The sequence below is a fragment of the Rutidosis leptorrhynchoides genome, chromosome 8 (assembly GCF_046630445.1).
Source record: "Rutidosis leptorrhynchoides isolate AG116_Rl617_1_P2 chromosome 8, CSIRO_AGI_Rlap_v1, whole genome shotgun sequence".
NCBI classification, from domain to species: domain Eukaryota; kingdom Viridiplantae; phylum Streptophyta; class Magnoliopsida; order Asterales; family Asteraceae; genus Rutidosis; species Rutidosis leptorrhynchoides.
Window position 1 is genome coordinate 155,932,090 of NC_092340.1, and position 144,179 is coordinate 156,076,268.

Below are 144,179 nucleotides of genomic sequence, written 5' to 3' on the forward strand. Positions count from 1 at the left end.
CATAACCATGAGTCCACAACATTTAGCAAGCCCAAGTTCAAGTAATTCACAAATTATTCCAACTAAAGCCCAAGTAGTTAACTAATAACAATAGTTAATCAAAATGATTACTAAAACTAATCATGAATGTAAATAATATGTGAAAATATTATTCGTGTAAGTTCCGGGTGTCACAAAGACGTTTCGGGCATTAAAGAATCAAGTACGGGCAATCATGGCAACAAGTAAATGTAATAACATACATTCGTTTAAATCACACGTATTAATAATAATAATTACTAATAAATAAACGTTGGAAAATCCAGGGTCGTTACACAATGCATTCAAATTGTTCTAAAGATTGTTGTAAACATTAATAAAGATAGAACGCACGTTTCTTGCGTCGAGCCAACCGAAATCAATATATCAATTAACGGTATATTTAACGGGTATATACTCCTTACCAAAAAAAACAACTCTGAAGTCACAAAATTTGGCAATACATATCAGATAGCACATAACCTGTAAATTTTTAACCTGTGCACATTATAATTATAATTTTACATGATTACATGAAGAAAACATATTTAGGTTAGAAAATAGTAAATATACATTCAAGTACCTTAAAATTAATCCACTGACGCTGATTTAGAAATGAAGATTTGTAATGAGCTAATTGATTTTGAATTGTCCAATCCATTACATTCAAAAGTGCTACCTATACAACACACCAAAAGATAGTCACACAAATACAGCAGGTTACAACAGTGCGGCAATTATTATGTGATACAAACCACACACCAATAAAAATAAACCAGCAGTGTTTGTTTTTTGAAAACTGTAGTGGGTTTATTTTTTTTTTCTCTCTCTCAAATACGCACCTTCCATCTTCAAGATCTAGGGTTTTCCCTATCTTTTCAGCCGCCTACATCTTCTATTTTTCATCTTTCTTCTATTGTCTTCCCTGTTCACCTGGTTTGTAGACCTCAGTATCGTTCCCTTTTCCGGCCATCGGCATCTCGCCGGTGGTCCGGCCCTTTGTGTGTTCCTTTGCTTCGTGAATATGTGTACTGCCTCTTCTTCGCTTCCCGACTGTGTACGATCCTTCATCATCTCCTTCGTCCTATTTGCCGGAAAGCAGGTGGCGATCCGATGAATATTCATTGGATCTGTGATTCGGGTAGGTTTACAGGGTGATTTTTCGTTGGGTGTTCCGTTTTGGGAAGGTTTTGACCTGGGTTAAATGTTCTGTTGATTCTCATACTAGTACCTTTCCTAGGTGGTTATAGGCGGCGATTTCCTGTCGGAAATCTATGACCACCGTTGATGGGTGCCGGATTGTCTTCAATTTTTGGAGGTTGACGTTTTGTGGGTCTGAGGTGTGTATACATATGTGCTGATGCCTATGCTTTTTTATGGCTGCTGACGGCTACTGGTGGCTGCTGGCGGTTGCTAGCGGAGGCTGGCGGCCAATTGTGGCTGATGGTGGCTGTTGGAAGTTATGGTTAGGTTAGACAGTTTGTTCATGGTTGTTGGCTATTTGTGTGGCCATACGGCTGTTGCTGGCAGCTACTAACAGGTCATGGTTGCTGTTGGTGGCGGCCGGTAGCGGCTAGAGGCTGCTATTGTGGCTAATGACCGTTGACGATTGTTTGGGTCTGATTGGCATCGGGGCTTTTGTTGTTTTAGAAAATACAGAAAATTTGGCGAATATAGACTTGATCTCTCGGTGGCCCGGCTTTGCTGATGATTTGGTTCGTTGTTGCACGGTTGTTCTCGTTCATTCCATTTTTCCTGTCGTCGTGTCTGTTTAGGTGGGTGCGATGTTGTTGCCGACGTAGCCGACTTGTTTGGCTTCGGAAAGTTAGGCCTCGGGATTAGTGTTCTTGGGTTGCCCGGTGGGCGTGGCTGAAGTGCGATTCTCGATGCGTGTTGGATGCGGAGTTTGGGTTAGGGGTCGGGTGTGTGTATATGTATGTTTAGTTCTGGTGGTGTTTGTGTAGTTGTGTGTGTTTGTTTAGCTCTCTAGTAGTTGATTTGAAGGCTATTGTACGTGTATGTCGCAGTTCATTAGAACTGATATAATGTTGTAATTCCGGATCATTTGATCTTTATATATATATATATATATATATATATATATATATATATATATATATATATATATATATATACTACTATTTTTGCCAAAAAAAAATAAAAAATAAAAATAAACCAATACAATACAATGTATAATTAATTAACACATTATATTACCTCAAAAAACGCAGCTGATATTCGTGCCAAAATGGAAAATCACCAGAAAAAAATTCACCCAATTATACCGTAAAGTTGAGAAAAATATACTATTTTGTCACTACTGCGTACATATTCAGTTCAAATGTCATAACAATGTTAAGTTGGGCAGATTGTACGAAATATTAGAAAGCACGAGGTACATGAGTTAAAAGTTATACTAATGAACAATAGTATAACCAACCGATATACGAAGAAACTAATCAATTCAGCAACACATTTTGAAGGCATATCAATTTGCCTATGATATCTGACCCGCCCACTTTTACCATATTCATTTTACATATTAGATGTAAAAATTAAACACAAACCAAGTATATTTCTTAAAGAGACCCATCAGAAGCTATTAACTTCTTTAAGCCTTCAAAATGAAAATATTGTGAAAATAATATGAAAATTAGTAACCAATAGCTTCTCAACTAACCACAAAGTATTACCCACACACACCAAGTATATATTTCATCTCCAGTAGCATATATTCCAGCATAACAAAAAAATATATATAAAAACAAAATAAATTACGAAAACAATTCCAAGAAACATTGGCTTAGTATGCAACTAAAAGATTGAACTAATGCACATCAACTGAAGCATACCTTCAGAATCAAATACCCCAGCATTGCTATCAAGAAGAGAACGACATATATGAGCATTGTTAACATATAACTACATCAAAGAGCCAGTACCTATCAATGACATTTTACAAAATGTTACATAGAAGAGATCACTATCTAGAAGATGTCAAAAAAACAAAAGCATCAAAAAAGTATCAAAAATAGCATATAATATGAATTACCATCGGTATAGTACTTGCATTACCATCTACGGAAGAACTATTATTTGATTAGAGGCTCAGAACTCATCGCTGCCAACTCTATTATTTAATTAGATACAAAGTTCACAGACCTTCTGAACTACTACTAATAGCAACTCCATTAGCAATATCGAATAAAACATCAGCAGAAGGTGATGCACAATGCGGATTAATTTTAGATTCTCCAGAAAACCTAACCACAGAATATACTGATATGAACTCGAAGTTGCCATACAATTACAATATCTTAGCACATTACTCAGAGCCATTTGTCTAGAAGACGCAAAAGGAATGTTCGCAACAAAGATGTTGTCACTAATACCCTCAAACGAAGCATTGACACTCTCATTTAGTTTTTTTGACATTTTTTAGGAGCCATTACACTACTGTAACTTATGAAGACCAGCCAAGACCAAATAAGTTAAGTCAGTCTATTATAATTGCTTCATAACAATGACACACACCAAACAGCAAATAAACAAAGTAGCTTTCAAACATTCACATACAGTAGAATAAATATTGGAAAAAACAGAGCTAAATCGATAATAAAACATAAAAAATATAGAAATAAAACATAAACTTACTGAACAATGATTCAACGAAAACGAAAACCTGTAGGCGTTACCTGCAATAACAAAAGACAACATGTAAATAACATTTAATACAATCATAAATGAATCATTACTTTATAGAGATGAGTGATTAAAAAACTAAACTTATATAAGAAATGAAAAAAATCTACTTACAATAGACTGAGAGGTGATATAATCAAAGTCAGCAAGCTCTTTCACGATAACATTGAGTAGTTGACCACATTTTTGCATTAACATACTGTAGTTAGAAAAAATGGCCATGGTTAAACTCCTAAAGAGCAAACTGAAAAGAAGAAATAAAATGCAGATTACAACATAAAACATGTATTAAAAAATATCAATCATGGAGAAATTAACAACAATTACCGTGACCGATAAAGCACACCACCACGCAAACTAAAATCGACCCCAAATTAGATATCGGATAAAAGCAAACACAACCTGAAAACAAAGAACAAAAACATTACAATACAACAATACACACAATTACACGCAAATGTATAGTAAAAATGGAAAACTAATTCCGTGTGACCAAAAACAAACAATTAATCTGAAAAAGACAGACATGGCGTCGAATGGTAGAAAAAAATGATGCAAGAAAAAACACCAAAATATAGGATGAAAGTTCACCTGGAGTTAAAAAGAAAAAACACTAATCGCGTACCAATAAAGCAAAACTCGTAATTGATCAAACATGTAGAAGATGATGTTACGCCCAATTTCCCAATGGCTTCCAACATGTAAAAAAAAAACTACCTAATTCACATGCTACTGGACCGTAATCGATCAACGATTAAATATTGTGGCTGAGGAACTTTTTTTAATGGTAAAAGAAACCTAATTAGTTGTTTGGGAAGATTGGTTACTGACCCTGTGATTAAGAAATCGATTACTAACACCAACAATTATAAAACCCTTCCCATGTACAATTTTTATTTTATTTCTTCGTCTTCATGGTAATCATCATCTTCAATAATATCATCATCTGTTTTCCAAATCAGCTTCCATCGTTAAAACGTGATCTAAAACTGAGATAGATAAAAATTTAAAAATATCATCTAATTACCTTTAATTGATTAAAACTTACTGTAAATAGATTGATAATCATATATGCGCTTACAATCGCTTCAATTTAGAACTCCCAAATATGAAACGCGAATACGATCAGTTGATTAGATCCTTAATTGAGGATGATATCGCAGTATAATGATTGAAAGGGTGGCGATGAATGGGTAATGCCTCAAATTAGGGATTCAATCTTCAATTCTGAATTTAGTTTTAGGGTTTGCATCAATTCTGTATGCGATGGGTTGGATTAATTTCATATTGAATGAATTGAGTTTTAGGGTTTGCATCAATTGAGTCGCCGTAGGAGAAGAGAGGCGACATAAATTTTGGCGACGGTTTTTTTTTTTTTTTCTCGGACACGTGTCATTTGGTTGGTGTGGGACAGGTGTTACTACAAAGACCAATAAGAAGTTGACAAATGGCTTGTTGGAGAGTGAGTGATTGGATGTGCGACAAGTGGCTAGGTAGAGATTTTTGCTTAAAATTCATATTACCTCTTCATCTTCATCTTCATATTATATAAAAGTAAAAAAAGTTAGCGAGGCTTGAATTAATATACTTTTATTGTCAAATCAATCCTAACGACCTTATCATTTAAGCTAGATTATCTTTACTTCAATTTTCTCTTTAAGTAATTTCAATCTATAGTATTTATTAAAATGCTATAATATATTGTTATTATTAGACTAATTCCTTTATTAAGAAAAAAATAATAAAAAAAAATCTAAGCTCTTAAAGTGTTTTCATTAATCTAATTAATAACTGATTAAATTAAATCTACTTATTTATTTATTTCATGTTTTCGGGAAAAAAATTCACTCTCATTAATTATTAATTATTATTATAATATTACATTATTCAAAATTCAAATACGAATTTTCTTACGAGATTAATTACGTTATATATGTATACGAAATACACGTTTCAATAAAAGGTTCTGATGTAGACTTTTATGACAAGGAAAATAGTAATTGTGATAAAAATTGGAAGATGATATTGAGAGAATAAGTGTAGTTCATTTATTCCGACCAAGTTAAGTACATCAATGTGTTTGTAAAAACAACGAAAAGTTTCTTAATCGGAATCCATCGGGTCATTAAACTAAATGACTTTAGCTTTTAAATTCACTTAAAACTTAAAATATATCATTAAACTGTTTCACTTAAACAAACTCGTGATTTCACGGGTCATTTCACTAGTATATACATAAATAGCTATATAATTATATCATTATTTATTATTATCATATATTTATTTGTAAAATAAATTTTAATTAAATTTATTTCGATTATAAAGGCAAAATTTAAAAATTTACTAGTTAAAGACCCGCGGGATCGCGGGAATTTTTGAGTTATGTTTTTAGAAGACTAAACGTTTTATATTATGAAAGCAATTAATTTTGAATGAACATGAAATACATAATTATTTATGCTGAAAGAACACTTGCCATTTATAGTTTTCGATTGATATTAAAGACTAGTAATTTATCTTATATACTAGTTGGATTTGTTCGATTCAGAAAAAGTGAAGATAAAACGATTCTCACTAAGCGACTTTAAGAAGTATGGGTTGGTGTAATGGAAGTTCATGTCAGCAAAGCTAGATATGCGATCGGAGCTAATCATGCGCATACCCGCATGACTGCGTACTAAGCGCATGAAATACTAAATCTGTGCATACATATATTCGTGGGCCCATTTTTTCTTCATGACCATTAAGGGTATGGCCACATATTTTTTGCGCCCTTACCACTGAATGCGGCCTTTGATTTAGTCTTACGCTTAACTTGTTGACCAAGGTAAGGATAAGATCAATCTATGATTTGATTTCCTTAACTAATGCGAGTTAGTTATGGAATGAATTGCATGTATCTAGGGAATGTATTCTAACACAACCATAATTGCTAGATAATAAATACAAGGCTCAAAAAAACCCTAAACAAGACTACGTTCTTAACGTAAAAAGTGTACTCATAGTACGAATACACATTCTTACGATAACCACATCGTTCAAAACTTCCACGTATGTTTCATGAACTGTAAACCCTTCATGTCTTTGCCCACTCGACCTTGTATGCTAGGTCGTTGGTGGACTAACATTCAACCACCCTGCCGGAATCTTTACGATTCCGATGAGGATTATCCACAACTCAAGCTGGATATTCGAATCATGTTTGTCCTTAAACTCTAACCATATCACTCAAGTATAGGTTCACCCTGATTTGTATTCCTCATATCATCACAATTACGAAAAGATATCAAAAGGTAGTCAGCCATCCAGTCAAAATCAAAGTATGTGAAGATGTGTGTACCACATCGAGCTCACACTTAGGTTTAGCATGTGGTTCACCCATACTCTTAACTTCTAAACCCTTATGCCCTCTATAAATATATAGAGGGTTTAACCCTACTAACGGGACATTTTAAAATCCTCTACGGATAATGAGATACTGCCTTCGCCTCTCATCACTATCACTTAGGATTTTACCTACAATACGTTTATGGTTTTTTCCTTGCCGACTATTCGACTCCGACCATCATCCGTAACCACCCTCTCGAGATCATCATCTCGACTAGGCTTCACCACGGTAACCGGACGAGAGTGTTAACGCCGCTGATCTCTAAAACCCCTCTTTGGCACTCAAGTGTATCTTTGATCTAGCGACAGGAATATGTTTGATTATTATGCCTCCTTGATTTCGGATAAAAAGAGATCTATAATCAATGGCGCATCCCTTGGATTAAAATTTGGGAAACAACTAAAAAGTGGAAACACGTATGTAATGAATTCACAACTCTATAAGTTTGTGAATTTATATCCGGTGTTTATAGTATTGCGATGAAGATGATATCTATAAATGAAAATGGTGTCAATAGGCAGTCTAGGTGTGATTGGATTAGAAGTTTAAGTAACTAAAAAATAATAGATTTTATCAGTTGAGAAGTTTGGCAAATTGAAACTGTGAAACGATTGATTATCATTTCCATTGAATGAATTCTCTTTACAATTAAGCTATAGCACTACTTATGTACTCAATTCGGTTGCTAACCATCCTAACAACTTCCTAGCCTTAACAGAATCACTAACTAACACATTTACAGAAAGTTACATAACAGGTCCTTCTAGGCTAATAAATTACAAAATAAACCTTGAACTAGAACAACTATAAAATATGTCTAAAAGATCCCTCAGACATCATTCATTGACTTATGTTGACTGCACAATATCTGAATTACTCCCCCACAAGTTATGAGTTAATAGGATTATGAACTCCTAACTTGTCCAAAAGTTTATTATGCTTATCAACAGTCACAATTTTCGTAAACACATCTGCAATTTGAGCCTTAGTATTCACATAAGTAGGTTTGACTAATCCAGTTTTGATTTGATCTCGAACATAATGGCAATCCACCTCTATATGCTTTGTCCTGGCATGAAACACTGGATTTGATGCTATGTAAAGAGCTGCCTGGTTATCACAATTTAACTCAACATGGCCTAAATCTGACAAACCCTAATCTTTCAACAAACTTACAAGCCACGTAATTTCACAGCATGTAAGAGCCACAACTCTATACTCAGGTTCTGCTGAAGATCTTGAGATAACACCATGCTTCTTAGACTTCCAAGAAACTGGTGAATCACCAAGAAGAATACAATAACCTGTTGTAGACCTTCTTGTCATAGGACAAGTTACCCAGTCGGAATCACAGTATGCCTTCAACTGAACTGCAGATTTACTAGCAAGAAGAACACCTTGTGCTGGAGCATTTAACAAGTATCTTAACAAATGCTTAGCAGCCTGATAATGCACAGAGGTTGGAGACTACCTAAATTGATTTAATACTTGAACACTGTAACAGATGTCAGGTCTGGTAATAGTCAAGTAAATGTAACAGACTGAAACCTGGGCTAGATGTAAGATGACTATTTTGCCTTTAAGTTTACGTGTGACTTACTATATACTTTTATTTTAATAATATGTTTATTATTATTTAAGTATGCGGTTATGACCAGTTTGTGACAAGGGTCACAGAACATGTTCGTTTGTTTAATTTGAACTTTGTTAGGACTGCCTAATGAAGTACAAAAGATATCATATAACTGGTAAATACCCGTGTGATATGGGGTATGGGTTTTAAACCCACATATAGTCATGCTCTGGACAATTTTTGTCCATTTTCCCCCAAAATTGATAAGAAGCCCGTACCTAACTTGGTGCTCCTTCAAACCCTAACTGGTTCAAGTTGAAATTGGATTAACAAGCTTTAGAGACTGATTTCTTGCATCATTCTAAGCATATATCCAGGTTTGTTTGCTTGAATTCGTGTTCTAATTCTTAGAAATTAGAGTTCTTGAGCTTTTAGTGAAAAAGTGAGTTTTGATGCTTGAATCTTGATGGAATGTATTTGTTGATGCTAATTGATGTTAGATATATGTTATATACTTGTTATATGATGTTTGTAAGTGAGTTTTGTGACCAAAAACAAGCAAAAATCAAGATTTGGGGTAAAAAAAAAATGCGAAAACAGCGAGCTGGAGCTGTTCTACAGCTCCCACACTTTTGACAGCTCAACCACGCAGTTGAGCACGCGTTTGAGGGCTCAACCACGCGGTTGAGGGCTCAACCATACGGTTGAGGGATCAACCATGCGGTTCAGCACTTGTCAGCTTTTTGGTAAAATTAAAAAGTGCATAACTTTCAAACCGTAACTCCGTTTTTGATGAATAAACTATCGTTGGAATCGTCATATGATATACTTTTTGATGATAAGGCTTTAAGAAGCTGGATCAAAATTTATTTTGATCATAAAAAGGGGTTTTAGGGTACATGTCTTGTTTTGCACACATGTGAATGTTGTTATTGATTGAGGTTATGATATAGACTTATATTGTGATGACCCGTCCAAATCCATTTGGACGAATACATCATTCATTGATTTTATAGTAAGGTTTTGACCTCTATATGATACGTTTTGTAAACATTGCATTCTTTTGAAAAGGTACACCATAAATGAATATATAAATCCAAGGTTTTCGACGTCTGATGATTTCTACGTATAGACAATCATCGTATATAATAGTTTCAGACAATACATCCGTTGACAATACAGTCAAATAAGATACATGGTGATGATTTTGTGAATGCAAAGTTTTCTCGAATAAATCATGTATGACTCCATGCACATAGCTTGTATAACGTATAAGCAAACAGCGGAAGACTTCTAGGAACCTGAGAATAAACATGTTTAAAAGTGTCAACACAAAGGTTGGTGAGTTCATAGTTTTAATGTTGCGCATAATCTGTATATAAAGGTGGATCACAAGATTTCAGTTGTTTCATCCAGAAACGTTTATCAAAATATTCTACAAGATTGAGCACCCTGGTAACTAACCTTTAATGTATATATAATAAGTACCCCTATTTTAACATACATGCAACCAACATGTACAATACACGCCAACCAATGTGTACTAAACTCAAATAGCATACGTCTGTTTTATAGTTCAGGCTAGGGAATCTATACCTGGAACAGATGGGGATGTCAAGCCCTATGGATCCATATACAACTACTCGCGTGTGACAACCAGGAAATTTCGGACCAAATTTAAACTTAATCTTTATATAATTCTGACTTGATAAGCAATGAATTTTAATAAATCTTGAACCTCCGAAAAGAGTTTTACACAAGCTTTTGGTCATCCTTTTATTCCGACGATTCACAAACGTCATAACTTGATTTAATTGTTTAATTATTGTGTATATATATGGATTTATATATATTTAACTTGAAAATATGATAATTAAATATCTCATTAAGTATATTAACAAAATATTATATATATATTTTCATACTACTAATTTAAAGAGTTTTCAAACAATATATATATTACTATTTAAACGACGTAATTAACTTATGTTAAAATGTGTTTACATATAATGTATTACGAGTGCACATACATCCTTGCAAGTATTAAATACACTTTATAATATACCAATACATATAAAGGATAGCTATACTCGTATTTCCGTTCAATTTCTTCAAAGAATTCTACTCGCATTCATACGGTTTTTTTCCAGTATTATACACAGCTTCTAGAAGTATTTACTATTAGTATATACCAATAGAAATCTGCAATTATTTATGTAATATGTCATCCATGACCTAATCAATTTAATATGTCATGCATGACTTAATACAATTTAACTTATCTTAGATATTTTCACTAAAAGCCAAAATTATAAGCTTATAAATAAGGACCATTTTAACTCATTTTTACTCCACATTTTCTTAAACTAAAAAACACACACACTTGAATGCTCTCATATCATAATTTAATCTCAGAAAATTTCCTCTTCATAATCAAGGTAAAATACTTCTCAAAATTCTTGTTCAATTCCTTGTATAGTTGCTATCTTATTATATTTATAAAACTTGTAAAAACTAGAACTTGTTTTGGTGAACACCAAGCTTGTTTGAAAAACTAATCTAATCTTTCTAACTTAACTCTAATAACACTTATTTATATGTATTATGATGTTATATTAAGTTAATATAAGAACTTATAACATGTACATATGAAGAACACCTTGAAACTTAACATATATCCTTTAATCTCCATTCGGTAAAAAGCGGGCTGTTTTGGGTTGAGAATTAAAAACCTATATTAGACTTTGAGTTCTAGGCTAAGACTTTGGAAATATGTTAATATATGTAAATAAGACTTCCAGTATTTTTTTCATGATTTTAGACAAAGTGGAAGTATTTTATCAAAAATCATATATTGGGTGGATGCCGGGATTTTTCCAAATCTGTCCACCGACACAAAAAGAGGGTAAAGCTCTAAAAATTACTACTTGGGATGAACTTTTCGAACTAGTTTTGTAAAATTTACTTCTTAATGAATCCATATCAATTTGATTCACTTTAAACGGAGTTGTAATGAATATTTGGCGAGCAAAACAAAATCTACTAAAATTAACTTTTCCTATATCCTATATATATTTGGACATGTTATCAGTAGTATAACAAAATATTATAATCTTGGTGAATTCTGTGATTGTATATATGTATAATAATATTCTTGGTACGTCCTAACACAATAAGTATACAATACGTTTTGATAAATCCTAAGACAATACGTACACAATACGTCTTAGTTAATTTTAAGACAATACGTATACAATACGTCTCTGGGTTGATGCAAATACAATACGTATACAATACATCGTGGGGGTAATTCTAAGATTAGATATATATATATATATATATATATATATATATATATATATATATATATATATATATATATATATACCGATTATTGGACTGTTGGACTTTTCGAACTATTTTGGACTACTAACAATGGACTACTAACATAAAATGTTATAAATTATTATATAAGTATTCTATGAACTTGCTTTATTTTATTCATATGTCGTATTATTATCTGAATCGTTATTATTGTTATAGGTTCGTGAATCCAAGGACGACGGTCATATTTTTAATAAGTTGAAAACTTATTATTAATATACTTTTACTACTGTGAGTATATAGTCCCATTTTTAAACTCTACAAATATTTTGGGATGAGAATACATGCATTTTATGTTTTACTCCATAGCCACAAGTACTTAAAATATATTCTACGTTGAGTTGTACCACTTTGCATATCTTCCATAATAGCTTGGTAACTAATATTTACATGTTGTAAGAACATTTATACGTGAATTCTATTAATAGATCTATCGGGTTTGACAACCCCAACCGGGCTAGTCGCTCTAGTATCATAAACGTTTGCATAGTACTTCATTTTTACTACACTTGGTACAGTGTAGGGAGATTTCATAATAAAGGGAATATGCCACATTAATGGTTAAGTATGGTTACCGAAGCGCTCAACAACTTATAGAATACTTTTATACACTTGCGAGTGTACATATATTTATAACTATGAAATCTTGTGGTTTATATTTATAATGATGATAAACCTATATATCTCACCAACCTTTGTGTTGACTGTTTACGCATGTTTATTCTCAGGTCCTTAAGAAAGTCTTCCGCTATTGCATTATCTGAGCAAGCTGTGCATGGAGTCTCATACTTTTATTTAAATAAAGTGTTGCATTCAATAAAACCTTTGTCATGTATTATATTCTACTGTTACGTCACGTGTGTAGTATTTGGAAATCGATGTATTTTGGGGATTATTTCTTAAATAATAGCCCATTTGTTTAAAACATGCATTATGTATAATAATGATGTTTTCTAAAACGTATCATATAGAGGTCAAATACCTCGCTATGGGACCAATGAGAACATACTGCGTTTATAGTAATATGGATGGGTCGTTTCAGTTGGTATCAGAGTGGTGGTCTTAACGAACCATGTCTTGCATTAGTGTGTCTAACAGATAGTTATTAAGATGCATTAGTGAGTCTGGACTTTGACCTTAACTGCATGTCAAAAGTTTTGCTTATCATTTCTAGTCGGAAATCATCTGCTTATCACCCTTAGAAAATTACATGCTTATCATTCTTAGTCTAGACACATCTTACTGCATTGATTACATGAGGAGTGTATAGACGAAATTCATATCTTAGCGTATCTGCTAATTCATATCTTAGCGTATCTGTTACTGTAAACTTTGCCTAACATATTCCGTAAATTCCTCCGTAATCTATGAAATCTTTTGCTCTATATATATATAGATATTCTATGTAATTAGAATACAATTCGATAGTCGGAAATCATTTCATATCGAAAAATTCTTTATTCAATCGTACGAAATGGAACTCTCCACTAGTTCAAGTCCCTCGAATTCCGATATGGAATTTCACTCGAGCTCCGAAAGCAGTGTGACCGGAATGGATCAACCAATTAGCCATCATATATTTTGGATGAATTGGGGATGGGTTCGTAGTCTACTTAATCATTGGAGACAAGAAGAAGGTGATCCCTTCCATCCACCACATTGCCCTATTGGTGAAGAACATGAGGCACTTACTGGTGAACCCGTTCGTAACACCATTTTCTCTCTCCTTTCTAGGATATGCCACAACGAGTATAATATTACTAATATTATTGAGGCTATCCGACCTTTACTCCGTATCTTGCATGGTGAATTATTTAGCAAAAAAAAAAAAAAAATTTAATGTCATGAAATGCAAAACTTCATTAGCAAGTGCATCCTACATCATTTCATTCCCTTTATAAAGCTCTTGACCTCTCTTTTTATTCAAGAAACTTTAAACATCTTCTTTCACAATACAAAACAAAACAAATTCTTATCATCTATACTCACATCAAACTACTACCGGCACCAGCAGCAGCAGTACCAACAACATCACAAGCCTCAACATCGCAAGCCGCATTATGAGCATCAACATCATACGCACCGCAGGCACTGAAAGATACCAACAATAATGAGTGATGAAGTATTAATTCATTATTTCATTTACGTTGAAGAAATATTTCATGGCGATTATGTAATCTCTAAAGTTTTAGGGATTATTCATTTCTAATTCCAACCGTAAACCAAATGAGATTAATATAATATTAACTCATTAAATCCATATTACATCTGAAGAAAATATACATACATATATTTTCATAAAGACTGTAATAAAAATTCTTTTGTACAAAATATTACTTGTGAAATTTTATTTTAACGGGTAGGTAATACCCGAGAAATACTTAAGTTCACATTAATATGTTACATTGTACATTTTCAATGATGTTTCGACAATCGTTAATTATACTCTCTCCTTTCATAGCAATATACATAATTTTGCAAAATTCAAGACAACCATTTTCCATACTAATTCAATTACATATTCTGATTTTGACAGATCAAAATCCAAGTCAAGATTTAAGAAGTGCCATCAATCTTAAATTTCTACATCCTTCAAAATCATACTTTAAATTCAAACTATACTAGAACATCACTTTCATTCACAGAACTCATAAAGATATTCGTATCATTTAAGATTCACGGCGAATTCATTATACGGATATTGATGATGACAACCTGCGTCTAAACCCTTCAAAATTCTTGAAAACATCTCAACTAAGGAACAATCGAGAGAATGAACCAATCACACGATACATAAGAAGAATATATGCATATAGATATGCATTCGGAGGACACTTGAACCTAAGCAAAGGTTCAACACGTATCCGTGTCAGATCCTTTAGCATTATTATTACCCAAAATAACTTTACAATCCCTTTTCAAAATAGCTAATTTTATCACAGCTCCAAAAAGACAACTTCGACTTTTCATCCGGAGTAGACTTATTATAACCTTGATATATACGTTGTAATTTCGCCATCGTTACTGGAGAACCTTTTATATTCCATCACATTAGTAGTAAGCTTGCCAGCAACTTTATTGCTCTTTGACTTAAATCTCTCTGAAAGATCACTATAAAACCTTGTCATGTACCCATCTACATCTTGTAACAATAATTGTCATATCAAACCCCAGGAAGCATCAATAATTATTCTTGAATCTCACATCATTTCTGCATATACATTTAACGTTATTTCCTGGAATTATAATTCTGAAATCCGGAATAGCACTTCAGTCTACGAATCAATACTATAAAGTTTTGAAAAAGCTGAATGAAGTAGCAGAAACTGTAGACAACCGTAACAGTCAAAAGTTGATGATAAAGAATATTGTGTTAGCAAAGCACAGAAAAAGAGAAGGATTGGAACGGGAAAACGGATTGAGCAAACCCTGAAGGAGGCTGTGGACAAATCACAAGGACGAAATCTACCTTCAAAGAATTCAAATGATTCGGTGTCTGCTAAAATCCTTAGCAAATACCTTGCTCCTTACTCTAAAATCCTTGCGGACAATATTCTTCATCATCCTCTTATCTTAAATATTCTAAGATATCATCGTATCTTCCATCATAAATATCCTTCATATTTCTGAAGATATTTTCATAACCATTCTTATCAGAAATCATTTATTCCTTCGCGTTATCTGTATCACATCATAAAGAAAACTGTTTTAGTTTCTAAATATCTGAAACCTCTGAGTGTAAATTATGAATGTTTTTGAAGTAATGTTGGGAACTGAAGCATGAGTTAGTATAATATAATGACACTTGATCAACGTGATTATATTACAGTAAGTCATGTTGAGTTTCTAAATGGAACTTAATGATTCACAGACCATAACGTCATCATGTGCCATGTTACATGACTCTTACATTTAATCTAATCTCTAAACATATCAAGAACATATTCTATTGATAGTTCTATCTTTTCCTTTGGATTCTGGTAATTTCACAAGTCAAATTGTGCTATTACAATTTCTCTCTTAGAGCATTAGCTATGTTCATTCCGAATTTCATATCTATGACTTCTAGACCATTATTCGCTTGACTTGAAGTCGGGAAAAGAAGACGAAAGCATGAAACTCCAAAATATAAGGAAAAATATAATCACGAAGACAACGCAGAAGTTACAAACCGTGTATATCGATGCGTATAGCAATATAAAGACATGAGAAAACTAAGAACACTATAAACCCAAGAGCATAGTAGAAATTAACGGATTCCTCCGGTGGAAGATGAAAAAGAAGAATGACAGATGTGATAGTCAAGAATATATCAAGAATTAAAACTGGATGGAGCATATTGATGAATGTTTTGGAAGTACAAAGAAAGGAAGAAAGTATAAAAGATGGGAGATGTGGAAATAAGGAAACGTAGGAGGTTGATTTATAGTAAAATATCCGACAGAGAAATCTGTGACAACCCGGAAATTCCCAACCAAATTTAAACTTTAATCTTTATATTTTTCCGACACGATAAGCAATATTTGTTAAGTTAAATTGCAAGAATTTTAAACTATGTTCATACATTCATTTAACCTCGACCAAGTTCCAACGATTCACGAACCATTAAACGAATATGATTATATATGTATATGTGTATATATATTATAACTTAAAACGTAAACAAAATATTAGATTAAATACTTTATATGATTGTATTTGTTTCAAAATGTTTATCAATGAAATTAGAAGATAAGATCAAATGATTAAATTATCAGATATATTGAATTATGATTACAAGTCTCTGTTGAAAGGCCCACGTTGATTTGAGAAATCTTTACATTTTAACAATATTCGAAAAATGGTAAAGTGATTTATAAATAAGAACAAACTGTCAATCATTGAGAACTAGACAAAAGATAGTGGAAGATTGAATCTCATAAAGACTCGATTGATCTATTTAGTTTCAAACGTACAAAAACGTTTTCAGTTTAAAAAGAACTTTATTATTAAAACGTATATCACTTTTATAAATATCTAGAACCACTTTTGACAACTCATTACTTAACTAGTATAATAAAGATAACGATATTTATATTTTATTTTATTAAATATATATAATGATTTAAATTAATATTATATATATTTATACGCGTATTGTACGTACATAGTTTTATACTTTTACTATACTTAAACTTTACCTTTACTTTATTTTTACTTTACTTTAACTTTAATAATTCACTTTAATAATTCATACTTTAATAATTCACTTTAATAATTCATACTTTAATAATATACTTTAATAATTCATACTTTAATAATTCACTTTAATAATTCATACTTTAATAATTCACTTTAATAATTCATACTTTAATAATTCACTTTAATAATTCAAAAATCTATTATAAATAGAATTCAATAGGTTTCATTATTTCATAGAAACTTGAAAATATTTTTCTCTAAACTCTCTCAATCGATTTACATATATATATTTACTCCGTATTATTTCAAGATATTATTAGTATACATAAAATATTACGACGGAGTGCTGTCCGAGTGATTTCGAAATTGTTTTTCGAGTATGATAGGATTAAGGAAATTATGAGTTATAGCTATGGAGGTGATTGAGTATGGTTTATGGGTATGCTCGTGAGGTCAATATAGTGTTTATCATTTCCGTTGCGTCTACGTATCTTTTCCTGCAATATTGAATCTCAATATTGATACGTGAGTACTCATAATTTAACTTTTACATACTAATAGTGTATCCCTGACTAGTGCTCGAGTATTTAGGATTATGCATGCTTGTACTTTTGATATTGCCCTTAGACAGGTTAGGTTGAATATTGAATTAGTTACACTTGCGGTTGAGATAAGGTATATGATATGCTTGTCCTTGGAAAGCTAGCGAAAAATTAAGAACTTTTCATTTAGATATCGAATGGTTTCGATGAACGGATTAGAAGTTATAATCAATTAAATTTTCGATATTTTTATTAAAAATGATTATTATTATCGTCGTTTTTATCGTCGTTCTAGTTTTATCATATTATTATCATTATTATTATCTTTATCAATAAAAGGGATTTATCATTAAAAATTGTTATTTTTTTTATTATTACTATCGCTATTATCATTAAAGTTATAATTAGTATTATTATTATTATCCAATTATTATTATTATTATTATTATTATTATTATTATTATTATTATTATTATTATTATTAGTATTATTATTATTATTATTATTATTATCATTATTAATATATATATCATTATTTAAAAATGGTTATTGTTATTGTTATTGTTATTATTATTATTACTATATTATCATTAAGATAATTATTAGTATTATCGTTAATAATGATATAGTAACTATCATTATTAATATTAGTGTAATTAAAACAAATATTTGTAACACCTAATTATTTTGATTACTATTATTATCATTATTATGAACACGATATAAAAGACGATTAAAAGCTATTAAACGAAATGATTAGGAAATAATGAGTAAGAGTATCATGATGAAATTAAAATATTATAAGATATTGATTTAGATAAAATTATCGTTCTTATTATTTTTATCATTACTATTATTATTAAAAGTATCGTTAGTATTAAAACTATCATTTTAACAAAAATTATCATTTTAATAGAAATGTCATTGTTACTATAAAATATCATTATTATTATTATTATTTTAAATAGAATTATTATTGTAAAGATAATATTAAAAATTATCGTAAATATTAAAGTTATCATAATTAGAATTATCGTTTTATCATAATGTCATCTTAGTAATTATAAATATTGATATGTTTATAATTATAATTATTATTACAAAATAATACAACTTTACTTACTATCATTATAGATATTATTTTATCAAATAAATATGTGATACAAACATATTTTACTATGTGTAATAACTTACTTTAATAATACCTATCATATTATCTTTATGATATTAAATGAACCCTATAAATTTTATTACTTAATATATATAAAAGTATATTTTATTATATAAATTTAATATAAAATTTTATTTATTAATAAATAAATTATATTATTTACTCTAATAAATCTTTTAAAAATATTTAAAAATATAAAACGACGATATTTAAACTATATATTAATCATGTATAGATTTTTGGAAATTATTTTGAGTCAAATTTACTTTTATTGACTTTTGCATATTAGTCTCGAGCATTAGGATTGTGGTACACTATGACTTGACCTAATTTGTTAGACAAATATTGACCAACACATAATTATATATAATTAATTTAGGTTCGTGAATCCGAGGCCAACCTTGCACTTGTTCAATGACGTTATATGTATTTTTACTACGAAATACAGTATGGTGAGTTTCATTTGCCTTTTTACCCTTTATATTTTTGGGACTGAGAATACATGCGCTTTTATAAATGTTTGACGAAATAGACACAAGTAATTGAAACTACATTCTATGGTTGAATTATCGAAATCGAATATGCCCCTTTTTATTAAAGTCTGGTAATCTAAGAATTAGGGAACAGACACCCTAATTGACGCGAATCCTAAAGATAGATCTATTGGGCCTAACAAACCCCATCCAAAGTACCGGATACTTTAGTACTTCGAAATTTATATCATGTCCGAAGGAGGATCCCGGAATGATAGGGGATATTCTTATATGTATCTAGTTAATGTCGGTTACCAGGTGTTCACCATATGAATGATTATTTTTGTCTCTATGCATGGGACGTATATTTATGAGAACTGGAAATGAAATTCTTGTGGTCTATTAAAATGATGGAAATAAATGATTATGATAAACTAATGAACTCACCAACCTTTTGGTTGACTCTTTAAAGCATGTTTATTCTCAGGTGTTAAAGAAATCTTCCGCTGTGCATTTGCTCATTTTAAAGATATTACTTGGAGTCTTTCATAGCATATTTCGAAGAACGTTGCATTCGAGTCATTGAGTTCATCAAAGATTATTATTAAATCAATTTATAGTTGGATAGTGAATATTATGAAATGGTATGCATGCCTGTCAATTTTCGATGTAAAGAAAGGTTGTCTTTTAAAAACGAATGCAATGTTTGTAAAATGTATCATATAGAGGTCAAATACCTCGCAATGTAATCAACTATTGTGAATCGTTTATAATGTATATGAACGGGTCCTTTCAGTTGGTATCAGAGCGGTGGTCTTAGCGAACCAGGTCTGCATTAGTGTGTCTAACTGATAAGTCGATAGGATGCATTAGTGAGTCTGGACTTCGACCGTGTCTGCATGTCAAAAGTTTTGCTTATCATTTTGTGTCGAAAATTAACTACTTATCGTATCTGTTACTTTAAACTTTGCCTGACATATCCCGCAAAGTCCTCCGTAATCTATGAAATCTTTTGATCTATATATATATATATATATATATATATATATATATATATATATATATATATATATATATATATATATATATATATATATATATATATATATATATATATATATATATATATATATATATATTCTATGTAATTAGAATACCATCCGTTAGCCAAAATCATTTCATATCGAAAAGAAAAAAAAATCCTTTATCCAATCGTACGAAATGGAATTCGTCATCAGTTCAAGTCACTCAAATTCCGAAATGGAATCCCATTCAAGCTTTGAAAGTAGTGTGACCGGAATAGATCAACCAATCAGTCATCACCTATTCTGGATGAATTGGGGATGGGTTCGTAGCCTTCTCAATCATTGGAGACAAGAAGAAGGTAATCCCTTCCATCCACCACATTGCCCTCTTGACGAAGAACATGAAGCACTTACCGGTGAACCTGTCCGAAACACCATTTTCTCGCTCATTTCTAGAGTATCTAGTCACGATTATATATTACATCAAATTTTAGATTTTATTTATCCGCTCGTCTGAACCGACAATCACCCCGATGTAATAGAAGAAGTCAACGAGCTTCGCGCTCGGGTAGTGGCTTTGGAGAATATGGTGCAGAGATTACAAACACCAGCAGCAGCATCAGCAGCATAACCAGTACCACCATCATCAACGCCAACAGTACCATTACCACCTCCAACCACAACCGCGTCGTAAACCTCAACTTCACAATCTGTCCCACGAGCATCAACGTCATACGCACCATAGATACCAAGGAGTACCAACAACAATAACTGAAGAAGTATTAATTCATAACTTCATTGGAGAAACATTCCGCGGTGATTAAGTAATCTCTAAAGTCTTAAAGATTATCTAATCTAGCCCTAACCATAAATCAGTTAAGCGAACCAAAATGATAGAAGGAAGAGTAGAAACCCTGACAAAAATGGTGTGTGATTAACAAGCTAAACTTGCTTTACCAACAGCATCAACAGTACCATCAGCGTTACCAGCATCGTCAGTACAGTCAACATCCGAATCAACAACACCGATAACATCACAAACTCCGTCAGTTCAAGAATCACTGTAGACATCATTACGAATCAATAACGTGTATATTGTATCAACGAGTTATGAAGAATTAACTCATTCCCTCTGAAGAAATTATATGTATATTATATATATATATATATATATATATATATATATATATATATATATATATATATATATATATATATATATATATATATATATATATTTTGAAATAAATCTTTCCGTGCTAAGCTATTGTGTGTGAATCTTAACTACTCGGTTAATTTATATTACAAATATGCAATAATGTACGTCCTTCGGCCTCAACTTAACCAGCGTTAACTACAATCTCTGTAGCAATTCAACAAATTTCAATTCATAATAAATCAAGTATATATTTGATTTTACACTTTCATCATCGATGTACCTGAAACTTTTCAGATAACATCATTCGTACTTTGCGAAATTCACAAGAATTCCACGAACCGAACATCATACATCAACAAATAACGAAGTATTGATTCATAATTTCAATGTCATTAAATACATACTGCGTAAAAGTTATGTACTTTTTAAAGCCTTTAGGGATTATTCAATTCTAGTTTCAACCGTAAATCAAATGAGTTTAATTTAACATTAACTCATTAAATCTATGTTACATCTGAAGAAAATATACATATATATATTTTCATAAAGACTGTAATAAAATTCTTTTGTACAAAATATTAATTGTGAAATTTTTTTTAACGGGTAGGTAATACCCGAGAGATATATAAATTCACAATTAATATGTTACATTCTTCGAATCTGATTCAGCAAATCATCCATTATACTCTCTACTTTCAAAACAATATACATTCTTTTATAGAAATCAAAACAACCATACGCATTCAAAAATTAATTACATATTCTGATTTTGAAATCTCAAAATTCAACTTGAGATATGACCAAAATCATCACTCTTAGATCCTTACATCTTTCACAAGCTATATTTTGACTTCAAAACTGTGTTAGAACATCAAATGATGTTAACGATTACAATCTGTGTTCAAACCCTTCGAAAATTTCTGAAGACACTTCGAATGATGAGCAATCGAGATGATGATCCAACCACATGTTACCCACAGTTATGTACCCGAAAAACTCTTGAAACCAAAGTAAAAGTTTAAACAATGTATTCACGTCAGATTCTTTGGCATTTATTAGCAAAAATAACTTTGCGACTCCTATTCAAAGTAGCCAGTTTTGTCACAGCTCCAGCAAGTCAACTTCAACTTTTCAGTCAGACTAACCTTATTATAACCTTGAGATATACACCATCGTTACCAGGGAACCTTTTACATTCCACCACATTATTAGCAGATGTACCAACAACTTCATTACCCTTTGACTTTAGCCTCTCCAAAAAGTCATTATAATTATTCATTGAAACCCCATCATTTACTCATTCGCATCTTGTAATGAGAATTGTCATACGAATCATTGGAAATTAGCAATTAGTATTTTGAAATCTCGCAGGATGTCTACGCCAACAGTTATATGTATATATATAACGTCTATCTTCTGGACTTAATTTGAATGTGAAGTTTCTGAAAAACACTCCGAACTACGAATTGGTTCTCCGAAAATGGAAAAAAATGCTGATGAAGCAGCAAAAACTATAAACGACTTTAAACGGTAAAAGCTGGATGATAATGATGAAGTGTGCTGGCAAAGCGCAGAAAAAGAGAAGTTTTGGAACTGAAAAACGGATTGAGCAAAGTAGGAAGGAGGCTGTGGACAAATTACAAAGACTGAACCTGACTTCAAAGGATCCAAATGATTCAGTACCTGTTGAAGTCATTAACGAATACCTTGCTCCTAACTCTAAACCCCTGCGGACAATATTCTTCATCATCCTCCGATATTAGAAATTCTAAAATATCATCATATCTTTCATTATAAATATCCTCCATATTTCTGAAGATATTTTCTTATTTTTTCTTATTTGAAATCATTTACCTCTTCGCGCTATCTGTATTACATCTTAAAAGAAACTACTTTAGTTTCTAAATTCTGAAACATTCAAGTATAAAATAGGAATATTTTGAAGTAATGTTGGGAACTGAAGCATGAATTAGTATAATATAATGACACTTGATCAATGTGATTATATTACAGTAAGTCATGCTGAGTTCTAAATGGAACGTGATGATTCACAGATCATAACATCATCACGTGCCATGTTATACGACTCTTGTATTCTATTTAACCTCTAAAATATCAAGAAAATATTTCTTGATGATTCTGCCTTTTCCAAGGTATTCTAGTAATTTGACAAGTCAAGATCGTGCCATCATAATTTCTTTCCTAGAACATTAACAATGTTCATTCCGAAATTCATATCTGTGAATTCTGGACCATTACAAGCGGTGCTTAATCGCAAGAAGAAGAAACGAAAGGACAAAACTCCGAAATAGAAATTGGGGTATAAATTGCAGCAAATAAAAGAGAGCATTAACTATGAATGATAATGATTATAGAAGACAGAAGCAGAGACTTTGAAATATAAGGGAACATATAAATCCCAACGACAAACCATAAATTATAAACCATATATATCGATGCATATAGCAATATAAAGACACGGGAGAACTAGAAACACTATAAACCCAAGAGTATAGTAGAAGTAAATAGATTCTTCCGGCGGTAGATAAAAAAGAAGAATGACCGATATGAAAGTTAGAAGTATATCAAGAATCAGAACTGGATGGAGCATATTGATGAATACTTTAAAATATGAGTTGAGGGGGAAAGAATAGAAGGTGATGAAACATGACTAGGAACTTAGAAATCAACAGATTTAACTCACACAATGGCGGAATAAGTGAATCAAACCCTCTAGTGAATAGGTTAAGTTTTTTTTTGATTAATTTAGTCAAACCACAACTAAATCAAGTGTGATTATATCAACACCTAGAGCTATTATTCACCACCTGGGTGATTTGAACTGAGAGAGAATCGGAGGAGCTCACTAGATCTGAGTGTGTGTAACAAATGAGAGGCTTAACCTAAAATGAAGAACATAAGACTTTATATACCCCTGCTGTTGACTCACCCATACGATTCATTCATCACACGTACGAGTTGGCTTCATCAGCCGTACAGGTGATCACTCACTCGTGTCTTCTCATTTAGGTTGTAATTGTGACTTAGCTCAGCATCAACCGTGCGTATGAGCCTGTCAGTCGTACTAGTGAGGCTTCACTCATACGTCTGACTAAGTCTAACATAGTCAAACATCTAAATCTCGTTCCTGCAGTTCCTGTAACCACATACAAACACGGATAGGATAATAACGAGCAATCATGGTGGCCTGTAAACTGTTGTACCTACAATGAACGTGGGTAGATGTCTAGGGACTTGCATAAAATGAATCAATAGAAGGTGTGAGTTGTAAGGAAACGAAGGAGGTGAATTTATAAGAAAATCTCGGACAGAACAATTAAAATGGACGATCGCATTTAAAGCGGATCCTAATTCCCTTGATTATCGGAGAGTCAAATCATATTAAGAAGATTTTCTTCAAATCCCTTGAAATCTGGGAATCAATCATATCTACGTCAAATGATAATATGAATCTACACTTACTCATTTCACTCTTCTATGTTAACTTCATTCGTACTCTTCATATAAATGGATTGTTTATCCAAATTATTTGCTGATGATAAAACTCTAATTTTCAGCCCGTATGCATCATGAAAACATACTTATTATCATTCACAACCTTTCCACTCAAATTTCGGGACGAAATTTCTTTAACGGGTAGGTACTGTGACAACCCGGAAATTCCCAACCAAATTTAAACTTTAATCTTTATATTTTTCCGACACGATAAGCAATATTTGTTAAGTTAAATTGCAAGAATTTTAAACTATGTTCATACATTCATTTAACCTCGACCAAGTTCCAACGATTCACGAACCATTAAACGAATATGATTATATATGTATATGTGTATATATATTATAACTTAAAACGTAAACAAAATATTAGATTAAATACTTTATATGATTGTATTTGTTTCAAAATGTTTATCAATGAAATTAGAAGATAAGATCAAATGATTAAATTATCAGATATATTGAATTATGATTACAAGTCTCTGTTGAAAGGCCCACGTTGATTTGAGAAATCTTTACATTTTAACAATATTCGAAAAATGGTAAAGTGATTTATAAATAAGAACAAACTGTCAATCATTGAGAACTAGACAAAAGATAGTGGAAGATTGAATCTCATAAAGACTCGATTGATCTATTTAGTTTCAAACGTACAAAAACGTTTTCAGTTTAAAAAGAACTTTATTATTAAAACGTATATCACTTTTATAAATATCTAGAACCACTTTTGACAACTCATTACTTAACTAGTATAATAAAGATAACGATATTTATATTTTATTTTATTAAATATATATAATGATTTAAATTAATATTATATATATTTATACGCGTATTGTACGTACATAGTTTTATACTTTTACTATACTTAAACTTTACCTTTACTTTATTTTTACTTTACTTTAACTTTAATAATTCACTTTAATAATTCATACTTTAATAATTCACTTTAATAATTCATACTTTAATAATATACTTTAATAATTCATACTTTAATAATTCACTTTAATAATTCATACTTTAATAATTCACTTTAATAATTCATACTTTAATAATTCACTTTAATAATTCAAAAATCTATTATAAATAGAATTCAATAGGTTTCATTATTTCATAGAAACTTGAAAATATTTTTCTCTAAACTCTCTCAATCGATTTACATATATATATTTACTCCGTATTATTTCAAGATATTATTAGTATACATAAAATATTACGACGGAGTGCTGTCCGAGTGATTTCGAAATTGTTTTTCGAGTATGATAGGATTAAGGAAATTATGAGTTATAGCTATGGAGGTGATTGAGTATGGTTCATGGGTATGCTCGTGAGGTCAATATAGTGTTTATCATTTCCGTTGCGTCTACGTATCTTTTCCTGCAATATTGAATCTCAATATTGATACGTGAGTACTCATAATTTAACTTTTACATACTAATAGTGTATCCCTGACTAGTGCTCGAGTATTTAGGATTATGCATGCTTGTACTTTTGATATTGCCCTTAGACAGGTTAGGTTGAATATTGAATTAGTTACACTTGCGGTTGAGATAAGGTATATGATATGCTTGTCCTTGGAAAGCTAGCGAAAAATTAAGAACTTTTCATTTAGATATCGAATGGTTTCGATGAACGGATTAGAAGTTATAATCAATTAAATTTTCGATATTTTTATTAAAAATGATTATTATTATCGTCGTTTTTATCGTCGTTCTAGTTTTATCATATTATTATCATTATTATTATCTTTATCAATAAAAGGGATTTATCATTAAAAATTGTTATTTTTTTTATTATTACTATCGCTATTATCATTAAAGTTATAATTAGTATTATTATTATTATCCAATTATTATTATTATTATTATTATTATTATTATTATTATTATTATTATTATTATTATTATTATTAGTATTATTATTATTATTATTATTATTATCATTATTAATATATATATCATTATTTAAAAATGGTTATTGTTATTGTTATTGTTATTATTATTATTACTATATTATCATTAAGATAATTATTAGTATTATCGTTAATAATGATATAGTAACTATCATTATTAATATTAGTGTAATTAAAACAAATATTTGTAACACCTAATTATTTTGATTACTATTATTATCATTATTATGAACACGATATAAAAGACGATTAAAAGCTATTAAACGAAATGATTAGGAAATAATGAGTAAGAGTATCATGATGAAATTAAAATATTATAAGATATTGATTTAGATAAAATTATCGTTCTTATTATTTTTATCATTACTATTATTATTAAAAGTATCGTTAGTATTAAAACTATCATTTTAACAAAAATTATCATTTTAATAGAAATGTCATTGTTACTATAAAATATCATTATTATTATTATTATTTTAAATAGAATTATTATTGTAAAGATAATATTAAAAATTATCGTAAATATTAAAGTTATCATAATTAGAATTATCGTTTTATCATAATGTCATCTTAGTAATTATAAATATTGATATGTTTATAATTATAATTATTATTACAAAATAATACAACTTTACTTACTATCATTATAGATATTATTTTATCAAATAAATATGTGATACAAACATATTTTACTATGTGTAATAACTTACTTTAATAATACCTATCATATTATCTTTATGATATTAAATGAACCCTATAAATTTTATTACTTAATATATATAAAAGTATATTTTATTATATAAATTTAATATAAAATTTTATTTATTAATAAATAAATTATATTATTTACTCTAATAAATCTTTTAAAAATATTTAAAAATATAAAACGACGATATTTAAACTATATATTAATCATGTATAGATTTTTGGAAATTATTTTGAGTCAAATTTACTTTTATTGACTTTTGCATATTAGTCTCGAGCATTAGGATTGTGGTACACTATGACTTGACCTAATTTGTTAGACAAATATTGACCAACACATAATTATATATAATTAATTTAGGTTCGTGAATCCGAGGCCAACCTTGCACTTGTTCAATGACGTTATATGTATTTTTACTACGAAATACAGTATGGTGAGTTTCATTTGCCTTTTTACCCTTTATATTTTTGGGACTGAGAATACATGCGCTTTTATAAATGTTTGACGAAATAGACACAAGTAATTGAAACTACATTCTATGGTTGAATTATCGAAATCGAATATGCCCCTTTTTATTAAAGTCTGGTAATCTAAGAATTAGGGAACAGACACCCTAATTGACGCGAATCCTAAAGATAGATCTATTGGGCCTAACAAACCCCATCCAAAGTACCGGATACTTTAGTACTTCGAAATTTATATCATGTCCGAAGGAGGATCCCGGAATGATAGGGGATATTCTTATATGTATCTAGTTAATGTCGGTTACCAGGTGTTCACCATATGAATGATTATTTTTGTCTCTATGCATGGGACGTATATTTATGAGAACTGGAAATGAAATTCTTGTGGTCTATTAAAATGATGGAAATAAATGATTATGATAAACTAATGAACTCACCAACCTTTTGGTTGACTCTTTAAAGCATGTTTATTCTCAGGTGTTAAAGAAATCTTCCGCTGTGCATTTGCTCATTTTAAAGATATTACTTGGAGTCTTTCATAGCATATTTCGAAGAACGTTGCATTCGAGTCATTGAGTTCATCAAAGATTATTATTAAATCAATTTATAGTTGGATAGTGAATATTATGAAATGGTATGCATGCCTGTCAATTTTCGATGTAAAGAAAGGTTGTCTTTTAAAAACGAATGCAATGTTTGTAAAATGTATCATATAGAGGTCAAATACCTCGCAATGTAATCAACTATTGTGAATCGTTTATAATGTATATGAACGGGTCCTTTCAAAATCGAGACAGATTATTGCATTAAATCAAAGAGGATCATAATTTCCTTAATCATCGAAGAATCAAATCTTATATAGATTACAAAGATTTTCTTTAATCCGGAGATCAACTGTGATGACCTCAAAAGATAAGACGAATCCCTATTTTCTCATTTCACTCTTTTACGATAGCTTCACTCATACGTTTCGAGTAATCGAATTATTTTATCCATATTTATCAATCATGATAAAACCCTATGAATCAACTTATATTCGTCATAATAACATTCTTATTGTTAGCCATGACGACCTCGATCAAATTTCGGGACGAAATTTCTTTAACGGGTAGGTACTGTGACGACCTGAAAATTTCCGACCAAATTTAAACTTAATCTGTATATAATTCCAACTTGATAAGCAATGAATTTTAATAAATCTTGAACCTCCGAAAAGAGTTTTACACAAGCTTTTGGTCACCCTTTTATTCCGACGATTCACGAACGTCATAACTTGATTTAATTATTTAATTGTTTAATTATTGTGTATATATATGGATTTATATATATTTAACTTGAAAATATGATAATAAAATATTTCATTAAGTATATTAACAAATTATTATATATATATTTTCATACTACTAATTTAAAGAGTTTTCAAACAATATATATATATATATATATATATATATATATATATATATATATATATATATATATATATATATATATATATATATATTACTATTTAAATGACGTAATTAACTTATGTTAAAATGTATTTAGATATAATGTTTTACGAGTGTAAATGCATCCTTACAAGTATTTAATACACTTTATAATATACCAATACATATAAAGGATAGCTATACTCGTATTTCTGTTCAATTTCCTCAAAGAATTCTACTCGCATTCATACGGTATTTTTACCAGTATTATATACAGCTTCTAGAAGTATTTACTATTTCTATATACCAATAGAAATCTGCAATTATTTGTGTAATATTTCATCCATGACCTAATCAATTTAATATGTCATGCATGACTTAATACAATTTAACTTATCTTAGATATTTTCACTAAAAGCCAAAATTATAAGCTTATAAATAAGGATCATTTTTACTCATTTTTACTCCACATTTTTTTAAATTAAAAACACACACTTGAATGCTCTCATATCATAATTTAATCTCAGCAACTTTCCTCTTCATAATCAAGATAAAATACTTCTCAAAATCCTTGTTCAATTCCTTGTATAGTTGCTATCTTGGTATACTTATAAAACTTGTAAAAACTAGAACTTGTTTTGGTGAACACCAAGCTTGTTTGAAAAACTAATCTAATCTTTCTAACTTAACTCTAATAACACTTATTTATATGTATTATGATGTTATATTAAGTTAATATAAGAACTTATAACTTGACCATATGAAGAACACCTTGAAACTTAACATATATCCTTTAATCTCCATTCGGTAAAAAGCGGGCTGTTTTGGGTTGGGAATTAAAAACCTATCTTAGACTTTGAGTTCGAGGCTAAGATTTTGGAAATATGTTAATATATGTAAATAAGACTTCCAGTATTTTTTTGTGATTTTAGACAAAGTGGAAGTATTTTATCAAAAATCATATATTGGGTGGATGTCGGGATTTTTCCAAATCTGTCCACCGACATAAAAAGAGGGTAAAGCTCTAAAAATTACAACTTAGGATGAACTTTTCGAATTAGTTTTGTAAAATTTACTTCTTAATGAATCCATAGCAATTTGATTCACTTTAAACGGAGTTGTAATGAATATTTGGCGAGCAAAACAAAATCTGCTAAAATTCACGTTGTATGGACGAAATTTATATTATAAAAACTATATTAACCATATCCTTGTTAACTTTTCCTATATCCTATATATATTTGGATATGTTATCAGTAGTATAACAAAATATTATAATCTTGGTTAATTCAGTGATTGTATATATCTATAATAATATTCTTGGTACGTCCTAACACAATAAGTATACAATACGTTTTGATAAATTATAAGACAATACATACACAATACGTCTTAGTTAAATCTAAGACAATACGTATATAATATGTCTCTGGGTTGATGCAAAGACAATACGTATACAATACGTCGTGGGGTAATTCTAAGATTATATATATATATATATATATATATATATATATATATATATATATATATATATATATATATATATATATATATATATATATATATACCGATTATTGGACTGTTGGACTTTTCGGACTATTTTGGACTACTAAAAATGGACTACTAACATAAAATGTTAAAAATTATTATATAAGGATTCTATGAACTTGTTTTATTTTATTCAAATGTCGTATTATTATCTGAATCATTATTATTGTTATAGGTTCGTGAATCCAAGGACGACGGTCATATTTTTAATAAGTTGAAAACTTATTATTAATATACTTTTACTACTGTGAGTATATAGTCCCATTTTTAAACTCTACAAATATTTTGGGATGAGAATAGATGCATTTTATGTTTTACGCCATAGACACAAGTACTTAAAATATATTCTATGTTGAGTTGTACCACTTTGCATATCTTCCCTAATAGCTTGGTAACTAATATTTACATGTTGTAAGAACATGTATACGTGAATCCTATTGATAGATCTATCGGGTTTGACAACCCCAACCGGGCTAGTCGCTCTAGTATCGTAAACGGTTGCATAGTACTTCGTTTTTACTACACTTGGTACAGTGTAGAGAGATTTCATAATAAAGGGAATATGCCACATTAATGGTTAAGTATTGTAACATCCCGCCTTTTTCCATTTACTTTTCCGTTATACTAATATAAAGTCCGTTATATGTTTATAACATCTCCCGTTGATAAGCGTTTTAAATTATCTCATTTAGGTAATTCACGCACCCGAACGAAAGTTGAGGGACTAAACTTGACAAGGGATCAAACCCTTGACTAGGTCAAAGGGTCAAACCCCTTTCACCCATTCATTATCATCTCCATCTCTCTCTTTCTCTCTAGCAAGAACACACACCCATTTACAAAATTCATTCAATCATCATCTAAATCCGATTTAGGAGGCTTACAACAAAATAAATTACATATTCGTGATCCTCTCTTCATCCTCTTCATTTTGGTACCAACTTCATCTCGTTTGGGTAACATTTCTAAAACTCAAGATTTCTCTAAATTCGTGTTTTTGACTTGAAATGGTGTTAGTTAGTGTCTATGGCTCATTGTGATGTCGTGTATGTAATTTGTATGCTCGATCTCGTTGTTTTAGTGTAACTAGCATGAACTTGAATTTTGGTGTGTTGTTCTTGAATTTTGGATGATCATATGTGGTTAGATGTTAAAAGTTCATGTTCTAATTGTGTTCCTAGTATCATTAGCTTCGTTTTGATGTATAGGTTGATTAAGGAAACTCCAAGAACATGATTAGTGATTTTATGAAGTTGGATTAGGGTTTGATAAGCTTTAGATGAACTTTTGATGCACCAAATGCTATGAAATATTGTAGATAAGAATTTTGTTGCAATGTGTGTATGATTACCTTCGAAACGGCATATCATACATGTAAATTGGTTGCCCGAATCATGAAATGCATATTTGGAACTTGAACCTTGATTATGGACGTTTAAATGCGGTTTTGGGGTGTGTAAGTGTTGAATTGCTTGATGAAATGTGTCTAGGTGTTTTCCTCGTCAAATTACCTTTCCGGTGATATAAAATACATGTTCTAATTGTTTGCGGTTTGTAATTTGGGTTGGTTTGATTGTTGGTTCGTGCACTTAGAGTTGCAGCAAACAGGGCCTGCAAACCAACCAGGACGCCGTCCAGAAACTCAGGACGCCGTCCCAACCTTCATTTTGGGACGCCGTCTAGAAACTTGGGACGCCGTCCCAACCTTCATTTTGGGACGCCGTCTAGCAACTTGGGACGCCGTCCCGTTTGCCTAAAACTGGCTGTTTGCTTGACCTTTTGACGAAAAATGTTTGGCATGTTCTAGACCTCCGATTAACATGAAACTTGGCCAACATGCTCATATATGATTATATAACTTAGAGAAATTGTCGGATACCCGACCCGACCCCGTTGACTTTGACTTTGACCAAGTTTGACTTTTAATCAAACTTAACCAAATGGTTGTGCAATCGTTCTAACATGCTTTTATACTTGTATCTTGCATGAAACATGACAACTTGATTCACATGCTACATTATTGAGTCGTAACGAGCCATAGGACTAATTGAACATCTTTGACCTATCGTGTTTACCGTTATTGATACAACCTATTGTTTAGGTCAAGACTAGCATTGTTCTTTGCACACGTTTACTTGTCGAAGTACTTTACTACTCGTGCACTCAAGGTGAGATCATAGTCCCACTTTTACTCTTTTTGAACTTACATTTGGGATGAGAAAACATAAACATTTCTTTACTAAGTGAACACAAGTACAGGAAAACAAACATTCTACATACGAGTTTAGAACCAAATCCTCAATTCGATTATCATTAGTTACACTTGCCGGGTGTAAGCGAGAACTTATGTTGTATGGATCCATATGGGTTTGACAAACCCTCATTCAAACGGTTCGCTACCGTTTACGAATGAAATATATTTTCGAGAAACAGTGTATGTTCTAGCACTAAGTGATGGGGTTCAATGGAAGGAAATGTTAAGCATTGATAATTGGGTGCTCGTGAAACAAACTTTTGGAATGTATTACTATTATTTCATTGATACAAATCTTGTGGTTCACTTGTACTTACTTACTTAAACCTATGATTTCACCAACGTTTTCGTTGACAGATTTCTATGTTTTTCTCAGGTCCTTGAACGATACATGATACATGCTTCCGCTCATTATTTTGATACTTGCATTGGATGTCGAGTATATATGCATACATGGAGCGTCTTTTGAATACTTTTAAATTGTGTCGCATAAGTTTCATTTGTACTTAAAATTTCGTATCGTAACTTGTGGTGGAACTATTCTTGTAAACTTGAACAACCTTTACATTTGAAATGAATGCGACATATCTTTTGGTCAAACGTTGTTTTAAAGACTTATGACCACGTAACGGGACCTAAGTAGACGGCGCCGTCAATGATGATTTGGTCGGGTCGCTACAGATGGTATCAGAGCGTTGGTTGTAGGGATTTAGAATTCATTAGTGTCAACCCCGAGTCATAGGGTACATTGGTGAGTCTAGACTACAACCGGCATATAGACTTGAAGTAGGAATTACTTGACTACTTGTGCATTTATACTCGAACGCTTCTACTCATATCTACTCTTAGTTCATCTTAATCTCACGTTGTTTAATTTGATTGACGCGCCACCTTGACTATATGAAATGATGTCGAATGCACATATGAATCAGGGTAATATAATTTCCGGGATTATATTACGGTGACTCATATGAACGTTCCGACATTATGACATAAAGAATTTAAGGCGAGTCGAGGAAAAACTTCTCTTTATCTTTATTCTATATCACGGTTAGTATTATTGAGAATACTAATCAATGATATTCTTGTGTCTTGAAGGAACAATGGCTCCTCGTCGTGTACGCCGCAATGAAACTCCCGAACAAGCTCTCGAACGGATGATAGCTACCGCCGTAGATGCGGCCATGGCCGGTCACTCATCCAACAACAATAATAATAACAACCACAACAACAACAACAACAACAACAATGGAGCCGGAAACTCAAACGAGGGATGCTCCTATAAAGCTTTCATGGGGTGCAAACCTCACACTTTTGATGGAACCGGGGGACCGGTCGTGCTCACCCGATGGTTTGAGCAAACGGAAGCCGTCTTTAGCATAAGCGGTTGTCGGGACCAAGACAAGGTCAAATACTCCACTCACACTTTCTCCGGAATTGCTCTAACATGGTGGAACACCTATGTTCAATCGGTGGGTACCGATGAAGCTCATGCCCTCTCTTGGGCCGATCTAAAGGAAAAGATGATTGTTGAATATTTTCCGCGCGAAGAAACCCGAAAGCTTGAGGAAGAACTAAGAGCTTTGAAAGCGGTCGGAAACGATCTTAAAGCTTATAATCAACGCTTCGCCGAACTATCCTTGATGTGTCCTAATCTTGTTAACCCCGAATCTCAAAGGATTGAGCTCTACATGCTCGGTCTTCCAAAAAGCATCAAACAAGGGGTGATGTCATCCAAACCCACTACTCATCAAGCCGCTATGAACATGGCTCGCCAACTAATTGAAACGGTTGACGAAATCGTAGTTCCGACACCTAAGGCCGAGGATAAATCGGGCGGCAACAAAAGAAAATGGGAAGCTCCCCAATCAAGCAACAACAACTTTGCCAAGAAACCTTTCACTTCCGACGGCAAGAAGGGTTATGCCGGGAATCTACCTCTTTGCAACAAATGCAACAAACATCACTTTGGTGAATGTGGCAAGTTAATTTGCCACCGGTGCCAAGGAGTTGGTCATAAGGCCAACGATTGTAAAAGTGCCACTCCCGTTGCTCGAAAGTGGCCCAATGCACCAAAGACGGGCACTTGTTACGAATGTGGTCAAACGGGTCATTATAGAAATGCATGCCCGAAAAGGAAAGATAACCCCAATACGCGCGGCCGAGCTTTCAACATCAACACCGAGGAAGCCCGGGATGACACTGAACTAGTCACGGGTACGTTTCTTCTCAACAATTCTTATGTCTCTTGCTTATTCGATTCGGGTGCCGATAAATGCTTTGTATCCAAGACTTTGACTCATTCTTTTAGCACTCCACCTCTTCCATTAGATACCACTTATACCATCGAAGTGGCTAACGGGAAACTATTAAGTGCCGACACATATTACCGGGGGTGTACGTTAAACATTTTGGGTAAGGAATTTGAAATTGACTTGATACCCATGGAACTAGGAAGCTTTGATGTAATAATCGGTATGAATTGGTTAGTCAAAACGAAATCTCACATTCTTTGTGATCTTAACGCAATCCGAATTCCTATCGAGAATGGTGAACCTTTGATCGTCTATGGCGATAAGAGTTGCACCGGACTCAACCTCGTTTCGTGTATTAAAGTTAGAAAACTACTCCGTAAGGGTTGTTTTGCGATCCTTGCTCACGTTAAGAAAGTCGAGTCCGATGAGAAGCACATCGATGATGTGCCAATTGTTAGTGACTATTCCGATGTATTTCCCGACGAATTGCCGGGTCTTCCACCTCATCGACCGGTTGAATTCCAAATCGATCTTATTCCGGGAGCCGCACCCGTAGCACGTGCACCATATAGACTCGCTCCATCTGAAATGCAAGAATTGCAAAGTCAAATCCAAGAACTACTTGATCGTGGTTTTATCCAACCTAGCCATTCACCTTGGGGCGCTCCGATTTTGTTTGTTAAAAAGAAAGACGGATCCCTACGAATGTGCATTGATTATCATGAACTAAATAAATTGACGGTTAAGAACCGATATCCTCTTCCTCGCATCGATGACCTCTTTGATCAACTACAAGGGTCTTGGGTATATTCGAAAATCGATCTCCGCTCGGGTTATCATCAATTGAGGGTTAAGGGGGAAGATGTCTCCAAAACCGCTTTCCGAACTCGTTATGGTAGTTATGAATTCCTTGTCATGCCATTTGGTCTCACTAACGCACCGGCGGTGTTCATGGATCTTATGAACCGCGTGTGCAAACCGTATCTCGATAAATTCGTTATTGTGTTCATCGATGACATATTGATCTATTCTAAAAATGAAGAAGAGCACGAACAACATCTCCGATTTGTGCTTGAACTTTTAAGACAAGAACAACTCTATGCCAAATTCTCCAAGTGTGAATTTTGGTTAAAGGAAGTTCAATTTCTTGGTCATGTTGTAAGTGACCAAGGTATTAAAGTCGATCCAACGAAAATCGAAGCCATTAGCAAATGGGAGACTCCTACTACTCCTACTCACATTCGTCAATTTTTGGGTCTCGCCGGGTACTATCGTAGATTCATCGAAAATTTCTCTTTGGTTGCACGTCCTCTAACCGCATTGACTCACAAGGGAAAGAAATTCATTTGGGCGACCGAACATGAATCCGCATTCCAAATCTTGAAAACGAAGCTAACCACCGCTCCTATCTTGTCACTTCCCAAAGGCAATGATGACTTTGTTGTATATTGCGATGCCTCAAAACATGGTTTTGGGTGTGTATTGATGCAACGAACGAAAGTCATTGCTTATGCTTCTCGACAACTCAAAATTCATGAACGAAACTATACGACACATGATCTCGAACTCGGAGCTGTTGTCTTTGCACTTAAAATGTGGAGACACTATCTTTATGGGACCAAGAGTACTATCTTCACCGATCACAAAAGCCTTCAACACATTTTTGATCAAAAGCAACTAAACATGAGACAACGAAGGTGGATTGAAACCTTAAACGATTACGATTGCGAGCTTCGTTACCATCCCGGGAAGGCAAATGTAGTAGCCGATGCCTTAAGTCGAAAAGAAAGAGCGGTGCCTCTCCGTGTCCGAGCTTTAAACATCACCATTCACACCAACCTTAATAGCCAAATTCGGGTAGCCCAAGATGAGGCTCTCAAGGATGAAAACATCTCTCTCGAACACTTGAACGTCCTCACCTCTCGATTCGAAGTTAAAGAAACCGGACTCCGATATTTCGCCGGAAGAATTTGGGTGCCTAGTTATGGGGATCTACGAAGCCTTATTTTAGATGAAGCCCATAAGTCACGATACTCGATTCACCCCGGTGCCAATAAGATGTACCACGACCTTAAACAACTATATTGGTGGCCGAACATCAAAAGGGACGTAGCTACTTATGTTTCCAAGTGTTTGACATGTTCCAAAGTCAAAGCCGAACACCAAAGACCGTCCGGACTACTTCAACAACCCGAGATCCCGCAATGGAAGTGGGAAAGGATAACGATGGATTTTATTACCAAGCTACCAAAAACGACGGGCGGTTATGATACCATTTGGGTTATTGTTGACCGTCTCACCAAATCCGCACACTTCCTTGCCATGAAAGAAACGGACAAAATGGAGAAACTTGCACAACTTTACATTAAGGAGATCGTAGCCCGACACGGTGTACCTTTATCGATTATCTCCGACCGAGATGGCCGTTTCGTTTCTAGATTTTGGCGTACATTGCAAGAAGCGTTGGGAACGCGTTTAGACATGAGCACCGCATATCATCCTCAAACCGATGGACAAAGCGAACGTACAATTCAAACCTTAGAGGACATGTTACGAGCTTGCGTGGTTGATTTCGGAAAAGCTTGGGACAAGCACTTACCTCTCGCCGAGTTCTCTTACAACAATAGTTATCACGCGAGTATTAAAGCCGCACCTTTTGAAGCGCTATATGGCCGCAAATGTCGTTCACCTCTTTGTTGGGCCGAGGTAGGCGACGTGCAAATCACCGGACCCGAATTCATTCACGAAACCACCGAGAAAATCGTTCAAATCCGAGATAGGCTTAGGACGGCCCGAAGTCGTCAAAAGAGCTATACCGACAAACGATGCAACGATCTTGAATTTCACGTCGGTGACCGAGTAATGTTAAAAGTCGCGCCTTGGAAAGGTGTAATCCGTTTTGGGAAACGCGGGAAGCTAAATCCGCGGTATATTGGTCCTTTCGAAATCTTGGAGCGTATTGGGACCGTTGCTTATCGTTTAGATCTTCCGCCTCAATTGAACTCCGTTCATCCTACCTTCCATGTATCTAACTTGAAAAAGTGTCTTGCCGAACCCGATATCGTCATCCCTCTCGAAGAACTTACTATTGATGACAAACTTCATTTTGTGGAGGAACCGGTTGAAATTGTGGACACCTCCGTCAAGACATTGAAACAAAGCCGAATCCCGATTGTCAAGGTTCGTTGGAATGCCAAAAGAGGACCCGAGTTTACTTGGGAAAGACAAGATCAAATGCAAAGGAAGTATTCTCATCTATTCGTGAATTCGGAAACGCAAGATCTCGAGGAAGAAACAACGACTACTACGCCTACTTAAATTTCGGGACGAAATTTCTTTTAAGGAGTAGGTAATGTAACATCCCGCCTTTTTCCATTTACTTTTCCGTTATACTAATATAAAGTCCGTTATATGTTTATAACATCTCCCGTTGATAAGTGTTTTAAATTATCTCGTTTAGGTAATTCACGCACCCGAACGAAAGTTGAGGGACTAAACTTGACAAGGGATCAAACCCTTGACTAGGTCAAAGGGTCAAACCCCTTTCACCCATTCATTATCATCTCCATCTCTCTCTTTCTCTCTAGCAAGAACACACACCCATTTACAAAATTCATTCAATCATCATCTAAATCCGATCTAGGAGGCTTACAACAAAATAAATTACATATTCGTGATCCTCTCTTCATCCTCTTCATTTTGGTACCAACTTCATCTCGTTTGGGTAACATTTCTAAAACTCAAGATTTCTCTAAATTCGTGTTTTTGACTTGAAATGGTGTTAGTTAGTGTCTATGGCTCATTGTGATGTCGTGTATGTAATTTGTATGCTCGATCTCGTTGTTTTAGTGTAACTAGCATGAACTTGAATTTTGGTGTGTTGTTCTTGAATTTTGGATGATCATATGTGGTTAGATGTTAAAAGTTCATGTTCTAATTGTGTTCCTAGTATCATTAGCTTCGTTTTGATGTATAGGTTGATTAAGGAAACTCCAAGAACATGATTAGTGATTTTATGAACTTGGATTAGGGTTTGATAAGCTTTAGATGAACTTTTGATGCACCAAATGCTATGAAATATTGTAGATAAGAATTTTGTTGCAATGTGTGTATGATTACCTTCGAAACGGCATATCATACATGTAAATTGGTTGCCCGAATCATGAAATGCATATTTGGAACTTGAACCTTGATTATGGACGTTTAAATGCGGTTTTGGGGTGTGTAAGTGTTGAATTGCTTGATGAAATGTGTCTAGGTGTTTTCCTCGTCAAATTACCTTTCCGGTGATATAAAATACATGTTCTAATTGTTTGCGGTTTGTAATTTGGGTTGGTTTGATTGTTGGTTCGTGCACTTAGAGTTGCAGCAAACAGGGCCTGCAAACCAACCAGGACGCCGTCCAGAAACTCAGGACGCCGTCCCAACCTTCATTTTGGGACGCCGTCTAGCAACTTGGGACGCCGTCCCAACCTTCATTTTGGGACGCCGTCTAGCAACTTGGGACGCCGTCCCGTTTGCCTAAAACTGGCTGTTTGCTTGACCTTTTGACGAAAAATGTTTGGCATGTTCTAGACCTCCGATTAACATGAAACTTGGCCAACATGCTCATATATGATTATATAACTTAGAAAAATTGTCGGATACCCGACCCGACCCCGTTGACTTTGACTTTGACCAAGTTTGACTTTTAATCAAACTTAACCAAATGGTTGTGCAATCGTTCTAACATGCTTTTATACTTGTATCTTGCATGAAACATGACAACTTGATTCACATGCTACATTATTGAGTCGTAACGAGCCATAGGACTAATTGAACATCTTTGACCTATCGTGTTTACCGTTATTGATACAACCTATTGTTTAGGTCAAGACTAGCATTGTTCTTTGCACACGTTTACTTGTCGAAGTACTTTACTACTCGTGCACTCAAGGTGAGATCATAGTCCCACTTTTACTCTTTTTGAACTTACATTTGGGATGAGAAAACATAAACATTTCTTTACTAAGTGAACACAAGTACAGGAAAACAAACATTCTACATACGAGTTTAGAACCAAATCCTCAATTCGATTATCATTAGTTACACTTGCCGGGTGTAAGCGAGAACTTATGTTGTATGGATCCATATGGGTTTGACAAACCCTCATTCAAACGGTTCGCTACCGTTTACGAATGAAATATATTTTCGAGAAATAGTGTATGTTCTAGCACTAAGTGATGGGGTTCAATGGAAGGAAATGTTAAGCATTGATAATTGGGTGCTCGTGAAACAAACTTTTGGAATGTATTACTATTATTTCATTGATACAAATCTTGTGGTTCACTTGTACTTACTTACTTAAACCTATGATTTCACCAACGTTTTCGTTGACAGATTTCTATGTTTTTCTCAGGTCCTTGAACGATACATGATACATGCTTCCGCTCATTATTTTGATACTTGCATTGGATGTCGAGTATATATGCATACATGGAGCGTCTTTTGAATACTTTTAAATTGTGTCGCATAAGTTTCATTTGTACTTAAAACTTCGTATCGTAACTTGTGGTGGAACTATTCTTGTAAACTTGAACAACCTTTACATTTGAAATGAATGCGACATATCTTTTGGTCAAATGTTGTTTTAAAGACTTATGACCACGTAACGGGACCTAAGTAGACGGCGCCGTCAATGATGATTTGGTCGGGTCGCTACAAGTATGGTTACCGAAGCGCTCAACAACTTATAGAATACTTTTATACACTTGTGAGTGTACATATATTTATAACTATGAAATCTTGTGGTCTATATTTATATCGATGATAAACCTATATATCTCACCAACCTTTGTGTTGACTATTTACGCATGTTTATTCTCAGGTCCTTAAGAAAGTCTTCCGCTGTTGCATTATCTGAGCAAGCTGTGCATGGAGTCTCATACTTTTATTTAAATAAAGTGTTGCATTCAATAAAACCTTTGTCATGTATTATATTCGACCGTTACGTCACGTGTGTAGTATTTAGAAACCGATGTATTTTGGGGATTATTTCTTAAATAATCGCCCACTTGTTTAAAACATGCATTATGTATAATAATGATGTACTTTTTATGAAACGAATGCAATATTTTCTAAAACGTATCATATAGAGGTCAAATACCTCGCTATGGGACCAATGAGAACGTACTGCGTTTATAGTAATATGGACGGGTCATTTCATCGAACTGGCAGTTACTTGTTACCAAAGCTAGGGGATTTTCGGTTCAAACTCGGTGTAGAATTTAGTATGTACTTGTATCCATTGAGTTTAAAATAAAGTGCATGTATTCTCAGCCCAAAAATATAGATTGCAAAAGCAATTAAAAAGGGATCTTTAAACTCACCTTAGCAGCACATAAATTCATTCACCGAAATGTGACTGAAACTTGGAATGTATAGTAATCGTAGATCTCAACCTAGAGAACATATGTTGGTTAATAAATGCTTAACAAACTAGGTCAGGTCATAGTGTATCACAATCCTAATGCTCGAGACCGACATGCAAAAGTTAACAAAAGTCATCTCAAAAGTCAACCTGACCCAATATGATCTTTAAATCTATACATGTTTATTATCATAGTATAAGTCTTGATAATTGAACGAATTTATAGTTTATCAAACTCAAAATATTATTTATTTCAGGAGCTATATTATATTTGAATTATCATGGAAATCGTAAATATTTTATTATTTCACATAGGTTTCCAATACTTGTAAAATCAGATTATAGTGTTTATAAAGCTTTAGAACATGATAAGACTGTCAACTTTGACAATTGTTTAACAAAACGAGATGTGCTTTATATAGAATTTTATTTACTCGATTAGTAATATTTGAAAATCCAAATTATCAATCTCATAGACAAGTTGTTTAAATATTAATTTACAGCTTCAAACATAATTTCAATTAACGTTAACCATAATTCAGTTGACCATATCTTTTAATCCGTTCATCGAAATCACGCGATTTCTAAATGAAAAGTTAATAATTTTTCGTCAGCTTTCCAAAAACATGCATATCATATACATTATCTCAGTAGCATATGTATCAAATTCGTGATTCATCATAAACTATCTAACGACAAAATTAAAGCATACAAGCATGTATAAACATATATACTCGAGCACTAGACATGGATACACTATTAATATATAAAAGATAAGAAGTGAATGCTCACGTATGAATATTGTGATTCAATATTGTAGGAAAGTACGTAGACGCGACGGAGATGATAAAAACTAGATTGACCTCACGAGCATACCCCCGAATAATACCCATCACCTCCATAGCTATAACCCATAATTTCCTTAGCTCTATCCCGCTCGTAAAACACGGTTTGAAATAACTCGCTCATGACCTCATCGTAGTATTTTATGTATACTACTTAATAATAATACTACGACTAATAATAATAATATGATTAATAATAATAATATTAATCTTAATAATAATAATAATAATAATAATAATAATAATAATAATAATAATAATAATTATTATTATTATTATTATTATTATTATTATTATTATTATTATTATTATTATTATTATTATTATTATAAATATAAATGTAAGAAGAGTGCGAGAGAATTAAGAGAAGAAGATAAATGAATTCTTCTGAAAAATTGCGAACTTTATAGAACGAACCTGTCCCCTCCTGCCATGCGATCGTATGGTTTGAAGGGCATTTGGCCATGCGATCGCATGGCCTCTTATGATAGCTCACAAACGCATAACAATTTCCTGTCGACACTTATGTTGTATATATATATATATATATATATATATATATATATATATATATATATATATTTATTTATTTATTTATTTAATATATAATATATTTAATCTTTAGAATTGATTAAATATTATATTATATTCTCGTGCATAGTTGATTTGTAATTTTAGCACCGATGAATAGTACATTGACACTTGACTTACGTGCCGGTTCCGGTTTCTCGAACGCTATTTCGTACGCTTAGAAAACTCGTACTTTATGTTTTGTGACTCGTACATTTATCAATAATTAGACTTATTTCACCAATAATTATACTCCATGAAATGAAAGTTACACATTTGAATGTTTTGGTCATTTGCTTCTATAAATCGACGTCTCGTTATATATACATATGATAATTTAAATCAAAATGTTTTATATCTAGTTAATATTATATTTAATCACTTTGCAATATATATATATATATATATATATATATATATATATATATATATATATATATATATATATATATATATATATATATATATATATATATATATTCTCAAAGAAAAATATAATTGTGTACATATTATATAAGATTGAAATATTTATTTAATAATATTATATTTTAGTTTTTCAAAAAAAATAATTTATATTTCAACGTTCAATATATATAATTTAAAATAGATATTATTATATCACCTAACGTTTATGCTCTAGAACTTAATTTGATATAATTCATTTATACGCCAACGTTTATTTTAACTTCTCAAACGTTCTAAAAATTAATCGAATCGAATAACCAAATGTTACTATCGTTTATTTAACTAATTTTGAAATCACATATATTCAATATTCATAACCACGTTTTAAATACATGATGTAAGTTATTTATTTTTATAGTTCTAACAATTTACATTCCGACTTATTGTATATATTCAACTTCATTCTTTAAAAGGTTTCACCTATATCATAAACGTTTTCAATAATATGAAAACTAAATAATTATCTTATCAAAGACACGAGACAATCATTGCATTGAAAGTTAAGAAGGAATCTCTACTAACCTTTGTCCAGTTATCATTATTTGACATATTTGTTCTTACTTGTAAATCACTTTACCATTTTCCGAATATTGTTAAAATGGAAAGATTTCTCAAATCAACGTGGACCTCACAACAGAGACCCGCAATCATATCATAATGTATCTGATAATTCAATCATTTGATATTATCTTTTAATTTTCGTCGATAAACATATATTGGAACTAATACGTTTATGTAAAGTATTATTCATCAAATACTTTGTTAATATTTTCAAGTCATATAATTTCATAACTTATTTTCATATCAACCAAACCGTTAAATGTTTTATTAATATTTCTCAATTTAATAATCACACATACGTATATATTCATACATATCTATTTACACATAATTGTTCGTGAATCATCGAGAGCAGTTGAAAGGTAAATGAATACATGAACACAGATCAAAGTTTTTTAGATTTCAACATTACAGACTTTGCTTATCGTGTCGAAAACATTACATCATATAAATATAAAGTTTAAATTTGGTCGGTAATTTTCGGGTCGTCACAGTACCTACCTGTTAAAGAAATTTCGTCCCGAAATTTTATTGGGATGGTCATGGCTGATAATAAGTATGTTTTCATGACTCATATGAGTTGGAAATTAGAGTTTTATCATCATTGAGTAATATGGATAAAATAACTCGATTATGTGAAGAGTATGAGTGAAGCTATTGTAAAAGAGTGAAATGAGTAATTGTAGAATCGTCATATCTTTTGATGTAGATATGATTGATTCCCAGAGTTCAAGGGATTTGGAGAAAATCTTTGTAATAAGATTTGTTTCTTCGGTAATTAAAGAAATTAGGATTCTCTTCGGTTAAATGCGATGATTTGTCTCGATTGCTCTGTCGGATTTTTCGATATAAATCCACTCCCTTCGTTTCCTTATTTTCAACAGCTCATACCTTTTGTTCTTTCTCCCTCAATTCATATTTTAAAGCATTCGTCCATATGCTCCATCCAGTTCTGCTTCTTGATATACTCCTAGTTTTCTTATATGTCATTCTTCTTTTTCATCTGCCACCATAGGAAGTTATTTTCTTCTACTATTACGTTGGGGTTATAATGTTTTTAATTCTTCCGTGTCTTTACGTTGCAATAAGTATTGATATACACGATTTGTAATTTATGTGTTGTTGTCAGGCTTTATATTTTCCCTTATATTCCGGTGTTTCTACTTCTGTCTTTCTATAATCATTGACATCCACAGTTAATGCTCTCTCATATTTGCTGTTGTAATACCCCGTCAGAATCCACTAACGGAATATTAACTCTTGGTCCCACAGTTTAGCGGTCACGCCCTCTATATGAGACGTTTCTGAAAAGTATTCGCATTAATCATTAAAACAAAGTCATTTAATAAAGAAAATGTAACTGGAAACATTTGACGTCAATGACTAATGTATATGAACCCAAACATCTTAAAAGAAAAACTTTTTAAATGCGAATAATTGTTCTTGAAAAGAAAATGATAAACATGCTGGACGCCGTCCAGTTCTAGCAGCAAACAGCATATAACTTCAATTAAAGCGGAAGCACTAGCTCTAGGTACTTAATATGAAACATGCAAAATGTCAACAAAAAACGTTGAGTGAATCTACAGGTTTAGTAAATCATTTCTTAAGTTAGGCCACAAGATTTTCTTAGAAAACAGCGTAGGAAAAGTATACATTATCATGAGCACTTGATTATAAAGCTTAACCTTTGCTTGAGACGAGCACACGTCTTTAGTTAACCTTATACTGGCGATACACCAATCAAGTGTACGTGTTACAACTACATAAGCACCTGTTTAACGTTGCGGTGAGGTTTGTCAAACCTAACGGTACCGTCCCTATAAGTCGAGCTTACAAAGTAATTAATATAATCAAGCTAAGGGATTTTTGACCTGAACTCATATGTATATTCTTAGTAAGTTACTTGTGCCAAACACGTAAAACATTTATAAAAGGATGCATCTCATCCCTGTAAAAACATAGTAGGGACTGTAGACTCACCTTAGCAAAAGCACTCGTAAAGATCTTAGCAAATCGTACTGTTGTCGAAACTCTCGACTGAACAACGCAACCTAATCAAATAAATCATCTTAAGTATACACTAATAGGCCAAACTTCGTCAACCCATAGTGTACGCAAAGTCCTAGTGCTCAGACTGACTCAACGAACAAATAAAAGTCAACAAATCCAAGCAAGTCAACCAAAGTCAAACCAAAAGTCAACTCAGTCAAAGTGGTCAACTAAAGTCAAACATCTCAGTAGGTCATGAAAACATGGTCAACAAGTCAAACCTAGGTCAAATAACATGTTATAGCTCGTAGTTTAGCAAATCGCATTTTTCACACCTTGTAACATACTTTAGAAATTCGTACGTCGTAAAGAGATCCTACTATAGCACATAGCACATAAATCATATAATTATGATAAACTACAGATCATAACTAGACTTAAAATCAATTCCAAAAAGTCTAGCCAAAGCCTCATACGATAATTAAAAATCAGAAGTCAGAAGGGATCAAGTCTGAGTTCATTACAGAAATTTCTGCTCGCGCGTCAGTTTTAAAACATTTTTCAAAAAATATAGAAAATATATTTTGATGAACGTCTAATTGTTGTCATCTCAAAACATCTCAAAGTTTAAGTGATAAAATAATTAGAAGCATTTCTTTAGCCAATTCGTTCAGATTTGCAAAAAATTACAGACTCATCAGTTTTTGACCATCAATCGGACGTATCATTTAGACGAGCATATATCTCATGGAAAATCACGTTCTTACAAGTTCGCATATAAATGAAACATGTCAAGTAACATATAAAATAACATATTCCAGAAGATAAAAGTCTAAATAAATTCCTAGTTCATTCTATAAATTTTTATGTGAACTTAAAAACTGATTCAGCATACTTTACAAATCAAATCTTCGTTTTATCATATCGGGAGCATTACTTAACCGTTCGACGCAAATCTTTAGTCCAAATTGCATAACGTTTCACAAGGAATATAATATTACACTTTATATAAGCTAAAACACAAAGCATGTAACTCAGAAAATTCGGATATCATGCAAACCCTAACGAAAACTTCGATTAAGAATATCTTGAGCATACGATAACGAAATCACGCCAAATCGGAGTCTAAAATTAAAAACTTTTCGATATATTTCTAATTAAACATATTATAAAGTCAGATCTCAGGTCAATCAAATCAGATCATCAATAAACAAATTCATTTTTCGAACAAACAACGTTAATTACGCAATCAAACATCAATTAACAACATCTAACACCATTAATTGAGCACTAGACTTGATTACACTATGTAATTGAACAAAAAACTGAATTCATAAGATTAAGGTTTCTAGTTATACCTCAAACGATAAAATTGAACGCACTAACGCGTAGAGAACAACGATTGGAACAACGTTCGTGTACTAGCTTTCTTCTAATTTAGAGTTTTGGGATGTGTGTGTGTGTGGGCTGCAATCAACGAGCAAGGGGGGAGGGGGAGAGGCAATCGGCCAAAAAAAACAAGGAATGAGGGTTTCTCACTTAAGCTAGCCTTTTATACTTTAGGTTTAGGGCCTAACTCAATTAATCTAATGACCCACTTAATCAAACTAGTCCACTAAGGAAACCCATGGGGTGTTCGGCCGAATGGGGCCCTATAGGGGTGTCCTGGGCTTGTTTTGCTAATTTACTTGAATGCGCGTGGTCCGTTTCGTTGCCGTTAATCGTACCAGGTCTTTGGAACATTAACTAGTCGTTGAAACGTAATCACCGAGTTTAATTCATTAAATAAATAATAAATTAAAAATAATCTTCTTAAAGTCAATAATTATCGTAAATAATTATTGTGTCGTTTTTCTGAGTTCCGTAAACTGAAAAGCTTTCTAGACAATAAACTTAATCGTAACGTTTCTAGTTATTTCGTTAACCGAAATAAGTTCGTAAATTAATATAACATATTAATTCACACATTCCTCTAATGAGTTATGTATTTAATTCTATTAAACACACAAATCTAAGTAATCACTGTTAAATACTTAACGGACAATTAACGATAGTAAACAGAAAAAGTCGGGTTGTTACATTACCCACCTGTTATGAAAAATTTCGTCCCGAAATTTTAGTGGTCATCCGCTGTAGTCATCTCCTCGGGAAACAGTTGCGGGTACTTAAGTCTCATCTGATGGTCCTCTACGGGCATTCCATCTAACCTTAACCAGTGGAATTCTGCTTTGCTTTAGTTGCTTAATCTCGCGATCCATAATCTCAGCAAGCTCTTCAATGAAATTATGCTTAGGATCAACTTGAACTTCGTCTAAAGGAATCACCAAACTTTCATCTGATAAGCACCTCTTCAAATTGGAAACATGAAAAGTATCGTGAATCTCGCTAAGTTCCTGATGTAGTTTCAATGTATACGCTACCGGTCCAATTCTTTCGGTAATCTCAAACGGTCCAATATACCTCGAACTTAACTTTCCTCTCTTACCAAAGCGCACTACACCCTTCCAGGGTGACACTTTTAGCATAACCTTGTCTCCAACCTGAAATTCCAAAGCTTTCCTTTTAGGATCTGCATAGCTCTTTTGACGATCTCGTGCTACTTTCATTCTTTATCGAATCTGCACGATTTTCTCAGTCGTTTCATGTATAATCTCAGGACCAGTTAACTAACTATCTCCTAATTCAGTCCAACATAGAGGTGATCTGCACTTTCTGCCATACAGTGCTTCAAAAGGCGCTGCCTTTATACTTGCGTGATAAATATTGTTATAGGAAAACTCTACTAACGGTAGATGTCTATCCCATCCAATTTCAAAATCAATCACACACGCTCTTAACATGTCTTCTAGTGTCTGAATCGTCCTCTCACTTTGCCCATCAGTCTGCGGATGGTAGGCTGTACTCATGTCTAATCGAGTTCCGATGGCATCTTGCAAAGATTGCCAAAATCTAGATGTAAATCTACTATCTCTGTCAGAAATAATGGATAGCGGCACTCCATGTCGTGAAACTACTTCCTTTATGTACATCTATGTCAACCTCTCTATCTTATATGTTTCCTTAATCGGTAGAAAATGAGCAGACTTCGTAAGACGATCAACGATAACCCAAATCGTATCATAACCTCCCACCATTTTAGGCAACTTAGTGATAAAATCCATTGTAATATTCTCCCACTTCCATTGGGGAATCTTTGGTTGTGTCAACAAACCTGACGGTTTCTGATGCTCTGCCTTAAATTTAGCACTAGTCAAGCACTTACCAACATAAGTAGCGATTTCGGCTTTCATATTAGGCCACCAATACAGTGCCTTAAGATCTTGGTACATCTTGTCAGATCTAGGGTGAATAGAATACCTTGTCTTGTGTGCCTCTTCTAGCACTAGTTCCCTTAATCCGCCAAAATTCGGTACCCATATTCTGTCGATAAAATACCGGGTTCCATCGTCTAGGGTAACAAACTTCTTATCAATTCCTCGAAGGTATTCAGTAGCAATGTTCTCTTCTTTCAATGCCTCTAGCTGTGCGTCACGTATCTAAGAAGTAAGGTTCCTTCGAATAGTCAAGTTCAAAGCTCTAACTCGAATAGGCTTAACTCTCTCCTTCCTACTCAAAGCATCTGCCACTACATTAGCTTTACCGGGATGATAGCTAATGTCGCAATCGTAATCGTTCAACAATTCGATCCAACGTCTCTGTCTCATATTAAGTTGTTTCTGATCAAAAATATGCTGCAGACTCTTGTGATCAGTGAATACAGTGAATTTAGAACCATACAAATAGTGTCTCCACATCTTTAGTGCAAAAACTACAACACCAAGTTCTAGATCGTGAGTCGTATAGTTTAACTCATGTATCTTCAATTGTCGGGATGCATAAGCAATCACTTTCGTACGTTGCATCAACATGTAACCAAAACCTTGTCGTGAAGTATCGCAGTAGACCACGAAATCCTCGGTTCCTTCGGGCAAAGACAAAATAGGTGCAGTCGTTAACTTCTCTTTTAACAACTGAAATGCAGCTTCATGCAACTCTGTCCATTCATACTTCTTACCCTTGTGAGTCAATGCTGTTAACGGTCGGGCAATAGTATAAAATCCCTCAATGAATCTTCTATAATAACCAGCAAGACCTAAAAATTGTCATATTTGCGTTGGCGAATTAGGAGTCTCCCATTTCTTAACCGTCTCTATCTTTGCAGAATCAACTAGAATACCATTGACACCTACGATATGACCCAAAAATTGCACTTCTTGCAGCCAAAAGTCACACTTTGAAAATTTCGCGTACAACTGCTCCTTCCTGAGCATCTCTAGTAACAAACGGAGATGTTGTTCATGTTCCTTCTCATTTTTAGAATATACCAATATATCATCGATAAACACTATAACAAACTTGTCTAGATATGGCTTACACACACGGTTTATGAGATCCATGAACACAGCCGGTGCGTTCATCAATCCAAATGGTATTACGGTAAATTCATGATGACCATAGCGTGTCCTAAACGCTGTCTTTAGTATATCTGCTTCCTTCACTCTCATCTGATGATAACCTGACCTTAGATCGATCTTAGAATAACATGCTGATCCTTGCAATTGATCAAACAAGTCATCAATCCTCGGCAACGAATATCTATTCTTGATAGTCAACTTATTCAACTCCCTATAATCAATACAGAGTCTCATAGATCCATCATTCTTCTTTATAAACAGTACTGGAGCTCCCCATGGTGACGAGTTCGGTCGAATGAATCCTTTATCTAAAAGCTCTTGCAGTTGACTATATAACTCTTGCAATTCGGGTGGTACAAGTCTATACAGTGCACGCGCTACTGGCACCGCTCCAGGAACTAAATCAATATGGAACTCTACATCTCTAGGCGAAGGTAATCTGGGTAACTCATCGGGAAAAACATCGGAAAATTCTCTAACAATGGGCACATCTTTGAGTTTCTTGCCTTCAGATTCAGTTTTGCTTACGTGAACCAGCATAGCAAGACAGCCCTTTCTCATGTGTTTCTGCACCTTCAAATAGTTAATGAAATGTAATGGCGTATTGCTTCGCTCTCCATACACCATTAAAGGTTCACCTTCAGTAACATGAATGCGAATCGCTTTCTGATGACAAACAATGTCGACTCTATTCTCAGCTAACCAGTCCATTCCAACCACAAGGTCGAAACTTCCTAGTTTAATTAGTATCACATCTATCTTAAACAACATTCCAGACAAAGTCAAAGTACAATCACGGTAAACCTTATCAGCACTCATTAGATTACCATTTCCTCTTATTATCATGAGTTTTAGTCTCAATTGAGGCATGAGTCTTTCCTAGCTGTTCAACTTGATCGATTAGCTCACTAGCCATATCGATAGCTTCTTGTATAGTTCTCGGATTCAAAGTAGTCACACCACTTTGAATCTTCTCGGTTAAACCGTTTGCATAAAGAGTGATCTTGCGGCGTTCGGGAGTAACCATATGTGGACACATAAGACCAACTCAAAGAATCTCTTGTTGTAGCTAGTCAAATTAGTACCTACTAGCTTCAGGTTTTGGAGTTCTCGCTCCATCTTAACAGTTTCGGTGTAGGGACAATACTATTCGATCATCCGTCGTTTCAAATCCTCCTATGGAGTCTCAAAAGCCTGATCCATACCTACGGAATTTGCATAAGTATTCCACCATGTCAAGGCGCCATCTGATAACTTAGAAGTTGCAAACTTTGTTCTATCCGCATCTCTATAGCCACTGATACGGAAAACTGACTCGAGCTCCTCAAACCAACGAGTCAAACCAACTGGACCTTCGGTGCCATTAAAGGAGCTTGGTTCACAACTCGAGAAAGTCTTGTACGTACACCCTGCTTCTCCATTGTTCTGAGTATTGGTCGTATCCTGGTTTTGCTAATTCGTAGCGTTCACATTGTTGCTATTGGTTCCATTACGGAGTTCTGCCACGGCCTCGGTCAATCCTTCGGTAATCCACCGACGAACATCAGCTTGGGAAACTTGCTTGGGCGGCATTATCTTTCTGGTCAAGATAATACATCCGGTTAGTGTCAATGAAATCGATATATAAAATATACTAGCAACAGAATGATGCATAGTAACTAATATTAAATCACAGATTCTAGTAGCACTAGTGATATGTAGTAGCGATACATAGCGTTTAGTAGTACTACTAGTAAGAACAATGTATACTAGTAACATTATCACTAATTTGCAATAGTAGTAGCAACACTAAGCATAAATCGTCATTAATAAACCAATACTTAATGAAACAAACTTTTCGTTCAATAATCATGCATAACCAACGAAAGTAACATATTCCTCATGTCATAAGTAAAACCACATAAGTAAAGCCACATCTAACAATGTATGTGCGAACATCATATAATAAACAATAATAATCAAATAATGTTTAATAGCGTGGAACAAGTCTAGTCGAGCGATCACTATTTGCGTTTCTGGAGTTCCTTCAACAAGTACTCGACCATTTTCTCCAAATTTTCGACTCGCAACGTGAGGTCACTAGGGTTGCTGTCATTAGCAGCAGCAGTAGAGGTACTAGGTTTAGAAGTAGATGTAGAAGCGTCATAGGGATGGTAACGGTGACACATCTCAAGTGACTAGTTATCATAGCGAAAACTCTTATAAAATAGGTTATTACGCCGAGCAGGTCCTTTCGGTATCCTACGGTGGCCTCTCGGTCCGTAGGAGTTAACATAATCGGGTTTAACAAAAGGTGACTGGGTGAATCGGGTACATCAGGTTCGGATTCGGATTCGGGTTCCGATTCTTCCTCGGAATCTTCTGTCAGTTCCTTTTCTTTCTCATGCTCAGTTTCCATCTCGGGTTCCGATTCGGTATCATCCACAAACTCGAGTATCGTATTTCTTTGCGCTTGCACGGTCTCCTCTGATTCCGTATCGGAGTCAGTAAGAATGATAGGATTAGAAGAAGTCATCTAGCACTCAAAGAAAAACACAAAGTTAGTCACTTAGTAATCATGCCTGTAACACCCTCAAATACGGCCTGGGGTATTTGTGTCTAATTATATCAAATCACAGTTGTATAAACGAGAATGACTCTATATGAGATGTTTTGTTGAGTTTTGTAGTGGAAGATAAATATGTCTTTAATTGATATGATATGTAATGAAGACTCCAAGCATAGCAAGCAATCATAATCAAAGCAGTAGATATACAGCGGAAGCAATATTTAAGTACCTGAGAATAAACATGCTTAAAAAGGTCAACACGAGGTTGAGTGAGTTCATAGGTTTGTCATAAATAATGATTTCAGTAATAGCGTTAGACCACAAAATTTGTTTTCATAAGTAGATCACTCAGATCCAGTCAATTTGATCTCCCGCAGGATCAAAAAGTTATGCCAGTGCGTGATATTTAGACTAAACGTTGTTTACCCCGTGACAAATTGTTCTGTCCTTGTCGTTTAATTTCATTATCAATTAATACAAAGACTTAGTCAAATGTATCGGGGACGTTACTCCCGATAGGCCTATCCTCAATAATTAAGAATGTCGCAGCAATTAAAAATATCACTGTAGGGACTTAGTATGACATAGCCGGGTATAGCATAGTTTAACAGTTGGTACTGATATTTAGACTAGACTTTCAAGTTTACCCCGTACAAGTTATCGTTTATACTTGTCGGTTGGAGACTTGCTGGTCATAGCTCAACATATCACAGTTTAATAGTTGATACGTGTAAAACAGTTATAAAAGTTGCACATGTATTCTCAGCCCAAAAATATAGATAAAAAGGGAGCAGATGAACTCACGATATGATAGTTTGTATGATATGCGTATGATAGCACTGAACAAGTGTAAAGTTGTCTTTGGATTCACGAACCTATATCAAGTTTACATATTAACACATATACTCATAATCGAATAATATTATTTCAATTGTTTCATATATATATATATATATATATATATATATATATATATATATATATATATATATATATATATATATATATATATATATATATATATATATATATATATATATATATATATATATATATATATATATATATATGTGCTATGTAAATGTATTTGTTTGATAAAATGATTTTAATAATGATATTGTATAAAGGATCGTATTATTTTGTAATAACAATTATAATAAAAATGATAGTAATAATAATAATTTAAAAATGAAAGTTTTAATATTATTGTTAAGATAAAAAAAATGTTAATAAAAATAATACTTAATAATAAGGATAATCATTTTAGTAATAATAATAATGATATCATTAATAAGAATACTTTTAAAATGATACTAGTACTAATAATAATGGTAATACTGTTAATCATAATGATAATAATAATACTTTAAAATGATAAAATTTTAATAGTTTTAATAATACTAATGATAATATTAATAATAATACTTACTAATAATACTAGTTATAATAATTTAGTAGTAATACAATAATAGTAATTATAATTTTAAATTTTAATTATGTTAATAATACTTGGTAACTTTTATTATTAATAATAATAGTTAAAATCATAATATTAATAATGATAATAATTATAATGTTAACAATAATAACAATAATAAATTAAAATAAAACTTTGATAAAGAGAACTACCTTGAAAAGCTTTTCTAAAAAAAAGTGCCCAAGACGGGCTCGAACCCGGGACCTCTCGCTAACCCGTTAACACCACAAACCACTCCTCCAAATTAATTTTTCTGATTTAAAACGTATTTCAAATATATTTAACTACTTTTTCTGTGTTCTTTATCTTCTTCAACTCAAACTGACCGGAATCAAATCAAATCAAATCATAAACACGAAATACTTATTTGATTGTAACTGGAGAGAAAAGGCCTGTGTTGGATTAACAACAACAAAAATAAAAATAAAAATAAATAAAGAAAAATGGCTGCTGTGTGCAGCGACGGTTTGAGAAAAAAAAATTAATGATTTTGATTTGGAGAACGTTTTGGAAAAATGTTACAACACGAAGTAAGTTTTAAATCACTTCTAAAATCTATTGGAAACGTCAATTTAACTGAAATCATAACAGAGAACACGAATTTTATCAAGAACAATGAGTTGACTTTTAAAAACTAAAACTTTGACTCAAAAATTTGTGATCGATACGAAGAATTGGAAAGTGAGATTTTGCAGATAGTTTAAGTAGATGAATCCTAACAAAACTGTATTTTTAGATTTTTAAATTTGATACAAAATCGAAATGTGACCATTTAGATGAAGAACAGAGAAAAAAGAGAAGAAAAAAAAATAATCTGATTTTATTTCTGTGAGTTCGACTAACAGATTCTGGATATAAATAATGCTTCATTGATTAGGTATCAACAATAATAAATCAACAATAATAAATCACAAGTTAATGGTGATGGTCGATGATGAATCCATCAACAGACAAAAATATATATATAAATAAAAAGAAATCTAAATACATAATTTTTTTATAAAAATATGTATAAAGCAGACATTTGGGAAAAATAAAATAGAAATGCTGATTCATGATTTTTTTTAAAAAATATGTAGTGATCTTACCTAATTTAGGTATTTTATTTTATTAAGTTTATTAATTGATAATAATACAAATTAATAATAATTATATTAATAATAATAATAATCATATAAATAATATTAGTAATAATTGTATTAATAGTAATAACAATAATGCTTTTAATATAAGAATACTAATATAAATAACAAAAATAATTATATTTATTAATAATTATGTTAATAATAATAAATCAATAATAATAAATTATATTTTTATAATAATACTTATTTTAATAATGATAATGAATAAATAATATTAATGTTAATAATAGAAATCATAATTTTATGACTAATTATAATATTGATGATAACAATAATACTAGTAATAATAATATAACAATTAAAATGTATCACATTTCATTATATATTGAAAATAATAATATAACTAATACTGATATTAATAAAAGTAATAATATTATTTTGTATAAAGTTTTACATTTTTAGTTATTACAATTAAGTTGTATTATATTTCAAGTTTTAAAATTATTTGTTCGTGAATCGTCGGAATTCGTTCAAACTTAAATGAAATCATGTAGAGTTTTTGTTTAAATCAACTCGGAAATTTCCGGGTTGTCACAGTATCCCCCTGTTAATAGAAATTTCGTCCCGAAATTTTAGTTGTTACCATCAGTCGGCGTTGTTTGTAAACAGGTGAGGATATTTTCGTTTTATTTGGTCTTCACGTTCTCAGGTATGCTCGGGGCCTTTCGTGAATTCCAACGGATAGAATATTGTTTTGTTTCTAGCGTTTAAATCTTACGATCCATAAATTTTACGAAGTGCATTTTATTATTAATGCGGAGGTTATCTAAAGGATTTAACAAAAGTGTCATTTATTAGGTTTTCTCAGAAAGAAATAATGACGCTATACAAGCATTTCAATACACATGAAATGTGTTATGAATAATAGTGAGCTTATTTATACCTTGAGCGTTTATGCCACAATATAAGGGTGGACAAAATAGAAAGGAGTTCATTAAAATCATAATCATGAAATTTGATAGAGATCGTCATTGTTTACAACAATAATAATGAATATGAGTTGAAAAATAGAGTTTTATCAACATTGGGTAATATGGATGAAACTATTCGATTATAGGAAGAGTATAAACGAAGCTATCGTAAAAGAGTGAATGAGAAAATTAAATGTTTGCCTTAACTTTTGACGTAGTTACGATTGATTTCCGGATTTCAAGGAATTAAAGAAATCTTCGAAATCTTTATAAGATTTGATTCTCCGGTTATTACGGAAATTAGGATTTTCTTTAATTAAATGCAGTGAATTGCCTCGATTGTTGTGTCTGGAATTTTGCTATAAATTAGCTTCTTTCGTTTCATTATCTTCACCACTTCTATACTTTCTTTCTCAATTCATATTTCCAAAAGTTTTATTAATATGCTCAATCCAGTTCTTGTTCTTGACCTTATATTGGTTATCGCCACAATCATCCTTCTTTTCCAACTCCCACTAGAGGAGTCTGTTTACTTCTATTATGCTCTAGGATTTATTGTATTTTTAGTTCTCCCGTGTCTTTATATTGCTATACGCATTGATATACACGGTTTGTAATTTCTGTGTCATTATCGGGCTTTATATTTTCCCTTATATGTCAAAGCTTCATGATTTTGTAAAGCAAGTAACGGTCTAGAATTCATAGGTATGAAGTTTCGAATGATCATAATATTCAAAGCAGAAGGAAAGGTAATAGCACGATTTGATTTGTCAAATTACCAGAATATCTGGAAAAGACCGAATCATCAAGAAAATATGTTCTTGATATGTTTAGAGATTTAAGTAGAATGTAAGAGTCATGTAACATGGCAAATGATGATTATAAAGTCTATAAATCATCATCTTCCATTAAAAACTTAGCATGACTTACTGTAATATAATCACGTTGGCCTTACGTCATTATATTATACTAACTCATGCTTCAATTCCCAACACTTCTTCAAAATATTTATAACTTGAATTTTCCAGAATATAGAAACTAATACAGTTTCCTTTATGATGTAATAAAGATATCGCAAGGAGACAATTTAATTGCGGTCAAGAATCGTTATGAAGATATCTTCAAAAATATAGAGGATATTTATAACGAAAGATACGGTGATATCTTAGATTTCCTAAGATCCAATGACGAGGAAAATTCTTCTGTTTCCTCTGCATTTAATGCTACCATATCTGAATCATTGGTTATCAATCCGAGATGGTTTCAAGAAATTTTATTTTTAGATGATTAAATGCTGATTGTAATCGTCAAGGAACTAATGGTTGACGAATAGACGGTTGTTGATTTCAAAAGTAATGAATGATAATTTCGGTGGTTTGATGTGATAATTCATCACAGAATACAAATGAATACAATTCATGAGAATCAGAATTGAAGAATGTACAATGTAACATATTAATGTGTGATATAAATATTTCTAGGGTATTACCTACCCGTTAAAATATTTTCACAATTAATAGTTTGTACAAAAGAGTTTTAATTACAGTCTTTATGAAAATATACATACATATATTTTTTCCTTCAGATGTAATCATGGATTTAATATAATATTAAACTCATTTGATTTACGGTTGAAACTAGAATGAATAATCTCCAAAACCTTTAGAGATTTCATATTTGTCGTGAAATATTTTGCTAATGAAGTTATGAATCAATACATTCATCGTTACACTTGATTTATTATGAAATGGAGTTTATTGTGTTGAAGCAGTGATTAACAATTGTTAAATCATTAACGAAGGTTGTACATCATAGCATATTAGTGATATGAATTAACCAAGTAGTACATACTAGTTGAGATTCACACGTAATTGTTTAGTACAAAAAGATTTATTATTGTTCCAAATCATATATATATATATATATATATATATATATATATATATATATATATATATATATATATATATATATATATATATATATATATATATATATATATATATATATATATATATATATATATATATATATATAAGGTATACATATATAATTGAGGAATGCGTCAATACATCTTAACTCATTATTGCTAATATTCTTTGGTATCTTTGGGGCGTATGATGTTGATATCCGAGGTACCGAGTGTGATGTTGAGGCGTGGGATGCGGATGTTGTTGTTGATGAAGCTGATGGTGCTAATGTTATTGCTGATACTGATGCAACTACTGGTGCTTATAATTCTTACTGTGTTGATCATGTTGGCGGTACTGTTGAGGCTGTTGCTGATTCTGGTAGTGCCGTCGGTGCTGGTGATGTTGACGATACTGTTGGTGGTGTTGCGGTTGTTGTTGGTATTGCTTGTGGTGTTGGTGATGTTGTTTGTATTGCTGGTACTGGTGGTGCTGATTATGCTACTGGTGTTGCTTGTGGTACTTGGGTAGTAGGTGTGAGCCTAGCTTCTAAATCGTGCACCGTTTCCTCCAGGGTTTCTACTTTATGCTCGAGTCTATGGATTTGTTCTACCCATTCCTCAGTAAGGTTTGTCAATTCTTGATATTTAGTTCGAAGTCTTCTAACTTCTTCTAATAACCCTATCTGATTAGAATTTGGGAGTAGAGGACGAATACTGTCTTTGACTACGGTGAGACGACCTTCGAGATGAAAAATCCTTGCGAAAAGAGTGAAAACGGTATTGCGAACAGGTTCACCGGTAAGCGGATCGAGTACTCCGATGTTTGGTGGTAAGTTTGGCTCGTGATAAGGAGTACCTTCTTCATTTCTCCATAGGGTGAGTATTTCGCGAACCCATCCCCATTTTCTGAAGAAATCACGGTAATTGATCGGTGTGTGTGCTCCCGTTACGCTATCTTCGGAGCTAGAGGAACTTGAGGAATCGGGTGAGAAATCCATATTATGTGTTTGGAATAAGGGTTTGATTTGAAATGGGTGTTGAATATTAAATGATATATTCGTCTCCTTGAATACATATTTATAACAAAAAGGTTTTCGTAATTTACGGAGGGAAATTAGGAAAAGCGTTAGACAAAGTCTATCGGGATAGATATGATAAGATATGATTTGTCTATACTCCAATAATGGCAGTATGACGTGTCGAGATTATAAAATGATAAGTATGTAATCTAATAATCTTTCGATTAAAGACTTTCAATTCGTATACTGTGATAACCCAATGACATTTTCCGGTTCTCAAACCGATGCATAAAGGTATAAGGCATATAGGTACGTGATATAACAGGGAGTTATATACGTTTGAGTATGAATAGTAACAATTATAGGAGTTTCAAAAATCATGGATAATATTTCATGTAATACATATGTAATGCACAAAACCATGATAGATGACATAGGAATGTCAAGAATTTTAGAAATCATGGTGTCGTATTTAAATGCGGTGGCGTAATTGGATAATACTTAGGAAAGTGAGCAGAGTTCTTAGGTTACCTCGACATTCTAAGATAAGTAAAGTTTCTAAAGTATAGTGTAGCATTTAACAGTTAAAGGCAACAAGTAAAGGTACTATGGTCAAGGATAGTTGTAGTCCTACATTGCTAAGGTACATAATTGTATAAGGCACACATAAAATGCAATCCTGGTTCTCTACAACAACCTGCTCTGATACCAATCTGTGACACCCCCAAATAGGGCCTGGGGTATTTGTGTCTAATTATATCAAATCACAGTTGTATAAAAGAGAATGACTCTACATGAGACGTTTTGTTGAGTTTTGCAGTGGAAGATAAATATGTCTTTAATTGATATGATATGTAATGAAGACTCTAAGCATAGCAAGCAATCATCAACAAAGCAGTAGATATACAGCGGAAGCAATATTTAAGTACCTGAGAATAAACATGCTTAAAAAGGTCAACACGAGGTTGAGTGAGTTCATAGGTTTGTCATAAATAATGATTTCAGTAATAGTGTTAGACCACAAGATTTGTTTTCATAAGTAGATCACTCAGATCCAGTCAAGTTGATCTCCCGCAGGATCAAAAAGTTATGCCAGTGCGTGATATTTAGACTAAATGTTGTTTGCCCCGTGACAAGTTGTTTTGTCCTTGTCGTTTAATTTCATTATCAAGTAATACAAAGACTTAGTCAAAGGTATCGGGGACGTTACTCTCGATAGGCCTATCCCCAATAATTAAGAATGCCGCAGCAATTAAAAATATCACTGTAGGGACTTAGTCGGACATAGCCGGGTATAGCATAGTTTAACAGTTGGTACTGATATTTAGACTAGACTTTCAAGTTTACCCCGTACAAGTTATCGTTTATACTTGTCGGTTGGGGACTTGCTGGTCATAGCCCAACATATCACAGTTTAATAGTTGATACGTGTAAAACAGTTATAAAAGTTGCGCATGTATTCTCAGCCCAAAAATATAGATAAAAAGGGAGCAGATGAACTCACGATACGATAGTTTGTATGATATGCGTATGATAGCACTGAACAAGTGTAAATTTGTCCTTGGATTCACGAACCTATATCAAGTTTATATATTAACACATATACTCATAATCGAATAATATTATTTCAATTGTTTCATATTTATATATATATATATATATATATGTATATATGTATATATATATATATATATATATATATATATATATATATATATATATATATATATATATATATATATATATATAAGGGTAGGATTAAGAGGGAAGTAACCAATCGGGGGGAAGCGGGGGGAAGCAAAAACTTTTTTTTTTTCGTTTTTTGAAAAAACTTTGTTCACGAACATTATAAATGCGATGAAAATATGAACATTTAGTAGAGACACTTTGTGATAAATGTTTTTATTTTGGCGAGAAAACGCTCGAAGAAGTAATATATAACAATTATCGTGTTTTTCGAGCGTATTTTGAGGTTTTACCTATTGGGGTTTAGATATTAGGGTTTAGATATTAGGGTTTATAGGGTTTAGATATTAGGGTTTAGAAATTTAGGGTTTAAGGTTTAGATTTAGAGTTTAGATTTAGGATTTAGATTGAGTTTTTATAAACCCAAAACACTAAACCCTAAACCCTAAACCCTAAACCCTAAACCCTAAACTCTAAATCGGGCTAAATTTTACTTCACAAAACATGAAAAAAAAACGTTCATATTCTTCACGAACAATATTATCTTGAATGTTATTTTTGTCGATCGTTTTCCCGCCTAAATAATAACATTCATCACGAAGTGTCTCTTCTAAATGTTCATATTTTCGTGTGATCTTGATGCCGAAAAAAAAATTAAAAAAAACAAAAAAAAAAAATTGCTTCCCCCCGCTTCCCCCCGATTGGTTACTTCCCCATTGATCCTGCCCATATATATATATATATATATATATATATATATATATATATATATATATGTGTGTGTGTGTGTGTGTGTGTGTATGTGTGCTATGTAAATGTATTTGTTTGATAAAATGATTTTAATAATGATATTGTATAAAGGATCGTATTATTTTGTAATAACAATAATAATAAAAATGATAGTAATAATAATAATTTAAAAATGAAAGTTTTAATATTATTGTTAAGATAAAAAAATGTTAATAAAAATAATACTTAATAATAAGGATAATCATTTTAGTAATAATAATGATATCATTAATAAGAATACTTTTAAAATGATACTAGTACTAATAATAATGGTAATACTGTTAATCATAATGATAATAATAATACTTTAAAATGATAAAATTTGTAATAGTTTTAATAATACTAATGATAATATTAATAATAATACTTACTAATAATACTAGTAATAATCATTTAGTAGTAATACAATAATAGTAATTATAATTTTAAATTTTAATTATGTTAATAATACTTGGTAACTTTTATTATTAATAATAATAGTTAAAATCATAATATTAATAATGATAATAATTATAATGCTAACAATAATAACAATAATAAATTAAAATAAAACTTTGATAAAGAGAACTACCTTGAAAAGCTTTTCTAAATAAAAAAGTGCCCAAGACGGGCTCGAACCCGGGACCTCTCGCTAACCCGTTAACACCACAAACCACTCCTCCAAATTAATTTTTCTGATTTAATACGTATTTCTAATATATTTAACTACTTTTTCTGTGTTCTTTATCTTCTTCAACTCAAACTGACCGGAATCAAATCAAATCATAAACACGAAATACTTATTTGATTGTAACTGAAGAGAAAAGGCATGTGTTGGATTAACAACAACAAAAATAAAAATAAAAATAAAAATAAAGAAAAATGGTTGCTGTGTGCAGCGACGGTTTGAGAGAAAAAAAAATTAATGATTTTGATTTGGAGAACGTTTTGGAAAAATGTTACAACACGAAGTAAGTTTTAAATCACTTCTAAAATCTATTGGAAATGTCAATTTAACTGAAATCATAACAGAGAACACGAATTTTATCAAGAACAATGAGTTGACTTTTAAAAACTAAAACTTTGACTCGAAAATTCGTGATCGATACGAAGAATTGGAAAGTGAGATTTTGCAGATAGTTTAAGTAGATGAATCCTAACAAAACTGTATTTTTAGATTTTTAAATTTGATACGAAATCAAAATGTGACCATTTAGATGAAGAACAGAGAAAGAAGGGAAGAAAAAAAACTAATCTGATTTTATTTCTATGAGTTCGACTAACAGATTCTGGATATAAATAATGCTTCATTGATTAGGTATCAACAATAATAAATCACAAGTTAATGGTGATGGTCGATGATGAATCCATCAACAGACAGAAATATATATAAAAATAAAAAAAAATCTGAATACCTAATTTTTTTATAAAAATATGTATAAAGCAGACATTTGGGAAAAATAAAATAGAAATGCTGATTCATGATTTTTTTTTTTTAAATATGTAGTGATCTTACCTAATTTAGGTATTTTATTTTATTAAGTTTATTAATTGAAAATAATACAAATTAATAATAATTATAGTAATAATAATAATAATCATATAAATAATATTAGTAATAATTGTATTAATAGTAATAACAATAATGCTTTCAATATAAGAATACTAATATAAATAACAAAAATAATGATATTTATTAATAATTATGTTAATAATAATAATTTCAATAATAATAAATTATATTTTTATAATAATACTTATTTTAATAATGATAATGAATAAATAATATTAATGTTAATAATAGAAATCATAATTTTATGACTAATTATAATATTGATGATAACAATAATACTAGTAATAATAATATAACAATTAAAATGTATCACATTTCATTATATATTGAAAATAATAATATAACTAATACTGATATTAATAAAAGCAATAATATTATTTTGTATAAAGTTTTACATTTTTAGTTATTACAATTAAGTCGTATTATATTTCAAGTTTTAAAATTATTTGTTCGTGAATCGTCGGAATTCGTTCGAAGTTAAATGAAATCATGTAGAGTTTTTGTTTAAATCAACTCGAAAATTTTCGGGTTGTCACAATGCCATAATAGATACCAAGTAACCTAGTAATTTATTTAACTAGGGTTCATGTAACTTAACAAGTCTAAGGTTACAGTCTAGATGCACTAGTTGTCCTAACGTTCGACTCTCTAATGCAGCCTAGTCCTAGGTAACCGATCTGCTCTGATACCAAATGTAATACCCCGTCAGAATCCACTAACGGAATATTAACTCCTGGTCCCACAGTTTAGCGGTCACGCCCTCTATATGAGACGTTTCCGAAAAGTATTCGCATTAATCATTAAAACAAAGCTATTTAATAAAGAAAATGTAACTGGAAACATTTGACGTCAATGACTAATGTATATGAACAAAAACATCTTAAAAGAAAAAATATTTAAATGCGAATAATTGTTCTTGAAATGAAAATGATAAACATGCTGGACGCCGTCCAGTTCTAGCAGCAAACAGCATATAACTTCAATTAAAGCGGAAGCACTAGCTCTAGGTACCTGAGATGAAACATGTAAAACGTCAACGAAAAACGTTGAGTGAATCTACAGGTTTAGTAAATCATTTCTTAAGTTAGGCCACAAGATTTTCTTAGAAAACATCGTAGGAAAAGTATACATTATCATGAGCACTTGATTATAAAGCTTTAACCTTTGCGTGAGCCGAGCACACGTCTTTAATTTACCCTATACTGGTGATACACCGATCAAGTGTACGTGTTACAACTACATAAGCACCTTTTTAACGTTGCGGTGAGGTTTGTCAAGTCTAACGGCACCATCCCTATAAGTCGAGCTTACAAAGTAATTAATATAATCAAGCTAAGGGATTTTTGATCTGAACTCATATGTATATTCTTAGTAAGTTAGTTGTGCCAAAAACGTAAAACATTTGTAAAAGCATGCATCTCATCCCTGTAAAAATATAGTAGGGACTGTAGACTCACCTTAGCAAAAGCACTCGTAAAGATCTTAGCAAATCATACTGTTGTCGAAACTCTCGACAGAACAATGCAACCTAATCAATTAAATCATCTTAAGTATACACTAATAGGTCAAACTTCATCAACCCATAGTGTACACAAAGTTCTAGTGCTCAAACTGACTCAACGAACAAGTAAAAGTCAACAAATTCAAGTAAAAGTCAATAAATCCAAGCAAGTCAACAAAAGTAAACTAAAGTCAAACATCTCAGTAGGTCATGCAAACATGGTCAACAAGTCAAACCTAGGTCATATAACATGTTATAGCTCGTAGTTTAGCAAATCGCATTTTCCACAACTTGTAACATACTTTAGAAATTCGTACGTCGTAAAGAGATCCTACTATAGCACATAGCACAGAAATCATATAATTATGATCAACTCTAGATCATAAATAGACTTAAAATTGATTCCAAAAAGTCCAACCAAAGCCTCATACGATAATTAAAAGTCAGAAGTCAGAAGGGATCAAGTCTGAGTTCATTACAGAAATTTCTGCTCGCGCGTCAGTTTTAAAAAACTTTTCAAAAAATATAGAAAATAGATTTTGATGAACGGCTAATTGGTGTCATCTCAAAACATCTCAAAGTTTAAGTGATAAAATAATCAGAAGCATTTCTTTAGCCAATTCGTACATATTTGCAAAATATTACAGACTCATCAGTTTTTGACCATCAATCGGATATATCATTTAGACGAGCATATATCTCATGGCAAATCACGTTCTCGCAAGTTCGCATACAAATGAAACATGTCAAGTAACATATCAACTAACATATTCCAGAATATAAAAGTCTAAATAAATTCCTAGTTCATTCAAGAAATTTTTATGTGAAGTTAAAAACTGATTCAGCATACTTTACAAATCAAATCTTCGTTTTATCATATCGGGAGCATTACTTAACCTTTCAACGCAAATCTTTAGTCCAAATTGCATAAATTTTCACAAGGAATACAATAGTACACTTTATATAATCTAAAACACAACGCATGTAACTCAGAAAATTTGGATATCATGCAAACCCTAACGAAAACTTCGATTAAGCATATCTTGAGCATACAATAACGAAATCACGCAAAATCAGAGTCTAAAATTAATAACTTTTCGATATCTTTCTAATTAAACATATTATAAAGTCAGATCTCATGTCAATTAAATCAGATCATCAATAAACAAATTCGTTTTTCAAACAAACAACGTTAATTACGCAATCAAACATCAATTAACAACATCTAACACCATTAATTGAGCACTAGACTTGATTACACTATGTAATTGAACAAAAAACTGAATTCATAAGATTAGAGTTTCTAGTTATTCCTCAAACGATAAAATTGAACACACTAACGCGTAGAGAACAACGATTGGAACAATGTTCGTGTACAAGCTTTCTTCTAATTTTGAGTTTTGGGATGTCTGTGTGTGTGGGCTGCAATCAACGAGCAAGGAGGGGAGGGGGAGAAGCAATTGGCTAAAAAAACATGGAATGAGGGTTTCTCACTTAAGCTAGCCTTTTATATTTTAGGTTTAGGGCCTAACTCAATTAATCTAATGACCCACTTAATCAAACTAGTCCACTAAGGGGAACTATGGGGTGTTCAGCCGAATGGGGCCCTATAGGGGTGTCCTGGGCTCGTTTTGCTAATTTACTTGAATGCGCGTGGTCCGTTTCGTTGCCGTTAATCGTACCGGGTCTCCGGAACATTAACTAGTCGTTGAAACGAAATCACCGAGTTTAATTCATTAAATAAATAATAAATTAAAAATAATCTTCTTAAATTCAATAATTATCGTAAATAATTATTGTGTAGTTTTTCTGAGTTCCGTAAACTGAAAAGCTTTCTAGACGATAAACTTAATCGTAACGTTTCTAGTTATTTCGTTAACCGAAATAAGTTCGTAAATTAATATAACATATTAATTCAAACATTCCTCTAATAAGTTGTGCATTTAATTCTATTAAACACACAAATCTAAGTAATCACCGTTAAATACTTAACGGACAATTAACGATAGTAAACGGAAAAAGTCGGGTTGTTACAGCTGCGATTTATACTCCCATTTCTATTTCGGAGCTTCATGCTTTTGTTTTCTTCTTCTTTCCGACTTCAAGTCAAGTGAATAATGGTCCAAAATTCGTAGGTATGGAGTTTCGAATGATCATAATATACAAAGCAGAAAGGAAAGGTAATATCACGATTTAATTTGTCAATTTACCAGACTATTCGAAAAAGACCGAATCATCAAGAAAAATATTTTCTTGATATGTTTATAGGTTAAATAGAATGAAAGAGTTATGCAACATGGTTCATGATGAGGGCATGATCTGTTAACCTTTATCACGTTCCATTAGAAACTCAGCATGACTTACTGTAATATAATCACATTGATCAGGTGTCATTATATTATACTAACTCATGCTTCTGTTCCAAACACTTCTTCAAAACATTCATATTTTAAATTCGAATTTTTCAGAATTTAGAAACTAAAATAGCTTCCTTTATGATGTAACGCAGATATCGCGAAGAGATAAATGATTTTAAATAAGAATAGTTATGAAAATATCTTCAGAAATATCAAGGATATTTATAATGAAAGATACGATGATATCTTGGGATTTCTAATATCGAAAGATGATAAAGAAGATTTGTCCATAAAGGTTTAGAGTCAGGAGCAAGGTATTCATTAATGACTTCAGCAGATACTGAATCATTTGGATTCTTTGAAGGCAGGTTTAGTCATTGTGATTTGTCCACAGCCTCCTTCATGGTTTGCTCAATCCATTTTCCATTTCCAAACCTTCTCTTTTTCTGAGCTTTGTCAACACACTATTCTTTATCATCAAACTTTTGGCTGTTAAGGTCGTTTACAGTTTTTACTGCTTCATCAGCATTCAAAGTGATCATAACTGAATCGTCGGTTATCAATCCGATGTGTTTTCAAAAGTTTGAAGGGTTTGCATGAAGATTGTAATTGTCAAGATACATATGATGTTCTAGAATTTTGAATGATACAAATATTTTTCTGGGTTTTATGAATAGAAATGATGTTCTAGCACAGTTTTGAAGTCAAAGTATAGCTTTGAAAGATGTAAGAATCTAAGAGTGATGATATCGGTTATATCTCGACTTGGATTCTGATATGTTAAAATCAGAATATGTAGTTGAATTTGAATGAGTATGGTTGTTTTGATTTCTATGAAAGAATATATCTCGTTGTGAAAGTAGTGAGTATAGTCGATGATTTGTTGAATCAGAATCGAAGAATGTAACATATTAATTGTGAATTTATATATCTCTCGGGTATTACCTACCCGTTAGAATATTCTCACCATCAACAGTTTGTACAAAAGAATTTTTAATTACAATCTTTATGAAACTATACCTACATATATATTTTCATTAGATGTAATCATGGATTTAATGAGTTAATATAATATTATTCTCATCTGGTTTTTGATTAGGACTAGGAATATATAATCTCTAAAGCTTTAGATATTACATAATTGCCGTAGAATATTTTTTCAATGAAGTTATGAATCAATACTTCATCGGTTATTGTTGTTGGTACTCCTTGGTATCTATGGTGCGTATGCCATTGATGTTCGTGGTACAGATTGTGATGTTGAGGTGTGGGATGCGTATGTTGTTGTTGGTAGTGGTAATGATACTGTTGGTGTTGATGATGGTGGTACTGTTGATGCCGGTGATGCTGATGGTGCTTGTAATCTTTGCACTGTATTTTCTAAAGTCACTACCCGAGCGCGAAGCTCGTTGACTTCTTCTACTACACCGGGATGATTGGCGGTTCGGACGAGCGGATGAATAAGATCCAGAATTTGAGATAGTATATAATCATGACGAGATACTCTAGAGATGAGAGAGAAAATGGTTTTACAAACAGGTTCGCCGGTAAGTGCTTCAGGTTCTTCGCCAAGAGGGGAATGTGGTGGATGGAAGGGATCACCTTCTTCTTATCTCCAATGACTAAGTAGGCTACGAAACCATCCCTAATTCATCCAGAATAGGTGATGGCTAATTGGTTGATCCATTCTGGTTACACTGTCTTCGGAGTTCAGGTGAATATCCATATCGGAATAGCTGTCGGAGTTTAAGGAATTTGAAATAGATACATGATCCATTTTGTGTAATCAGGAAAATGATTTTTGATGTGAAATAGATTATAGAACTTAGATTTAGTATTCTTCAATAGATAATTTACATATGTATATATAATACAAAAATTCCATAAATTACGGAGAAATTTTTGGAAGATATCAGGAAAAGTTTAGAGTAACAGATACGCTAAGATATGAATTTTGTTGATACACTATCTATGCAGTAAATGCAGTAAGACATATCTAGACTTAGGAATGATAAGCAAGTAATTTTCGACAATAAATGGTAAGCAAAACTCGGTAAAAACAGATACGGTCATAGTCCAGACTCACTAATGCATCCTAACAATTACCAGTTAAACACAGTAATGTAAATTCTGGTTCCCTATGACCTCAAGCTCTGATACCAACTGTGATGACCCGTCTAAATCCATTTGGACAAATACATCATTCATTGATTTCATAGTGAGGTTTTGACCTCTATATGATACGTTTTATAAACATTGCATTCTTTTGAAAAGGTACACCATAAATGAATATATAAATCCAAGGTTTTCGATTGATGATTTCTACGTATAGACAATCATCGTATGTAATAGTTTCTAACAATATATCCGTTGACAATACAGTCAAATAAGATACATGGTGATGATTTTGTGAATTCAAAGTTTTCTCGAATAAAGCATGTATGACTCCATGCACATAGCTTGTATAACGTATAAGCAAACATCGAAAGACTTCTAGGAACCTGAGAATAAACATGCTTAAAAGTGTCAACACAAAGGTTGGTGAGTTCATAGTTTTAATGTTGCGCATAATCTGTATATAAAGGTGGGTCACAAGATTTCAGTTGTTTCATCCAGAAACGTTTATCAAAATATTCTACAAGATTGAGCACCCTGGTAACTAAACTTTAACGTATATATAATAAGTACCCCTTTTTTAACATACATGCAACCAACATGTACAATACACGCCAACCAACGTGTACTAAACTCAAATAGCATACGTCTGTTTTATAGTTCAGGCTAGGGTTTCTATACCTGGAACAGACGGGGATGTCAAGCCCTATGGATCCATATACAACTACTCGCGCCCACCAGTTCTTATAACTGGCAGTTACTAGTTACCAAAGCTAAGGGATTTTCGGTTCAAACTCGGTGTAGAATTTAGTATGTACTTGTATCCATTGCGTTTAAAATAAAGTGCATGTATTCTCAGCCCAAAAATATAGATTGCAAAAGCAATTAAAAAGGGATCTATAAACTCACCTAAGCAGCACATAAATTCATTCACCAAAATGTGACTGAAACTTGGAATGTAAAGTAATCGTAGATATCAACCTAGAGAACATATGTTGGTCAATAAATGTTTAACAAGCTAGGTCGGGTCATAGTGTATCACAATCCTAATGCTTGAGACCGACATGCAAAAGTTAACAAAAGTCATCTCAAAAGTCAACCTGACCCAATATGATCTTTAAATCTATACATGTTTATTATCATAGTATAAGTCTTGATAATTGAACGAATTTATAGTTTATCAAACTCAAAATATTATTCATTTCATGAGCTATATTATATTTGAATTATCATGGCAATCGTAAATATTTTATTATCCCACATAGCTTTCCAATACTGGTAAAATCAGATTATAGTGTTTATAAAGCTTTAGAACATGATAAGACAGTCAACTTTGACAATTGTTCAACAAAACGAGACGTGGTTTATATAGAATTTCATTTACTAGATTAGTAATATTTGAAAATTCAATTTATCAATCTCATAGACAAGTTGTTTAAATATTAATTTACAGCTTCGAACATAATTTCAATTAACATTAACCATAATTCAGTTGACCATATCTTTTAATCCGTTCATCGAAATCACGTGATTTCTAAATGAAAAGTTAATAATTTTTCGCCAGCTTTCCAAAAACATGCATATCATATACTTTATCTCAGTAGCATATGTATCAAATTCGTGATTCATCATAAACTATCTAACGACAAAATTAAAGCATACAAGCATGCATAAACATATATACTCGAGCACTAGACACGGATACACTATTAATATATAAAAGATAAGATGTGAATGCTCACATATCAATATTGTGATTCAATATTGTAGGAAAGTACGTAGACACGACGGAGATGATAAACACTAGATTGACCACACGAGCATACCCCCGAATAATACTCATCACCTCCATAGCTATAACCCATAATTTCCTTAGCTCTATCCCGCTCGTAAAACACGGTTTGAAAAAACTCGCTCATGACCTCGTCGTAGTATTTTTTGTATACTACTTAATAATAATACTACGACTAATAATAATAATACGATTAATAATAATAATAATATTTATCTTAATAATAATAATAATAATAATAATAATAATAATAATAATAATAATAATAATAATAATAATAATAATAATAAATATAAATGTAAGAAGAGTGCGAGAGAATTAAGAGAAGAAGATAACTGAATTCGTCTGAAAAATTGCGAACTTTATAGAACGAACCTGTCCCCTCCTGCCATGCGATCGCAAGGTTTGAAGGGCATTTGGCAATGCGATCGCATGGCCTCTTATGACAGCTCATAAACGCATAACAATTTCCTGTTGACACTTATGTTGTACATATATATATATATTTATTTAATATATAATATATTTAATCCTTAGTATTAATTAAATATTATATTATATTCTCGTGCATAGTTGATTTGTAATTTTAGCACCGATGAATAGTACGTTGACACTTGACTTACGTGCCGGTTCCGGTTTCTCGAACGCTATTTCGTACGATTAGAAAACTCGTACTTTACGTTTTGTGACTCGTACATTTATCAATAATTAGACTTATTTCACCAATAATTATACTCCATGAAATGTTACTTTCACATTTGAATGTTTTGGTCATTTGCTTCTATAAATCGACGTCTCGTTATATATACATATGGTAATTTAAATTAAAACGTTTTGTATCTAGTTAATATTATATTTAATCACTTTGCAATATATATATATATATATATATATATATATATATATATATATATATATATATATATATATATATATTCTCAAAGAAAAATATAATTTTGTACATATTATATAAGATTGAAATATTTATTTAATAACATTATATTTTAGTTTTTCAAAAACAATAATTTATATTTCAACGTTCAATATATATATAATTTAAAATAGATATTATTATATCACCTAATGTTTATGCTCTAGAACTTAATTTTATATAATTCATTTATACGCCAACGTTTATTTTAACTTCTCAAACGTTATAAAATCAATCGAATCGAATAACCAAATGTTACTATCGTTTATTTAACTAATTTTGAAATCACATATATTCAATATTCATAACCACGTTTTAAATACACGATGTAAGTTATTTATATTTATAGTTCTAACAATTTACATTCAGACTTATTGTATATATTTAACTTCATTCTTTAAAAGGTTTCACCTATATCATAAACGTTTTCAATAATATGAAAACTAAATAATTATCTTATCAAAGACATGAGGCAATCATTGCATTGAAAGTTAAGCTGGAATCTCTACTAACCTTTGTCCACTTATCGTTATTTGACATATTTGTTCTTACTTGTAAATCACTTCACCATTTTCCGAATATTATTAAAATGGAAAGATTTCTCAAATCAATGTGGACCTCACAACAGAGACCCGCAATCATATCATAATGTATCTGATAATTCAATCATTTGATATTATCTTTTAATTTCCATCGATAAACATATATTGGAACTAATACGTTTATGTAAAATATTATTCATCAAATACTTTGTTAATGTTTTCAAGTCATATAATTTCATAACTTATTTTCATATCAACCAAACTGTTAAATGTTTTATTAATATTTCTCAATTTAATAATCACACATACATATATATTCATACATATCTATTTACACACAATTGTTCGTGAATCATCGAGAGCAGTCGTAGAGTAAATGAATACATGAAAACAGTTCAAAGTTTTTGAGATTTCAACATTACAGACTTTGCTTATCGTGTCGGAAACATTACATCATATAAAGATAAAGTTTAAATTTGGTCGAAAATTTCCGGGTCGTCACATATATCATAGTGAATACATGATTGTATGTGTTGATTTAAAATATGTATGGATGTTTCATATTGTGCATTTTGGTTTAAAACCCGTCTAAACAGTTGCTGCTATTGTTCTTCATCACTCGCACGAGTAAGTGGTTAAGGAGAACTATTATTTTGGTTAAGATGATACGTATGGGTGAGATGTGACTCGTACGAGTCACTGGTCACTCATGTGGCAAACCGTACGTATCAGGTGATTCATTGTTGGATGTTTGGTCCTATACCAAACGTACAAGTGAGTTGTCAACCACACGATTGAGTGTTCTCAAACGTGTGAGTAAGTGTGTTACTCGTACGGTTGGCAGACCAGTTTTAAGTATTTAAGTGATGATTTATAGTGTTGTTGTCTTATAGTTGATTTAATATCAAGACATGATTACTGACTGTGTTATGTCTATTCACAGGTGGAAAAGAGAAAAGAGAAGACTCAGAAAGATTAGACCTCTGAGAATCTTCAGTTGTTGGTAATCAGTGAGTGGGTCTATCTTCGGGTATAGTTTAAGTAGCAAATCATACTACTGTGGATTACTCTGATTACCTTGTGTAGTATAATGATTGACATGCTAGTAGATAGTTACATGCTATGTGATTTATATGTTGTATATGAGCCCTGTGTTGACGCCAACTGAGGCTAGGCAAAGTTGGGAACTCACCGAGGCTAGGCAAGGTCGAGTTCGTATGAGGGCAACCGAGGCTAGGCTAGGTTGAGTCCAAGTCCTACGGTCTGTTTAGTATAGCATAGAAGAACCCATATGTTGCATTTGGATAGTTATGCAGAGACCAGGTAGGAAGGAATATCGGTAGATCCTAGCCCAATCAGCTAGGGTCGTGTGCCTGTACAATCCGCTGATCCTTATATTCTCTTTGATTGTATGCTTGTTGGTTGTAAGCATGTTAGATGATTGTTGTATAATGGATTGCTTAAGCTTAATCTGTAGATAGATTCCATTCACTTAGCTATGCGCTAATCCCCCACATTCCTCCCCCTGCAGGTTTAGCTACTGCTGATGGGACCGGATTATGATGTAGAAGACATGTTTGACTAGTAACTCTAATGTGGAAAAATGTAACCGTGTTTGTAATAATGTAACACCGTTTGTGAAAGTTAAACTTAATTACGTGGTTTTCTGTAATTATGATTAATGATGTCGTGTTTGGTAATCAAATGTCTTCCACTGTGTTATATAAAAAAAATGGTCGGAGTTACAATTTGGTATCAGAGCATAGGTTTGGCATCAAGTACATGCGTGTATCTTGTTCCCAAACCTTGATATAAGTCAAACATGTCAGTGGAGTGGGGTTAAGTGAATGTAGTATAGTATGTGCGTTAGTTGTGATTGAACTAACCTATTATCTACTAAGCTTTTGTGTGAAGTGATGTGATAAGACAGGTATGATGATTGATCAAATCCTTTAGATGCCCCATTGACCCTCAGCATTTTCAAAGCTCCGTTGATGATATCAAGATTGATTTTGACTAGCCAAGAGTGTCGCATTAAAGTATCGAGAGGATAAAGAAGTATATAAGTTACATTGATAAAGGAAGTTATAAGATACAAAAGTAAAAGGATAAATGAGATGGAACAATGACAACAGAAACTAATTCTGGCTGCCGTTGCTGCAGTGATTGTAACTAATAGTGGAGTGAGTACGGGGTGCAGGTGAGATCGATGTGTTGATAGATAAGAAGATGTCTTCTTTCTTATGAAGGTGCGTTCTCATTACATTATTGTAATTAGTAGTGTACTATTGGATTGTATACATGTGGTTATGTGTGCTTGTAATCTGTTGTAATTAGTGGGGATCATTATGATGTGATTGTTATTTCTATAGTAGAAATAGTCGATGGTTTGACGGATCCAGTTATATTAGATATATATGGAGCTACCATAAACATTATTCGGATCTTGTTCCCTTTGACGCGGTGCCATGTTTTTTGTGATTGACATGTTCTCTGAGACTTGTCAGATGTGATTGCATGATATGTAGGTCGGAACTAAACTGTGATATGTGATAAGTGCCATGTTGTGTAGTTATGCATGGGATCTAATTCAGGTGACGTATTTCCATGCTCTTAGTAAGTTGTCTATTAGTCTAAACCTGATATATTGTTATGTGTGGCTTGATAGTATTGTATAGGGAATATGTGAAGTTTTGTTCCTTTACAGTTGACGGGCGAAATGTATGTAGTGACCCGTAGGGACTGACTAGGGTAGTAGTCCCCTTAATTTTTGACCAGAGATTTGGATTATATTGAGTGACTTTATGAGGCGAGTAGTCTACATGCTTAATAGACCGTGACTGAATCAGTGAGTGCGACTAGTTTAGTAATATTGTAGTATGACAGAACTTATTGTGTAGGATCCGTAAGGTTGTCTTAAGGATTCGTCTTCCTTTCGTGGCCTGACGTGACCTTTCATGTGGTCCTTAGAATAAATGTGGGTGACTTTATTGAATTGGTCTCTTGAGAAATCAGAGACGAACTTTGACTTGACTGAGGACCGAGTTGTTTGGGGGTGTGTTGACTTTGTGACTCGGTCGTGTGTTAGACTAAGATTAGGAATTGTGAGTATTGTTCTGTGGATTATCTTTAGATAACAGGGAAACCCTTGACTTAAATGGAGGTTAGTATTGGGTAGGTGTTAAGACCCGAAGATAATGTCGAGTGTTCGACCCCGTTTTGAATTGTGACCAGTATGTCAATAAGATGGAATGATTTGACATGATAAATTCTTATGCTATGGGAGTTGTGTAACAGCTTCAATTGGTGGTTAAAATATTTTGGGAATTAACTTGTAGTATCTGGTTAATTGTTGCACTAATGAACCTTGAAAATCAGTAAATCTAGGTTCATCGATTATGGAATTATTTATGCAAGTGTGTGTCTATGAATAATGATTTAACATATTTCGAGTTAGAATCTGTTTATGGGTTAATTGTGTTTTGAACTGCGAGTTCTTAAAATTGTCGTATGTTGTCAGCGTGATCAATTAATTGATAGAGTGGAATTAGAAATCGAACTTAGATATTTAACCTTCAGAATACTTCGTGGTTCAGAAAACCTTAGGTTGTAAGACGCACTAGAGTGGGATTTTCAGTATGAACTCAGAACGGTGTGATAGTGATTGATGTGTCGACAATCAGTAAATGATGTAATTGTGTGTTAAAGTATAGGTTTGTCAACCTTGTGTTCTTTGGAATTTCTTATTGTTAGTGGGTTGTAACTAAAAGCGACTCATTTGAAACAATGTATTGCGTCTGGCCAACGAGAATACATTATAGTGAATCATATAGTAGTTTCAAAAGTTGGAGAAGATATAGTAAGTGATGAATCAGATGATAATTGACATTGTTGTGTGATTTGATCATGTGGGATTATTTGTGGAATTACCCTTAATGTCGGTTTATTGTGATTTTCTGAGGAATCTGACAGGAAGTTTGTAGTGACCCGAACTTTTTCTTATTTATATATATTAAATGAAATTGATATTTACATGATTAAGTGTTTCCAACATGTTAAGCAATCAAACTTATTAAGACTTGATTAATTGGAATAGGTTTCATATAGACAAATGACCACCCAAGTTGACCGGTGATTCACGAACGTTAAAACTTGTAAAAACTATACGATGACATATATATGGTTATATATATAGTTAACATAATTTTATTATAAGTATGTGTCTCATTAGGTATTTTAACAATGAGTTATATACATAAAAATGAGACTATTAAATTAAGAAACTTGAAAACGATATATATAACGATTATCGTTATAACGTCTTACTAGGTACATATGAATCATATTAAGATATTGATACACTTGGTTAATTATGTTAAATGATAAGTAAATATATCATTAAGTGTATTAACAATGAACTACATATGTAAAAATAAGACTACTAACTTAATGATTTTGAAACGAGACATATATGTAACGATTATCGTTTTAACGACATTTAATGTATATAGATCATATTAAGAGATATCCGTACATCATAATATCATGATAATATAATAATTTAAAATCTCATTTGATATTATAAATATTGGGTTAACAACATTTAACAAGATCGTTAACCTAAAGATTTCAAAACAACATTTACATGTAACGACTAACGATGACTTAACAACTCAGGTAAAATGTATATACATGTAGTGTTTTAATATGTATTCATACACTTTTGAAAGACTTCAATACACTTATCAAAATACATCTACTTAACAAAAATGCTTACAATTACATCCTCGTTCAGTTTCATCAACAAATCTACTCGTATGCACCCGTATTCGTACTCGTACAATACACAGCTTTTAGATGTATGTACTATTGGTATATACACTCCAATGATCAGCTCTTAGCAGCCCATGTGAGTCACCTAACACATGTGGGAACCATCATTTGGCAACTAGCATGAAATATCTCATAAAATTACAAAAATATGAGTAATCATTCATGACTTATTTACATGAAAACAAAATTACATATCCTTTATATCTAATCCATACACCAACGACCAAAAACACCTACAAACACTTTAATTCTTCAATTTTCTTCATCTAATTGATCTCTCTCAAGTTCTATCTTCAAGTTCTAAGTGTTCTTCATAAATTCCAAAAGTTCTAGTTTCGTAAAATCAAGAATACTTCCAAGATTGCAAGTTTACTTCCAAGTTTTCTAAATCCATTCTAAGTAATCATCCAAGATCAAGAAACCTTTGTTACTTACAGTAGGTTATCTTTCTAATACAAGGTAATAATCATATTCAAACTTTAATTCAATTTCTATAACTATAACAATCTTATTTCGAGTGGAAATCTTACTTGAAATTGTTTTCGTGTCATGATTCTGCTTCAAGAACTTTCAAGCCATCCAAGGATCCTTTGAAGATAGATCCATTTTTATTATTTCCAGTAGGTTTATCCAAGGAACTTGAGGTAGTAATGATGTTCATAGCATCATTTGATTCATACATAAAAAGCTGTCTTATTCAACGTTATAAACTTGCAATCACTAGAACATAGTTTAGTTAATTCTAAACTTGTTCACAAATAAAGTTAATCCTTCTAACTAGACTTTTAAAATCAACTAAACACATGTTCTATATCTATATGATATGCTAACTTAATGATTTAAAACCCGAAAACACGATAAACACCATAAAAATGGATATACGCCGTCGTAGTAAAACCGGGGACTGTTTTGGTTGGGATAATTAAAAGCTAAGAAGAACTTTGATTTAAAAGCTATACTTCTGGAAAAATGATTTTTCTTATGAACATGAAACTATATCCAAAAATCATGGTTAAACTCAAAGTGAAAGTATGTTTTTCAAAATGGTCATCAAGATGTCGTTCTTTCGACGAAAATGACTACCTCTTTCAAAAATAACTTGTAACTTGTATTTCTGACTATAAACTTATAATTTTTCTATTTAGATTCATAAAGTTAAGTTCAATACGAAATTGTGGCCACTGGAATCACTCAAAACGGATTAGAAACGAAGAAATGGCGAGTAAAACAAGATTGATAAAAACTACTCATTTTACCTACGTGAAAGTTAGTAATAAATCTATTTCAACCATAACCTAATCAACTTATATTGTATATTATGTAATCTTGAGATACCATAGACACGTATACAATGTTTCGACCTATCATGTCGACCCATCTATATATATATATATATATTGCAGAACAACCATAGACACTCTATATGTGAATGTTGGAGTTAGCTATACAAGGTTGAGGTTGATTCCAAAATATATATATAGTTTGAGTTGTGATCAATACTGAGATACGTATACACTGGGTCGTGGATTGATTCAAGATAATATTTATTGATTTATTTATGTACATCTAACTGTGGATAACTAGTTGTAGGTTACTAACGAGGACAACTGACTTAATAAACTTAAAACATCAAAATGTATTAAAAGTATTGTAAATATATTTTGAACATACTTTGATATATATGTATATATTGTTATAGGTTCGTGAATCAACCATTGGCCAAGTCTTACTTCCCGACGAAGTAAAAATATGTGAAAGTGAGTTATAGTCCCACTTTTAAAATCTAATATTTTTGGGATGAGAATACATGCAGGTTTTATAAATGATTTACAAAATAGACACAAGTACGTGAAACTACATTCTATGGTTGAATTATCGAAATCGAATATGCCCCTTTTTATTAAGTCTGGTAATCTAAGAATTAGGGAACAGACACCCTAAATGACGCGAATCCTAAAGATAGATCTATTGGGCCTAACAAACCCCATCCAAAGTACCGGATGCTTTAGTACTTCAAAATTTATATCATACCCGAAGGGTGTCCCGGAATGATGGGGATATTCTTAAATATGCATCTTGTTAATGTCGGTTACCAGGTGTTCACCATATGAATAATTTTTATCTCTATGTATGAGATGTATATTGAAATATGAAATCTTGTGGTCTATTGTTACGATTTGATATATATAGGTTAAACCTATAACTCACCAACATTTTTGTTGACGTTTTAAGCATGTTTATTCTCAGGTGATTATTAAGAGCTTCCGCTGTTGCATACTAAAATAAGGACAAGCTTTGAAGTCCATGTTTGTATGATATTGTGTAAAAACTGCATTTAAGAAACATATGTCGATGTAATATATTTGTATTGTAAACCATTATGTAATAGTCGTGCGTAAACAGGATATTTTAGATTATCATTATTTGATAATCTACGTAAAGCTTTTTAAACCTTTATTGATGAAAATAAGGTTATGGTTTGTTTTAAAATGAATGCAGTCTTTGAAAAACGTCTCACATAGAGGTTAAAACCTCGCAACGAAATCAATTAATATGGAACGTTTTTAATCAATAAGAATGGGACATTTCAGTTGGTATCCGAGTGTTGGTCTTAGAGAACCAGAATTTTGCATTAGTGTGTCTTATCGAGTTTGTTAGGATGCATTAGTGAGTCTGGACTTCGACCGTGTTTACTTGAAAAATGATTGCTTAACAAATTTTGTTGGAAACTATATATTTTTAACATGTGAATATTATGTGATATATTAATCTCTTAACGCATTTGGTATTATGTGATAGATGTCTACCTCTAGAACAAGTCCCATTGACTCACCTAATAATAATGAAGAGTCAAATGTAAATTGGAATGATTCGTGGACTGATTCACAAGTTCCCGAAGAGGAACCGGAAGAAGAGTCAGAACCAGAAGAAGAATCGGAACCGGAAGAAGAATCGGAACCGGAAGAAGAATCGGAACCGGAAGAAGAAATAGAACCAGTGGGGGAAATAATAAAACGGTTAAGTAGAAGAAAATCCTCAACCAACCGACCAAAGTTAATTATGGTCAATGGTGTTTCCGCCAAGGAAGCAAAGTATTGGGAGGATTACCAATTCTCCGATGAATCGGATCCCGACAAGGATTCCGATGATGTTATAGAAATTACCCCAACACAATTTAATAAGGAAAAAGAGAACAATAAGGGAAAGGGCATAAAAATAGAGAAATTTGATTCCAAACCCGATGAACTTTATATGTATCATCAACACCCGTATTTCTTAAGTTGTGACAATAACCCGGGAACCTCTAAACCACCAGGTTTTTCTAAACCAATGTGGAAAACGACGGCTCGTATTAGGGGAACATCATATATCCCTAGAAACTTGGCAAAATGAACCAAAACCGAAGAAGAAGAAACGAGCGAGTCGGAATAAGATAGTTGTATTCGTGTGGTGTAATATATGCAATATAGTGTGCTTATGCTTTATGATATATGTAAAAATTGCTTGTATTAATAAGTATTTTTTTATGAATCTAACTCTTGTCTATTTTACAGTATAAAAACACAAAATGGATATACAACCCAATATTTTAAGAGACCTACCCGGAGACATGATTGATGAAATCTTGACTAGAGTCAGTCAGAATTCCTCGGCACAACTATTTAAGGCGAGATTAGTTTGTAAGACATTCGAAGAACGTTCCAAGAATGCCTTGATTTATAAAAGGCTTTCGTTCGAAAGATGGGGGATATCACATTGGGAAATCCATAAGTTACGATGTGTTTACTTTGACGCATATATTGCGGGGAACCCAAATGCTATTTTACGCAACGGGTTAAGAAATTATTTTGACTCAATATATCCGAATATAGGACTTCGTGATTTAGGAAAAGCGGCTAACATGCAACATAAAGAAGCATGTTATGCTTACAGGTTAGTAATGTTCGCTTCTCACCAAAGTGAGAACAAGAACATCGGGCTACAACTATTAAACAAAACATTCCCACAAGTGACAGAGTCGGTAATTGGGGTAAGAAATGAGGTTTTTAGATTGTTACGGGACTGTTGGACATTACGTAACCCTCGTACCTTTGACGACGTTACAACACGCTATCTTATCAACGGCCATAACGGTTATGTTCCACAAGACCAAGGATGGGAAGTAGTCCTAGTAAATCAGAATGCATGACTTGTTTCTGGATGTATAAATTACGTGTCTTTATTGCCTTTACTGAATGACTTGTGTACTAGCTAGAATTATCTTCACAACTATCTTGTATCAAAGTTATTGTGTGATATATTTCATGCTATATGTAAAATAAGCGGTATTGTAAGTTTGTAAAATATTGTGTAAAAGTTTGAACGCGAAATATTATTATAATCAGTTTTTCATATAGAATTGTAGTAGTTGAATTGTATATTAGCTACTAAGTATGAACTTAACGGGTAGGTACTACCCGAATTTAAACTTATAAAACGCTAATATGAAGAAAAAGCTTTTATAAATGAGTTCATATTATGCTACGAGATACTATTGACTACTCTTAATATTCTGTATGATTAACTTGTTTCATTTGACTATTTGAAGGAAATGGCACTGACTACTCGACAAACCTTGAATATGAGCGAAGAGGAATTTCGTGCCTTTCTTACTTCAAACATAGCCGCAGTACAGGCTGTACTACATACCAACAATAACCTTGGATCTAGCAGTACAGGAAATCGTGTAGGATGCACCTACAAAGAATTCACTGCCTGCAAACCTTTGAAATTTGATGGAACCGAAGGACCGATCGGATTGAAACGGTGGACTGAGAAGGTTGAATCGGTGTTTGCCATAAGTAAGTGTACTAAAGAGGACAAAGTGAAGTACACTACGCATACCTTTACAGGTTCTGCATTAACATGGTGGAATACCTATCTAGAGCAAGTGGGACAAGATGATGCTTACGCACTACCGTGGTCAGCATTCAAGCAATTGATGAACGAGAAGTACCGTCCCAGAACCGAGGTCAATAAGCTCAAGACAGAACTTAGAGGGTTACGAACCCAAGGATTTGATATTACCACGTACGAAAGATGATTCACAGAATTGTGCCTATTATGTCCGGGAGGGTTCGAAGATGAGGAAGAGAAGATCGACGCGTTTGTGAAAGGATTACCGGAAAGAATCCAAGAAGATATAAGTTCACACGAGCCCGCCTCCATACAACAGGCATGTAGAATGGCTCACAAACTAGTGAACCAGATTGAAGAAAGAATTAAAGAACAGACTGCTGAAGAGGCCAATGTGAAGAAAGTCAAAAGAAAGTGGGAGGAAAATGGTGATAAGAATCACCAATACAACAACAACAGCAATTACAACAATAATCGCAACAACTATCCCAACAATTGCAACATCAATCGCAACTACAACAAACGGCCCAACAACAACAACAACAACAACAACAACAACAATAATAACAACAACAACAACAACAACAACAACAACAACAACAACAACAACAACAACAACAACAACTACAACAATCATCCCAACAATAATAATAACCGCAACAACAACAACAATCAGAAGCAGCTATGCCAAAGGTGTGAAAAGTATCACTCGGGGTTCTGCACCAAATTTTGCAACAAGTGTAAAAGAAATAGTCATAGCGCGGCGAAGTGTGAGGTATACGGACCAGGGGTAAACAGAACGAAAGGAACAAATGGTGTCGGAATGAGTAATGGCGGAGCAAGTAGTGTCGGAGCAAGTTATGCCAATATAGTTTGTTATAAATGTGGAAAACCGGGCGACATTATTAGAAATTGCCCGAACCAGGAGAACACGAATGGACAAGGCCGCGGAAGAGTTTTCAATATTAATGCGGTAGAGGCACAGGAAAACCCAGAGTTTGTTACGGGTACGTTTCTTATTGACGATAAATCTGCTTACGTTTTATTTAATTCGGGTGCGGATAGAAGCTATATGAGTAGAGATTTTTGTGCTAAATTAAGTTGTCCATTGAAGCCTTTGGATAGTAAATTTTTACTCGAATTAGCAAATGGTAAATTAATTTCAGCAGATAAAATATGTCGGAATCGAGAAATTAAACTGGTTAGCGAAATATTTAAGATTGACTTGATACCAGTAGAGTTAGGGAGTTTTGATGTGATAATCGGTATGGACTGGTTGAAAGAAGTGAAAGCAGAGATCATTTGTTACAAAAATGCAATTCGCATTATACGAGAAAAAGGAAAACCCTTAATGGTGTACGGAGAAAAGGGCAACAAGAAGCTACATCTTATTAGTAATTTGAAGGCACAAAAACTAATAAGAAAAGGTTGCTATACTGTCCTAGCACAAATCGAGAAAGTACAAACTGAAGAAAAGAGCATCAATGATGTTCCCGTCGCAAAAGAATTTCCCGATGTATTTCCGAAAGAATTACCGGGATTACCCCCACATCGATCCGTTGAATTTCAAATAGATCTTGTACCAGGAGCTGCACCAATAGCTCGTGCTCCTTACAGACTCGCACCCAGCGAGATGAAAGAACATCAAAGCCAATTACAAGAACTTTTAGAGCGTGGTTTCATTCGACCAAGCACATCACCGTGGGGAGCTCCTGTTTTGTTTGTCAAGAAGAAAGATGGTACATTCAGGTTGTGCATCGACTACCGAGAGTTAAACAAACTTACCATCAAGAACCGCTACCCACTACCGAGAATCGACGACTTATTTGATCAACTACAAGGCTCGTCTGTTTATTCAAAGATGACTTACGTTCCGGGTATCATCAAATGCAGGTGAAAGAAGATGATATTCCAAATACTTCTTTCAGAACACGTTACGGTCATTACGAGTTTATGGTCATGCCGTTTGGTTTAACTAATGCACCAGCTGTGTTCATGGACCTTATGAACCGAGTGTGTGGACCATACCTTGACAAGTTTGTCATTGTTTTCATTGATGACATACTTATTTACTCAAAGAATGACCAAGAACACGGTGAACATTTGAGAAAGGTGTTAGAAGTATTGAGGAAGGAAGAATTGTACGCTAAGTTTTCAAAGTGTGCATTTTGGTTGGAAGAAGTTCAATTCCTCGGTCACATAGTGAACAAAGAAGGTATTAAGGTGGATCCGGCAAAGATAGAAACTGTTGAAAAGTGGGAAACCCCGAAAACTCCGAAACACATATGCCAGTTTTTAGGACTAGCTGGTTACTACAGAAGGTTCATCCAAGACTTTTCCAGAATAGCAAAACCCTTGACTGCATTAACGCATAAAGGGAAGAAATTTGAATGGAAGGATGAACAAGAGAAAGCGTTTCAGTTATTGAAGAAAAAGTTAACTACGGCACCTATATTGTCATTACCTGAAGGGAATGATAATTTTGTGATATATTGTGACGCCTCAAAGAAAGGTCTTGGTTGTGTATTAATGCAACGAATGAAGGTGATTGCTTATGCGTCTAGACAATTGAAGATTCACGAACAAAATTATACGACGCATGATTTGGAATTAGGCGCGGTTGTTTTTGAATTAAAGACTTGGAGGCACTACTTATATGGGGTCAAAAGTATTATATATACCGACAACAAAAGTCTTCAACACATATTTAATCAGAAACAACTGAATATGAGGCAGCGTAGGTGGATTGAATTGTTGAATGATTACGACTTTGAGATTCGTTACCACCCGGGGAAGGCAAATGTGGTAGCCGACGCCTTGAGCAGGAAGGATAGAGAACCCATTCGAGTAAAATCTATGAATATAATGATTTACAATAACCTTACTACTCAAATAAAGGAGGCGCAACAAGGAGTTTTAAAAGAGGGAAATTTAAAGGATGAAATACCCAAAGGATCGGAGAAGCATCTTAATATTCGGGAAGACGGAACCCGGTATAGGGCTGAAAGGATTTGGGTACCAAAATTTGGAGATATGAGAGAAATGGTACTTAGAGAAGCTCATAAAACCAGATACTCAATACATCCTGGAACAGGGAAGATGTACAAGGATCTCAAGAAACATTTTTGGTGGTCGGGTATGAAAGCCGATGTTGCTAAATACGTAGGAGAATGTTTGACGTGTTCTAAGGTCAAAGCTGAGCATCAGAAACCATCAGGTCTACTTCAACAACCCGAAATCCCGGAATGGAAATGGGAAAACATTACCATGGATTTCATCACTAAATTGCCAAGGATTGCAAGTGGTTTTGATACTATTTGGATAATAGTTGATCGTCTCACCAAATCAGCACACTTCCTGCCAATAAGAGAAGATGACAAGATGGAGAAGTTAGCACGACTGTATTTGAAGGAAGTCGTCTCCAAACATGGAATACCAATCTCTATTATCTCTGATAGGGATGGCAGATTTATTTCAAGATTCTGGCAGACATTACAGCAAGCATTAGGAACTCGTCTAGACATGAGTACTGCCTATCATCCACAAACTGATGGGCAGAGCGAAAGGACGATACAAACGCTTGAAGACATGCTACAAGCATGTGTTATGGATTTCGGAAACAGTTAGGATCGACACCTACCATTAGCAGAATTTTCCTACAACAACAGTTATCATTCTAGTATTGTGTGACGACCCGGAAATTTCCGAGCAAATTTAAACTTAACCTTTATATGTTTCCGACACGATAAGCAGAATTTGTAATGTTGAATCTCAAAAAGTTTGGAACTACATTCATGTAATAAATTACCCTTTGACCGTGTTCGACGATTCACGAACAATTATGAGTATATAGATATGTATATATAATATATAATATTATCTGAAAACATTAACAAAGTATTAGATATATGATACTTTACATGAATGTATTTGTTTCGATATATTTATCGACAGAATTAAGAGATAATATCAAATGATTGAATTATCAGATACATTATGATATGATTACGGGCCTATATTATGAGGTCCACTGTGATTTAAGAAATCTATTTTTTTTTACAACATTCGGAAAATGGTAAAGTGATTTATAAATAAGAACAAATGTGTCAATTAACGGGAACTAGACAAGGTTTAGTGGAAATTACTGTTTAATTTCCAAGGCATGTTTTATAATATTTTTCTCGTGACCTTGATAAGATAACTATGTTAACTTTCATTTTATTTAATATGAAAATAAGAACGTGGAGTGTAAATAAATTAGATGTTGGATATCGACAAGTTAAATAACTCGACATTTTTCATTAAGATGATTTCATACGTTTATTTAACCTTTGGACTTTATCCCATGCTTCACCAATAGACTGTAATTTAAAAACTTGAAACCTATTATGAATATATATAATTCTACTTTTCTAAAATGTTTTATGATATAACGATTTCCATTATTTTAACCTTTTAACAAAATGATTCTTAAATATATTTAGTTTTGGAAAATAAAATTATCATATTTATTTGATTTAGTTTCAAAAATACAAAAAAATGTTTTCAGTTTAAAAAGAACTTTATTATTAAAACGTATATATCTTTTATAAATATCTAGAACCACTTTTGATAACTCATTACTTAACCAGTATGATAAAGATAATAATATTTATATTTTATTTTATTAAATATATATAACGATTTAAATTAATATTATATATATTTATACGCGTATTATACGTATATAGTTTTATACTTTTACTATACTTTAACTTTACCTTTACTTTACTTTTACTTTACTTTAACTTTAATAATTCATACTTTAATAATTCACTTTAATAATTCATACTTTAATAATTCACTTTAATAATTCACTTTAATAATTCATACTTTAATAATTCACTTTAATAATTCACTTTAATAATTCATACTTTAATAATTCAAAAATCTATTATAAATAGAATTGAATAGGTTTCATTATTTCATAGAAACTTGAAAATATATTTCTCTAAACTCTCTCAATCGAATTACATATATATATATATATATTTTCTTTGTATTATTTCAAGATATTATTAGTATACATAAAATACTACGACGGAGTTATACTTAGACGATTTCAAAATAAGTTTTCAAACGGGATAAAGCTAAGGAAATTATGGGTTATAGCTATGGAGGTTATGGGTATTGATCGAGAGTATTGCTCGTGAGTCAAACTAGTGTTTATCATCTCCGTTGCGTCTACGTACTTTTCCTGCAATATTAAATCTCAATATTGATACGTTCGTGAATCCAAGGCCAACATTGCACTTGTTCAATGACGTCATATGTATTTTTACTACAAAATACAGTATTGTGAGTTTCATTACTTCCTTTTTATATATTTTTGGGCTGAGAATACATGCGCTGTTTTATAAATATTTTACGAAATAGGCACAAGTACTAAAACTAATTCTATGTGGGTTTAAACCAGAAATATACCCTTAGCTTGGTAACATTAAACTACTTGTCTATGTACGGTAGGCGCGAATCCTAAAGATAGATCTATTGGGCCTGACAAACCCCATCCTGACTATGGAATGCTTTAGTACTTCGAGGTTTATATAACACACCTGATTCAGTGTACTTTCAGAGGGTAAAACATGAACATTAAGGCTTGTTACCGGGTGCCTACAACTTATAGAATACTTTTATACACTTGCGAGTGTACATATATTTATAAACGGAAATCTTGTGGTCTATTAATATATTGAAATTATTGTTATGATAAACCTATGAACTCACCAACCTTTTGGTTGACACTTTAAAGCATGTTTATTCTCAGGTATTAAAGAAATCTTCCGCTGTGCATTAGCTCATTTTAAGGATATTACTTGGAGTCATTCATGGCATATTTTGAAAGACGTTGCATTCAAGTCATTGAGTTCATCAAGATTATTATTAAGTCAATTATAGTTGGATGTATTATGAAATGGTGTGCATACCATCAATTTTTGTTGTAAAGAAAGTTTGTCTTTTAAAAACGAATGCAATGTTTGTAAAATGTATCATATAGAGGTCAAATACCTCGCGATGTAATCAACTATTGTGAATCGTTTATAATGTATATGAACGGGTACTTTCAGTTGGTATCAGAGCGGTGGTCTTAGCGAACCAGGTCTTGTATTAGTGTGTCTAACTGATAGTTGTTAAGATGCATTAGTGACTCTGGACTTCGACCGTGTCTGCATGTTAAAAGTTTTGTTTATCATTTTTAGTCGGAAATCATCTACTTACCATCCTTAGGAAATTACCTGCTTATCATTCTTAGTCTAGACACGTCTTGCTGCATTGATTGCATGAATAGTATATAGACAAAATTCATATCTTAGCGTATCTGCTAAATCATATCTTATCGTATCTATTACCGTAAACTTTTCCTGACATATCTCGTAAATTCCTCCGTAATCTATGAAATCTTTTAATCTATATATATAGATATTCTATGTTGTTAGAATATCACCCGATAGCCGGAAAATCATTTCGTATCGAAAAATCCTTTATCAAATCGTACGAAATGGAATTCGTCATCAGTTCAAGTTCCTCGAATTCCAAAATGGAATCCCACTCAAGCTCCGAAAGCAGTGTGACTGGAATGGATCAACCAATCAGCCATCATCTATTCTGGATGAATTAGGGAGGGGTTCGTAGCCTCCTTAATCATTGGAGACAAGAAGAAGGCGATTCTTTCCATCCACCACATTGCCCTCTTGGCAATGAACCTGAAGCACTTACCGGCGAACCTGTCCGAAACACCATTTTCTCTCTCATTTCCAGAGTATCTCATCATGATTATATACTACACCAAATTCTAGATCTTATTTATTCGCTCATCCGAATCGACAATCACCCCGGTGTAATAGAAGAAGTCAACGAGCTTCGCGCTCGGGTAGTGGCTTTGGAGAATATGGTGCAAAGGTTACAAACACCAGCAGCAGCACCAGCAACATAACCAGTACCACCATCAACAACATCAACAGTACCATTACCACCACCAACAACAACCGCATCGCAAACCTCAACTTCACAATCTGTCCCATGAACATCGACGTCATACGCCCTGTAGATACTAAGGAATACCACAATGATGAAGTATTGATTCATAACTTCATTGGGAAAACATTCTACGACGATTATGAAATTTCTAAAGTTTAGAAATTATCTATCCTAGCCTTAACCATAAATCAAGTGAGTTTAATTTAATATTAACTCATTAAATCTATATTACATCTGAAGAAATATACACATATATTTCCATAAAGACTGTAATAAAATTCTTTTGTACAAAATATTAATTGTGACATTTTTTTAACGGGTAGGTAATACCCGAGAGATATATAAATTCACAATTAATATGTTACATTCTTCGAATCTGATTCAGCAAATCATCCATTATACTCCCTACTTTCACAACAATATACATTCTTTTATAGAAATCAAAACAACCATACTCGTTCAAAAATCTAATTACATATTCTGATTTTGAAATCGCCGAATTCAATTCAAGTTATAACCGGTATCATCACTCTTAGATTCTTACATCTTTCAAAGCTATACTTTAACTTTAAAACTGTGTTAGAACATCATATGTATATTAACGATTATAATCTGTGTTCAAGCCCTTCGAAATACCTGAAGACACTTCAAATAATGAACAATCGAGATGATGATCCAACCACATGTTATCCACAGTTACGTACCTGAAAAACTCTTGAAACCAAAGTCATAATTTAACATGTATCCATGTCAGACCTTTTGGCATTTACTAGATAAAATAACTTTTCAATCCCTTCTAAAAATAGACGGGTTTGTCACAGCTCCAGCAAACCAACTTCAATTGTTCATTCGAATAAGCCTTATTATAATGATTACCCCTTCATCATTATTATCGGGGAACCTTTCATATGTCGCCACATTAGCAGTAAACTTATTAATAACTTCATTGATCTTTGACTTTCCGAAAAATCTTTATATTTATCAAAACCCCATCATTTACTCATCTGCATCTTGTAACGAGAATTGCCATACGAATCATCAAAAATTAGCAATCAGTATTTTGAAATCTCGCAGCATGTCTACGCCAACAATTATATGTGTATATCTTCTGGACTTATATACTCTGAATGTGAAGTTTCTGAAAACACCCTAAACTGCGAACTAGTTCTCAAAATACTGATGAAGCAGCAAAAACTATAAACGACCTTAACAGTAAAAAGTTTAATGATAAAGAGTAGTGTGTTGGCAAAGCTCAGAAAAAGAGAAGATTTGGTACTGAAAAATACGGATTGAGCAAACCATGAAGAAGGCTGTGGATAAATCACAAGGACGAAATCTACCTTCAAAGAATCCATATGATTCCGTGTCTGTTGAAGTCATTATCAAATACCTTGCTCCTGACTCTAAACCCTTACGGACAATATTCTTCATCATCCTCTGATATTAGAAATTTTAAGATATCATCGTATCTTTCATTATAAATATTCTCCATATTTCTGAAGATATTTCCATAATTATTCTTATCTGAAATCTTTTACCTCTTCGTGCTGTCTGTATTACATCATAAAAGAAACTATTTTAGTTTCTAAATTCTAAAACTTTCGAATTTAAAATAGGAATATTTTTGAAGTAGTGTTGGGAACTGAAGCATGAACTAGTATAATATAATGACACTTGATCAACGTGATTATATTACAGTAAGTCATGCTGAGTTTCTAAATGGAACGTGATGATTCACAGATCATAACGTCATCATGTGCTATGTTACACGACTCTTGTATTCTCTTTAACCTCTAAAATATCAAGAAAATATTTCTTGATGATTCGGCCTTTTCCGAGGTATTCTAGTAATTTGACAAGTCAAGATCGTGCCATTACAATTTCCTTCTTAGAACATTAACAATGTTCATTCCGAAATTCATATATGGGAATTATGGACCATCACAAGCGGTGCTTAATCGCAAGAAGAAGAAACGAAAGGACAAAACTTCGAAATAGAAATTGGGGTATAAATCGCAACAAATAAAAGAGAGCATTAATTGGGAATGACAATGATTATAGAAGACAGAAGTAGGGACATCGAAATATAAGGGAAGATATAAAACCCAACAACAACCCAGAAACTATAAACCGTATATATCGATGCATATAGCAATATAAAGACACGGGAGAACTAAAAACACTATAAAACCAAGAGTATAGTAGAAGTAAATAGATTTTTATGGAGGTAGATGAAAAAGAAGAACGACAGATATGAAAGTGAGGAGTATATCGAGAATCAGCACTGGATGAAGCATATTGACGAATAATTTTAAAGTAAGAATTGAGGGAGAAAGAATAGAAGGTGTGAATTAAAAGGAAACGAAGGAGGTGGATTTATAGTGAAATATCCGACAGAAAAATCGAGATGAATCATCGCATTAAATCGAAGAGGATCATAATTTCCTTAATCACCGAAGAATCAAATCCTATATAGATTACAAAGATTTTCTTTAATCCAGAGATCAACCATGATGACGTCAAAAGATAAGATGAATCCCCATTTTCTCATTTCACTCTTTTACGATAGCTTCACTCATACGTTTCGAGTAATCGAATTATTTTATCCATATTTCTCAATCATGATAAAACCCTATGAATCAACTTATATTCGTCATAATAACATTCTTATAGTTAGCCATGACGACCTCGATCAAATTTTGGGACGAAATTTCTTTAACGGGTAGGTACTGTGACGACCCGGAAATTTCCGAGCAAATTTAAACTTAACCTTTATATGTTTCCGACACGATAAGCAGAATTTGTAATGTTGAATCTCAAAAAGTTTGAAACTACATTCATGTAATCAATTACCCTTTGACCGTGTTCGACGATTCATGAACAATTATGAGTATATAGATATGTATATATAATATATAATATTATCTGAAAACATTAACAAAGTATTAGATATATGATACTCTACATGAATGTATTTGTTTCGATATATTTATCGACAGAATTAAGAGATAATATCAAATGATTGAATTATCAGATACATTATGATATGATTACGGGCCTATGTTATGAGGTCCACTGTGATTTAAGAAATCTATTTTTTTTTACAACATTCGGAAAATGGTAAAGTGATTTATAAATAAGAACAAATGTGTCAATTAACGGGAACTAGACAAGGGTTAGTGGAAATTCCTGTTTAATTTCCAAGGCATGTTTTATAATATTTTTCTCGTGACCTTGATAAGATAACTATGTTAACTTTCATTTTATTTAATATGAAAATAAGAACGTGGAGTGTAAATAACTTAGATGTTGGATATCGACAAGTTAAATAACTCGACATTTTTCATTAAGATGATTTCATACGTTTATTTAACCTTTGGACTTTATCCCATGCTTCACCAATAGACTGTAATTTAAAAACTTGAAACCTATTATGAATATATATAATTCTACTTTTCTAAAATGTTTTATGATATAACGATTTCCATTATTTTAACCTTTTAACAAAATGATTCTTAAATATATTTAGTTTTGGAAAATAAAATTATCATATTTATTTGATTTAGTTTCAAAAGTACAAAAAATGTTTTCAGTTTAAAAAGAACTTTATTATTAAAACGTATATATCTTTTATAAATATCTAGAACCACTTTTGATAACTCATTACTTAACCAGTATGATAAAGATAATGATATTTATATTTTATTTTATTAAATATATATAACAATTTAAATTAATATTATATATATTTATATGCGTATTATAAGTATATAGTTTTATACTTTTACTATACTTTAACTTTACCTTTACTTTACTTTTACTTTACTTTAACTTTAATAATTCATACTTTAATAATTCACTTTAATAATTCATACTTTAATAATTCACTTTAATAATTCACTTTAATAATTCACTTTAATAATTCATACTTTAATAATTCACTTTAATAATTCACTTTAATAATTCAAAAATCTATTATAAATAGAATTGAATAGGTTTCATTATTTCATAGAAACTTGAAAATATATTTCTCTAAACTCTCTCAATCGAATTACATATATATATATTTTCTTTGTATTATTTCAAGATATTATTAGTATACATAAAATACTACGACGGAGTTATACTCAGACGATTTCAAAATAAGTTTTCAAACGGGATAAAGCTAAGGAAATTATGGGTTATAGCTATGGAGGTTATGGGTATTGATCGAGAGTATTGCTCGTGAGTCAAACTAGTGTTTATCATCTCCGTTGTGTCTACGTACTTTTCCTGCAATATTGAATCTCAATATTGATACGTTTGTGAATCCAAGGCCAACATTGCACTTGTTCAATGACGTCATATGTATTTTTACTACAAAATATAGTATTGTGAGTTTCATTACTCCCTTTTTATATATTTTTGGGCTGAGAATACATGCGATGTTTTATAAATGTTTTACGAAATAGGCACAAGTACTAAAACTAATTCTATGTGGGTTTAAACCAGAAATATACCCTTAGCTTGGTAGCATTAAACTACTTGTCTATGTACGGTAGGCGCGAATCCTAAAGATAGATCTATTGGGCCTGACAAACCCCATCCTGACTATGGGATGCTTTAGTACTTCGAGTTTTATATAACACACCTGATTCGGTGTACTTTCAGAGGGTAAAACATAAACGTTAAGGCTTGTTACCGGGTGCCTACAACTTATAGAATACTTTTATACACTTGCGAGTGTACATATATTTATAAACGGAAATCTTGTGGTCTATTAATATATTGAAATGATTGTTATGATTAACCTATGAACTCACAAACCTTTTGGTTGACACTTTAAAGCATGTTTATTCTCAGGTATTAAAGAAATCTTCCGCTGTGCATTAGCTCATTTTAAGGATATTACTTGGAGTCATTCATGGCATATTTTGAAAGACGTTGCATTCAAGTCATTGAGTTCATCAAGATTATTATTAAGTCAATTATAGTTAGATATATTATGAAATGGTGTGCATACCATCAATTTTTGTTGTAAAGAAAGTTTGTCTTTTAAAAACGAATGCAATGTTTGTAAAATGTATCATATAGAGGTCAAATACCTCGCGATGTAATCAACTATTATGAATCGTTTATAATGTATATGAACGGGTCCTTTCATATTGAGATGGCGCCGTTTGAGGCACTTTATGGTAGAAAGTGCAGGTCTCCGATTTGTTGGAATGAAGTGGGGGATAGACAGATTACGGGTCCGGAGATAATACAAGAAACTACCTAGAAAATCATCCAAATTCAACAAAGATTGAAAACCGCCCAGAGTCGACAAAAGAGCTACGCGGACAGTAAAAGAAAAGATACAGAGTTTGAAATTGGAGAAATGGTCATGCTTAAGGTTTCACCTTGGAAAGGCGTTGTTCGATTTGGTAAACGGGGGAAACTAAATCCAAGGTACATTGGACCATTCAAGATTATAGATCGTGTCGGACCAGTAGCTTACCAACTGGAGCTACCTCAACAACTCGCAGCTGTACATAACACTTTCCACTTCTCAAATTTGAAGAAATGTTTTGCTAAAGAAGATTTCACTATTCCGTTGGGTGAAATCCAAATCAATGAAAAACTTCAATTCATTCAAGAACCCGTCGAAATAATGGATCGTGAGGTTAAGAGACTTAAACAAAACAAGATACCGATTGTTAAGGTTTGATGGAATGCTCGTAGAGGACCCGAGTTCACCTGGGAGCGTGAAGATAAGATGAAGAAGAAATACCTGCATCTATTTCTAGAAGATTCGTCAACACTTTCAACAGCTTAAAATTTCGGGACGAAATTTATTTAACGGGTAGGTACTGTAGTGACCCGAACTTTTCCATGTTTATATATATTAAATAAAATTTATATTTACATGATTAAGTGTTTCCAACATGTTAAGCAATCAAACTTATTAAGACTTGATTAATTGGAATAGGTTTCATATAGACAAATGACCACCCAAGTTGACCGGTGATTCACGAACGTTAAAACTTGTAAAAACTATACGATGACATATATATGGTTATATATATAGTTAACATAATTTTATTATAAGTATGTATCTCATTAGGTATTTTAACAATGAGTTATATACATAAAAATGAGACTATTAAATTAAGAAATTCGAAAACGATATATATAACGATTATCGTTATAACGTCTTACTAGGTACATATGAATCATATTAAGATATTGATACACTTGGTTAATTATGTTAAATGATAAGTAAATATATCATTAAGTGTATTAACAATGAACTACATATGTAAAAATAAGACTACTAACTTAATGATTTTGAAACGAGACATATATGTAACGATTATCGTTGTAACGACATTTAATGTATATAGATCATATTAAGAGATATTCGTACATCATAATATCATGATAATATAATAATTTAAAATCTCATTTGATATTATAAACATTGGGTTAACAACATTTAACAAGATCGTTAACCTAAAGGTTTCAAAACAACATTTACATGTAACGACTAACGATGACTTAACAACTCAGTTAAAATGTATATACATGTAGTGTTTTAATATGTATTCATACACTTTTGAAAGACTTCAAGACACTTATCAAAATACTTCTACTTAACAAAAATGCTTACAATTACATCCTCGTTCAGTTTCATCAACAAATCTACTCGTATGCACCCGTATTCGTACTCGTACAATACACAGCTTTTAGATGTATGTACTATTGGTATATACACTCCAATAATCAGCTCTTAGTAGCCCATGTGAGTCACCTAACATATGTGGGAACCATAATTTGGCAACTAGCAAGAAATATCTCATAAAATTACAAAAATATGAGTAATCATTCATGACTTATTTACATGAAAACAAAATTACATATCCTTTATATCTAATCCATACACCAACGACCAAAAACACCTATAAACACTTTCATTCTTCAATTTTCTTCATCTAATTGATCTCTCTAAAGTTCTATCTTCAAGTTCTAAGTGTTCTTCATAAATTCCAAAAGTTCTAGTTTCATAAAATCAAGAATACTTCCAAGATTGCAAGTTTACTTCCAAGTTTTCTAAATCCATTCTAAGTAATCATCCAAGATCAAGAAACCTTTGTTACTTACAGTAGGTTATCTTTCTAATACAAGGTAATAATCATATTCAAACTTTAATTCAATTTCTATAACTATAATAATCTTATTTCGAGTGGAAATCTTACTTAAAATTGTTTTCGTGTCATGATTCTGCTTCAAGAACTTTCATGCCATCCAAGGATCCTTTGAAGCTAGATCCATTTTTATCATTTCCAGTAGGTTTATCCAAGGAACTTGAGGTAGTAATGATGTTCATAACATCATTCGATTCATACATAAAAAGCTGTCTTATTCAACGTTATAAACTTGTAATCACTAGAACATAGTTTAGTTAATTCTAAACTTGTTCGCAAATAAAGTTAATCCTTCTAACTAGACTTTTAAAATCAACTAAAAACATGTTCTATATCTATATGATATGCTAACTTAATGATTTAAAACCCGGGAACACGATAAACACCATAAAACTGGATATACGCCGTCGTAGTAAAACCGGGGGCTGTTTTGGTTGGGATAATTAAAAGTTAAGAAGAACTTTGATTTAAAAGCTATACTTCTGGAAAAATGATTTTTCTTATGAACATGAAACTATATCCAAAAATCATGGTTAAACTCAAAGTGAAAGTATGTTTTTCAAAATGGTCATCAAGATGTCGTTCTTTCGACGAAAATGACTACCTCTTTCAAAAATGACTTGTAACTTGTATTTCTGACTATAAACTTATACTTTTTCTATTTAGATTCATAAAGTTAAGTTCAATACGAAATTGTGGCCACTGGAATCACTCAAAACGGATTAGAAACGAAGAAATGGCGAGTAAAACAAGATTGATAAAAACTACTCATTTTACCTACGTGAAAGTTAGCAATAAATCTATTCCAACCATAACCTAATCAACTTATATTGTATATTATGTAATCTTGAGATACCATAGACACGTATACAATGTTTCGACCTATCATGTCGACCCATCTATATATATATTGTGGAACAACCATAGACACTCTATATGTGAATGTTGGAGTTAGCTATACAGGGTTGAGGTTGATTCCAAAATATATATATAGTTTGAGTTGTGATCAATACTGAGATACGTATACACTGGGTCGTGGATTGATTCAAGATAATATTTATCGATTTATTTCTGTACATCTAACTGTGGACAACTAGTTGTAGTTTACTAACGAGGACAACTGACTTAATAAACTTAAAACATCAAAATGTATTAAAAGTATTGTAAATATATTTTGAACATACTTTGATATATATGTATATATTGTTATAGGTTCGTGAATCAACCATTGGCCAAGTCTTACTTCCCGACGAAGTAAAAATCTGTGAAAGTGAGTTATAGTCCCACTTTTAAAATCTAATATTTTTGGGATGAGAATACATGCATGTTTTATAAATGATTTACAAAATAGACACAAGTACGTGAAACTACATTCTATGGTTGAATTATCGAAATCGAATATGCCCCTTTTTATTAAGTCTGGTAATTTAAGAATTAGGGAACAGACACCCTAAATGACGTGAATCCTAAAGATAGATCTATTGGGCCTAACAAACCCCATCCAAAGTACTGGATGCTTTAGTACTTTGAAATTTATATCATATCCGAAGGGTGTCCCGGAATGATGGGGATATTCTTAAATATGCATCTTGTTAGTGTCAGTTACCAGGTGTTCACCATATGAATGATTTTTATATCTATGTATGAGATGTATATTGAAATATGAAATCTTGTGGTCTATTGTTACGATTTGATATATATAGGTTAAACCTATAACTCACCAATATTTTTGTTGACGTTTTAAGCATGTTTATTCTCAGGTGATTATTAAGAGCTTCCGCTGTTGCATACTAAAATAAGGACAAGCTTTGGAGTCCATGTTTGTATGATATTGTGTAAAAACTGCATTTAAGAAACATATGTCGATGTAATATATTTGTATTGTAAACCATTATGTAATAGTCGTGTGTAAACAGGATATTTTAGATTATCATTATTTGATCATCGACGTAAAACTTTTTAAACATTTATTGATGAAATAAAGGTTATGGTTTGTTTTAAAATGAATGCAGTCTTTGAAAAACGTCTCATATAGAGGTCAAAACCTCGCAAGGAAATCAATTAATATGGAACGTTTTTAATCAATAAGAACGGGACATTTCAAAGTTAACCTTTCAGAAATGGTAACAATTGTTGTACTGAATCTAGATGTTGATTTATTATTGGTTAAACAAGGTTAAATTGCGAGTTGTGATGGAGTTTTAACCAAGTGATGACTTTTCAAAAGCGTGTGGCGTCAGATTCATGTATCGATGTTATTTGATGAAAATAACGCGTTGATGTTTGTCTCATGAATGTATTAGGGGATATTCGTTATCATAAATTATTAGTGGTATAATTGAAATTGATTTGAGTATTGTGTTTGTAATAATTCGTACTATTGACGATATGATTATAGGCATGTGTAGTCGATGGAATATTTAGTAGATAACGACATTGTTGCAGGAAATATGATAAATTTCTTAAATACCGTGTTGGTAATGGGTATTTGATTACAGATTTGGGTAAGTTCAATGAAATTGATACTATTATTGTGATGAAATTAGTGTTGATATTGTGTTTTCATGTGAGACGATAGCAACAGATTGATGACATGGAATGATAGAATTGGAAAATTTGATGGAGTCATCTTATGGGTAATCTAGAGAACATGACGGAATGGTTTGGTTAGATGAATTAAAAGGTAGATTACCTATGGTATCTACGAGAATTGGTGTGCAATGTCAGTTTTGACGTGGAGCTATTTAAAAAAAAAACATAGATATCTGATTGTTGTTATAAATTAATGGGCTATATGATGGATAGTTATCTATGTTTCAAGAATTTAGTAGGTAAATAGAAACTTGGTATGACTCACTTTGTGGAAATTCGTTAGATCAATGATGGGTCGATATATTGTTTATGAGTTGTCTCATCTTGAAATGGTGTTAATCGTAATTGAAATAGAATTGATGGATCATTATCCTATTAACTTAAACACTCAGATAGAAAATGACTTGCGCAGTTTTTAATATACGTCTGATTGTTGGTATGTGGTTACTTCTGAAAAGGATGAGCGTGATACTGTAGGAAATCATGTGATAAATTTTTGACTATTGTGTTGGGTAAGTGGAAACGGTGGATCAACTTATGTCAGAATTGACCATTTGATGTTAATCATAACGGAAAAGTTGGTAATTAACTCGGTGACAGTAGGAGTTCAAATTGATAAATTTGGATGATAAGTTGCCAAATGAAAAGACTCGTCGAGTATTGAACCTAAATAGGTAGTCTCTGTGGCAGTTAAACGTGTTTTGATCTGGTTCCTTGAGTGACCAATGGTGTAAGATTTGTTAACTTAGAACCTTGTGTTTATGACTAATCAGATTCCGAAGACGAAATCGCTTTAAGGAAGGTGGATTTGTAACAGACTGAAACCTGGGCTAGATTTAAGATGACTATTTTGCCCTTAGGTTTACGTGTGCCTTACTATATACTTTTATTTTAATAATATGTTTATTATTATTTAAGTATGCGGTTAAGGCCAGTTTGTGACAAGGGTTACCTAACAGGTTCGTTTGTTTAATTTGGACTTCATTAGGACTGCCTAATGAAGTACAAAAGATATCATATAACTGGTAAATACCCGTGTGATTTGGGGTATGGGTTTTAAACCCACATATAGTCATGCTCTGGACAATTTTTGTCCATTTTTGCCCAAAATTGATAAGAAGCCCGTACCTAACTTGGTGCTCCTTCAAAACCTAACTGGTTCAAGTTGAAATTGGATTAAGAAGCTTTAGAGACTGATTTCTTGCATCATTCTAAGCATATATCCAGGTTTGTTTGCTTGAATTCGTGTTCTAATTCTTAGAAATTAGAGTTCTTGAGCTTTTAGTGAAAAAAGTGAGTTTTGATGCTTGAATCTTGGTGGAATGTGTTTGTTGATGCTAATTGATGTTAGATATATGTTATGTACTTGTTATATGATGTTTGTAAGTGAGTTTTGTGACCAGAACAAGCAAAAATCAAGATTTGGGGTCAAAAAATGCAAAAACAGCGAGCTGGAGCTGTTCTACAGCTTCCACACTTTTGACAGCCCAACTACACTGTTGAACACACGTTTAAGGGCTCAACCATGTGGTTGAGGGCTCAACCGTATGGATGAGGGCTCAACCACGCGGTTGAGCACTTGTCAGCTTTTAGTAAAATTGAAAAGGGCATAACTTTCAAACCGTAACTCTGTTTTTGATGAATAAACTATTGTTGGAATCGTCTTGAGGTCTACTTTCCAATGATAAGGCTTTAAGAATCTAGATCAAAATTTATTTTGGTCAGAAAAAGGGGTTTTAGGGTATATGTCTTGTTTTGCACACATGTGAATGTTGTTATTGATTGAGGTTATGATATAGACTTATATCATAGTGAATACATGATTGTATATGTTGATTTACAGTATGTATCGATGTTTCATGTTGTGCATTTTGGGTTGAAACCCGTCTAAACAGTTTCTGCTACTATTCTTCATCACTCGCACGAGTGAGTGGTTAAGGAGAACTATTGTTTTGGTTAAAATGATATGTACAGTTGAGATGTGACTCATACGAGTCACTGGTCACTCGTGTGGAAAACCGTACGTATCAGGTGATTCGTTGTTGGATGTTTGGTCCTATACCAAATGTACGAGTGAGTTGTCAAACGCACGATTGAGTGTTCTCAAACGTGCGAGTGAGGGTGTTACTTGTACGGTTGGCAGACCAGTTTTAAGTGTTTAATTGTTGATCTATAGTGTTGTTGTCTTGTTGTTGATTTAATATCAAGACATGATTACTGACTGTGTTATGTCTATTCACAGGTGGGAAAGAGAAAAGAGAAGACTCGGAAAGATTAGACCTCTGAGAATCTTCAGTTGCTGGTAATCGGTGAGTCGGTCTATCTTCAGATAGAGTTTAAGTAGCAAATCATGCTACTGTAGATTACTTTGATTACCTTATGTAGTATAATGATTTCCATGCTAGTAGATAGTTGCATGCTATGTGATTTGTATGTTGTATATGCGCCTTGTGATGACGCCAACTGAGGCTAGGCAAAGTTGGGAACTCACCGAGGCTAGGCAAGGTCAGGTTCGTATGAGGTCAACTAGGGTCGTACGGTCAGCTAGGGTCGTGTGCCTGTACAAGCCGCCGATCCTTATATTGTCTTTGATTGTATGCTTGTTGGTTGTAAGCATGTTAGATGATTGTTGTATGATGGATTGCTTAAGCTTAATCTGTAGATAGATTCCATTCACTTAGCGATGCGCTAATCCCCCACATTCCTCCCCCTGTAGGTTTAGCTACTGCTGATGGGATTGGACTATGATGTAGAAGACATGTTTGACTAGTAACTCTAATGTAGACAAATGTAACCATATTTGTAATTACATAACACCATTTGTGAAAGTTAAACTTAATTACGTGGTTTTCTGTAATTATGATTAATGATGTCGTGTTTGGTAATCAAATGTCTTCCGCTGTGTTATAAAAAAAAAAAAAAAAAAAAGAAATGGCCGGTGTTACAGTAAATGAGTTAACCAATAAGTCTTCTGTAACATTTTGGATCATGAAGTGGTGTACCAATATCTTCCTGCAACTTAGCATTTGGATCCAAAGGCAATTTATATGGTTTGCAGTGTAGAACTCCATTTTCTTTCAAAATATCCATACCATATTTCTATTGTGAGATAAACACACATTGATTAGATTTATACACTTCCAATCCTAGAAAGTAACTAAGATCACCCAAGTCCTTCATCAAGAATGTTGACTTTAGATTTTCTTTAAGCTGGTGAATATGTACATAACTATTCCCAGTAATGAGTAGATCATCTACATACCATAAAACAGCTGTAAATTGAGACTCATCCTTTTTTGTAAATAGAGAATAGTTTGCTTTTGACTGTTTGTACCTAAAAGATATAAAATCATAAGACAACTTATGATGTGCGTAGAGGTGTATATGAAATAGCTTATATTTTACTAGGAAAAACTATTAAATATGATACAATTTTACACAAGGTATTTATTTATTTATAGAATGGATATACCTAAACCTTGCTACAACACTTATAGGCAGTGTACCTAATCGTACAGTAGTGTAGTTTTTAGTAAGTCCGGTTCGTTCCACAGGGAGACTTAAACTAGTTCAACGCTATATTAGTTTTAATTGTAAAAATATAAATATATTTATATAAGTAATATAATTATTATAAAATGGGGTTTTTACCGTTTAATAACCGGTTTGTCGATTTTAAAACTTTAGTCGCAGTTAAAACCTAATGTGAAATATTAAAAATAAATATAACTTAATTTAAAGCGTAAAGTAAATAACGATAATGAAATTGCGATAAATAAAATTGCGATAAAATAAAATTGCGATAATTTAAGAGAACGATAATTAAAAGTGCAATTAAATAAAATGACAATAAATAAAAGAGCGATAATTAAAAGTGCAATTAAATATGAAAATAAAGGAATTATGCTTATTTAAACTTCCGTAATCATGATGTTTGACGCGTTGATTTTAGTTTTATTCCCATGGGTTAATTTTCCTTTGTTCTGGATTATTTAATATGTCCGTCTGGTTTTTGTCCATAACAGTCCATCAGTCATAAATATAAAGTGCGAGCATCCTCGTCAAATTATCCTTATACCCGAAGTCAAATATTCCAACTAATTGGGGACTTAAACTGTAACAAGGTTTTAATACTTTGTTTAATAATTACACCAGGTTATCGACTGCGTGTAACCCAAGGTTTTAATACTTTGTTATCAATTATGCCAAGTGTCCTTGTACATAATTTCACCCCCGTTTTAATAATTCTAGTGACTATTAATCCATTCCCGTATCCGGTTAAATGAACGATTATTCGTACATATAAATATCCCGCCCATCGTGTCCGATCGAGTGTATATGGTTATTTATAGGGACGTCCAATTGTAAATCTTTATATTAAAATTAACAAACTATCATTTAATTAAACAAGTATAAAGCACATTAATAGCCCATAGTCTAATTTCCACAAGTGTCGTTCTTTTGTCCAAACCCCAATTATGGTACAAAGCCCAATTACCCAATTTTAATTTTTTAGCCCAACATCATGATTACTTCATTTTAAATAAGCATAATAATAACTTAGCTACGAGACATTAAATTAAAAAGGTTGAACATAACTTACAATGATTAAAAATAGCGTAGCGTTACACGGACAGAATTTCGACTTACACCCGTACAACATTCGCTAAAATACCCTTATTATTAGAATTAAAATTAGAATTAAAATTAAAATTATAATATATATATATATATATATATATATATATATATATATATATATATACTTTACGTATGATGAATGAGAAAAAGATGTGTAAAATTCGGCCGAATGCTCGGCCTTTTAAAGGTGGATTTCTGACTTTTTGGGCTCCGCGAGTGCGGTGGATTTTGCTCTTCAGAGCTCCGCGAGTGCGGAGCTGTGGAATCCAGCTCACACAAGCTTGGCTCCTAGCTTGCCGACGGTTTATATAATATAATATAACATATATATAAATTTTAAGAATTAATTATATATTATATTATATTCATGTGCATAGTTGACTTGTAATTTTTAGTCCGTTGCGTCGAGCATCGAGAGATGACTCTGGTCCCAGTTCCAGATTTTCGAACGTCCTTGCGTACAATTTAATATCTTGTATTTTGTGTTTCGAATCTTGTACTCTTGTAATTTTGAGACGTTTCTTATCAATAATTGGAACCTCTTTGATTGTACTTTGTACTTTTTAGCTTTTTGGTCGTTTGCGTCTTCAATTCGTCGAATCTGTCTTTTGTCTTCACCTTTTATTATTTAAACGAATATTACTTGTAAATAGGACAACTGCAACTAAAAGCTTGTCTTTCTTGAGGAATAATGCTATGAAATATATGTTCGTTTTTAGCATTATCAAATATTCCCACACTTGAGCGTTGCTTGTCCTCAAGCAATATAGTCTTGAAATATACTAGAATCACTTCTTTATTCTTCACACTTTGTACATCAGTGATTTCTTTACGGCGGTATAAACAATGGTAGTAACGATGTGGTTTACAGTCCCACATGACTATAAAAATTTAGATCCGTTAGGAAATTGGATCTTTATGAAAACATTTGATCTTTTGAAAATTAAATCTAGTTTTTGCCCTAGATAAGTTTTTTGGAATAACCCTTCACCGGTGTTTGCAAATTGTTTTTGTGGGTTTTGTGGGTTTCAGATTTGAAAATTTTAGCTCAACACTTGCGGTTTTGTGTTACCCACTTGCTAACCTTGTATTTAGGAAAGCAACACGTCCAGTTTACTTGTTCTGTATATTACCTTTTCGGTAAACTACCGTCCGGTTGTAAAGGAAAGCATTGAACAAGCAACTGTTAAGGCAATGTCCCCTGACATGCTTTTAATTATGGTCTATAACGTGTCGGATGCCATTACTATCCTTTGTAGGAGCAATAGTAAAGCTCACCCTTATAATTTTTCGATCTTGGCACAAGGTCCTGTCTTTGATCATGCTATGCAACCACCGTTCTTACGGTTGACACCCGATTTGGTTCAGGTGACCTAATGAATTCCAGGTGAATTCCTAGGATTTTACATTCAATGGTAATGAACGCATTGAAAATGGGTTTTCAGAAAACAAATCGGTTTTAATTTTTATCAATATATTTTCTCGTTCAAGCTCGAGTTTAGATATCATTGAATTCCATGAGTTTGTAATTCTCAATCTTTAAGGTCAATCTCTAGGATTGAGTAATATCATACTTAAAAGCTGATTTTTGATCTTTTAAGGAGATTATCCTTTCTGGGGGTCTGATTCATTAGTCTTATCAAGCTAATTTGCACGGCGTCCTCCCCATTTTACAAGACAGATCCTCTCATGGTTAGGATAAGTCTGACCACTTGGTGACCCTGTTTGATGCTGAGGTCCGTGGATTTCCTCCTGATTTTAGAGATGACTTTTCTATATTTTTCGTCAACCTACAGCTGGTCTGGACGACAACTTCATGACCTAAATCAAGAAGCGCGTTTCTTTTTCGGAAGACTTTACTTCCTTTAAATGATGGAATTGATTCATCGTGTAGATCCATCTTTCTTATAGTAAATCGGGTAAAACTGTTTAGTTTAGTCCAAAGCAAAAGTATCTTCAATTATTTGTTACAGAAATATGTGACATATGCTTAAGATAACTTGGTAAATTTTCCCACACTTGGCTTTTATTTTCTTTTATTTGACTTTTTATTGTCCTCTATTCCATTTTAAATGAATTCTAACATTTTGGTTTTTTCTCAATTTATGTCATTTCCGAGGTAACAATAATTTCGGTGTTAACACCTAGTTTTATCGTTCATAAATATGTATAAACATGATTTTGAGTTCATTTAATTGAAAATTTTGAAAAATTTACTAGAAGTGGGTAGTCAGTATATAAGACTAGGGCTGTTCTTTGTTATCAGAGAGCACTAGATTCTAATACAACTACTACGTTACTAGTATTTTTAATGGTAACCAAGTGTTTAAGTTAAAAATTTTAAAAATCCGAAAGAATTTAACCCCTTCCCACACTTAAGATCTTGCAATGCCCTCATTTGCAAGAAATCAGTAACAATTTAAATTATTGAGGGTGATTAGCGTAGAAAAATGATTAAATTTTACCAAAGTTTCCAAACATATTGGCGTTTGTTTGCTGAATGATAAATGGTGCACATAATTTGTTCATTCCGTCTGATGGTACATCACATTTGTTTTTCGTTTTGTCGTCAAAATTAATAGCTTTTGCTAAACTTAATGCCAGTCTTTGAAAATGCGTTGTTTTACCCTGTTTTGTACATGAGATAAACTACAAACACATATATACATATTTTTGAAGTTGGGTTTTCACACCACATTCAAAAAAAAAAAAAAAATTATTAAAATCTAATAAAGTTAGAAAATTATAAAAGCTATTATAATAATAAAATAAGAAATAAGAAATAAGAAAATTAAGAATTAGTAACATTACAATAAAATAAAAAAAAATATAAAATTATGGATGAGGAAGATGGTTCCAGTGTGGGTCCCAAGAGTATCCATAGATGCTGTAAAATGCTTGGGTCGGGTCATATGTAGGATATGGTGGTCGACTCTCTAAAGTCCAAGGAGAAAATTCGGGCATAACGGTAGGAATGTATTCTCTACCTACATGTGTACAATGACTTATGATTTGGCTTTGATGATACTGCCAATCTTGAAATGCTTTTTGTCTAGCCATTTCATACTCGTGTCGAGCCATAAAAAGTTGCATTTCCGTCATTGGATTACCCCCTCCCGGTTGACCTTGCTGTTGATCTCTCTCAACCTGTGGATGCCTGCCATCATAACATGCTGCCGCGTTGTTTCGTTTCTTTAAGACATTAGCACCATGATAAACACGCAAATCTATTCTATCACGGTGTTCTGGTTCTGCCATTAATAATCCCCCCGAATTCTATCCACACCGAGATATTCAGCAATTAAAGTAATAAATATACCACCGCCTATTATGCTACCACGCCTCATACACCTAACCATAGTCAATAAATAATAACCCACACAAAAAGGTATACTTACAGCGCTATGTGGGTCTCGAATACACATGTGGTAAAACAAATCCTGTTCATTTACCTTTTCCTTATTCTTACCTCGTTGTGTAATCGAATTGGTTAAAAACCTATGGATTACTCTTAATTCAGCTCTATCAATATCAAGATAAGAGTATAATCCCCCTGGAATCGGCGATGGCTAGTCATCCTACTCCATACGTTATTTGTATCAAAATTCTCATCCACCCTCCTACCATAAACTATTAACCTCTGGCAATCATAAGATGCTAGCTCCTCGGGCGTATATATACCTAAAGCCCGAGCCATGTCTAGTAAGGACATATGGCGCATCTCCCCTCCTAATAAAAATCTAATAAACTACGATCGGTTAAAGTATCTACCCGATCATTTATCTCAATAGTACACAATAACTCTATACACCATTCTCTATATACAGGTCTACGCATGTTGAATAAATGTACCCAATCACTAAAAGTAGAATTACCATACCTTTGAGTAAGTAATTCTCTGATTGACTCGGCCAATTCCACTACCTCTAATGGTGCCCAATCTATAACTCTGGGTATCTCAACATTATTAGACACAAGGTTGTGCAGGTTCTTTTGATATTTTGGATAGTCTATCCAATATCTATCAAATCTCAAATTCGGATGTAAATCTGCCTCATGAATGTTTGAATATGAAACAATTGGGTGAGGCATATCTTGTCGGTATTGGTTATTAATTTTCTGTTGATTTGCATCTTCCGGATGAGCATTGCGAGCCTGGGATGAAGATTTACCCCTTTCAGTCTGCAAAATATATCAAACACAATTTTTGTGCATCCAAATATGCATTAGTTTTAGCAAAATCATAAATATAAACAATTACAATGACATGTTTAATCCATATTAAACTCTATACACATTTTTAAAATATTAACAATTCTACACTTTTACAAATATACTTTTACAAAAATATATACAAAGTTTCTTCGCATTTAACTTTCAAAACATGTCAAAAATAATCATTATAACAATTAAACAAGTTTCTCATGGCATTCATATCAATTAAATCAAGTTTATGCAATTTTGGTTCAAAAAGTCCACTTTAATCTTCATAAATCATGTTTAGGATCAAAGTTTTGATCATTTAGCAACCTAAACATGTTACACTACTCAATTTAGCATAAACTAACAACAAAATTCGGCCATAACCTGTTTATATCAAAAAGCCCTAATTTTGCTCAAGAACACAAACCCTAGATTATTCAAAAATTGAAGTTCAAAGCTTCTAATCATGTTAAATAGCATCAATCTAGGTTATACAAGCATAATACATAAATAATTGAAGCATTATTACACTAGAAAGCATCAAAATCAAATTATGTATGAAATTGTTCAAGAACACTAAAATTCGGATTAAATGGTGTTTAGGTGTAGAAATTTACCGATTTCCTTGAGTAATTCCTTGATAATAGTCTCCTCATTGTGATTTTAGCAACAAATTTGACGATTATTGGTGAAAAATTGCGAATTTGAGAGGTATTTGTGTGTGTTTTTCATGAAAAATGAGTGAGGTGGTGAAGGGGACTGGTCTGTTCGACCAGTTAACCCTTCTGGGTTTTCTGACCTCTGCGAGTGCGGTGGTGGGGCCGTTTAAATCACCGCGAGTCGCGGTGGTTTGCTTTTTTTATATATAAAACCCTATAACTTTTTTTAAAAACATTTAATTAATTAAATTCTAAAAATTTTGTTTTCCTTTAGGAGCGAGGGTGTTTCAGATCGTTGTCCTAGTCCGTCCCTCGACAAAAATTTAAAATTTGTCAATTTAAAGCGCGGTTTTAAAAGCAAAGATTTTTGGGTTTTTTAATGTTTTAGGCATACTTTAATTCAATAAGATTAAAAATAATGATAATAAAAGTTCTCGTCCCTCCCTCGAGTAAAGCAATTTCGGTTCAACGACCTAGTCTTCAACTCACGACGAATTTTAAAAATCATATTTTTAACTTAGCGAAATAAAGTAAATTTTTGTTTTTAAATTTACACCAAACTTAAATTTAAAATGCATAAAATTAAAAATTCATATTAAAAATTCACACCAAAATTAAATTTAATTTTTGTTTTTATACATACAAACTTATATTAAAAATACTAATTTTTCAAATATTTACAATTTTAAATATATATTAATTTTAACAAGTTTACAATATTATTTTAATATTAATTATAAAAACAAAGTAAAAATAAAATTAAAAATCTTTTTGGCTTTTATCCTACTTTAATCAATCAAATATTATCAAAAACATACGCCCCTCTTTTTGGTAAATTAATTTCGGTTTCATAACCTAATTTAACTCATGACGAATTTTTGAAATATTTTGGTTTGATTGATTAAAGATATTTATACCTTACGAATAAACGGTAAATTTCAAAGTGATGTAATAAATTTTTGTATGATATCAATAATTTCGGTCGCAAGACCTAATTTTATCGAATACCAATTTAATACTTTATAGCGAACAATTTAGCGTTTATTATCAAAAGTTTAAAATAAAAATAAAAATAAAAATGAAAATGAAAACTTTACAAACTTACCTGTGAAAGAGATTTCTTAGTGATATGCTCTAGCCCACTCATAAGATAGTCGAACTAATTGGTTTTCCATAGCTACATAGGCGTAACCTTGAGCATTCAGTGTTTTTTCTTCTAAACATATGAACGGTCCATCTCTGCATAAAGTAACAAATTCGGTGTTTGAATAGGTTTGATTATTTGAACATTTACCTTCGTGTGACCATTTTCAGCATTTGTGACATCTTTCAAGGTGTCGTGCTCTTCTTTTCGCTGCGGATTTTGATTTTCCTTTACCAAATTGTAACTTATTATTTTCGCATCTGGATTCTTTTCTTACTCCGTCCAATTTACCTCTAATTAATGATACTATTTCACTTGGAAGGGTGTCATTATTACGTTTAGTGATCAAAGCGTGTAGCATTAGACCATGGTTTAATTCACAGGAAGTCTTCATCTCGTAAAACCTAAAAAAATAAAAATTTAGAATGGGGGGAGAAGACTAGTTCTTTAGGGTCTGCTAGGGAAAGACCATTCGGGTTCCATTTTCGAGAACTACACGAAAACAGAAAATCTAACTCTAACAGAAATACATATTATCCTTTAAAGACTTGATTCTACCCACACTTAGTTAGCTGTGGTGTCGAAATTGTGATTAACTTCGTTGTCAACTTCCATCGGACTATCTGTGTAATCTTTAACTCTGTGACCATTAACCTTAAATTCAATCCCATTTGAATTTATTAATTCTACTGTTCCGTATGGGAAAACTCTTTTAACTATGAATGGTCCAGACCATCTTTATTTCAATTTTCCAGGAAATAGCTTGAATCGTGAATTGAAAAGGAGAACTCTATCTCCTTCTTTAAATTCTTTTGAACTTCTGATTCTTTTATCATGTCATTTCTTCGTTCTTTCTTTATAGATTAACAAATTTTCGTATGCTTCATGTCTTAATTCTTCTAATTCGTTTAGTTGACTTAATCGTAGACGTCCGGCTTCATGTAAATCAAGATTACATGTCTTCAAAGCCCAAAATGCTTTGTGTTCAATTTCTACTGGAAGATGACATGCTTTTCCGTAAACGAGTTTAAAAGGTCTGGTTCCAATTGGAGTTTTGTAGGCTATTCTAAAAGCCCAGAGTGCATCCTCCAATTTAATGGACCATTCCTTCGGATTTGATCCTACGGTTTTCTCTAGAATACGTTTTAAAGCTCGGTTGGTATTTTCAACTTGTCCACTTGTCTGTGGATGATAAGCAGTGGAGATTTTATGAGTTACTCCATATCTTTTAAGAACTTTCTCAAGTTGGTTATTACAGAAATGAGTTCTCCGATCACTTATTAAAGCTTTCTGTGTTCCAAACCTAGCAAAAAGACGTTTTAAAAAGTTGACTACAACTCGTACATCGTTAGTTGGGAGAGCTTGTGCTTCCGCCCATTTAGATACATAATCAATGGCTACGAGAATGTAGAGATTATTATGAGATTTTGGAAATGGACCCATAAAGTCAATACCCCAAATGTCAAATACTTCACATACTTGAATGACATTTTGTGGCATTTCATCACGTTGACTTATTTTTTCGGCCCTTTGACATGCATCACAGGATTTGCAAAGAAGGTGTGCGTCTTTGTAAATTGTAGGCCAATAGAATCCAGCATCATAAACTTTTCTTGCTGTTAGTTGAGGCCCATAATGCCCTCCTGTTGGTCCTGTGTGACAATGGTTTAAGATTTTACTAGCTTCATCTCCGAATACACATCGGCGTATTATTCTATCTGGACAACTTTTAAACAAATGTGGATCTTCCCAGAAATAGTGTTTTATATCACTAAAGAATTTCTTTCGTTTTTGGTACGACAATCCTTTTTCAAGGAATCCACATACTAAATAGTTTGCATAGTCTGCAAACCATGGAATTTCATTATAATCTATCTTCAATAGATATTCATCAGGAAAGTTGTCTTGTATGGCCGATTCATTTAGAACTTCTAATTCGGGATTTTCAAGACGAGAAAGATGATCAGCGACGAGATTTTCTGTTGCCTTTTTATCTCGGATTTCAATATCAAACTCTTGTAAGAGTAAGATCCAACGGATTAATCGTGGTTTAGCATCTTGTTTCGAAAATAGGTATCTAAGAGCAGAATGGTCAGTATAGACCACCGTTTTAGCTAGAACGAGATATGAACAAAATTTGTCAAAAGCAAAGACAATAGAAAGGAGTTCTTTTTCAGTAGTTATGTAATTTTTTTGTGCTCCTTGTAACGTCTTACTAGCATAATAAATAGGTTGAAATCGTTTTTCAATCCTTTGTCCTAAAACGGCTCCCATTGCAAAATCACTTGCATCGCACATAAGTTCAAACGGTATATTTCAATTTGGATTTATCTTGATCGGCGCATTAGTGAGTTTTTCTTTAAGAATATTAAAAGATTTGATGCAGTCATCTGAAAAGATGAATGGGGCATCCTTTTCTGGGAATTTATTCATAGGAGTGGCAATTTTAGAAAAATCTTTTATAAAACGTCGGTAAAAACCGACATGCCCTAGAAAACTCCTAACTCCTCTAACATTGGTGGGATGTGGAAGTTTAGCAATTACATCTACTTTAGCTCTATCCACTTCAATTCCTTCCTTTGAAATTTTATGTCCAAGAACGATGCCTTCTTTAACCATGAAATGGCATTTCTCCCAATTAAGAACTAGATTTGATTGTTCGCATCTAATAAGCATTCGTTCAAGATTAACTAAACATGATTCAAAAGTATCACCGAAGACTGAAAAGTCATCCATGAAAACTTCCATGCATTCTTCTATCATGTCGTGAAAAATCGCCATCATGCACCTTTGAAAGGTTGCAGGGGCATTGCAAAGTCCAAATGGCATGCGTTTGTAAGCAAAAGTACCATAAGGGCACGTGAATGTGGTTTTCTCTTGGTCTTCGGGTGCTATTGGAATTTGAAAATATCCGGAAAAACCATCAAGAAAACAATAGTAACTATTTCCGGCTAATCTTTCCAACATTTGATCAATGAAAGGTAAGGGAAAGTGATCTTTTCTGGTGGTGTCATTTAATTTTCTATAATCAATACAAACACGCCATCCTATTACAGTCCTAGTCGGAATAAGCTCATTTTTCTCATTTGTAATGACAGTCATGCCACCCTTCTTAGGCACGCATTGAACTGGGCTTATCCATGGACTATCAGAGATTGGATAAATTAAACCTGCATCTAGCAGTTTAATAATTTCTTTCTTAACAACATCTTGCATATTAGGGTTTAGTCTTCATTGGCGTTGCACATACGTTTTATGACCTTCTTCCATAAGGATTTTGTGTGTGCAATACGAAGGACTTATTCCTTTAATATCATGAATTTCCATGCAATAGCTGGTTTATGAGCTTTTAACACAGAAATGAGTTGTGATTTCTCATTTTCAGTAAGAGAAGACAATATTATTACATGTAATTCGGATTCACCATGTAAATAAGCATATTCCAAATGGTTTGGAAGTGGCTTTAACTCTAATGTCGGAGGTTCTTCTATCGATGATTTATATCGATATCTGTCTTCTTCTTTTACCATTTGAATTTCTTCTGTTGTTGGTTCATATCCATTAGCCATTAGTGTAGCTAACATTTCAGTTTCATCAATTGGTTCAGTTCCTTCTCCTAAAGAACATTCTCCTGTTCCTTGTAATTCTGAAAATTCTTTTAACAATTCTGCATGTGATTCTATAGTTTGAATATAATAACATGTATCATATGCAGATTGCGATTGTTGCATAGCTCTATCAACAGAAAAGGTAACACTCTCATCCTCTATACTTAGGGTTAGTTTCTTACCAAACACGTCTATCATTGCTTTAGCTGTGTTTAAGAATGGTCTTCCTAATATGAGAGGAACTTGAGAATCTTCTTCCATATCCAGAACAACAAAATCTACTGGAAATACTAAAGTACCAACTTTAACTAGCATGTTCTCCATTATCCCTCTAGGATATTTTACTGATCTATCGGCTAGTTGTATGCTTATTCTTGTTGGTTTCAATTCTCCAAGGTCTAGTTTAGCGTATAGTGAATACGACATTAGATTTATACTAGCACCTAAGTCTGCCAATGCTTCTATTGAACTAAGACTACCCAGAAAACATGAAATTGTGAAACTTCCTGGATCTGATAATTTTTCTGGTATCTTATTCAACAGCACTGCTGAACAATTAGCATTCATAGTAACAGCCGAGAGTTCTTCCATTTTCTTTCTATTTGTGATTAGATCTTTCAGAAATTTAGCATATCTAGGCATTCCTGAAATTACATCAATGAAAGGAAGATTTACATTTATCTGTTTAAACATATCCAAAAATTTGGATTGCTCGGCTTCAAGTCTCTCTTTTCTCATCTTACTCGGGTAAGGAAGTGGTGGTTGGTATGTTTTAACATAAGGTTTAGCCTTAACTGTGTTATCTTCATTAACCTTTTCAACTACCGGTTCTTTTTCCTTATCTTGTTCAGGTTGTGGTTCTTGTGGAGTAGGAATAGCTTCATCAGAAATTACAGGTATTTTAGGTGGTTTAAGTGTAATACCACTTCTTGTGGTAATGGCTTTAGCTGTTTTATTCCGGGGGTTAGCATTTGTATCACTAGGTAAACTTCCCGGTTTTCTTTCACCTATCAACCTTGCTAGGGTACTTACTTCTTGTTCCAGATTTTGAATAGAAGCTTGTTGATTTCTAAATGCTTGAGCATTTTGTTCATTGATTTGTTTCTGAGATGTGAAAAAATGTGTTTGAGATTCAACTAGCTTCGTCATCATATCTTCTAAATTCGGCTTTTTATCATCGGTTTGTGGTGGTTTGTTTTGAAAATTAGGTCTTTGCTGGTTGTAAGTATTATTGGATACTTGTTTATTGTTAGGACCTTGTTGGTTGTTGTATGGAACATTTCGATTATAATTCTGGTTTTGATTGTAAATCGGTCTTGGCGGTTGATAATTATTCTGATAATTATTTCCAGGCCTTTGGTTTAGATATGAAACATTCTCTCTTTGTTTCATTGTTAGTTCAATACTAAGACAATCTTTTGTCAAATGTGGTCCTCCACACTGCTCACAACTAATTCGTATTGAGTGTATATCCTTAGTCATCTTTTCCATTCGTCTCTCGACAGCATCTATCTTTGCGGAAATGGAATCTAAGTCAAGGCTAGAATCGGCTCTAGCTGCTTTAGATGATCTAACGATATCTTTTTCTTGGTGCCACTCATGTGAGTGGGAAGCAGTGTTATCAATAATTTTGTAAGCATCAGTTTCTGTTTTCTTCATAATGGAACCACCAGCTGCTATATCTATGTCTTTTCTTGTAGTGATGTCGCATCCTTGGTAGAATATTTGTACTATTTGACAGGTGTCTAAACCATGTTGCGGACATCCTCTCAATAACTTTTCAAATCTTGTCCATGCCTCATATAGAGTTTCATTTGGCTTCTGTGTGAACGTAGCAATTTCTCCTTGAAGTCTCACGGCTTTAGATGCCGGAAAGAATTGTTTAAGAAATTTTTCAACTAAAACGTCCCATGTATCAATCGCCCCTTCAGGTAACGATTCCAACCAATCTTTGGCTTCTCCCTTTAAAGTCCAGGGAAATAACATGAGATATATCTGTTCATCCTCTACTTCTCGGATTTTAAATAGTGTACAGATCCTATTAAAGGTACGAAGATGTTCATTTGGATCTTCCTTCGGTGCACCACTAAATTGGCATTGATTAGTCACCATGTGTAAATTTGTCCTTTGATTTCATAATCTGGTGCATTTATGTCAGGTTGAGTAATTGCGTGACCTTGGCCAGTGCGTTTAGATCTCATTCGGTCTTCCATACTTAGAGGTTCCAGATTCTCCATAATTGAATTTGTTGAATCTGAATCACTAGAGGATTCTAAATTAATGGTTCGTTCCTCAACAATCTCTGTTTGAATGATTGGTGGTTCCGGAGGAAAAATTAATGGTTCAGGATCTATGAATCATCCCTGAATATTCTCCGGATTCTCAATTGTGAGGTCGGGTTCAAAAAATGGATTATCGGAAATTTGAATTGGAGTACTTGGTCGACTGGATGACGATTCTAAAGAAAAATCAACGGCGATAATATTTGCTAGATGTCTTGATCGAGTTACAGGTGGTGAACGTACAAAAGGTGGTGAACGTTTTGCTCGGTGCATTCACTGAATATCCTATTAGTTTTTAAAAAGGAAGAAAAAATTATATAAGTTATCAAATTAATAGACTTTTCTGATTTTGCCCACGTTTCGAATAGCCAAAAGATGCAGCAGAGGGGCAGGATTCGTTTGGTCTCAATATAATTGAGTACTGTTTGGCTCCAATAACCCGGTCCACGTACAAATCCAACTATTACTACGAACCAGAAAATTTTGATGTCTATCAATTTAACCACTTAAAATAAATTTTCGTTTGAAATTTAAAGAAATATTAGATAAGAAATAGAGAAAATTCTAAATCCTAAAAACTAGAATGGCCAGAAATAAGAAAGAAAAAGAGCGCGTCGGTATTAAAATTGGAGAAATAAGAAAGAAAAAGAGTAACTTATAAAACTTTAAAACACTCGACTAACCCAACCTTATTATTATCACTAACTTAAAATTAAAATTGCAAATTGAGATTACTAATTGGAGTGATAATTGATACATAGGTAAAAGGTGTCGAAAAATAAAAATAAGAAAGTAGCGCGTTGAAACTTAAAAAAGAACTAAAAACTAAGAATTAAAAGTTGCGTCTAAAAATATTAAAGCTTACAAGTAAAACTATATCCCAAATGGCAATAACTTAAAAAGGTACTAAAACTTAAAAAGGCGTCGCAAAATTCTAAAGCACCTAAATCTTTGTCTAAAGAAAAAGCACTTAAGGGATTTTACGACAAAGCCTAAAAGTCTAGAAATAAATATAACTATGGCAAAAACTATGGATTAAAACTAAAAACGAGCGAAAAATACAAATATTACGCTAAAACGAATAAAAAAATAAAATATAAAAATATACTAAAAGTTGTAAAAAGTACAATTTTTATAAAAATATTATTTTTATATTATTTATTTTATAAAATTATTAATTTTATAAATTATTTAAACTATTTAAACTAAATAATACAAAATAATAATAAAACTAAATTATATAATAATAATAATACCCTAATTAGGGTTTAATTAATAATAATAATATATACTCCGTAATTAATGCTGTTTTAGGGTTGACTGTGGCCTGTCAGAAGACCTCCGCGAGTGCGGATAGTCCCAGTTCAAAACCTCCGCGAGTCGCAGAGGGTTAAATATAAGCTGAGAAAGGGTTCGTTTTTTACCGGTTCAGTTTTTTTATTTTTTTATTTTTTTAAAAAAAATGTTTTATAATATAACTATAACTTATATTTTAAATAAAAATCACTTATTTTATAACTAAAAATACCTTCTTTTTTTTCTTTAAAAAAAAAAAAACTTAAAGATATATATTTTTTATTTTTTTATATTTTTAATATTTAAAACTTATGTAAATATATTTTTACAAAAATTACGTAAAAACTAAATTTTTTTTTTATAATAGCGTCTCGCTTCGGCGTTAAGTAAAGTTCCCCGGTAGCGGCGCCAAAAATACTTGATGTGCGTAGAAGTGTATATGAAATAGCTTATATTTTAGTAGGAAAAACTATTAAATATGATACAATTTTACACAAGATATTTATTTATTTATAGAATGGATATACCTAAACCTTGCTACAACACTTATAGGCAGTGTACCTAATCGTACAGTAGTGTAGTTTTTAGTAAGTCCGGTTCGTTCCACAGGGAAATCTTTAAACAAAGCTTAACGCTATATTAGTTTTACTTAAAAATCATTTTCAGAGAATAACAACTTTTAAATCAAAGTTTATCATAGTTTTTACTTAACTAACCCAAAACAGCCCGCGGTGTTACTACGACGGCGTAAATCCGGTTTTACGGAGTTTTTCGTGTTTCCAGGTTTTAAATCATTAAGTTAGTATATCATATAGATATATAACATGTGTTTAGTGGATTTTAAAAGTCAAGTTAGAAGGATTAACTTTTATTTGCGAACAAGTTTAGAATTAACTAAACTATGTTCTAGTGATTACAAGTTTAAACCTTCGAATAAGATAGCTTTATATGTATGAATTGAATGTTGTTATGAACATCATTACTACCTCAAGTTCCTTGGATAAACCTACTAGAAATGAGAAAAATAGATCTAGCTTCCAAGGATCCTTGGATGGCTTGAAAGTTCTTGAAGCAGAATCATGACACGAAAATAATTTCAAGTAAGATTTCCACTCGAAATAAGATTGTTATAGTTATAGAAATTGAATTAAAGTTTGAATATGATTATTACCTTGTATTAGAAAGATAACCTAATGTAAATAACAAAGGTTTCTTGATCTTGGATGATTACTTGGAATGGATTTAGAAAACTTGGAAGTAAACTTGCAATCTTGGAAGTATTCTTGATTTTATGAAACTAGAACTTTTGGAATTTATGAAGAACACTTAGAACTTGAAGATAGAACTTGAGAGAGATCAATTAGATGAAGAAAATTGAAGAATGAAAGTGTTTGTAGGTGTTTTTGGTCGTTGGTGTATGGATTAGATATAAAGGATATGTAATTTTGTTTTCATGTAAATAAGTCATGAATGATTACTCATATTTTTGTAATTTTATGAGATATTTCATGCTAGTTGCCAAATGATGGTTCCCACATGTGTTAGGTGACTCACATGGGCTGCTAAGAGCTGATCATTGGAGTGTATATACCAATAGTGCATACATCTAAAAGCTGTGTATTGTACGAGTACGAATACGGGTGCATACGAGTAGAATTGTTGATGAAACTGAACGGGGATGTAATTGTAAGCATTTTTGTTAAGTAGAAGTATTTTGATAAGTGTCTTGAGTCTTTCAAAAGTGTATGAATACATATTAAAACACTACATGTATATACATTTTAACTGAGTCGTTAAGTCATCGTTAGTCGTTACATGTAAATGTTGTTTTGAAACCTTTAGGTTAACGATCTTGTTGAATGTTGTTAACCCATTATTTATTATAACAAATGAGATGTTAAATTGTTATATTATCATGATATTATGATATATAATATATCTTAGTATGATATATATACAGTTAAATATCGTTACAACGATAATCGTTACATATATGTCTCGTTTCGAAATCATTAAGTTAGTAGTCTTATTTTTACATATGTATTTCATTGTTAATACACTTAATAATATATTTACTTATCATTTAACATAATTAACCAAGTGTATCAATATCTTAATATGATTCATATGTACTTAGTAAGACGTTGTTATAACGATAATCGTTATATATATCGTTTTCGAGTTTCTTAAATTAATAGTCTCATTTTTTATGTATATAACTCATTGTTAAAATACCTAATGAGATACATACTTATAATAAAATCATGTTAACTATATATATAACCATATATATGTCATCATATAGTTTTTACAAGTTTTAACGTTCGTGAATCACCGGTCAACTTGGGTGGTCAATTGTCTATATGAAACCTATTTCAATTAATCAAGTCTTAACAAGTTTGATTGCTTAACATGTTGGAAACACTTAATCATGTAAATAAAAATTTCATTTAATATATATATAAACATAGAAAAGTTCGGGTCACTACAGTACCTACCCGTTAAATAAATTTCGTCCTGAAATTTTAAGCTGTTGGGGGTGTTGACGTATCTTCTGGAAATAAATGCGGGTATTTCTTCTTCATCTGATCTTCATGCTCCCAGGTGAACTCGGGTCCTCTACGAGCATTCCATCGAACCTTAACAATCGGTATCTTGTTTTGTTTAAGTCTCTTAACCTCACGATCCATTATTTCGACGGGTTCTTCAATGAATTGAAGTTTTTCATTGATTTGGATTTCATCCAACGGAATAGTGAGATCTTCTTTAGCAAAACATTTCTTCAAATTTGAGATGTGGAAAGTGTTATGTACAGCCGCGAGTTGTTGAGGTAGCTCCAGTTGGTAAGCTACTGGTCCGACATGATCTATAATCTTGAATGGTCCAATGTACCTTGGATTTAGTTTCCCCCGTTTACCAAATCGAACAACGCCTTTCCAAGGTGAAACCTTAAGCATGACCATTTCTCCAATTTCAAACTCTATATCTTTTCTTTTACTGTCCGCATAGCTCTTTTGTCGACTCTGGGCGGTTTTCAATCTTTGTTGAATTTGGATGATTTTCTAGGTAGTTTCTTGTATTATCTCCGGACCCGTAATCTGTCTATCCCCCACTTCACTCCAACAAATCGAAGACCTGCACTTTCTACCATAAAGTGCTTCAAACGGTGCCATCTCAATGCTTGAATGGTAGCTGTTGTTGTAGAAAAATTCTGCTAACGGTAGATGTTGATCCCAACTTTTTCCGAAATCAATAACACAAGCTCGTAGCATGTCTTCAAGCATTTATATCGTCCTTTCGCTCTGCACATCAGTTTGTGGATGATAGGCAGTACTCATGTCTAGACGAGTTCCCAATGCTTGCTGTAATGTCTGCCAGAATCTTGAAATAAATCTGCCATCCCTATCAGAGATAATAGAGATTGGTATTCCATGTCTGGAGATGACTTCCTTCAAATACAGTCGTGCTAACTTCTCCATCTTGTCATCTTCTCTTATTGGCAGGAAGTGTGCTGACTTGGTGAGACGATCAACTATTACCCAAATAGTATCATAACCACTTGCAGTCTTTGGCAATTTAGTAATGAAATCCATGGTAATGTTTTCCCATTTCCATTCCGGGATTTCAGGTTGTTGTAGTAGACCTGATGGTTTCTGATGTTCAGCTTTGACCTAAGAACACGTCAAACATTCTCCTACATATTTAGCAATATCGGCTTTCATACCTGGCCACCAAAAATGTTTCTTAAGATCCTTGTACATCTTCCCCGTTCCAGGATGTATTGAGTATCTGGTTTTATGAGCTTCTCTAAGTACCATTTCTCTCATATCTCCAAATTTTGGTACCCAAATTCTTTCAGCCCTATACCGGGTTCCGTCTTCCCGAATATAAAGATGCTTCTCCGATCCTTTGGGTATTTCATCCTTTAAATTTCCCTCTTTTAAAACTCCTTGTTGCGCCTCCTTTATTTGAGTAGTAAGGTTAGTGTGAATCATTATATTCATAGATTTTACTCGAATGGGTTCTCTGTCCTTTCTGCTCAAGGCGTCGGCTACCACATTTGCCTTCCCCGGGTGATAATGAATCTCAAAGTCGTAATCATTCAACAATTCAATCTACCTACGCTGCCTCATATTCAGTTGTTTCTGATTAAATATGTGTTGAACACTTTTGTGGTCGGTATATATAATACTTTTGACCCCATATAAGTAGTGCTTCCAAGTCTTTAATGCAAAAAGAACCGCGCCTAATTCCAAATCATGCGTCGTATAATTTTGCTCGTGAATCTTCAATTGTCTAGACGCATAAGCAATCACCTTCGTCCGTTGCATTAATACACAACCGAGACCTTGCTTTGATGCGTCACAATAAATCACAAAATCATCATTCCCTTCAGGCAATGATAATATAGGTGCCGTAGTTAGCTTTTTCTTCAATAATTGAAACGCCTTCTCTTGTTCATCCTTCCATTCAAATTTCTTCCCTTTATGCGTTAATGCAGTCAAGGGTTTTGCTATTTTGGAGAAATCTTGGATGAATCTTCTGTAGTAACCAGCCAATCCTAAAAATTGACATATATGCTTCGGAGTTTTTGGGGTTTCCCACTTTTCAACGGTTTCGATCTTTGCCGGGTCCACCTGGATACTTTCTTTGTTCACTATGTGACCGAGGAATTGAACTTCTTCCAACCAAAATGCACACTTTGAAAACTTAGCGTACAGTTTTTCTTTCCTCAATACTTCTAGCACTTTTCTCAAATGTTCTTCGTGCTCTTGATCATTCTTTGAGTAAATAAGTATGTCATCGATGAAAACAATGACAAACTTGTCAAGATATGGCCCACACACTCGGTTCATAAGGTCCATGAACACAGCTGGTGCATTAGTCAATCCAAACGGCATAACCATAAACTCGTAATGACCATAACGCGTCCTAAAAGCAGTTTTTGGAATATCATCCTCCTTTACTCGCATTTGATGATATCCAAAACGTAAATCGATCTTCGAATAAATCGACGAGCCTTGTAGTTGATCAAATAAGTCATCAATTCTCGGCAGTGGATAACGGTTTTTGATGGTAAGTTTGTTCAACTCTCTGTAGTCAATACACAACCTAAATGTACCATCCTTCTTCTTGACAAACAAAACAGGAGCTCCCCATGGTGATGTGCTTGGTCGAATGAAACCACGTTCTAATATTTCTTGCAGTTGGCTTTGCAGTTCTTTCATCTCGCTGGGTGCGAGTCTATAAGGAGCACGAGCTATTGGTGCAGCTCCTGGTACAAGATCTATTTGAAATTCAACATATCGATGTGGAGGTAGTCCCGGTAATTCTTTCGGAAATACATCGGGAAATTCTTTTGCGACGGGAACATCATTGATGCTCTTTTCTTCAGTTTGTACTTTCTCGACGTGTGCTAGAACAGCATAGCAACCTTTTCTTATTAGTTTTTGTGCCTTCAAATTACTAATAAGATGTAGCTTCATGTTGCCCTTTTCTCCGTACACCATTAAGGGTTCTCCTTCTTCTCGTATAATGCGAATTGCATTTTTTTAACATACGATCTCTGCTTTCACCTTCTTCAGCCAGTCCATGCCAATTATTACATCAAAACTCCCTAACTCTACTGGTATCAAATCAATCTTAAATATTTCGCTACCCAGTTTAATTTCTCGATTCCGGCATATATTATCTACTGAAATTAATTTACCGTTTGCTAATTTGAGTAAAAATTTACTATCCAACGGCGTCAATGGACAACTTAATTTAGCACAAAAATCTCTACTCATATAGCTTCTATCCACACACGAATCAAATAAAACGTAAGCAGATTTATTGTCAATAAGAAACGTACCCGTAACAAGCTCCGGGTCTTCCTGTGCCTCTGCCGCATTAATATTGAAAACTCTTCCGCGGCCTTGTCCATTCGTGTTCTCCTGGTTCGGGCAATTTCTAATAATGTGGCCCGGTTTTCCACATTTATAACAAACTACATTGGCATAACTTGCTCCGACACTACTTGCTCCGCCATTACTCGTTCTGACACCATTTGTTCCTTTCGTTCTGTTAACCCCTGGTCCATAGACCTTACACTTCGCCGCGCTATGACCATTTCTTTTACACTTGTTGCAAAATTTGGTGCAGAATCCCGAGTGATACTTTTCACACCTTTGGCATAGCTGCTTCTGATTGTTGTTGTTGTTGCGGTTATTATTGTTGTTGGGATGATTGTTGTAGTTGCTGTTGTTGTTGTTGTTGTTGTTGTTGTTGTTGTTGTTGTTGTTGTTGTTGTTGTTGTTGTTGTTGTTGTTGTTGTTGTTGTTGTTGTTGTTGTTGTTGTTGTTGTTGTTGTTGTTGTTGTTGTTGTTGTTGTTGTTGTTGGGCCATTTGTTGTAGTTGCGATTGATGTTGCGATTGTTGGGATAATTGTTGCGATTATTATTGTAATTGCTGTTGTTGTTGTATTGGTGATTCTTATCACCGTTTTCCTCCCACTTTCTTTTGACTTGCTTCACATTGGCCTCTTCAGCCGTCTGTTCTTTAATTCTTTCCTCAATCTGGTTCACTAGATTGTGAGCCATTCTACATGCCTGTTGTATGGAGGCGGGCTCGTGTGAACTTATATCTTCTTGGATTCTTTCCGGTAATCCTTTCACAAACGCGTCGATCTTCTCTTCCTCATCTTCGAACGCTCCCGGACACAATAGGCACAATTCTGTGAATCGTCTTTCGTACGTGGTAATATCAAATCCTTGGGTTCGTAACCCTCTAAGTTCTGTCTTGAGCTTATTGACCTCAGTTCTGGGACGGTACTTCTCGTTCATCAAGTGCTTGAATGCTGACCACGGTAGTGCGTACGCCTCATCTTGTCCCACTTGCTCTAGATAGGTATTCCACCATGTTAACGCAGAACCTGTGAAGGTATGCGTAGCGTACTTCACTTTGTCCTCTTCAGTACACTTACTTATGGCAAACACAGATTCGACCTTCTCGGTCCACCGTTTCAATCCGATCGGTCCTTCGGTTCCATCAAATTCTAAAGGTTTGCAGGTAGTGAATTCTTTGTAGGTGCATCCTACACGATTTCCTGAACTGCTAGATCCAAGGTTATTGTTGGTATGTAGCGCAGCCTGTACTGCGGCTATGTTTGAAGCTAGAAAAGTACGGAATTCCTCTTCATTCATATTCACGGTTTGTCGAGTAGTCGGTGCCATTTCCTTCAAAATTGTCAAATGGAACAAGTTAATCATACAGAATATTAAGAGTAGTTAATAGTATTTCGTAGCATAATATGAACTCATTTATAAAAGCTTTTTCTTCATATTAGCGTTTTATAAGTTTAAATTCGGGTAGTACCTACCCGTTAAGTTCATACTTAGTAGATAATATACAATTCAACTACTACAATTCTATATGAAAAACTGATTATAATAATATTTCGCGTTCAAACTTTTATACAATATTTTACAAACTTACAATACCGCTTATTTTACATAAAGCATGAAATATAGCACACAATAACTTTGATACAAGATAGTTGTGAAGATAATTCTAGCTAGTACACAAGTCGTTCAGCAAAAGCAATAAAGACACGTAATTCATACGTCCAGAAACAAGTCATGCATTCTGGTTTTACTAGGACTACTTCCCATCCTTGGTCTTGTGGAACATAACCGTTATGGCTGTTGATAAGACAGCGTGTTGTAACGTCGTCAAAGGGACGAGGGTTACGTAATGTCCAACAGTCCCGTAACAATCTAGAAACCTTGTTTCTCTCCCCAACTACTGAGTCCGTTACTTGTGGAAATGTTTTGTTTAATAGTTGTAGCCCGATGTTCTTGTTCTCACTTTGGTGAGAAGCGAACATTACTAACCCATAAGCATAACATGCTTCTTTATGTTGCATGTTAACCGCTTTTTCTAAATCATGAAGTCCTATATTCAGATACATTGAGTCAAAATAATTTCTTAACCTGTTGCGTAAAATAGCATTTGGGTTTCCCGCAATATATGCGTCAAAGTAAACACATCGTAACTTATGGGTTTCCTAATGTGATATCCCCCATCTTTCAAACGAAAGTCTCTTATAAACCAAGACATTCTTGGAACGTTCTTCGAATGTCTTACAAACTGATTTCACCGTAAATAGTTGTGCCGAAGAATTCTGACCGACTCTAGACAAGATTTCATCAATCATGTCTCCGGGTAGGTCTCTTAAAATATTGGGTTGTCTATCCATTTTGTGTTTTTATACTGTAAAATAGACAAGAGTTAGATTCATAAAAAAAATACTTATTAATACAAGCAATTTTTACATATATCATAAAGCATAAGCACACTATATTACATATATTACACCACACGAATACAACTATCTTATTCCGACTCGCTCGTTTCTTCTTCTTCGGTTTTGGTTCGTTTTGCCAAGTTTCTAGAGATATATGATGTTCCCCTAATACTAGCTGTCGTTTTCCACAACAGTTTAGAAAAACCTGGTGGTTTAGAGGTTCCCGGGTCATTGTTACAACTTAAGGGCTTCGGGGGTTGACGATACATATAAAGTTCATCGGGGTTGGAATTAGATTTCTCTATTTTTATGCCCTTTCCCTTATTATTTTTTTTTTGCCTTTTTAAATTCAGTTGGGGTAATTTCTATAACATCATCGGAATTCTCGTCGGAATCCGATTCATCAGAGAATTGGTAATCCTCCCAATATTTTGCTTCCTTGGCGGAAACACCATTGACCATAATTAACCTTGGTCGGTTGGTTGAGGATTTTCTTTTACTTAACCGTTTTATTATTTCCCCCACCGGTTCTATTTCCTCCTCCGGTTCCTCCTCTTCCGGTTCTGATTCTTCTTCCGGTTCTGATTCTTCTTCCGGTTCTTCTTTGGGAACTTGTGAATTAGTCCAATATATATTCGACTCTTCGTTATTATTAGGTGAGTCAATGGAATTTGTGCTAGAGGTAGACATCTATCACACAATATCAAACATGTTAAGAGATTAATATATCACATAATATATACATGTTAATAATATATAGTTTCCAATAAAAATGTTAAGCAATCATTTTTAAAGAAAACACGGTCGAAGTCCAGACTCACTAATGCATCCTAACAAACTCGATAAGACACACTAATGAAAATTTTCTGGTTCTCTAAGACCAACGCTCGGATACCAACTGAAATGTCCCGTTCTTATTGATTAAAAACGTTCCATATTAATTGATTTCGTTGCGAGGTTTTGACCTCTATATGAGACGTTTTTCAAAGACTGCATTCATTTTTAAAACAAACCATAACCTTTATTTCATAAATAAAGGTTTAAAAAGCTTTACGTAGATTATCAAATAATGATAATCTAAAATATCCTGTTTACACACGACCATTACATAATGGTTTACAATACAAATATGTTACATCGAAATTAGTTTCTTGAATGCAGTTTTTACACAATATCATACAAACATGGACTCCAAATCTTGTCCTTATTTTAGTATGCAACAGCGGAAGCTCTTAGTATTCACCTGAGAATAAACATGCTTTAAACGTCAACAAAAATATTGGTGAGTTATAGGTTTAACCTATATATATCAAATCGTAACAATAGACCACAAGATTTCATATTTTAATACACATCCCATACATAGAGATAAAAATCATTCATATGGTGAACACCTGGTAACCGACATTAACAAGATGCATATATAAGAATATCCCCATCATTCCGGGACACCCTTCGGATATGATATAAATTTTGAAGTACTAAAGCATCCGATACTTTGGATGGGGTTTGTTAGGCCCAATAGATCTATCTTTAGGATTCGCGTCAATTAGGGTGTCTGTTCCCTAATTCTTAGATTACCAGACTTAATAAAAAGGGGCATATTCGATTTCGATAATTCAACCATAGAATGTAGTTTCACGTACTTGTGTCTATTTTGTAAATCATTTATAAAACCTGCATGTATTCTCATCCCAAAAATATTAGATTTTAAAAGTGGGACTATAACTCACTTTTACAGATTTTTACTTCGTCGGGAAGTAAGACTTGGCCACTGGTTGATTCACGAACCTATAACAATATATACATATATATCAAAGTATGTTCAAAATATATTTACAACACTTTTAATATATTTTGATGTTTTAAGTTTATTAAGTCAGCTGTCCTCGTTAGTAACCTACAACTAGTTGTCCACAGTTAGATGTACAGAAATAAATCGATAAATATTATCTTGAATCAATCCACGACCCAGTGTATACGTATCTCAGTATTGATCACAACTCAAACTATATATATTTTGGAATCAACCTCAACCCTGTATATAGCTAACTCCAACATTCACATATAGAGTGTCTATGGTTGTTTCGAAATATATATAGATGTGTCGACATGATAGGTCAAAACATTGTATACGTGTCTATGGTATCTCAAGATTACATAATATACAATACAAGTTGATTAAGTTATGGTTGGAATAGATTTGTTACCAATTTTCACGTAGCTAAAATGAGAAAAATTATCCAATCTTGTTTTACCCATAACTTCTTCATTTTAAATCCGTTTTGAGTGAATCAAATTGCTATGGTTTCATATTGAACTCTATTTTATGAATCTAAACAGAAAAAGTATAGGTTTATAGTCAGAAAAATAAGTTACAAGTCGTTTTTGTAAAGGTAGTCATTTCAGTCGAAAAAAACGACGTCTAGATGACCATTTTAGAAAACATACTTCCACTTTGAGTTTAACCATAATTTTTGGATATAGTTTCATGTTCATAATAAAAATCATTTTCCCAGAATAACAACTTTTAAATCAAAGTTTATCATAGTTTTTACTTAACTAACCCAAAACAGCCCGCGGTGTTACTACGACGGCGTAAATCCGGTTTTACGGTGTTTTTCGTGTTTCCAGGTTTTAAATCATTAAGTTAGCATATCATATAGATATATAACATGTGTTTAGTTGATTTTAAAAGTCAATTTAGAATGATTAACTTTTATTTGCGAACAAGTTTAGAATTAACTAAACTATGTTCTAGTGATTACAAGTTTAAACCTTCGAATAAGATAGCTTTATATGTATGAATCGAATGATGTTATGAACATCATTACTACCTCAAGTTCCTTGGATAAACCTACTGAAAATGAGAAAAATAGATCTAGCTTCAAAGGATCCTTGAATGGCTTGAAATTTCTTGAATCAGAATCATGACACCAAAACAATTTCAAGTAAGATTTCCACTGGAAATAAGATTGTTATAGTTATAGAAATTGAATTAAAGTTTGAATATGATTATTACCTTGTATTAGAAAGATAACCTACTGTAAATAACAAAGGTTTCTTGATCTTGGATGATTACTTGGAATGGATTTAGAAAACTTGGAAGTAAACTTGCAATCTTGGAAGTATTCTTAATTTTATGAAACTAGAACTTTTGGAATTTATGAAGAACACTTAGAACTTGAAGATAGAACTTGAGAGAGATCAATTAGATGAAGAAAATTGAAGAATGAAAGTGTTTGTAGGTGTTTTTGGTCGTTGGTGTATGGATTAGATATAAAGAATATGTAATTTTGTTTGCATGCAAATAAGTCATGAATGATTACTCATATTTTTGTAATTTTATGAGATATTTCATGCTAGTTGCCAAATGATGGTTCCCACATGTGTTAGGTGACTCACATGGGCTGCTAAGAGCTTATCATTGGAGTGTATATACCAATAGTACATACATCTAAAAGCTGTGTATTGTACGAGTACGAATACGGGTGCATACGAGTAGAATTGTTGATGAAACTGAACGAGGATGTAATTGTAAGCATGTTTGTTAAGTAGAAGTATTTTGATAAGTGTATTGAAGTCTTTCAAAAGTGTATGAATACATATTAAAACACTACATGTATATACATTTTAACTGAGTCGTTAAGTCATCGTTAGTCGTTACATGTAAATGTTGTTTTGAAACCTTTAGGTTAACGATCTTGTTGAATGTTGTTAACCCATTATTTATTATAACAAATGAGATGTTAAATTGTTATATTATCATGATATTATGATATATAATATATCTTAGTATGATATATATACAGTTAAATATCGTTACAACGATAATCGTTACATATATGTCTCGTTTCGAAATCATTAAGTTAGTAGTCTTATTTTTACATATGTATTTCATTGTTAATACACTTAATAATATATTTACTTATCATTTAACATAATTAACCAAGTGTATCAATATCTTAATATGATTCATATGTACCTAGTAAGACGTTGTTATAACGATAATCGTTATATATATCGTTTTCGAGTTTCTTAAATTAATAGTCTCATTTTTTATGTATATAACTCATTGTTAAAATACCTAATGAGATACATACTTATAATAAAATCATGTTAACTATATATATAACCATATATATGTCATCGTATAGTTTTTACAAGTTTTAACGTTCGTGAATCACCGGTCAACTTGGGTGGTCAATTGTCTATATGAAACCTATTTCAATTAATCAATTCTTAACAAGTTTGATTGCTTAACATGTTGGAAATACTTAATCATGTAAATAACAATTTCATTTAATATATATATAAACATGGAAAAGTTCGGGTCACTACAATTACCACAAGAAGTGGTATTACACTTAAACCACCTGAAATACCTGTAATTTCTGAGGAAGCTATTCCTACTCAACAAGAACCACAATCTGATCAAGATAAGGAAATAGAACCAGTAGTTGAAAAAGTTAATGAAGATAACACAGTTAAAGCTAAACCTTATGTTAAACCATACCAACCACCACTTCCTTACCCGAGTAAAATGAGAAAAGAGAAACTTGAAGCCGAGCGATCCAAATTCTTGGATATGTTTAAACAGATAAATGTAAATCTTCCTTTCATTGATGTAATTTCAGGAATGCCTAGATATGCTAAATTTCTGAAAGATCTAATTTCGAATAGAAAGAAAATGGAAGAGCTCTCGGCTATTACTATGAATGCTAATTGTTCAGCAGTTCTGTTGAATAAGATACCAGAAAAATTATCAGATCTAGGTAGTTTCACAATTCCATATTTTCTGGGTAGTCTTAGTTCAATAGAAGCATTGGCAGACTTAGGTGCTAGTATAAATTTAATGCCGTATTCACTATATGCTAAACTAGACCTTGGAGAATTGAAACCAACAAGAATAATTATACAACTAGCCGATAGATCAGTAAAATATCCTAGAGGGATAATGGAGAACATGCTAGTTAAAGTTGGTACTTTAGTATTTCCAGTAGATTTTGTTATTCTGGACATGGAAGAAGATTCTCAAGTTCCTCTCATATTAGGAAGACCATTCTTGAACACGGCTAAAGCAATGATAGACGTGTTCGGTAAGAAACTGACCCTAAGTATAGAGGAAGAGAGTGTTACCTTTTCAGTTGATAGAGCAATGCAACAACCGCAATCTGCAGATGATACATGTTATTATATTCAAACTATAGAATCACATGCAGAATTGTTAGAAGAATTTCTAGAATTACAAGGAACAGGAGAATGTTCTTTAGGAGAAGGTACTGAACCAATTGATGAAACTAAAATGTTAGCTACACTTATGGCTAATGGATATAAACCAACAACAGAAGAAATTCAAATGCTAAAAGAAGAAGATAGATATCGATATAAATCATCGATAGAAGAACCACCGACATTAGAGTTAAAGCCACTTCCAAATCATTAGAGTTAAAGGAATAAGTCCTTCGTATTGCACACATAAAATCCTTATGGAAGAAGGTCATAAAACGTATGTGCAACGCCAACGAAGACTAAATCCTAATATGCAAGATGTTGTTAAGAAAGAAATTATTAAACTGCTAGATGCAGGTTTAATATATCCAATCTCTGATAGTCCATGGGTAAGCCCAGTTCAATGCGTGCCTAAGAAGGGTGGCATGACTGTCATTACAAATGAAAAAAATGAGCTTATTCCTACAAGGACTGTAACAGGATGGCGTGTATGTATTGATTATAGAAAATTAAATGACGCCACCAGAAAAGATCACTTTCCCTTACCTTTTATTGATCAAATGTTGGAAAGATTAGCCGAAAATAGTTACTATTGTTTTTTTGATGGATTTTCCGGATATTTTCAAATTCCAATAGCACCCAAAGATCAAGAGAAAACCACATTCACGTGCCCTTATGGTACTTTTGCTTACAAACGCATGCCATTTGGACTTTGCAACGCCCCTGCAACCTTTCAAAGGTGTATGATGGCGATTTTTCACGACATGATAGAAGAATGCATGGAAGTTTTCATGGATGATTTTTCAGTCTTCGGTGATACATTTGAATCATGTCTAGTTAATCTGGAACGAATGCTCATTAAATGCGAACAATCAAATCTAGTTCTTAATTGGGAGAAATGCCATTTCATGGTTAAAGAAGGCATCGTTCTTGGACATAAAATTTCAAAGGAAGGAATTGAGTGGATAGAGCTAAAGTAGATGTAATTGCTAAACTTCCACATCCCACCAATGTTAGAGGAGTTAGGAGTTTTCTAGGGCATGCCGGTTTTTACCGACGTTTCATAAAAGATTTTTCTAAAATTGCCACTCCTATGAATAAACTCCTAGAAAAGGATGCTCCATTCATCTTTTCAGATGAATGCATCAAATCTTTTAATATTCTTAAAGAAAAACTCACTAATGCACCCATCATGATAACTCCAAATTGGAATCTACCATTTGAACTAATGTGCGATGCAAGTGATTTTGCAATGGGAGCCGTTTTAGGACAAAGGATTGAAAAACGATTTCAACCTATTTATTATGCTAGTAAGACGTTACAAGGAGCACAAACGAACTATACAACTACTGAAAAAGAACTCCTTGCTATTGTCTTTGATTTTGACAAATTTCGATCATATCTTGTTCTAGCTAAAACGGTGGTCTATACCGACCATTCTGCTCTTAGAGACCTATTTTCAAAACAAGATGCCAAACCAAGATTAATCCGTTGTATCTTACTCTTACAAGAGTTCGATATTGAAATCCGAGATAAAAAGGGAGCAGAAAATCTCGCCGCTTATCATCTTTTTCGTCTTGAAAATCCCGAATTAGAAGTTCTAAATGAATCGGCCATACAAGACAACTTTCCTGATGAATATCTATTAAAGATAGATTATAATGAAATTCCATGGTTTGCAGACTATGCAAACTATTTAGTATGTGGATTCCTTGAAAAAGGATTATCATACCAAAAACGAAAGAAATTCTTTAGTGATATAAAACACTATTTCTGGGAAGATCCACATTTGTTTAAAAGTTGTCCCGATGGAATAATACGCCGATGTGTATTCGGAGATGAAGCTAGTAAAATATTAAACCATTGTCACACAGGACCAACAGGAGGGCATTATGGGCCTCAACTCACAGGAAGAAAAGTTTATGATGCTGGATTCTATTGGCCTACAATTTACAAAGACGCACACCTTCTTTGCAAATCCTGTGATGCTTGTCAAAGGGCCGGAAAAATAAGTCAACGTGATGAAATGCCACAAAATGTCATTCAAGTATGTGAAGTATTTGACATCTGGGGTATTGACTTTATGGGTCCATTTCCAAAATCTCATAATAATCTATACATTCTCGTAGCCATTGATTATGTATCTAAATGGGCGGAAGCACAAGCTCTCCCAACTAATGATGCACGAGTTGTAGTCAACTTTTTAAAACGTCTTTTTGTAAGGTTTGGAACACCGAAAGCTTTAATAAGTGATCGGGGTACTCATTTCTGTAATAATTAACTTGAGAAAGTTCTCAAAAGATATGGAGTAACTCATAAAATCTCCACTGCTTATCATCCACAGACAAGTGGACAAGTTGAAAATACCAACCGAGCTTTAAAACGTATTCTAGAGAAAACCGTAGGATCAAATCCGAAGGAATGGTCCATTAAATTGGAGGATGCACTCTGGGCTTTTAGAACAGCATATAAAACTCCAATTGGAACCACACCTTTTAAACTCGTTTACGGAAAAGCATGTCATCTTCCAGTAGAAATTGAACACAAAGCATTTTGGGCTTTGAAGACATGTAATCTTGATTTACATGAAACCGGACGTCTACGGTTAAGTCAACTAAACGAATTAGAAGAATTAAGACATGAAGCATACGAAAATTCGTTAATCTATAAAGAAAGAACGAAGAAATGGCATGATAAAAGAATCAGAAGTTCAAAAGAATTTAAAGAAGGAGACAGAGTTCTTCTTTTCAATTCACGATTCAAGCTATTTCCTGGAAAATTGAAATCAAGATGGTCTGGACCATTCATAGTCAAAAGAGTTTTCCCGTACGGAACGATAGAGTTAATAAATTCAAATGGGATTGAATTTAAGGTTAATGGTCACAGAGTTAAACATTACATAGATAGTCCGATGGAAGTTGACAACGAAGTTAATCACAATTTCAACACCACAGCTAACTAAGTGTGGGGAGGTTCGAGTCTTTTAAAGAATAATATGTATTTCTGTTAGAGTTAGATTTTCTATTTTCGTGTAGTTCTCGAAAATGAAACCCGAATGGTCTTTCCCTAGCAGACCCTAAAGAACTAGTCTTCTCCACCCATTCTGAATTTTTATTTTTTTAGGTTTTACGAGATGAAGACTTCCTGTGAACTAAACCATGGTCTAATGCTACACGCTTTGATCACTAAACGTAATAATGACACCCTTCCAAGTGAAATAGTATCATTAATCAGAGGCAAATTGGACGGAGTAAGAAAAGAATCCAGATGCGAAAATAATAAGTTACAATTTGGTAAAGGAAAAAATCAAAATTCGCAGCGAAAAGAAGAGCACGACACCTTGAAAGATGTCACAAATGCGGAAAATGGTCACACGAAGGAAAATGTTCGACGAATCAGACATATTCCAATACCGAATTCGTTACTTTATGCAGAGATGGACCGTTCATATGTTTAGAAGAAAAAACGTTGAATGCTCGAGATTACGCCTATGTAGCCATGGAAAATCAATTAGTCCGACTATCTTATGAGTGGGCTAGAGCATATCACTAAAAAATATATTTCACAGGTAAGTATGTACAGTTTTCAATTTTTATTTTTATTTTTATTTTTAACCTTTTGATTATAAACGCTAATTTGTTCGCTATAAAGTATTAAATTGGTATTCAATAAAATTAGGTCTTGCGACCGAAATTATTGATATCATACAAAAATTTATTACATCACTGCGAAATTTAACGTTTATTCTTAAGGTATAAATATCTTTAATCAATCAACCAAAAATATTTCAAAAATTCGTCATGAGTTAAATTAGGTCATGGAACCGAAATTACTTTACCGAAAAGAGGGGCGCATATTTTTGATAATATTTTATTGATTAAAGTGGGACAAAAGCCAAAAAGATTTTCAATTTTTTTTACCATGTTTTTAAAATTAATATATAAATATTAAATTAATATTGTAAACTTCTTTAAAATTGTAAATATCTGAAAAATTAATATTTTTAATATAAGTTTGTATGTATAAAAATAAAAATATAATTTAAGTTTGGTGTGAATTTTTAATATGAATTTTTAATTATGCATTTATAATTTAAGTTTGGTGTGAATTTTTAATATGAATTTTTAATTTTATGCATTTTAAATTTAAGTTTGGTGTGAATTTAAAAACAAAAATTTACTTTATTTCGTAAGTCAAAAATATGATTTTTAAAATTCGTCGTAAGTTGAAGACTAGGTCTTTGAACCGAAATTGCTTTACCCAAGGGAGGGACGAGAACTTTTATTATCATTATTTTTAATCTTATTGAATTAAAGTATGCTAGAAATATTAAAAAACCCAAAAATCTTTACTTTTAAAAACCGCGATTAAAAAGTGACAAATTTTAAAATTTTGTCGAGGGACGGACTAGGACATCGATCCGAAAAGCCCTCATCCTAAAAAGAAACAAATTTTTAAAATTTTATTAATTATATGATTTATAAAGTATAAGGTTTTTATTTAAAAAAAAAAAGGGCCAAATCACTGTACCCGGCACCCCATGCGATCGAATGGGGTTTACACACCAACCTCATGCGATCGCATGAGGCTGGAAAACTGGCCAGATCAAAAACTCTCAGTGAGTCTGCTTCTACACCACAACACACACACATACCCGAAAATACTCCCAAATATTAACCAAATTTCACCGTAATTCATCAAATTTTTCGCTCTAATCATGCCTAGATTCGCATTCTTCAGCAACAAGGTAAAAATTACACCCCTAAACTCATAAATTTTCTAGTTTTTGTGATAATTACCAATATTTTACCTAATGCAATTTTGTTGATTTCTAGTGTAATTAGTGTTAAATTGTTAGTATTTTATGCATGTATAACCTAGATTGATGCTATTTAACATGATTTGAAGCCAAAAACTTCAAAAATTTTAGAAATCTTGGGTTTGTGTTCTTGAGCAATTTGGGGCTTTTTGATATAAACAGGTTATGGCCGATTTTTGTCATGAATTATTGCTAAATTGAGTAGTGTAACATGTTTAGGTAGTTAAATGATCCAAACATTGATCCTAAACATGATTTTTGGAGATTAAAGTGGACTTTTTAAGTCCAAAATTTATGAACTTGATTAATTTGATATATTTGCCATTTAAGACTTGTTTAATTGTTAGTAATGACTATTTTGACATGTTATTTGAGTTAAATGCTTATGAACTTTGTATACATTTTCATATGTGCTTATTTGGAAAAGTGTAGAATTGTGAAAAAATGTGAAAATGTGTATAAGTTTAATTTTGATTTAACATGTTATTGTGAATGTTTTAAGTTGTTATTTTGCTAACACTAATGCATACTTGGATGCACAAATTTGGTGTCTAATGTGTTTTGCAGAAAGCCGATACTGGAGGTTCAGGATCATCACCATCTAGACGACCTGCTCCAGCACTAGAACCAGAACCAGAAATGCAACACGAGCCAGAACCCGAACAAGAACCACAACCGGAACCACAACAACAGCCTGATCAACACGTACCTTATTATGATCAGGTACAGTTTGTTAATGAATTCATAGTATTCCCGATGAGGCCGCCAGTAGAATACCTAACGATTCCTGAGCACACTTTGCATCCTAATCTGAGATTTGATAGAAGATGGAGGGATTACGAGACATATCAAAGGAAAAAATTCAGATTGGTAACTAAAAATGTAGAGGTGCCAAGGGTAATCGATTGGGATCCTTTGGAAAGAGTTCAGCTAGCTAATAGAGTCAGACTGCTACTGATTAATAGGTACGGGAACTCTTCTTTTACAGATTGGGAACGTCTTTTCACCATTCGTAGACCTGTATATAAGGAATGGTGTGTTGAGCTCATGAGTACTGTATCACTTGATACAAATATAGTTAGAATAGATGATAGAAGATTTCTTAGGTTTATCCTTGGCGGTAGGATGTACAGAATGTCCATGCTGGACATGGCCAGGGCTTTACAGATATATACTCCTGGTGAGTTGCTACTACCCGATTGTACAAATTTGATTCATTATGGTGAAAAGGTAGATAGCAACTTTGACGCTGACGCCATTTGGAGGCGTATGTCACATTTTGATGTTTTTACACGAGCTGGAGGACACTCCTATACACATATTGACAGAGCCGAGCTTCTTATCATTCATAGATTTTTGGCTAACTCGATTACACAAAGAGGTAAAAATAAAGAAAAAATAACCTTACATGATTTATTCTACTTAAAGTGTATTCGGGATCCTAGAAGCTTTGTCAATATCCCTTAATGTGTTGGTTTTTATTTATCTAAAATGGTAGAAGGAATGCAGGACGGGAGTATAATAGGAGGAGGTATTTTTGTTACTCTCATTGGAGAGTATTTAGGTGTTGATAGGAACCAAGGGGGTCTATTACAGCTTTGTAGAGAACAGGTTGAGCCTTTAGGATTGAAAGTTTATGTGGGTGCTAAGGTATTGAAAAGTAGACGCAACCAGGCAGTACCCTATGAGGGCCCTCATCCACAGGTAGAAAGGGGCTCAGACGAGGAAATGGAGGAAGCAGAAGACATTAGGGATGTCTTTCGAGATGCTATTCTTGACGTCCACGTTCGTATAGATGAGGAATCAATGACGAAAGCGGCCAGACATAGTATGTACGAGCAGTGGAACTCCGAGTGAGTATACGAGGATTATAGGCGATGCCAACACGATAGCTGGTTAGTTCATCAGCACCAAATCATGAGCCAGCTATCATATCAGGTACCAAATAATTACGTGCCTACTCGACCTGCTCATTTTCCGCCACACAACCCCGACATCCGACCACCCTTTAACCGGTATGACTATAACCAAGCCTATCAGGACACCTATAACCAACAATGGAACCCACCTGACGAGATGAACTGGAACCCCTATCCAGACTGATTTAGTTCCATTGGTTATTTTTATGATTTTTATGTTTTTATCTTTTTACTTTTTCATGTTTAAACTTATGTTATTGGATATATTTATGTAATTTTTATCATTTTTATTATTATTGTGTACTAATATTTCACATTTAGGATTTGAAAGTGGGATATTAAGTCCCATTTCAAATTGCCATGCATGTTTATATTTGTATGTATATTGTCGATTGTACAAAACAGGGTAAAACAGCGCATTTTCAAAGACTGACATTAAGTTCAGCAAAAGCTAGTAATTTTGACGACAAAACGAAAAACAAATGTGATGAAACAACAAGACGGAATGAATAAATGATGTGCACCATTTATCATTCAGCAAACAAACGCCAATATGTTTGGAAACTTTGGTAAAATTTAATTATTTTTCTACGCTAATCACCCTCAATAATTTAAATTGTTACTGATTTCTTACAAATGAGGGCATTGCAAGATCTTAAGTGTGGGAAGGGGTTAAATTCTTTCGGATTTTTAAAATTTTTAACTTAAACACTTGGTTACCATTAAAATACTAGTAACGTAGTAGTTGTATTAGAATCTAGTGCTCTCTGATAACAAAGAACAGCCCTAGTCTTATATACTGACTACCCACTTCTAGTAAAATTTTTCAAAATTTTCAATTAAATGAATTCAAAATCATGTTTATACATATTTATGAACGATAAAACTAGGTGTTAACACCGAAATTATTGTTACCTTGGAAAGGACATAAATTGAGAAACAAACCAAAATGTTAGAATTCATTTAAAATGGAATAGAGGACAATAAAAAGGCAAATAAAAGAAAATAAAAGCCAAGTGTGGGAAAATTTACCAAGTTATTTTAAAACATATGTCACATATTTCTGTAACAAATAATTGAAGATACTTTTGCCTTGGACTAAATTAACTGTTTTACCCGATTTATTGTAATACTTTTGAAAGAATAGATGGATCTACACGATGAATCAATTCCATCATTACAAGGAAGTAAAGTCTTCCAAAAAAGAAACGTGCTTCTTGATTTAGGTCAAGAAGTTGTCGTCCAGACCAGCTGTAGGTTGACGAAAAATCTAGAAAAGTCATCTCTAAAATCAGCAGAAAATCCACAGACCTCAGCATCAAACAAGGTCACCAAGTGGTCAGACTTATCCTAACCATGAGAGGATCTGTCTTGTAAAATGGGGAGGGCGCCATGCAAATTAGCTTGATAAGACTAATGAATCAGATCCCCAGAAAGGATAATCTCCTTAAAGATCAAAAATCAGCTTTTAAGACTGATATTACTCAATCCTTGAGATTGACCTTAAAGATTAAGAATTACAAACTCATGGAATTCAATGATATCTAAACTCTAGCTTGAACGAGAAAATATTTTGATCAAAATTACAAACCGATTTGTTTTCTGAAAACCCATTTTTAATGCGTTCATTACCATTGAACGTAAAATCCTAGGAATTCACCTGGAATTTATTAGGTCACCTGAACCAAATTGGGTGTCAACCGTAAGAACGGTGGTTGCATAGCATGGTCAAAGACAGGACCTTGTGCCAGATCGAAAAATTATAAGGGTGAGCTTTACTATTGCTCCTACAAAGGATAGTAATTGCATCTGACACATTATAAGACCATAATTAAAAGCATGTCAGGAGACATTGCCTTAACAGTTGCTTGGTCAACGCTTTCCTTTACAATCGGACGGTAGTTTACCGAAAGGTAATATACGGAGCAAGTATACTGGACGTGTTGCTTTCCCAATACAAGGTTAGCAAGTGGGTGACACAAAACCACAAGTTTTGAGTTAAAAATTTCAAATATGAAACCCACCAAACCCACAAAAAGAATTTGCAAACACCGGTGAAGGGTTATTCTGGAAAACTTATCTAGGGTAAAAGCTAGAATGAAATTTTCAAAAGATCAAATGTTTTCATAAAGATCCAATTTCCTTAAAGGATCTAAATTTTCATAGTCATGTGGGACTGTAAACCACATTGTTACTACCATTGTTTATACCGCCGTATAGAAATCACTGATGTACAAAGTGTGAAGAATAAAGAGGTGATTCTAGTATTTCAAGACTATATTGCTTGAGGACAAGCAACACTCAAGTGTGGGAATATTTGATAATGCTAAAAACGAACATATATTTCATAGCATTATCCCTCAAGAAAGACAAGCTTTTAGTTGCAATTGTTCTATTTAAAAGTGATATTCGTTTAAATAATAAAAGGTGAAGACAAAAGATAGATTCGACGAATTGAAGACGCAAACGACCAAAAAGCTCAAAAGTACAAAGTACAATCAAAGAGGTTCCAATTATTGATAAGAAACGTCTGAGAATTACAAGAGTACAAGATTCAAAACGCAAAGTACAAGATATTAAATTGTACGCAAGGACGTTCGAAAATCCGAAATCGGGACCAGAGTCAACTCTCAACGCTCGACACAACGGACTAAAAATTACAAGTCAACGGAGTACAAGAATATAATATAATATATATATAATTAAATTTAATTATATATATTATATTATATAATAAATAAATAAGCAGCCCACGTTTTTAAAGACTTTTGAGCCTCCCCAGCTGGCCATGCGATCGTATGGCCTTGAAGGGCAAAGCCCATGCGATCGCATGAGGCCCTTTTCCAGCCCACATGCCTATAAAAGTCGCAGTTTGGTGCATCAAAAATATATATCCATCCATCCAACTCTCAACGTATATATATATATATATATATATATATATATATATATATATATATATATATATATATATATATATATATATATATATATATATATATATATATTAATTTTAATTTTAATTTTAAATTCTAATAATAAGGGTATGTTAGCGAATGTTGTAAGGGTGTAAGTCGAAATTCTGTCCGTGTAACGCTACGCTATTTTTAATCATTGTAAGTTATGTTCAACCTTTTTAATTTAATGTCTCGTAGCTAAGTTATTATTATGCTTATTTAAGCTGAAGTAATCATGATGTTGGGCTAAAAATACTAAAATTGGGTAATTGGGCTTTGTACCATAATTGGGGTTTGGACAAAAGAACGACACTTGTGGAAATTAGACTATGGGCTATTAGTGGGCTTTATATTTGTTTAACTAAATGATAGTTTGTTAATTTTAATATAAAGATTTACAATTGGACATACCTATAAATAACCATATACACTCGATCGGACACGATGGGCGGGATATTTATATGTACGAATAATCGTTCATTTAACCGGACACGGGAATGGATTAATAGTCACTAGAATTATTAAAACAGGGGTGAAATTATGTACAAGGACACTTGGCATAATTGATAACAAAGTATTAAAACCTTGGGTTACACGCAGTCGATAACCTGGTGTAATTATTAAACAAAGTATTAAAACCTTGTTACAGTTTATGTCCCCAATTAGCTGGAATATTTGACTTCGGGTATAAGGATAATTTGACGAGGATACTCGCACTTTATATTTATGACTGATGGACTGTTATGGACAAAAACCAGACGGACATATTAAATAATCCAGGACAAAGGACAATTAACCCATGGGCATAAAACTAAAATCAACACGTCAAACATCATGATTACGGAAGTTTAAATAAGCATAATTCCTTTATTTCATATTTAATTGCACTTCTAATTATCGCACTTTTATTTATTGGCATTGTATTTAATTGCACTTTTAATTATCGTACTTTTTAATTATCGCAATTTTAATTATCGCAATTTTATTTATCGCAATTTCATTATCATTATTTACTTTGTGCTTTAAATTAAGTTGTATTTATTTTTAATATTTTACATTAGGTTTTAACTGCGACTAAAGTTTTAAAATCGACAAACCGGTCATTAAACGGTAAAAAACCCCCTTTATATTAATAATATTACTTATATATATATATATATATATATATATATATATATATATATATATATATATATATATATATATATATATATTTATTTATATATTTGTATTTTTATAAAGTAAAACTAATATAGCGTTAAGCTTTGTTTAAAGATTTCCCTGTGAAACGAACCGGACTTACTAAAAACTACACTACTGTACGATTAGGTACACTGCCTATAAGTGTTGTAGCAAGGTTTAGTTATATCCGTTCTATAAATAAATAAATATCTTGTGTAAAATTGTATCATATTTAATAGTTTTTCCTAGTAAAATATAAGCTATTTCATATACGCCTCTACACACATAATTATATAAAACATAACCTTTTTGATGTGCAGGGTAACCAAGAAAAACACAAGGAACACCTCTGGCAGTGAATTTATCAACTTCTCTATCTGGATTTGAAGCAAATGCAAGACAACCAAATACCCTAAGATTATCATAAGATGAAGGATGTTTAAGTAGAACTTCATAGGGAGTTTTATTAGCCAAAACAGAATAGGTTAGTATATTTATCAGATATACTACTGTACTAACACAATATCCCCAAAACATTAGAGGCAAATGTGCTTGAAATCTTAAAGCTCTTGCAATTTCTAGGATATGCCTGTGTTTTCTTTCAACTCTCCCATTTTGTTGTGGCCCATTTGAACATGAAGTTTGTTGTACTATACCAAGACTTTTTAGATATGTACCCCTTTTACCTTGAACAAACTCAAGTGCATTATCAGGTCTTACAACCTTTACTTTCTTATCAAATTGAGTCTGCACAAACTTAAAAAAGTTTTTGAACACATCAAAGAGTCACTTTTGTGTTTTAACAAATAAATCCAAGTTGCCCTGCTACATTCATTCACAGCAGTTAAGAAGTATCTATATCTTCCTTGAGTTATAACCTTATAAGGACCCCATATATCAATGTGAACTAATTCAAATATAGTTTCACTATGAGACTCACTTAACTGAAATGGAAATTTGGTGAATTTAGCCATAGGACAGGACACACAAACACCATCATTTTGTTTTATTAATTTTGAAGAAACAATAGGGATATATTTCATCTTTGAATTTGATACATGCCCTAGTCTATGATGCCAAAGATTATATGACAGAACAAGCGTACTTGAATTAGCACTATATCCTCTTTTTATTGAAAACAAAGATGAACTTTTAACAGAATCAACAATCAGCCTAACCAGTTTCTTATCAACTTAATGAAGAGGCATATTGACCAAATAGTAGAGGTCACATTTCCTTTCACCCAGTCCTATTACCTTCCTGGTTTTCAAGTCATGTATCAAACAGAACAATGTATAAAATATAACTATACAATTGTTGTCTTTAGTCAATTTTGATACTAACAACAAACTAAGCTTGAAAGATGGTACAACAAGTACATCTTTTAGTTGCATTTGATTCTTTAGTTTGACTTGACCAATATGTGATATAATTGAAGTATTACCATTTGGCAATCTTATATATGGTTTGAAGAACAGATACTTAGTTTGGTCCACATTATCAATGACATATGTCATATGATCTGTGGCACCGGTATGAAGAATCCATTAACTTACTGAGGCATTTTTAGACATAATACCTACAGCAAAATGATGATCCAACTCATCATCGGAACATTAAGTAAAAGCAGAATTACCAGCATCATTTTTAGCCATTTGAGGAAGACATTTCAAGAGTTGTTCAAACTGTTCAGATGTGAAAATCACACCATTGACTTGAGCATAAGCAGCAACCTTCTTTACAGCATTGTGATTACCAGATTAAAACTTTGATTGAGCCCTAGCAGCTTGCTTACTTTTAAAATGGCAAGAAGGATAACCAATATTCTCCCAACATTTATCAGGTAAATGCCACTTATTACCATAAAAGGAATATTTATCACCTTTGTCGGTAGTAGTTGACTTGTTAACACTATTAACGACAGTTGATTACTGTAGAGAGCAGTCATTTTTTGACCTTGAATTGCTGTGAACATTTCTCTTTGTGATTCTTCTTGTTGTAACATTGAGTAGGTCACTTCAAGACTTGGAAGAGGGATGATATTGCTCTAATTATACACGTATTATCTCGCAATTTTTCCCTCATTTCATTCGGTTTTGAGGATCATTGGGCCCGAAAGTTGTTTATTTGCGCTAGTGTGTCGGTTCAAGGCTAAAAGCTTAATTTGGTG

The 144,179-nt window shown here is 32.8% G+C and overlaps 1 non-coding gene across 1 annotated transcript; it reads left to right on the forward strand.

Annotated features, from left to right (window-relative positions):
* The first annotated feature begins 115,782 nt into the window (after window positions 1–115,782).
* LOC139865275 (small nucleolar RNA R71) lies at window positions 115,783–115,889 on the forward strand. The gene has a single exon (XR_011764799.1). It is a non-coding gene; the product is annotated as a small nucleolar RNA R71 (small nucleolar RNA).
* Window positions 115,890–144,179: the final 28,290 nt, after the last annotated feature.